The 125351-nt window shown below is 36.9% G+C and overlaps 2 protein-coding genes across 8 annotated transcripts; both read right to left on the bottom strand.

Moving 5' to 3' along the window:
* Positions 1-18686: 18686 nt before the first annotated feature.
* On the bottom strand, positions 18687-63619 carry LOC115512581 (sulfotransferase 1 family member D1-like). 5 transcript variants are annotated; one of them, XM_030313740.1, is made up of 9 exons: positions 50192-50513; positions 49580-49694; positions 41075-41232; positions 32527-32652; positions 31622-31719; positions 25641-25767; positions 24171-24265; positions 22437-22617; positions 18687-19017 (listed from the first exon to the last, which is right to left on the bottom strand). In XM_030313740.1, the coding sequence occupies exons 3-9, from the start codon at positions 41220-41222 to the stop codon at positions 18905-18907; spliced, it is 888 nt and encodes a 295-aa protein (XP_030169600.1). In that variant the 5' UTR covers positions 41223-41232; positions 49580-49694; positions 50192-50513; the 3' UTR covers positions 18687-18904. The 5 variants fall into 5 exon arrangements, with proteins under 5 accessions (XP_030169600.1, XP_030169601.1, XP_030169603.1 ...); XM_030313741.1 differs by having other exon boundaries at positions 49580-49630; XM_030313743.1 differs by lacking the exons at positions 49580-49694; positions 50192-50513 and adding an exon at positions 63254-63619.
* A 10833-nt stretch (positions 63620-74452) lies between these two features.
* On the bottom strand, positions 74453-98237 carry SULT1E1 (sulfotransferase family 1E member 1). 3 transcript variants are annotated; one of them, XM_030313738.1, is made up of 9 exons: positions 98057-98229; positions 95879-96004; positions 90206-90370; positions 87343-87468; positions 86106-86203; positions 80757-80883; positions 80052-80146; positions 76895-77075; positions 74453-74724 (listed from the first exon to the last, which is right to left on the bottom strand). In XM_030313738.1, exons 3-9 carry the CDS (start codon positions 90357-90359, stop codon positions 74612-74614), a joined length of 894 nt encoding a protein of 297 aa, XP_030169598.1. In that variant the 5' UTR covers positions 90360-90370; positions 95879-96004; positions 98057-98229; the 3' UTR covers positions 74453-74611. The 3 variants fall into 3 exon arrangements, with proteins under 3 accessions (XP_030169598.1, XP_030169597.1, XP_030169599.1); XM_030313737.1 differs by lacking the exon at positions 95879-96004 and having other exon boundaries at positions 98057-98228; XM_030313739.1 differs by lacking the exons at positions 74453-74724; positions 95879-96004 and adding an exon at positions 76287-76483 and having other exon boundaries at positions 98057-98237.
* Positions 98238-125351: the final 27114 nt, after the last annotated feature.

The following is a 125351-nucleotide window of genomic DNA, read 5'->3' as shown; positions in this document are numbered from 1 at the left end:
ACACTTTGGAGACAAAGGTAAGACTATGAATAATTATGTAGGACAAAGGTATAAACTGAGTCTGTCCCAGACAAACTGGAAAAATGAATCACCCATACATTAATAGACAATTTATTATTTTTTTAATTATTTTTTTTATTTTAAAGAGAGAGAGAGCAAGTGGAGGAGAGGGGCAGAGGGGGTAGGAGGCAGGGAGAGAGAGACAGAGAAACAGAAAGAGAAAGAAAGAGAGAGAGAATCATAAGCAGGCTCCATGCCCAGCGCAGAGCTCAACACAGGGCTCCATCCCATGACTGTGAAATTATGACCTGAGCCGAAATCAAGAGTCAGACAATCAACTGACTGAGCCACCCTGGCACCCCTCATAGACAACCTATGAAATAGCTTGAGATTAAGAAAAACAACAATTCACGAAAGATAATACTTTGTCTCTGTAGTGGGTGAGTAATGTGATGATGATGCTGGATCCAGCGTATTTTTCCATGCAGAAAACGAGGGCAAAATTTTTAGAGATCTAGATTCTTCTTGTAAAAGTGTCCAAATGCTAAATGCTCAAGTATGGACAACTAACCACATGCATCAATTAAAATAAATATAAACACTTTTGTATGACACATGGCAAAGAGTGCAATTTGCAAAGTTTGGCACTAGGTGTTAATTTCAGAAAAACTCTATTCGAATATGTATGGATTGCCTGGCAACTACATTATCAATGAACTCATCAAACTCTAATCAGTATATACTAATTCAAAAGTAACCTAAGTCAGAGATTCTTAAATAAGAAGCAAATATTGGAGGGCTTCATAAAACACAGATTCTTGAGTCCCAACCCCCAGTCTCCAGGATGGAGCCTGAGAATTTGTAATTCAGACAAACTCCAGGATGATGCTGATGCTACTGGTTTGAAAAGCATGCTTTGAGAATCATGAATAGAAATTTGCTCTTGCTTTCAAGGAGACACCAATATTCCAGGGTCAATTCTTCCATTAATCTATCTATCCATTCATTTATTTATTTAGTTTCCAAAACTATCATGTTCCAGATACTATAACAGGGAAAGAAGAAAGGTATTGTGTTTGCCTTGCTGATTTATAAATCATTATTGATTTAGGGCATGCTTAACGTCAGTAACTCAAATTTTACCTATGAAATTCAGAGATTCTAAATGATTTGGCTAAGGGCTTATCAATACTGGGTAACAAATCAGCTTCAGAAAACAACTTATGACTTCCAAGTCATGTAAGCTTAACACGTAAAATAATAGAGATGGAAGAGAGATTAAGAAAGACTTACAGGGTCACCTGTGTGGCTCAGTCGGTTAAGTGCCTGACTTCGGCTTAGGTCATGATCTCATGGCTCGTGAGTTCCAGCCCCACATCAGGCTCTCTGTTGTCAGCATGGAGCCGGCTTTGGATCCTCTGTCTCCCTCTCTCTCTCTGCTGCCCCCAAAATAAAAATACACATTAATTTAAAAACAAGACTTACAGAAAAGATTCACAGAGAATGTATTCCTTTTTCTTTGAAATTGGTCCTTTGTGTACATCAACCAGTCTAAACAGAAGTAATTAAGAAGTTTAGATTCTTTCAATGTCATTCTCCAGTAAAATAAATAAATAAGCAAATAAGTAAGCAAATGAATGAATGAATGAATAAATAAATAAATAAATAAATAAATAAATTCTATGAGGTGTTATAGAAATTAGAAAATTAGTTTATGGCAGGTGAGAAAAAAAAATTTGAGAGGAACTTAACATTTTAAAATATTTGCTTTTTTGCAGGGTGCCTGGGTGGATCAGTTGGTTAAGCATCTGACTCTTGATTTCAGCTCAGGTCATGACCTCAAAGTCGTGAGATCAAGTCTGGTGTCGGTTCTGGGTCGGGTTCTGTAATGGGCATAGAGCTTGCTTAGTATTCTCTCTCTCCCTCTCCCTCTGTGTCCTGCTGCTTGCATTTTCTCTCTTTCTCTTAAAAGTGATAATAAAATAATAAATAAAAGATTTGCTTTTTCTGTTTATAAAAATAAAGAGGCATATTGTAAAATAATTCTAGAAGATATAAGAAATATGAATTTAAATTTGTTCTAAATTTCACATACAGAAACAACTATTAATATTTGGGTATTTAAAGAACATTCTAAAAGTTTTGCACATTTTACCCCCAAAATAAAATTATATTATATATAACAGTTTTATGCTGAATTTCACTATTAAGTAAAATTATTTCTTCAGAAAAATTTTTAGAAGCAGAATTGCTAATCAGAAGTATGTAATTGTAAAGTCTCTATCAGTTTAAATTCTCATCAACAGAATACCAATGGACCTTTTATTCATTCTAGTGACTTGGAAAAACTTTATGGTACTTTATAATCTTACATTCAAAAATGATCAGTTATCTCATTGTTTTAACTGACATTTTTAAAATTATATCAGAGCTTGACTTTTTTATACTATCTCGATTTAATGTTGCTTTTAATGGGGTGGGTAAACTATTATTAATCTTTTCCTATTTTTCTATTAAAATATTTATGTTCTTGTTATTTTAAAACTCTGTATATGTTAAGGACAGTAACCATTTTTCTTCCATAAATAGAACAAATATTTCCCAAAGTTGTCATTTTTTGTGGCATGCAATTTGCCTTTGCATAATAGCTTGGCATTTATTAATAAATTTTAGTTTTTTTATTATCTTATAAGAAAATAATTTCCGTGAAGACAGAGAATGTGTCTTATGCTTTTCAAAATAGCAGCTACGTGGATAGAACTGGAGGGTATTGGGGCGCCTGGGTGGCGCAGTCGGTTAAGCGTCCGACGTCAGCCAGGTCACGATCTCGCGGTCTGTGAGTTCGAGCCCCGCGTCGGGCTCTGGGCTGATGGCTCAGAGCCTGGAGCCTGTTTCCGATTCTGTGTCTCCCTCTCTCTCTGCCCCACCCCCGTTCATGCTCTGTCTCTCTCTGTCCCAAAAATAAATAAACGTTGGAGGGTATTATGCTAAGTGAAATTAGTCAGTCAGAGAAAGACAAAAATCATATGACTTCACTCCTATGAGGACTTTAAGAGACAAAACAGATGAACATAAGGCAAGGGGAACAAAAATAATATAAAAACAGGGAGGGGGACAAAACAGAAGAGACTCATAAATATGGAGAACAAACTGAGGGTTGCTGGAGGGGTTGTGGGAGGGGGGATGGGCTATATGGGTAAAGGACATTAAGGAATCTACTCCTGAAATCATTGTTTCACTATATGCTGACTAATTTGGATGTAAATTTTAAAAAATAAAAAATAAAATTAAAAAAATCGCATATGCAAGGCAAATACAAAGAAATGCTGAATACATACTTTCTTTTTATATTTGCATTGGTATGGAAAAGGGTCTCTAAATTTTCACCACAGTCTTATAATGACCACAGTGCATGGTATATCTTACTGCATGTTTATAAAAATAGTAGCCTCAGATTATGAACCTAGTAATACTGAATAAATGTTCTAATTTTTTTAAAGAGCAAGTTCAAAAATGGAAAGTGGGAAGAAATGTTGAAACTCGAAATGATATTTTTGTGATATTTAACTCAAGGCAAAAGAGATGACAGTTTTTCTCACATTATGATGTTTTTTTAGTTCCCTTCTACACTTTGAGGACATTTGTTTTTATTTTCCTTATATGAGTGTGCAATTTACTATCCTAATATCTATCTATGTTCTCCAAATGTCATTGTTTTTATACCAGTGGTTTCTGCATGCATATTTTTCTCATTTACACTACTTAGGAATGTGTGAGTCCAAAGGAGAAGCCAATCCTTTTAGCAACTTTTGCTTCCCTACAAATTCTTGAGCAAAGGGCCATCTCTCTCTTTCTGTGATAGAAATAATGCTAAGAGTCATTTCCTTGAAATTCCTTGTGTCATCATAGCTCATCTACCTAAGAAGGCAGGGACTAGAGTGGAGATGAATCTACTTCCCTCTGTGAAGGCAGGTTACACGGACATATGTCACCAAAATGCTTTCTCCTCATTTCCTTCTTCCCTCATCTGAATATTGACATCCCTGTATGCCTCAGTCATCTTTAATGAGGAAGAAGATGACAGTAATGAAGGGTCATTATTGGGTAAAGAAATATCCACAAGAAATATGGGGTGCTTGGGTAGCTCAGTTGGTTAAGCACAGGGATCTTGATCTCAGCTCAGGTCATGTCGTGAGATCAAGTCCTGCATGAGAGTCCATGTTGAGAATGGAACCTGCTTAAGATTCTCTCTCTCTCTTTCCCTCTGCCCCTCTTCCCTGCACGTGCTCTGTCTCTCAAAATAAAAAAAGTTAAAAAATTAAAAAAAATAAAGAAATGTCTACAAGAAACAAAAATTATTGACATTGAAAACTAAATGAAAATATCCAAAAGTGGGCTGGCAGAATCTGGACCTTCTTTCTTTAGATGTCTTCAAAAGGAAGAGTTCACTTGTTTAACCCTGGTTCAAACTCCTTCGATGGCAAAACCTAGAGCTTATTCCTCTTCATAAATGAATTGTCTTTCAAGTACACTACATTGTGCACTGTAATATGAATGACCTGGAATTGTAGAGTGCACAACATAAAGAACTATATTTGCTGGTGCTATAGACTAGCGACCCTTTGAATGCACTTGCTAAATGTTTTGATGAATGAAAGGCTTTTAGATTTATGTTTATGTTTATGTTTATCGTTAATTTGGCCCAAAGTCCAAGTAATCATCCTTCAATGACACCATAGTACAGCAATGAGATCATGAACTTCAGTATCTGGAAGATGAACGCGTTCAAATTCTTCCACTTACGTGTTGCTTGTGGGGTATACTCCACTGAAACGAAAGTGAGTACAAAAGTAAATTCTCATATATCACTGCCACCAATCAAATATATTCTCTTCTTCCTCAAGAAAGGGAAGTTTGTTTAATTAAGCAAGACAAGGTTGGGGCTGTGTGTATGGATACGTATTTTTTTTTTTCATTGTTAGTAAAAGTGAGTTTACAGAACAATGGAAAGTGAATGTCTCAGCACCAAAGGTTATAATCTTGGGTGCTCCAGGAGTGTTTAGTTTCTTAGTTGCCAAAGAGAAAAGCCGTGTTTGATAACCATGGTTTTTGTACATGATCCTGGCTTTCCCTTGCTCCTGAGAAGGAAATAAAACCTACTACCTGATTTCCAGTGTCTTTCCCATCTAGCCGCACTCCACCCCACCCAACTTCAACACACACACACACACACACACACACTCACGCACTCCTCTCTAGGAAGAAATGGAAGACAAGACAGCTGCTTTCCTGGGAACCAGTGCAAGGCGCATACAGTCTGACTCACAAAAATACAAAGTGGGTAATCCCACTCTTGGGATTAACATCATAATGCTAAGGTCTTGAGTTGAAGACGTTCCCTCCTCTTACTCCAAGTGGGGGAGAGAAGCCAGTGGAAACACAGGTTGGCTCTTTACTCCTTCAGGCCTGGGAAAGGTGAGCAGCTGCTTCCACTGTCCATACTTCTGTCTGTGGTTTCCATTTCCTGAAAAAAGAAACAAAAGCTCTCTTAAGGAAATGAGCCTTTGGCCTGAGACCTTACAGCTGTCTCAGCAAAACATAGAAATTATATTTTCTGTTTACATGTAATTTGCACTTCAATATCTCAACCTTTGCCCATCATTTCTCCTTCTCTAATGTCTACAGTGCTGGAGACACCCGCCCTGTATCAGAACCTTGCTCACCCTCAGCCTGAGAAAGTGTGTGGTTGGGCAAGAGTCCCTGTTGAATACATCACTTGGTATAAGGCTTTTTAAAAAATGAATATTTAGTAATGCCTATTTTAGATTGAGAAGTAGTTCTTTGGATATATGTCAACAACTTTGTCAAAAATTGTATATAACCAATTTTTAAAAACATCTTTAGAAATTATAATTTCATAGCTGAATAAGTTTTTAGAAAAGTTTTCTGCTCCCTCTTAACCACTTACCTTGTAGATTTTTATTCAACTTGCTCTTGCAAATAATTGCTATCATTTACTGCTTTTGAAGAAGTTGTATTGTTAATGCTTTTAGGAGTCTTGACTTTCATAACTAGATGAGGTAAACATATGAAAGAACAACTAGTCTAAGATGTTTGCTTTATGACTCTTTGAAATGCAAAACAAATGGTTGCTTTTATTTTACCTTCATGAAATTATATATATATATTTCTTTTATAGGGTATAATAATGACTTTTTTCATTTCACTTTTGATAAAATTAAAGTGATCTTATACGTTGTAGTTATTGAACTTTCCAAAGTTCAGATTAGCTTGAGATCTGGGAGACCCTTTTGGGTTTGTATACATCTAAAGAAATAAAGAGCTTAATGTCATGTTATCTGGATATACAGTATTTTAACTGACATAGAAAGTTGAATATACACCCTATAAATATCTGAATGTACTCAGAAAATAAAGACATTCCATCAAGAAGTAAATATGGAATGGTGATTCAAATTTCGGTAAATATAGGTGGCTCGTGTATTTGCTATTCTTGGTATCGTTTTTAACTTTTCCTGAAGAGCTGTAACTCTCTGGGACAGCCAGACTACACCAAAAATCTGTGAAGGGGAGAAGTATAGAAAGTGTAGATTGGTGAATTGCAACTCAAACCCTCACCTTATGCACATTGTCTGTGTGTCCTTTGTCCAGGATGTAATTACCTCTGTTTTGTTGTATCATGACTTTAGTTTTAAATCCCCTTCACTATCTGGGCTGCACCATTTTCAGCCAATCATGTTAGAGATTTAGGGCTGAAAGCCAGAACTGAAGATACTTTCTAACCTAGTCTCTGCCCCTATCTATCAGGAGAGCCTGGAAGCATTTTTAATTTTTCCAGTGCCAATTTTATAATTTATGAAGCACTAACTTTGGTTAGGATGAGGTAGGGTTGTGTAGCAAAGCAGAATTGACTAGATTCAAATACCAGTTCTATTGGACATTAGGGAAGCTACATACTATCTTTGTATTTCAGTCATGTCTTATGTAAAAAGGGAATAATACTGAGCTAAATTCATAAAGATGATGTGCAAATTTCAAAAAGCATTCGTGAAACACTTAGTACCATGCTCCAGTGGTAGTCAGCACTAAGGCAAGTATGAACTTATTATTTCTCCTGTGTTCACTTCCTAATTCAATAGGAGGATAGGCTGGAACAATGGATATGGCCTCTGAGCAGTGCCTAGACAGAAATGAGCTATTTTACTGAATTTTTAATAAACCAGATGCAGTTATGCTCAGTTTTGTCCACAACAGGAATAACTTTATTCCCATGGAACTGCCAACCATAGCTGGCTTCCCCCTCAATGATGCTACATCTCCTTTGCTTTAGAGGACAGTTCCTAGAAATTATGTTTTATGTTTTCCATTGTGTTGTCTCAGAAAGCTCCGTCGGGACACCCAGTATTGCTACTATGTACCTATATTTGCAACTAAAGTGTCAGTGTGTGTTTGAATTCTTCCCCTTCTCTGGTTTTCTTACTGTCTTCTTTTTAAAAAAAATTTTTTTTAACATTTAGTTATTTTTGAGACAGAGAGAGACAGAGCATGAACGGGGGGAGGGCCGGAGAGAGAGGGAGACACAGAATCCGAAGCAGGCTCCAGGCTCTGAGCTGTCAGCACAGAAACTGATGCGGAGCTCCAACTCACGGAGCGCGAGATCATGACCTGCGCCGAAGTCGGACACTCAACCGATTGAGCCACCCAGGCGCCCCTTTACTGTCTTCTTTTATCAGCCCAACCCCCCAAACTCACACGCCACAGGCATCCACAGGAACCATTGCTCCCTACGCTGTTCACATTTGCTCTTACCAAATTTGTTCCCAGGAATTTTGAAACCCCCATAGTGCTTGGGACATAGAAACTCTTACTAAAGACACTGCTATAAAAATTGTAACTTCTGTTTTATAGATAATTCATTTGCTCTCCGAAGAAAAATCTACCATGGATTGCTGAGTTAAAATATGGTCTTGATGTATCAGGTCTGTTAAAACCTTTCACAGATCTCTGACAAGGTGATGTAAGTGGAGCATGCTTATCAATGCAAGTTATTTGACCCTCAGAACTATACAGGCACAGATGTCACTCTTTTTGGACATTCTCTTAAATGAGGAGTGTTTGTGGTCTGAAAGTGGAACAGAGCATATGGCATCATAATTATTAGTAAGAATTCATACTCGTTAGAACTTGGGCTTAATATAAAACCGTTTCCTTTTCTTTTCCCAGTTTCGTTCCCATTGCATACTAATGGAGTCTGGTTTCATGGACGCATTTTTGGGAGTGTTGTTTGCTGTAAAAGAACCACCACAATCCACCACCAAACTCCACAGTGCCGAAGCCACGGCTGCTTCACATTGCACTTCTAAAGTTTTGCATGGTCCCTGTTTTTCAGTTTTTTGGCCAAGAATGCATAAAATCTTTTACTTGGTGCCATTTTGTAGTAGCCTCCAGTCACCAGCAGCTGTTTGGAATCAGAAGGAGAAAATGAAAACACAAACCAGGGTTTTTAACTGTGGCAAGAGAATGTTCAAAGAACCCTCTCTATGATAAAACAGAATTTATTGCAACAAGTATTGCAGAGCTAATGAAATCAGGGAAACCCCACAATGAAAGATGTTTCTCTCTGGTAAGACTGTGAGTTGATAACGTTAATAACACCTCATTAGAATTTGTTACCATAAGCCTTCACCATGTGGGTCTGCAATCAAATGTGCATGATCTACATAGACCTGCAAAGTATTAAAGCTGCAATAATATTGTCCCAAGTTAGTAGTGGCCACTGATGCCTGAGAAATGCAAATACAAATGTTCTCTGATGAATACCGTTCTAAATATGGGTCTTTCAGGATTCCAATATATAAAGTTCACACAATTATTACCTCCCAATAAAATTCCACAGTACAGGAGGAAATAATCCACTACAAAAAAGAGATTGTGGAAACAAAGTTAATGGGATATAGGTTTTCAACATATTAAGGGTTGGTTTTATCACAGAGAGTTTAAATTAACTATGATAAAATATTTTAAGAAATAAAATAGCAATACAAATTAAACTATCAAAATGATTATGCAGCTATAAGAAAACACTAAACAAAATTTAAAAAATTAAAATCACAGAAATAAAAAAATCAATAGATGGGCAAGCAACAAAGGAGTAAAACTGAACAACACTAAAAAACTGAACAGTTCTAAAAAAGAATCAAAGCAAGAGACAATGCGAAAGGAAAGAGGAAGAGAACGCACATGTAGAAAATAAGATAAAATGGGAAATTCTAACATATGTGTAATAAAAGTTTGAGAATGAGAAAACAGAAAGAATAGGGGAGATCAGTTTTTTAAAGAAATTATGGATGAGAATTTCTAGAAATGATGAAATCCGTAACTTCCCAGGTTCAAGATACACAACATATTGCAGACATGATACATTTTTTTAAAAATTCCAGTTATAAAGCTGCAAATATCAAAATAAAGAAAATATCTTAATTTTCTTAATGTTTATTTGTTTTTGAGAGAGACAGAGTGCCAGTGAGGGAGGGGCAGAGTGAGGGAGACACAGAATCGGAAGCAAGCTCAGGGCTCCAAGCTGTCAGCACGGAGCCCAATGGAACACAAGATCATGACCTGAGAGGAAGTGGAATGCTTAAGCGACTGAGCCAGGCAGGCGCCCTGAAGAAAATATCTTAAAAGCAAGAAAAGAGATGATGTGTAAAGAAATAACAATTGGAATGCCAGCCAAATTCAAGAGCAACAATAAAAACTTGAGGCTGTAGAATAATATACTGAAGCACTATGAGAAAATATCTGTGCAATTTGAATTGTGCGTGACAAAATAATTCTTTAGGAGCAAAGCCAAATTAAAGACATTTTATGTCTTTAATTAAAAGCTAAGACTTTACCACCAGTGGAACTTCACTACAAGAAAAGAATAAAAGAAAAAAAAATATATGTATATGAAAAAGAATTAAAGAATAAAATTTGAGAAGAAAGAAAGCAATCCTGGTAGAAAGTTCTGAGGTTCATGAAGGAATGTTGAAAAAGCATGATAGTAAATATAAACAAATTCTAATTGTATAAAACTAAAAAAAATGTGAATCATAGGATTAACAATATATGGGGCAACTTAAATACAAAATTAGCATATTACTTGAAGAGATGAGTAGACGGTTATATAGGATTCTAAGTTCCTTCTATTAATCAGAGGTCAAGTTTTTGATTATTTTTTATATCTTGTTAATTAAACATGAAAAATTTTGTGAGAAGTTACTAAAATAATAATAATGATAATAAAGCTTCTAAGCCAGTAGAAGTGGAAGCAAGAACAGGGAAAAATCAACCCAAAAGGAGCAAGAAATGAGGAAAAAAGAGAAAGGAGACAAGGAAGGAGGAGGAGAAAGAGGATAAATATAAAGTATAAAATAAAATAGCAGAAATAAATCCAAATGTATCTGCAACTGTAGTAAAAAAAAGGATTAAATTTATCATCAAAATACAGATGATACTTGTCATGTTGAGAACTGGGAGTTATATATAAGTAATGAATCACTAGATTCTACTCCTGGAAACAATATTACACTATATGTTAGCAATCTAGAATTTGAATAAAAATTTGAAGAAGAAAAAATAATAAATAATAAAATAGTGAAAAAAACAGATTACTAGATCAGGAAAAAAAATTCAGTAAAAGTCTTTTCCAAGAAAATACCTAAAGCATAAAGAAAGAGTAAGACTAAAAGTAAAAGGAAGCTAAAGATATACTTGCAAAATGCTAATCAGAAAAAAAATTTTAGGCACCTTAAGATCAGGTAAAACAGACTTTAAGACCCCTACCATTTCTAAGGAAAAGCAAGTCATTGAATAGTGATATAAATTTTATTTTAAAATTGCAAGTTACTGGACACAGACCTTACTCCCTCTATAAAAATTAACTCAAAATGGATCACAGATCTAAATGTAAAATGCAAAATGGTAAAACTGCTAGAATATAGCATGGGAGTAAATCTAGATGACCTTAGGCATGGTGACAACTTTTTAGGTATGATATGAAAGGCATAATCCATGAAAGAAAGAATTGATAAACTAAAATTAAAAATAGAACTACCCTACAACCCAGCAATAGCACTAGCAGGAATTTATCCAAAGGATTCAGGAGTGCTGATTCATGGGGACACATGTACCCCAATGTTTATAGCAGCGCTTTCAACAACAGCCAAATTATGGAAAGAGCCTAAATGTCCATCAACTGATGAATGGATAAAGAAAAATGTGGTTTATATATACAATGGAATACTACTTGGCAATGAGAAAGAATGAAATCATGTCATTTGCAGCAACGTAGATGGAACTGTAAGGTATTATGCTAAGTGAAATAAGTCAGTCAGAGAAGGACAGATACCATATGTTTTCACTCATATATGGAACTTGAGAAACTTAACAGAAGACCATGGGGGAGGGGAAGGGGGAAAATAGTTACAAATAGAGAGGGAGGAAGGCAAACCATGGGACTCTTAAACACAGAGAATAAACTGAGGGTTGATGGGAGATGGGGGGAGAGGGGAAAATGAGTGATGGGAATTGAGGAGGGTGGTTGTTAGGATGAGCCCTGGATATTGTATGTAAGCAATGAATCATGGGAATCTACTCCCAAAACCAAGAGCACACTGTATACACTGTATGTTAGCCAGTTTGACATTAAATTATATTCAAAAAATTTTTTTAAATTTTGGTCTTTGAAATACTGTCGAAAGAATGAAAAGACAAACCACACACTGGAAGAAAATATTTACAAAAGACACATCTAATAAAGGACTATTCTCCAAAATACACCAAAAAACTCTTAAAAACAAAAATAAGTAAACAAACAACACACACGCACACAAATGGGCCAAAGGCCTTAGCATACACCTCACCAAAGAAATTATACAAGTAGCAAATAAGTATATGAAAAGATGCTCCACATCCTATGTCATCAGGGAAATACAACTTAAAACATCAGTGAGATGCCACTAAAAATGATTAGAATGACCAAAATCTGGAACATTAAGATGTCAAATCCTGGCAACAGGAACTCTCGTTCATTGCTGGTGAGAATATAAACAGCACAGCTGCTGTAGAAGACAATTTGGCAGTTACTTAGAAACCTAAACATACTCTTATTATATGACCCACTAATCCACACTCCATGGCATTTTCCCCCAAAAAGTTGAATATTTATGCCTTCACAAAAACATGCACAGGGGTGTTTATAGCAGCTTTATTCATAATAACCCAAAGTTGGAAACAACTAAGATATCCTTTGGTAGGTGAGTGGATAATTAAACTCTAAACAATAGAATATTATTCATCTGTCAAAAGAAATAGGCTACCAAGCCACAGAAAGACGTGGAGGAAAATTAAATGCTTATTACCTAGTGAAGTGAGGTAATCAGAAAAGGCTGCATACCATATGATTCTAATAATCTGACATTCTGAAAATGGTAAAATTATTGAGACAGTAAAAAGATTGGTGGTTGGCAGAGGTTAGTGGGGAAGAAGGGATGAATAGGCAAAACAGGATATTTAGGGTAGCAAAACTACTCTGTGTGATAATGGATACATTAATATGTGTTTACATATAACTATATACATAAATTATGTATGTTTTATATATAAATATTATACCAAGTTTGTATATAAAATACAGTCCACTTTTTCTTATCTTAAAAAAGTAAATCTGGCTGTGATTATATTCGTTAAAAATTTTCAGGAATTCTCCCGTACATTTTGTTGAAGTTATAAACCCTTTTATTTTCATAAATGGGGTCTTTCTTAAAGTCCTTGATTGAGATAAAAAATTTAATATTTTTCCACTTTCTTCAGCACACTATCTATGGGTTTTTTTTTTTTTTTCCATTTTGAAAAATAGAAATACAGGACATACTAATGGAGAGGATTCATAAGGTTAGTTTATTTTTGGTTTAAACTGTTCAAGGAGTCACATGTAATTCTATACTTGCTCAAAAGATAAAACATTTTACCTCCCTAAAGAATTGGAAGCAATGCAAGATAAGTTTCCATTTCCCTCTTTGGATGCCGTAGTCTTGGCATATATAAAATGGAATTCTCTCTCTCTCTCATTCTCTCTCTCTCTCTTCCTCTCTCCTTCTCTTCCTAGCTTACTAATTTTTAAAAACTATCTTAACCATTTCTTTCTTTGTCTTATTTAACATTTAATATGGGGGGCACCTGGGTGGCTCAGTCAGTTAAGCGTCCCGACTTCAGCTCAGGTCATGATCTCATGGTCAGTGAGTTTGAGCCCCGCATCCGGCACTGTGCTGACAGCTCAGAGCCTGGAGCCTGCTTCGAATTCTGTGTCTCCCTCTCTCTCTGCCCCTCCCCTGCTCATGTTCTGTCTCTCTCTGTCTCTCAAAAAAATGAATAAACATAAAAAAACATTTAATATGGAAATTCTGATCTACATCTATTACTGTTTGATTCTAATAATTCTCGCCACATCTTCCTGGTCCGTATCTTTTGACATATAGACCAGTGATAGTTAATTGTTTAGAAAGTTGTAACTTATAAAATTCTAAAGAAAAATGCCCCTCTTGGGGCACCTGGGTGGGTCAGTCCATTAAACCTCCAACTTCAGCTCTGGTCATCACCTCTCTGCTTGTGAGTTCAAGCCCCGAGTGGGGCTCTGTGCTGACAGCTCAGAGCCTGGAGTCTGCTTCAAATTCTGTGTCTCCCTCCCTCTCTGCCCCTCACCCACTTGCACTCTGTCTCTCCCTGTCTCAAAATTAAATAAACATTAAAAAATATTTTTAAAAAAGAAAAATGCACCTCTTTCCTTCTAGAGATAAAAACAGTGCTGACAGACAATTTGTACTCTGTCTCTCACAGCTGAAAGAAATATCTTATCAGAATTTCTGAGATATTTAATGTCTGAACAAGACAATGTAACACTTAATATGTAGTCCCATGTCTCTCTTTGATTTATTCAGTTGTAAGCTCTCCAAAGACAAGAGCCATGTGCTCAGCATTTGTTTGTTTCTAACATGAATAGTGTAGTGATAGAAACATAGATCCATGTGTTCATGAATTGGTTGATGGAAACCAGTGAAAACCAAGCATAGGAAAGTGTGGCTTAAAGAAATAGTCCCATTTAATGATTCCTTAAAGTTCTGTTTATATATATGGTTTTAATTTTTCTGAATATTGCCATTCTGAAAAAAATATGTATGAATTTAAATCATATATGTTTTTATTCATATTCTCCTTCCACAGGAACAGCTCCACTTTTTCCCTTTATTTCTTTGGGCTCTGCATAAGCAATAAACATCCTAAAATATTACCTAGGTTGGTACACACACATATTATTATAACATTGCATAATATAATAATATGGAATTATACTTTTATATTTAATACAATTATTAATATTATTATATCATAGTATAATATATAATATTATATGGTTACTGAATTTATAAAACAGTTCACACTTTATAAAATTATTTAATCAACTAGAATAGGTCTGTTTATAATTACGTATCAGGAGGTTATTAGTTTGCTAAATTAATAGCATAAGGAAAGTGACTACATCTTTCACTGCAACATAAAAGCAACCACCTACAGTCTTAGTCTTGAGTATGTATTCTTTTTCATTTTACTTTTAAAAGTGTCATGTGAGTGTGTCTAGAATAGTATCAGAGCAACTGTCTTATTTGTTTCAGGTGAATGTAAGATACTCAAAGTATAAATACCACATTTTAAAAAAATTTATTCACTTATTTTGAGAGAAAGAAAGAGCACAAGCATGAGCAGGGGAGGGGCAGAGAGAGAGGGGCAGAGAGAAGCCCAAGCAGGCTCTGCACTGTCAGCTCAGAGCCCAACATGGGGCTCAAACCCCATGAACTGTGAGGTCATGCCCTGACCTGAAGTCAAGAGTCGGATGCTTAACCGACTGAGCCACTCAGGCACCCCACTACCACATTTTAAAATAAAACCTAGGAACATGCATGCCAAGTTCAATTATTCAACTGCTAATTTCAATAAATTGAGATCTCCTCTCTTCAAATTAGAGCTCTTGATGGTTATTATAATATTAGAATAATTGAGAGTTGAAAAGGACCTGGTTGATGAAATTATAGTATAGTATTTATCAATAAGAAAACGCTTCACATCATTTGAAGATCAAATGGTTTACATCAAATGTAGATTTTAGGTAAGTGCATTTGAACTCTTCCATTTCAATTGAGTGCTAAAGATAGACAGTATTTACTACCTTTATGCCCAAAGTGTTATTTTTATACTAGGTCAAGAATTACAAGTGCAGTGCTAATGTTTTCTGAATCAAAATATGGGCAACGTGGTCTGAAAATTACTTGTATATCCATGACAAAAAGAAGGCAAAGTATCTGAAATGAGAGACATTATGAAAATTCAGCTTATGTAGTTACTGTAGTTTATGGCGTGGTTTTCCTTATCAGAGCATGCATGCCATGTTTATAGTTTCCGTACTGCATTGAATAGGAATTACGTTTTGTCTACATTTGCATATCGACTATATTTTTTAGAAATCTGAAGTGTGTCCGATTCTCTGCTGTTTTTCTCCAAAAACAAAATGAAACAAAAATTCCCTGGATGCCAATGTATTTTTATTTTTCTTAGTGTTTTATTTATTTTTGAGAAAGAGAGAAGGTGAGCAGGGAGGGGCAGAAAGAGAGGGGGTCACAGAATATGAAGCAGGCTCCAGGTTCCAGTCTATCAGCACAAAGCCTGATGTGGGGCTCGAACTCACAAACTGTGAGATCACGACCTGAGCCAAAGTTGGACGCCTAACCGACTGAGCTACCCAGGCGCCCCTGGATGCTAACATATTTTAAGCCAAAAATAATATCTTGATTTATTCAAAATACAATTTTAAATCTTCATTGAATAAAGGGAGCACAGAACATAGAGGATATTGGCAGAAATTTGAAATGACCACTTGTTCATTTCAATGACATGTATTGGAAAACTGGTGTTGGTCATTTGTATTATAGAACAAATCTCATTACTTCTTAAATGTATGATTTGGGGAAAATAATTTAAATTCTTTGTGATTTTCTCTATCTTTAAAATAGTCATAATTGGGGCGCCTGGGTGACTCAGTCAGTTTAGCGTCCGACTTCAGCTCAGGTCACGATCTCGCGGTCCGTGAGTTGGAGCCCCACGTCGGGCTCTGGGCTGACGGCTCAGAACCTGGAGCCTGCTTCGGATTCTGTGTCTCCCTCTCTCTCTGCCCCTCCCCCGTTCATGCTCTGTCTCTCTCTGTCTCAAAAAGAAATAATCGTTAAAAAAAAATAAAATAAATAAAATAGTCATAATTATTAAGACTATCTATAATGTGAAGAAAGGTGAGAGGCACTTCAAGATCTAAGGTAAGTCAAAATAGAAAATAAATATGGATTAAAAGAAGTTTGAAAACTCAGTTTGTGGCATCTAATACATATTATTTTATTATTAAATTGCTACTATGTGCATATATCACAGTAAAAAAAGTTAAAAATAAAATCCAAGAATAGCTATTATTGATTCCTACTTAAGGTTTTTTGAAGCAACGCAGTTTTTCTTATTGTTTCACAATGCATGAAATTTGAGAACTTCTGTTATTTTCCTCATCAGAGAAGATTTTCAGTGATCTTGGTAAGTTTAACTACATCTGAAATAGCTGGTAGTCATGAAGTGCGATTAACACACAATGGCAAGGATTTGAAAACATGAAAGAGGGAGAATACAGAATAAGTCAGAGAGGAATGTGGGGATAAGAGTTAATAAAAAAGGATCAGAAACCACATTGGCCTTTCTTTATGCCTTTACAGAATATTTGTTATGTGTGTACTGATAGTTTACTGACTACGAAAATTGGGAAAAATTAGAATACCTATTTTAAAGAATTGAATGAAGATCAATATGTAAGTGATGAATCATTAAATTCTATTCCTGAAACTAATATTACACTACATGTTATCTAGCTATAATTTAATTAAAAACTTGAAACAAAAAAAATAAATAACAATAAAAAATAAAGAATTGAATGAAGATCAGTTAAAGTATAGCCATGTAAATTGTATAGCACAGTGCTTGGTACGTAGTAAGCTGTCAGTAAATATCAACTACTGGTATTGTAGCTGTTTCTTATGTTCTTACAATTATTTCTCTGAATTTCCTTCCTTTTTTAATGTTAATTTTCTTATTTATTTATTTATTTATTTATTTATTTTTAATTTACATTCAAGTTAGTTAGCATATAGTGCAATAATGATTTCAGGAGTGGAATTCAGTGATTCATCTCCTACATATAACACCCAGTGTTCATCCCAACAAGTGTCTTCCTGTGGCCCCTTGTCCCATCTCCCCACCTACAACCCCTCCAGCAACCCTTAGCTTGTTCTTTACATTTGAGTCTCTTATGTTTGTTCCCCTCCCTGTTTTCATATTATTTTTGCTTCCCTTCCCTTATGTTCATCTGTTTTGTACCTTAAATTCCACATATGTGTGAAGTCATATATTTGTCTTTGACTGACTAATTTTGCTTAACAAAATAACCTCTAGTTCCATCCACCTTGTTGCAAATGGCAAGATTTCATTCTTTTTGATTTCCAAGTAATACTCCATTGTGTGTGTGTGTGTGTGTGTATGTGTGTGTGTGTATATGTGTGTGTGTGTGTGTGTATGTATATATATATATATATATATATATATATATATATATCACATCTTCTTTATCCATTCATCAGTTGATAGACATTTGGACTCTTTCCATATTTTGGCTATTGTCAATAGTGCTTCTATAAACATTGGGGTGCATGTGGCCCCTTTGAAAAAGTACACCCGTATCCCTTGGATAAATACCTAGTGGTGCAATTGCTGAGTCTTAGGGTAGTTCTATTTTTAATTTTTTGAGGAACCTTCATACTGTTTTCCAGAGTGGCTGAACCAGTTTGTATTCCCACCAGAAGTGCAGAAGGGTTCCTCTTTCTCTGCATCCTCACCAACACCTGTTGTTGCCTAAGTTGTTAACTTTAGCCATTCTGACTGGTGTGAGGTCATATCTCATTGTGTATTTTTTTCTTAGTGCTAATCTGGCTTAAATTTCTTTGAACGCATATAAACTATAACAGGAGACTACTACTACTGATTGATATACTGTCCAAAATTTAATCTATAGTAAACCATTCTAGAGTAATACATTTCAGTGAACTCTCTGCACAAAAATGTCATTAAGCTTATATTACACTGGTATCATTCTAAGCATGTAACAAAGAGAAATTAAAGCCTTTTTAAAGTGAATATTTTGGTTCTAATCCATCCATCTTGAAGACTGTCCTAAATATCTTCTTTGCAAGTCCAATGACCCAGAACTTGAATTAAAAAAAAAAAAAAAAAAAAAAGCAATGAGGCATCACCCAGGTCAGTCAGTTAGCACCCAACTCTTGATTGCAGCTCAAGTCATGATTGTACAGTTCATGAGTTCAAGCCCCCCATCAGGCTCTGTGCTGACAGTATGGAGCCTTCTTGGGATTCTCTGTCTCCTTCTCTCTCTGCCACTCCCTGTTTGCTATCTATTTATCTCTCTCAAAATAAATAAATAAACTTAAAAAAATAAAGCAGGTATGTTTATAGATTTTAAACTTCATTTTATTATTTTGTCTTTAAGAATAGTAAGAACATTAATTAATTAAATCATAGAGACTATTGATTTTTTATATGTAGACTCCAAAATTCTTTGAATATTCTATTACAAAACACTACTATTAGTAAGTAAAGAAATATTTCATGCAGAATTTTTTTCACTAAATGTTTGAAGGGATTTTTTTTCTAATTTAAGGGTTAGGTAAAGGAGTTGGAGAAAGAACAGTATTTCTTAAATCTCTGAACGAAACGACAGTGTAGACCCTTTCATTTTCTTATCATATTCTTTTTCAAATCTCTCATACTGGGCTACAGTGAAGTGATTTTTCCAATCTCCCAAAATACCTGAAAAGAAAGATAAAATGACAAATTTGAGACATCTATAAAATTTCCTTCTTAGATCAGTTTTAATTTGAATTACCATATATATATATATATATATATATAATTTAAACTCAAGTTAGTTAGCATATAGTGTAATAGTTATTTCAGGAGTTAAATTCAGTGACTCATCACTTTCATATAACACCCAGTGCTAGTCCCAACAAGTGCTCTCCTCAACGTCCATCACCCATTTAGCCAATAACCCCACCCACTTCCCTTCCAGAAACCCTCAGTTTGTTCTCTGCATTTAAGAGTCTCTGATGGTTTTCCTCTCTCTGTTTTTATCTTATTTTTCCTTCCTTCCCCTATGTTCATATGTTTTGTTTCTTAAATTCCAAATATGAGTGAAATCATGTGATGTTTGTCTTTCTCTGATTTATTTCACTTATTTCACTTATTGCACTCTTTTGTATCCTTTGGATAAATACCTGGTAGTGAAGTTGCTGGGTCATAAGCTAGTTTTTTTTTTTTTTATTTTTGAGGACCCTCCATACTGTTTTCCAGAGTGGCTGCACAGTTTGCATTCCCACCAACAGCATAAGAGTGTTCTCTTTCTTCACATCCTTGCCAACATCTGCTGTTTCCTGAGTTGTTCATTTTAGCCATTCTGACAGGGCTGGTTTTGATTTGTATTTCCCTGATGGTGAGTGATGTTGAGCATCTTTTCATGTTAGCCATCTGGATGTCTTCTTTAGGAAAGTATCTATTCATGTCTTCTGCCTATTTCTTCACTGGATTATTTCTTTTATAGGTGTTGAGTTTAAGAAGTTATTTATAGATTTTGGATACTAATCCTTAATCAGATATGTCATTTGCAAATGTATTTTCACATTATGTGGGTTGCCTTTTAGTTTTGTTGATTGTTTCTTTCACTGTGCAGAAGCTTTTTATCTTGATGAAGTCCTAATAGGTCATTTTTACTTTTGTTTCCCTTGCCTATGGCGACATGTAGAGAAGAAGTGGCTCTGGCTGAGGTCAAAGATGTTTCTGCCTATTTTCTCCTCTAAGAATTTGATGTTTCCTGTCTCACATATAGGTCTTTCATCCATTTTGAATTAAGTTTTATGTATGGTGTAAGAAAGTGGTCCAGTTTCATTCTTCTGCATGTCACTGTCCAGTTTTCCCAACACCATTTGCTAAAGAGACTGTCTTTCTTCCATTGGATATTCTTTCCTGCTTTGTTGAAGATTAGTTGGCCATATATTTGTGGGTCCATCTTTGGGTTCTCTGTTCTGTTACACTGACCTATGTTTTTGTACCAATACCATATTGTCTTGATAATTACAGCTTTGTAATACAGCTTAAAGTTCAGAATTGTGATGCCTCCAGCATTTGGGGTCTTTTGTGGTTCCATACAAATTTGAGAATTGTTTGTTCTAGCTCTGTGAGGAATGTTGGTGTTATTTTCAAAAGGATTGCATTGAATGTGCAGATTGCTTTAGGTAGTATCGACATTTTAACAATATTTGTTCTTCTGATCCAGGAGTATAGAATGTTTTTCCATTTCTTTGTGTCTTCTTCAATTTCTTTCACAAGCTTTCTATAGTTTTCAGTGTAAAAAGCTTTTACCTCTTTGGTTAGGTTTATTCCTAGGTATTTCATGTGGTTTTTTTGATGCAATTGTAAATGTAATCAACTCCTTGATTTCTCTTTCTGCTGCTTCATTACTAGTGTATAGAAATGCAACAGATTTCTGTATGTGGATTTTGCACCCTGAGACTTTGCTGAATTCATATGCCAGGTTCCAGCAGTTTTTTGGTGGAGTTTTTCAAGGTTCTCCACATAGAATATCATGTCGTCTGCAAAGAGTGCAAGTTTGACTTCTTCCTTGCCAATGTGGATGCCTTTTTTATATGTCTTTTTGTTGCCTGATTTCTGAGGCTAGGACTTCCAATACTATGTTGAACAACAGTGGTCAGAGTGGACACCCCTGTCATGTTCCTAACCTTAGGGTGAAAGCTCTCAGTTTTTCCCCATAGAGGATAATATTATCTCTGGGTCTTTTGTAGATGGCCTTTATGATGTTGAGGTATGTTCCTTCTATCTCTACTTGGTTGAGGGTTTTTATCAAGAAAGGATGCTGTATTTTGTCAAATGATTTTTCTGCATCTATTGAGAGAATCATATGATTCTTACCCTTTCTTTTATTAATTTGGTGTATCAGATTGATTTATTTGCAAATATTGAACCAGCCCTGCAGCCCAGGAATAAATACCACTTGGTCCTAACGAATAATTCTCTTAATGGACTGCTGAATTTGATTTGCTACTATCTTGTTGAGAATTTTTACATCCATTTCATTAGGGATATTGGCTTCTAATTCTCCTTTTCAGTGGGGTCTTTGTCTGGTTTTGTAATCAAGACAATTGGTTTCACAGAATGAGTTTGGAAGTTTTCCTTCTATATCTATTTTTTGGAATTGTTTGAGAAAAATATATACTATTTCTTCTTAAATGTCTGGTGGAATTTTCCTAGGAAGCCATTGGCCCAGGATTCTCATTTGTTGGGAGATTTTTGATTACTGATTCAATTTCTTTGCTGGTTATGGGTGTGTTCGAATTTTCTATTTCTTCTTATTTCAATTTTGGTAGTTTCTATATTTCTAGGAATTTGTCCATATCTTCCAAATTGCCCAGTTTGTTGGCATATAATTTTTCATATTATTATTCTCACAATTGTATTCTGTGGTGTTGGTTGCAATCTCTCCTCTTTAATTCATGATATATCTATTTGGGTCCTTTCTCTTTTCTTCTGGATAAGTCTAGCCAGGATGTTATCAATTTTGTTAATTCTACCACACTTGTATTTTTAAATCTTTAACTTTAGAACTCCATAACTCCATCCCTCACTCCCAAACTCCCAGGCCTCCTTAGTTTTCCAAAATACCCATGGATTTTTCCAGTACCTTATGTAAAGAAATAATCTCTCAAATAGCTTCAAGAAACGTCACTGGAAGAAAATTCAATGTCTCACAATCTTTATTCTTTGCCCTCAAGAGCTTTGTTAACAAAAAATGATGTCTAACATCATTTAAGCTGGCTACTGACCATAGAAAAAATTGTAAGGCATGTGAAAAATATCTAGAGAGTTCACACAAATGAAAGGCATTCTTCTGACATAGCAATGGATGCCAAGACTCATGTTTATCAATGTATAGGCTCTTGAGTAATCATTTGTCATTAGAAGGTCTGTCTTACATGATAGGCTTACAGGAATTACAGAGTTTATTTGCCACGTATTTCCCTGAAGTTTTTGTTGCTGTTGTTGTTCCTAATTTTTTTCTTGTCAGCATACTCAATCTCTTTCCATCTCCTACAGTATTGCTCTTAGCTCTCCACCTATCTATAATGTAATTAGCAAACTAGTATATGATTTCTCACCCTTTCTCATGAAGGGAGATATGGAATGATCCATACGAACTCCTGCTACAGTGGTATAATTTGTAAATGGATTCTGCTTCATCACATCAAAAGAGCTGTAATAGAGGATTTTATCCACAGTTTCTTCTGGCAGATCTTTGTCTAGAAACTTTAACAATTTTTGAATTTCACGCTTTGGATCCTAAAAAATTATAAAATAAAAGAATTATTTCAGGTAGACATAGTCATGCAATAGGCAATGTATTTAATAAGGTTCTACATATCTCAATGCGATTGAGAAAATGATTTTACATTTTTATGTGTATGTTTTACTTTGCTTTCCAAAGTACATGTCCTATTCTTGGTTATGCCAGGCAATCACCTGCTACAAGGAAGATTAAATTCTGTTTCAAAAAATGCAAAAAAAATTGGGTTAATATTCAACCTTTCACACTCAAAAATAAAATTAACCAGTAGAATAACAAATGGTAATAAAGCAAGCTACTATTATCATAAGGTATAATTTTCAAAATTTTGATCTCCTTTTTTAAAGCGTATCTAACATCAAGAATAGATTACCTATCAAAAATTTAGAGAAGAATTAACATCTATCCTTCTCAAACTCTCCCAAAAAAGTAGAAGAGGGCGTAACACTTCCAAACCAATTTCACAAGGTTAGCATCACCCAAATGCCAAAAACAGATAAGAACAGCACAGGAAAATAACAGACTAACATCTCTGGTGAATATGAATGCAAAAATACTGAACAAAATACTAGCAAACAAAATTCAAACGCACATTGAAAGGTTTGTATACCATGATCAAGTGGATTTATTGCAGTGATGGAAAAGTAGTTTGACATTAGCAAATCAATGTGATACACCACATTAACAAAATGAAAGATAAAAATCATATGATCATTTAAAAAGATATGGTAGTAGATGCTATGAAAAAATCAATAGCAAAAGAGACTTTTTAAAAGTTTATTTATTTATTTTAAAAGAGAGAGGGAGCAAACATGCAGGGTAGAGAGAGAGAGAGAGGCAGAGACAGAATCCCATGCAGGCTCCATGCTGTTAGCACAGAGCCCAACACAGGGCTCAATCCCATGAACCGTGAAATCATGACCTGAACTGAAATCAAGAGTCAGACGCTTAACCGACTAAGCCATCCAGGTGCCCTGCAGAAGAGACTTTAATAGATAAGACAAGGTGAAGTATTTGACATTATGGACATGAAAGAACTCTCTGGAGAGTTAACATTTAACTTAAGACATGAAGAATGAGGAAAAGTTAATTTGAAAATAGTGGGGAAAAATATTTCAGGCAAGCTCACTTAGTGAGAAAAAGGTGATACCAGAAGAGGTTGGAGAGATAGATAGGGACTAAATAATGCTGAACTCAAAATTATCTTAATGATTTTGTATTTCATGTAGGGACAGAAACCACTGAGAGATTTGAAGAAGGGAGTGGGCATAGTCTGAGTTTTCAAGAGGATCATTTTCTCTGAGTGGACAATAGAAGCAAAATGAGGTACTCCAAATAAGTCAAGACAGTTGTCTGATCTAGCGCAGGAGGCAGTAGTGGTAGAAAAATAGGGGATTGAGTAAAATATCAATTTTCAAGGTGTAATTAATGGGATAGTGGATTGGTCATATTTATAGATCAAGAAGAAAGGAAAATGTGATATAAAAAAAGATGAATCTTAGTTTTCGTTAAAAAGTAAAAGAGAAATTGTACTGTAGTTGCCTCTTACCTCTTTCATGTCTTCATAGAATAGGTAAAGAATACGATAATCATTCCTCTTCTCCCACCAGCCCTTCACGTGATCATACCACGCACCAAAAGCCACTAAATTGAAAGATACAATGTTTGGAAAATTAAAACCATTTGCATAAAGAACTGTTACATATTATTCCAAGTCATCATTATCAATACAAAAGCACTTATCAGTTCAAGAAATTGGGATGATAGGGTAATTACTTCTGTTTTCACTAAATTTACAATCTACTTGAAAAGGAGTGGCAGGGAACTTCATAGAAGAAGAGAGGGAGAGAAAATGATAGGGGTGGAGAGGTTAAGAAAGGGCTCTGGAGAAAGAAGAACGTATTTGGATATAAGAGGAAAAATTGGGCTTTGATAATAGTAAGAATGAGTAGACATTATATGGACAGAGAATCATCCAAGCAGTAGCAGGAGTAAAAATTTGCAAGACACCATTGAGATGTACTTGCCTTGAGAAGAGAGTTTTTATAGAAGAATGTTTGTATGAGAACTATATGTAGAGCCACTACTATTGGCATAAGTATGTTTCCCTGAAAGGCAATACACAGGTAGAGAAACAGAGCCTTAAGGATAAAATCTTTACTCAAGAATTTTCAGTCTATGTAATAAAAATAAGGGACTGGTAGAGAAAAGAGAGCCTAAGAAATATGTGTAAAATCAAAACAATACGATGGCTGCACAGCAAGGGATGAAAACACTTAATTGTCACTAAGCACTAATGAAACAAGACTAATAACTGAAAAATCTGTGTTACATATTCCCTAAAAGTTCTTAAAGGGAAGAGATGACTATGTATTCGGCTTCTTCTATAGTCTTTCTAATTCATTAGTAGAGTGCTGGGCACATATTAGTTTTATAATAACAGATTTATATTTGAACTTTCTATCTTCTTGCAAAAAGACTTTTCACTATGGGGAGCCTGGGTGGCTCAGTCAATTGAGCCTCTGACTTCGGCTCAGGTCATGATTTCACGGCTCGACAGTTCAAGCCCCCAGTTGGGCTCTGTGCTGACAACTCGGAGCCTGAAGAAGCCTGCTTCAGATTCTGTGTTTCCCTCTTTCCCTGCACCTCCCTTGCTCACTCTCTCTCTCTCTCTCTCTCTCTCTCTCTCTTTCTTAAAAATAAACATTAAAGGGGCGCCTGGGTGGCTCAGTCGGTTGGGCATCTGACTTCAGCTCGGGTCATGATCTCACGGTTTGTGAGTTCGAGCCCCGTGTCAGGCTCTGTGCTGACAGCTTGGAGCCTGGAGCCTGCTTTGGATTCTGTGTCTTCCTCTCTGTTCCTCCCCCCACTCACACTCTGTCTCTCTCTCTTTCTCTCAAAAATAATACAGATTTTAAAAAATTAAAAAATGAATAAAAAATAAACATTAAAAAATTATTTAAAAAAAAAAAGACTTTTCACTATAGAACACCTTGAGCAAAGTAAGAGTTGAACCCACCCTTTCCAGTCATGAATTTATCCAGGAACTCTTCCCAGGTGCCAGGCTCTGGATGCAGTTTTGCCATCTGGTAGAAATAATAGTAAGACACAGCCACATCTTTAGCGTTTCGTGCCACATAGACCATCTGTGGAGAGATATGGCAAATCATCATTTCATTTATATTTTTTAATATTTTGTAAACTTGCTTGTCTTGCGAGAATGCTTATTTTCTCCTATCAATGTCCTGATCTCAGCATTTATATATATATATCCTGACATGGAATATTCACAACTATGTATTGTTTAACGCAAAGATTTGGGCCTTCACACCCTGTTTCTCCTTAGCTTTTGAAAAGAACATCTCTTAAAACACAGAAAATCAAATATAATAAGAATTATAGTAAATGTTATATTAACAAAAATGAGCTAATATTGTTCTCAAATTTAAAATATTATTCTATATCACTTACTAAAACATGTAAAAAGAAACAGAAATTATAAAACTTATAGAAAGCAAAAGTAAAATTTTTAAAACTGAAAAATGCCCTATTTTTAATTGAAAATAAATTTTTATAAGGATACATTTAATCAATAATGATTAAACATTCTTCATTTTGTTCATGACCATGGATACATAACAATTATTGCTGTTTATAGTGATTTTCTGTGAGTTTAAAATTTATTTTATGTATAGAGTCCTAAAGTCTACTTGAAAAAAGAAATTTTGAACATATTCTCCAAAAGAAATGACATTATTATGTCTCAGTGTTAATTGGATTTTCAGGGAAGTCCACTGACATCCATAATCCTACTTTTCCCCTGAAGTACATCTAATAATCCTGAGGTCCCAGCCACCCATGCAGTAAACATAACTCTAAGGGAAAATGCATTCAGGAAGAAATTTCATTTTCTCTAATTAGAATCAGCTTCCTTCTTCTCTTCCAATTGATGGGAAAAAGAAATGGGAAGTTTTATAATCCCAAGTCACTGATAGTAATTCTCATATTCTGGGGCAAGGAGAGAGAGAGAGTAAAAAGAGGTTTTTCAAAAGATTGAGTATAGAGTTCTAAGAGTTGAGACTATTGCTGATCCAATTTCTTGAGATAAACATTTCCAATAGCTTCCTATTTCAATAGCAGGAGTATATGGTAACAAATCAATCATTTTATTCTATCATCATGTAAGTTCTTTAGTGCGGACTGTTTCCACTTCTCACAGTGTAGATAGAAGGCCATCCTGAAGATATGCCCCAATTCTCTTAATAGCAAGACCATGTGTTTCTGGAAACATCTAAGGATTTTTACCTTTGGAATTAAGATGATAAACTATATCCTTGCTTTCTTATCATTTTTTGTTTTAATTAGAGTTTGAATAAAAAAGAAAGTCACACATAAATGCATGCACAGACTTATTTGTATAAGCTCAACAGTATTCATAAGAATTAAATAAAATAACATGCTCTTAGATGGCAGAGAATGTCTTATTTGTGTTTGCATTTATAATGACAATTACAATATTGGTACATACACAGTAGCACTTCCATAAATGTTTACTGATTATATGCTTATTGAAGAATTTTGCTTACAGGTAGCTGAATCAGAACTGCAAGGAGAAATTAAAAACTTATAGTCAGATTTCAACATCCTTCTCTCTATAACTGATAGAAAAATATGAAAAGATGAGAAATGTGATTCTACATATATTAAAAGAATGTTAAAAGAATATCATGAGCGGGGCGCCTGGGTGGCGCAGTCGGTTAAGCGTCCGACTTCAGCCAGGTCACGATCTCGCGGTCCGGGAGTTCGAGCCCCGCGTCAGGCTCTGGGTTGATGGCTCAGAGCCTGGAGCCTGTTTCCGATTCTGTGTCTCCCTCTCTCTCTGTCCCTCCCCCGTTCATGCTCTGTCTCTCTCTGTCCCAAAAATAAATAAACGTTGAAAAAAAAAATTAAAAAAAAAAAAATATCATGAGCAACTTCACTACAAAAATTTGACAGCTTATTTTTAAAAAATTTTTTGAAGTTTATTTATTTATTTTGAGAGACATAGAGAGCTAGTTGGAGAGGGGCAGAGAGAAAGGGAGAGAGAGAATCCCAAGAAGACTCTGCACTGTCAATGCAGAGCCCAACACGGGGCTCGAATCCATGAACTGTGAGATCAAGACCTGAGCCAAAACCAAGAGTTGGACACTCAACCAACTGAGCCACCCAGGTGCCCCCCCAAATTTGACAGTTTAAATGACAGGGACCAATTCCTTACAAACTACCAAAGATCATGTAAAGAAAAGTATATAATCTGAATAATACTAAGTGTATGAAATACATTCAATTTGCAGTTAAAAATCCTTCCAGAAGAAGAAAATTCCAGGCTTAGATCGCTTCACTGGTGAATTGTACAAAATATTAAGAATGAAATAGGACCAATTCCAACCAAACACTTCAGTAAATTAGAAAATAAATACCTTTCAATTCATCTTATTAGTCCCTATAGTACCAAAGGAAGGGGTTATTCCCTAATGATAAAGACATTACAATGAAAAGGAGAGTTCAATATCTCCCAAAGATACAAATTATTTTTTAAAAATTAGCAAGTTGTACTCAATAATATGACAACACCAAATTAATACATATCATAAATGAATACAATCAATAATTTAATATAAGCTATGCAAGATTGTTTTAACATTTAAAAAATCAATTGGTGTAATTAATTAATCATAGTTAACAGACTAAAATAATGGAAAACTGTATGATTGGTCTTTTTTTTAATGTTTATTTTTGAAAGAGATAGACACAGTACGAGCAGGGGAGTGGCAGAGAGAGAGGGAGACAAAGAATCCAAGGCAGGCTCCAGGATCTGAGCTGTCAGCACAGAGACCTACACAGGGCTCGAACCCATGAACCAGGAGATCATGACCTGAATGAAGTTGGATGCTTAACCAACTGAGCCACCCAGGTGCCTTCATATGATTTGTCTTAATGGGTACAGAAAAAAATCATTAGACAAAATCTAGCATGCATTCCTGATAAAAACTCAGCAAAGTAAATAGAACAGAACTTCCTCAGCCAGGTAAAGGGCATATACAAAAAACCTACAGGTGACGTCATCATACTTCGAAATGAATTTTCTCTAAGATTAAGAGCAAGACAAGCGCATCTGCTCTCACCACTCCTATTCAGTATTGTATTAGAGGCTCTATCCAGTTCAATAAGGCAAAATTAATAATAATAATAATAAGCAAAAAGCATTCATAAAAAAGAAGTAAGAATACTTTGTATTTTTTATTTACTAACAGCATGAGCATCTACATAGAACAATGAATGGGATCTACAAAAAATCTATTAGATCTATTAAGTGAATTTAATAAGGTTTCAGGATAAAAGATTTATGCCCATATACCAGTAACAAACATTCATAAAATAATGCTAGTGTGTGTTTGTGTGCATGAGGAAGACAAAGAGAGAGAGAATTACTATTATATGAGAAAATTTAAAAAAGAACATCTCTCTTATAGGTATTAGATATTTAGGTCTAAATGTGATAACTGAAACAATAAAGCCAATAAAATTAAACAGAAGAGAAAATATCTTCATAACTTTGGGGAAGGCATTCTCTTAAACAAATATACACACACCAAAAAATAAAAAATAAAGAAAAAAACTGATATATTGACCAACCTCAAAATTAAGAACTTCTTTAAGACATTATTAAGGAAAGAAAAAAAAATAGAGTGAATTAGGATATAAAAAAATGCAATGATCTCATCCAAGGACTTGTATCCAGAATATATGGAGAATTTCTACTTTAATAACAAAAAAAAAGAAGCACTTATAGGAAGAAAAAGGCCAAGGAACTTGAACAGATACCTCAGGAAAGAAGATATTTAAGCTATGTAAAGGTGTTTCACCCAATTAGTCATTAGGGAAATATGAAGAAAACCACAATGAGATGCCACCATACATCTACTAGTAGGGCTAAAATTAAATATTTTTAGGTATATTTTAGGTTGATGAGGATGTAGAGTAACTTTAACTCTTGCACTACTGGTCAAAGTGTGGATTGGTCCATATGTTTGAAAATATCTATTGAAGCTGGTTACATGTATACACTAGATCCAGCAATTCCATCCCAAGATATAACACCAAGGAGAAATGTGTACACACATGTGTAATGAAAACTTTTGTAAAAATGTGAATTGAAGCATGCCTGGGGGGGTCGGTAGGTTAAGCATTGGACTTCAGCTCAGGTCATAATCTCCCAGTGAATGAGTTTGAGCTCTGCGTTGAGATCTCTGCTAACAGCTTAGAGCCTGGGGCCTGCTTTGGGTTTGGTGTCTCCCTCTCTCTGCCCTTCCCCTGCTTGCACTCTGTCTCCTTCTCTCTCAAAAATAAATAAACATTAAAAAAAATAATAATCTGCATTGAAGGAGTGACTGAGTCTTGATTTTGGCTCAGGTCATGATCTCCCCAGTTGTGAGTTCAAGCCCCACGTTGGGGTCTGTGCTGGCAGCGTGGAGCCTGCTTGGGATTCTCTGTCTCTCTGCTCCACCCCCACTTGCTCACTTTCTCTAAATAAATAAATAAATAAATAAATAAATAAGCAAACTTAAAAAAAAAAAAGGATGTGCATTGAAGTACTATTTAATTACTTACAACTGACAACCACCAATAATACTGTGGGTAAGTAGGTTGTGAAATACTCACATAGATGTAATGGAATGCCTTATATCAGTGGTTCTCAAACATTAGCATGACTTTAATTCACCTGGAAGTCTTATTAAAACTCATGTTTCTAGACCTCGTCCCTATAGTCTTTGATTCAGTAGGTCTGAATTGGGCCTGAGATTTGCTTCTCTAACATGTTCCTTTTGTTCAAGGTACCATATTTTGTGACATATGATATATCAGGCTACATTAAAGAAAACAAAACAAAAACAAGATAACAAGCATGATAAGAATTGAACTCACAAATATGGTGTTAAATGAAATAAGTTAAATATTCAAGATTACATACTTTCTTATTACAGACAAAACAGGCAAACTAATTTATGGTGAAAACATTTAGGATAGTAATTATCTTTGAATACAGGGATTGTTGCCCAGAATGTCAAGAAACAGAGTTTTTGGGTGTTAGTAATGTTCAATTTCTTGATTTGGATGCTGGTTTCATGGGTATGCTCACTTTGTAAAAATTCATCAAGCAGTATGCCTAGGATTTATGTACTTTTCTAAATGTTATACTTGAGGGGTGCCTGGGTGGCTCAGTTGGTTAGGCTTCCGACTTCAGCTCAGGTCATGATCTCACAGTCCGTGAGTTTGAGCCCCGTGTCAGGCTCTGTGCTGACAGCTCAGAGCCTGGAGCCTGCTTCGGATTCTGTGTCTCCCACTCTCCCTGCCCCTCCCCTGCTCATGCTCTGTCTCTCTCTGTCTCAAAAATAAATAAAATCATTAAAAATTTTTTTAAATGTTATACTTGAATTAAAATGGTTGTTTAAAAAAGGAAGCTTAACTGAATCCACATCCATATATGTGTGTGTGTATGTGTATATATATATATATATACACATAATTATAAATCCATATTTTTAAATTATAATTATCTTGAATTCATGAATAAACAGTTATTGGGTTATTTAAATATTAAATAGTTGTTTGAGTATTTACATATTAGATATTTATTTGAGTATTTTAAGTATTTATTTAAATACTTAAATATTAAATATTTAAAAGTAGATAGTGAGTGAAGGGATTTAGACAGAAAAACAGGCATTTTAGAGAATAGAAAACCTGAGAGAGTCTCAGCGCTTGGGCACTAAGTCTACGTCTATTTATCTATGGCACTGGTATCCACTGGTGTTTTTTTCAATCTTTGGGGTATAGGGATCACATTATTATTTTTGCAATTATTTATCCAGGGGTTGCAATCGCCCATTGTAATTTCTGCATGATTAGTAAAAGAAATTTCAACACAAATAAGGATTTGTTTTCTTTAAAATTTGCTACCTTGCAGTTATTCTTCCAAAATGAAGAAGGGAGAAGTTGAACAGGTAGGTGTGTTTTCACTAATCGAGGAGACTGCTTTTTTTTCAAATCCTCCACACCTACAAGCACAAAAGTTAAACTATATTATAAATGTGGAATCATAAAGGTTAATGGCAGTGTAATCTAAGATTTTGTAGACATTAACCCCACTCATTATATGGCTTGAAATGATTATATGGCTATATGGCTTCATATAAAATCTGCAATGAGATCAAAACTGATAAATTCTGGCTACTTATGTGTTTTATTTCACATGTATTACAGTCAATAACTGTCTGTAATATCCTCAGATACAGGACCTCGATGAGGTGGAAACAGCAACAGGTCCATGTCAAGATATCCAAATTTTTCCTTCATTTATCTTTCTCTTTTTCTTATTTACAATATGGGGAAATTGAACTAGAAGATTTCAAATTCCTTTTCCAGCTTTCTTATATTCAAATTATAAGAATAAATTGAACCTTGAGGCTCATAACTAACACAATTTTAATAATGCATTACCATCCATTGTTCTGTTCCTTGAATCTGTAAACCTCAGCTAACAAGAAGTAGACATGATTTTATATTGAATCAAACACTGAATTTTCTGTATATAATGATTGTACAACATTTAAATGTTGAAGACTTCTACCTGTGCTATTAAGAAAAAAGTATTCTCATCAAAATCTCCTCTAACACAGATATTATCTTTGGGTGCAAGAGGAGTATAATATTGGTATAGCCGCATTCTTACTCTTCTATTATAGACACTTATGAGTCAACTGTCCAAGTTCTGTCTATATCGATTCTATCATGACTCCTTCAGACACCACAAAACAATAGGGGGATTTATTGCTATGGGGAAAAGAAACATTAAGGGAAAATACCATTATCCAGTCCAGGAATTATCAATTCCATGAATGGCACTCGTTTGTATATTGCGTTCTGCTTGCATTTCTCCACATCCCCATTATTATAGATCAAATCCAATATTTCACTGATCCAGGTTGTTCCTAAGGGGGGAAAAATGGAACAACTTTACACTTCTCTGTCAAAAACAGTATAAGAGAGTCAATGGAGGTAGAGGAAACAGAAAGGTGCTCTTCATTCCCATTCCCTTTCTCTCTTCTCCCTTTTATAGGAGACACCACCGTCTATTTGAACATATGCATATGTATTGTGTATATGTGTGTGTGATGTGTGAGAGAGAGCAAATATGACTAAAATAATTATAAAGTAAGTCATTAAAAGTAAGTAAAACATGGATAATGTAAAAGACAGGAGATCAGTTATGTAGCAAACCCTCCTGAGTGGAATGGAGAGGGAAGTGGCCACTTTCGATTTGTACATTTCTTATTAATATCAAAAGATATTACTAGGCTTTGGGACTGAAGAATACTTGAGGTAAAAATGTTCAACATTTGGTGGAGGTGTGAAGAGAGGATACAAAGATAACTTTGTGAATTGTGTCTGTGGTGACTAGTGTGCTACTCATAAATAGAAGACAATACATCCTCACTGAGCAGAGTAGATCGAGTCACTCAGATCTTTATGAGACTACAGATGGTCCCCTACTTATCATGGTTTGACTTATGATTTTTTTTTTTTTGAGTTTATGATGGTGTGAAACTCAGAGGCATTCAGTAGAAACCCAACATTGAATTTAAAATTTTGATCTCCTGGTCTAGTGGTCAGCAATACGATGCTCTCAGATATCTACAGATACTGGCCAGATGCTGGACAGTGCAGCTTCAGCTCCCATTCTGAATGGGGGTAAAAAGCAGATTCCCTTACAACCAGTCTGTACCTAGGCAACCATTCCGTTTTTCACTTCCGGTACAGTACTCAATAGATTACATGAGAAATTCAGCACTTTATTACAAAGTAGGTATTGTGTTGGATGATTTTGTCCAGTTGCGGGCTTTGTAAGTGTTCTGAGCACATTTAATGTAGGCTAGGGTAAGCTATGATGTTTAGTGGTTTAGGGGTTTAAAATACATTTTCAACTTATGATGCATTTATAGGAAGGTAAAATTATCGCAAGTCTGTATGTAAGGATATTTAATCGTCTAAAGCATTCAAAGATCAGTTTCTTGAGGCTGTGCTAAGAAAGCAAATACGGAGCGCCTGCATAGCTCAGTCAGTTAAGCGTTGGATTCTTGATTTTGGCTCAGGTCATGATCTCATGGTTCATGCAAAGCACTGGATCAGGCTCTGCATTGACAGCCTGGAGCCTGCTTGAGATTCTCCCTCTCTCTCTCTCTCTCTCTCTCTCTCTCTCTGTCCCTCCCCTGCTCACTCATGCACACACGCTCTTTCTTGAAATAAATAATTTTTTTTAGAAAGTAAATATAAGTTTGGAGAAAAATATCTTCTTAACTGTTCCCATCCCTTTCCTCTTTACCAAATGTGCAATAAATGATAGTCTTTAAATTGAATAATCATGGTTAGAAACTAAAAATTACATTAAATGATCTATGCACTGCATAGACATTGGAAGTTTGACCTGCACTGTAGCAGGATTCTCGGACAGAGAATCGTGACACCGAGGCATTTCTTTCCAGGAAGCAACTTTATTCGTGCCCGCATGGCTCAGTTCGGTTTTTACCCAAAGAACTGAGCCCCCAAATGCCACGTGGTGTAGTGTTTTGTATATTTTTTATTTCTTTGTCTCCCATATATGGTAACACACTAACATACAGTCTGATGAAGTGATCTCATGCTACAAGGTTGTGAGCGATGTTGTCACCTACGTGTATAGTCAGGTTGTCTTCAGTTTTTGTTTTTTTTTTTTTTCTTTCTTTCCTTAGGTAGGGAACCCTACCCCATTCCCCCCTTTGATGCTCAGATCCCTCTATTTTGGGTCAAAGAGCATCACCTTGGTTTAGAGGTTTATATTTCCGTAACATCATTACATGAGTGGCCGTCTTTTTTAAAATCGTGGCCTCAGTGAAACGGGAGACAGACTGTACAACAAGAGGAGTTAAGCAAGGTAGGAGTAAGCAACTTCCCAGAATTAGGAGGATAATTTTTATGAGAGTTTTGAATCCCTGGAAAGTTGAAAACCATCCTCCAAATAACTCCCTGGAATTTTAACTGTTCCGGGTCTGGATGGGGACATGAGCCATCCTTCTCATTTGATCTGTGATCTCCTCTATGACTTTTTCCTCCTTATCTGTCTGTAGGCAGCAGTTGCTTAGGTCAAACTTTTTACAAACACCTCCCTCAGAAGCAAGCAGGTCCGGGCAATATTTTAAGTCCGAGCAATATTTGATAGATAACATTGCACATTTTGGTTTGCTGCTTGGCTAGTAAGTTAAGAGCTCTGGGAGTTTTACTGGTTATAATTTTTATAACTGCTTGTAGTCTGATTATGTGGTTTAGCATGTAAATGGGAGGGCAGTAGCCCCAGGACACATCCTCTCCCTAGTGGCACGGCCATAATAGTGGATTATATGCTCGGGAGGCCATTTATTATATTTTTAATCGCCTATTTGTAAGGCACACCACTTCATTTGAGTCGCCCTGTCCCCATACACTTTGACCCCCAAATGTTTCCCTCTGGCAAGTGGGAGCAGGAAGAAAGACGGATGAATAGTTTCCAGCACATATGACCATGCCCAGATTGAGGGAAGTACTATATATAGGCTGTCCTTCCACATATCTAGTATAGTCCACCTGTGGCCCACCATTTGATGGCTGCATGACATTGTCCCAGATCTCTCAGAGGTAAGAGAAGTTAGACAAGGGGTGGTGATCTGGCTCAAGGGGATCTGGGGCCCCCCCACTATTGGGTTTTTCAGGCAGTTGAGTTATAAAAGCTTTGGCCTAGGCATGTGAAGTATTGAACAGAGATGACGATGAACTTTTTCCCCACTAAGCAAGACAGGTTTTTTTTTCCCAATAATTGAGCTTTTGAAGAGCCAAACCCCATCTGGTTCTTCAGCCTCCCATTTGTAGCTGCAGTCTGCCTCCTGAACGTCCCTTATCTCTCCCTGCCTAATGTTAACCCTTTCCCTATTTATTTCTTCCCTGGAATAGGGCCTGTAACTGCTGTTAGAAAATAGGGATGATGACTGCTCTGGCTTCTTCAAGCTGATAAGGGATGGTGTAGGGGTTCAGCAGTTAGAGTCTACCCAAGGGTCAGTCGATTGGCCCACAGTATAGTTCTACAGGAAGGATGGCAGGCATGAGGTGGCATAAACATTAGCAGACATAAAGAGAAAAACACACAGTAAAGATTATACTGACCTACAAAATGGCATCTTAAGATAATGTCCCCAGTTCCAAAACCTGTCAAACAATGTAGGAGAGACCCTGACTTTGTAAACAATTTATGTCAGGGAATATCTTATAACCCAGGTGATGGAAAAGCAGGAGCAGTAAGTGATCAATGGTGGATCTATTTCCAAGAGTTTGGTCCTAACTTAATCAAAATATTTTTTTAAAGCATCTAATGCTTGTGAGGTGTTATTTAGAGTTTTGCCATGTATAAGCAGACAGTTTGCTTTACTTTGAGGTGTAAAACTTTTCCAAGATCCAGAAGTTCTACTAGAGAAAGAGTCAAGGCCACCATTTACCATTATTAATTTACAAATGTTTAGGTAAGCCAAACCTGGGTATTATTTACAAAGCAAAATTTTTATTACTTTTTGTGCCTTTTTTTTCCTGCAGGGGAAGGCCTTTACCCAATTAGTAAAAATATCAACCCATACCAACAGATGTAGGAATTCCTTTGACCTTGGCAATGAGTGAAACCTAATTGTCAGTGTTTTCTGGATAACCTCCAGTTCCTTGACTGCCTGGGAGAGCAAGTTTGTGGTTGAGAGGATTGTTTGTAAGACATACTTCACAAGCTGATACTACTTGGTAAACTGTCCTTTACAAATTTTTTCCAGTAAACATCCTTTGGGCCTTTTGATAAGTCCCTCCCTCACTGAAAGGCCTGGTGCTGTGTTTTAATGATCTTTTAGCTCTGTGAGCTGCCCTGCTCTGTTTGTAACCATTCCAAGGGCTGGAGACAGTGTCTATGATGCAGACCGCATTTTATTTTCTTGGGAGAGTAGGTAGGGTTGAGTCTCCTTTAATAATTGATATAGCACACAACCTATTTTCCTGACCCCTGGTGTCTATAGCCTACAATATCCAGTAATTCCCCCAAACTCACATAACTGTTTATGTGTTCTGGAGTTAGTACACTATAGTCTGTAATTTAGTTATAATGTTTCTTCCAAGCAAGGGAGTAAGGTTCTCTGGTATTATCAAGAAAGAATGAAAAAAAAAATTAGTTTTCCCCATATGTATCCCAGAGGCTGAGAGAAAATTTTAGTTATGTTTTCTGGAGATGCCTCTAATCATCATGGTGCATTTGGATAGTGGGCCTGGAGTGGAAAGGAGGACAGAAGAGGTAGCTTTGGTGTCAAGAAGGAAATCGACTAGTTTTCCTTCTATATTCAGAGTTACCCAATGTTCTGGGTTTCTGATAGACAGTTGGTTTAGGGGAGCCACCATGAAGAGCCCCAGGCCCCATCAGTCCCTTCCAGGGACATTGGTTATGTGAGCCCTCATAGATAGAGGTCCCCGAGAGCATTCAGATCTCCAGTGATTGTCCCACATAAGGGGCATGACTTATGGGGTTTTTGTTTTGATTGTCCCCTCTGAGGACATTCTCATTTTTAGTGCTCTGAACAGCCATATACATGGCACTTGGTGCCAGGACCTCGGGAAGTTCGGTCTGACATAGTGTGTAAGGCCACAACTAAGGCCTGGGATTGGTGTTTTCTGTTCTGTTTTGTTTTGTTTTAAACCTCCTTTTCTGTTTTTTTTATTCTCCTCTTGATCTTGGTTGTAATATACCCAACTGGCAGCTCATAAGAGCTCCTCCAGGGTGCCTTCCTGATCAACAGTCAGTTTCTGCAGTTTTCTCTGAATATCTGGGGCCAATCTAGTGACAAATTTGTCTTTTAGAAACGTCTCAGTCTCAGCGGTGTTAGAGCCTCCCTTAACCTTTCCAGGAAGGCCACCAGGGTTTTATCTTGTGTCTGTAAGATAGTGGCTAATTTATCATAATTTCAAGGTTTAACCTTAGACCTCCTGACCACAAACAAAAAAAAATTTTTTTAAGATTTTTTCTTCACAAACCTTTTACAACTGTCCTTTGCTTTTAGATTTTGACCTAAGCCCTTTTCTTTCCAAACAACCAGTCTCATTTAACAAAATTACTTTTTTTTACCTTTAACAAAAAATGTATTTTTATTCCTTATATATTTTTATACATCTATTCTTTTACATACAGAGTTGTCTTCCTTATTTTCATCAGTCTAACTACATTTAGCAGAATTTTAACTCTTAGAAGCCTTAGTCACCGGTGAAAACTAAGTAGTAACCAGTAATGCAGGCTGCCCCCCCAGAAGGTACAGAAGCAGGAGGGGGATGTGGTGGGAAGGCAGAAGAGGTGAGGAGCTAGCAGAAAGCAGAAAAAGAAAATTCCTAGATTTAAATCTTGTCAGCTCAGACAAGGGAGCAGTCTCCAGGTTTCTTTTGTTTTCCACCAGTGGAATAAGGCAGTCAATGTCAGTACAGAGAAGACAGGGAATTTCCCCAAAACAAAGGAGTTTTGGCAGCTGCCTGGGAATATTTCTTAAAGTCCCTGTTCTAAGTAGAATAACCAGAGACTGTTGGCTCTAATTATCATAGTCATTGACCCAGGAAACGAAGGAGACACAAGTCCCCATACATAGTCACATGGTGACTCCAACCTGCCGCCCCAGCGCCCAAAGCCTTAGAGTTGGAGCTTCATTCCTCCTCCCTTGCAGAACTACTAGGGCAAGTCTGGGAGGTGATCAGGCTCCCCTTCTGCCTCTTAGTGGCAGGTCTGCCAAAATGAACCCCAGGTTCTTACCAGTCTGATGGGTGGAATTCCCCCAACTGGTTCCTGGACCTCACGGGTTCAGTTGTGCTCACACAGGGTCCTCGCCCCAGAGCGCCGGGACAGGTTAATCTCCTGTGTATCGAGGTGCGCGCTGATGCCAGGGGAACTCACCTCTCCTGGCGCTCCAAGATTAGCATCCTGGGCAGCAAGGGAGGTGGAAATGCACCGTCTCCGAATCCCAGATGAGAGCCCCCAAGAAATGTAGCAGGGTTCTCGCACAGAGAGTCTTGACGCTGTGGCTTTTCTTTCCAGGAAGCAATTTTGTTAGTGCCTGAATGGCTCAGTTGGGTTCATACCCGAAGAACAGCCCCCAAACGCCACGTAGTGTAGTTTTTTGTATATTTTTTACTTCTTTGTCTGCCATGTATGGTAACACACTAACATGCAGTCTGATTAAGTGGTCTCATGTTACAAGGTCGGGAGGGATTCTTGTCATGTACTCCTATAGCCAGGTTGCCTTCAGGTTTTTTTGTTTTGTTTTTTCTTTCCTTAGGGAGGGGACCCTACCACAGCACAAGGATGCACCTTTGGGTTGGTTCCATAATTGAGAGTACTTTCGGCCTCCTTTTTAGTTCTTTCTTATAGACAATTCTTTCTGCTTCTTGTCCCTGAATCATGAGTATGAGACTATCTCTCTCATCCATCTAACACAGACAATTACAGTGTTAAGAAAAATGTGAGTCAAATTAATACTATCCTTGAAAATTTTGTTGCCTGATCTGGGTTAGGCTTAAGCAAAGATTCATGGGGACGAAGAGACCTAAATTCCAAAATATAACACATTTTATTTCCTGTCAATGGATGATTCAAACTGTGGCCATTGAGATCTGATGGAAAGTACCATTTTTGCTATGCTTAAAATTGGAAATGCTTATTTTCCATAATTTTCTTTAAAGCCCATGATTTGCCTCATATAAGGAATAAGTTAGCTTGGCTTCTCAAAATTTACAGGGAACTGATATATTAATAACATTAAGACACATTTTCAACAGCTTGTAAAGGGAAAAAAAATCAAAGACAAAACGTGACCACAGAGTATTCAATTACTTTACATGTAGCCAGCTAGCCACCTAGCTTTCACTACGTCAAAAGAAATCCAGCTTCAAAAAGCACTTTCACAAATGAAGCACTGTATAATGGTGCCTTCCAAAGATCATCCGAATGGTTTTCTGCTTGTGAATATATTTTTTTAACTAGCAAAAACAAAAGATCATGTACATTTTTAGTAATTGCCCCACCTTTTCTAAACTTGTGCCTCAACCAGGAAATGCAAAGTAGTTTTCGTTCCAAACAATTTGGGTCTGCTAAATTGCTTAGAGAGCAATGTAAGTAGTAAGAAGAAAGAAAAAACTAGCTTTTGCCAAAATAGGCTTTTTTTCTATTCCTACAAAGGTCTGTATTGTACATTTGTTTGTTTTCTGATAAGAACTCTTTGTTCTCATGCAGTGTTTATAATTTTGGCATTAGAATCTCCAAAAACTCAGGTGTTTCCTCCCAGGCTTTTTTACATAGCCCTATGAAGTAATTTCAACATTTATAAAATAAAAAGAGAATTAGTAGTCAATGTAATTATTAAAACCTTCTCTTTCTCAATTCCTTTCAGAAATGAAGCAGAAAGGGTTTCCAGGGTGGCTCAGTCAGTTAAGCAACCAACTCTTGATTTGGGCTTAGGTCATGATCTCACAGTTTGTGGGTTCAAGCCCTGTGTCAGACTCTGTGCTGACATCAGCACAGAGCCTGCTTGGGATTCTCTCTCTGCTCCTCCCTCACAAAAAAATAAATAGATAAAGTTATATATAAAAAAAAAAAAAAGAAATGAAGCAGAAATATAAAGGAAAGTTGACATTAGAGAATTTAGCAATTGGAACACTTGATTGATTATGGGCTCAAGTAAATTAAGTGGATAAAAGGCAATAAAAACTCATTCTCTGATATTTCTCTGTATATCTATCACTGGATGAATTGGAAGACTGTCATAAAAATATCTGGAGAAATAAAAATTAGTGATTCTTATTGAGTCATCTTAAGTTATTTTTTCTGAGATCAGAGAAGGTCAGCAGCTTTTAACACTGAGGTCAGCAGCTGTTTAACATTATAGCAAAACATTTCTAAATGTGTTTAAAATAATAATAAAGTGTTTAAAATAATAAAATATTTTACCAAATATGTTTAAAATACTACAATGAATAATGTAAGCATTAAAATGCATAGAAGGAATATAAATATGTAAATAATCTAATGTATCTAAATCATTTTAGATATGCAGTTTTCATCATTTTTGTTTGGATTTAAAAAGGAAAATAAGACAATGGCATTAATTTTCCCTCAGATTAGCCCCTACTCAGTGGCAGATCTTTTAGAATCGAAAGTGAGTTTTATCTGACTTCAGACAAAACCGTCCCAGCAACTGCTGCTGTGTTCCCTTCACTAGTGATGAGATCAGTGGGCTTACACATACAGATCGATAACCAATCAGCGAGTACAAACAACTAAAAAGATCTTACCGGATTTGGGGTAGGTTGAGATCAGAAGGTCATCTGGTCGGGCCTCAAATGACTCCACCTGGGACCACTCCTCAGCAATACTCCAGAAGAGGGGGACACCCTGAACATCCACTAACTCCCTCCTGAAGATATCCAGCTTCTTGTCCATTTTTCAGAAACTAGATTTTAAACAAAAAGGAACATGTTAAGAAGTATTTGTTTTAATAGCGGTAATCAAAGTAAAATAAATTGATATTTTATTAAATTAGTATTTCATTACTATAGATGCAGCAGCTTTAGATCACATTACTGTGCCTTATGAACCAGTGGAAGAAAAAAAGTATTATAAAAACTCATAGGTCTTACACTATTTATTTCATGTGTGCTGTTTATACATTAAATACCATCAACATGTTCATTGGACAATTGAGGCCGAGATTTGTGGGACAGTTAGTAAAAGTACTGGGCTTTGGAGCAAAGGGAGAGTAACCACACCAACCACGAGACTCTGACCTGAACTGAAATCAAGAGTCCAATGCTTAATTGACTGAGCCACCCAGGCTGTAAACTAGAAACTGAAGAGTGGCCTTAGGCAGTACTTCCCTCCTTTAAATTACTAGATGAGACTGGCAAATGATTCCATCTAAATTGTGTTTAACAGACCACAAGAATGAAAGTATGTATAGAGGGAGGGCGGGGGAAGAAGAAGGGAATGACAACAAAAGACTGGGTGAAAGAAACAAGCTTGGGGTAGGTGTAGCACTGGAGATACATCGTTCCAATGCACTTTGTAACACCAGTGACATCATGTATAGTTTTATATTCTCAGCATGGTTCTAATAAAGGTACTTTTATCTCTCTTTAGCTATCAAATATAAGTGGAAGAGCTTGAAATATATCCTAAGCACTACTCTGAAACATATTGTTGTTTTCCCAATTTAGCATGAGCCTTAGGGGTTATTTTTCTTTGTTTAAAGTGCTAGAAAAACAGAGACTATGTAACAAGCGTGGGTTTATCAGGCTTCCTGAGCCCTCGGGCAGCTGCTGAACTTCTCTTCAAGAATTAAAATCAGGGGCGCCTGGGTGGCGCAGTCGGTTAAGCGTCCGACTTCAGCCAGGTCACGATCTCGCGGTCCGGGAGTTCGAGCCCCGCGTCAGGCTCTGGGCTGATGGCTCAGAGCCTGGAGCCTGTTTCCCATTCTGTATCTCCCTCTCTCTCTCTGCCCCTCCCCCGTTCATGCTCTGTTTCTCTCTGTCCCAAAAATAAATAAACGTTGAAAAAAAAAAAAATTAAAAAAAAAAAAAAAAAAAAGAATTAAAATCAGAAGTCTCGGACCCGGAGTCAAAGGATATAATTTAACCTGTTCCTTTTCTCATGTGCAATGTCTTATCTTTTTTGCCTTTTCAAATCCTCCTCACTCCACCCCTACCCTGCCTCATGCAAATACTTTTTATTTTAAAAGATTATAAAGTTATAGTATACAAAGTCAATATATAAAAAACACTTTTGTGTTTCTATATGCTAACAAACTATCAAAAACAAATTAAGAAGACAATCCGTTTATAATTGCATCAAAAATAATAAAATACCTAGGAATAAATTTAACCGAAGAGTAAAAGAACTGTACACTGAAAACTATTAGACATTAATGAAATAAATTTAAGAAGACCCAAATAAATGGAAAGATATTTTGTGTTCATGGATTGTAAAAGTTAATGTTGTTAAAATGTCCATACTACCCAGAGTAATCCCAGCTATGTTCTCCACTCTGTCAAAGTGTAACAAAGGACAAAGTGTACAAGTTCTTGCTTGGCTAGCCACCAGGTTTTTGTTGGATTCCTAGAACAAGGTGTTATTATTTTGTTACTTGTTTTATTTTGATTTTCACTACCCTTGTACATACTAACATAAAGGACAATGTTGTGAGAGCAAAATTAATTAATTCAAAAGTATCAATTGGATATTATTGTTTAATATCTGGGACACACTGCATTGGAGAATCTAACTACTATAAAAACTTTCAGCTATCTTCATGGTGCTTCGAAGAGAGTGGGAAAGAAAGACACTGATCAAACAATCAAAGCAATAAATTGAAATTTTCATTGATGGTAAGTGCTATGAAGCAGAGATATATTCCATAAATAGAGGGAAACTGACAGAATCAAGCTGCTTAGAAATGTTTCCCCTGAGAAAGGAGCAAGTGTTAATTTTGAGAAGAGAACTTTCCAACCAGGAAAAAGCACATCGTGCAAAGACCCTAAAATGGGAGAGAGAAGGCTAGAGTGTTAATGAGGTTGGAGTGTGTAAATACTTTGCCAAATTATGTTGTAAGAAACTAGAGACTTCAGGATTTTTTCTGTGTGATTAAATGTGTCTGGGATATAACTGCGCTTCTGTCTGTTCTCCGCCAGAATAGGAGAATCCCCTGAGCCGCCATTATGCACAGAGTTAACAATAGTTCTGACCTAGTTTGAAAGGATGGTAATGTGTTAGTGGTTCTGAGATGTTCCTGAGCATCATGGGGGAGGAGTATATACTTAAATATTATTATTATTATTTTAAATGCTTATTTTTAAGAGAAAGAAAGAGAGTGAGAGCTGGGGAGGGGGACAGAGGATCCAAAGTGGGCTCTGTGTTAAGAGTAAGTAAATATTATTTTTTTATTATTGTTTTGGTTTTACCAAAAGTCTTAGGATTTATAAATACCCTAAAGTTCCAATACAATAGATAGTATTAAGTTGATTATTGTGTTTGCTATACCTCAAAAGTAAATTTATGACAGCACTGGGTTATGATTTGATGGTATTGGTACTACTATATTTCCTGTCATTATTTGCAAATTTTTGTGGATATCTGCCTGTGAAAAGAAAGAATAAGAAATGTAAAGTTTTAAAAGCTCATAGTTAGTCATTGTCCACCCTCCTCTGTTGCTAAATAACAAATTCTGATTTTTTAAAAAATAGTATTTGCTGGGAAGTACTGGGTACTTTTGGTACTATTTATAGTCAAGGGCCAGGGCAGAGAAAATGCTATGTGTTCACAATACCTTTACCTCTTTCCAAGCACAGAGAGTATTTTTTAGTCTCCCTTGAAGTTAGATTGGGAAGATGTGACTAAGTTTTGGTTACTGGGCTGTGGGTGACGTAAAACTTTTCCTTGACCCTCCAGTCATTTCTTCCATGGCCAGGGAGCCTTTCTAGTCTGTGTGTTCAGATGCCTAGTCCTGCCATGATTGAGGTGATCTTCCCACCTTTCTTTAGACCATGACAGGAAAAAATAATTCTTCATTATGTTAAGCCATTGATATTTTAGTGTTGTGGGTTTTTGTTTTGTTTTGTTTTGTTTTGCTATGGTTGTTGTTGTTTTCCTATAGTATTGTAGCAGGATTCTCGTACAGAGAGTCATGACACCCAGGGTTTTCTTTCCAGGAAGCAACTTTATTCCTGCCGGCACCACTCAGTTGGGTTCCATACCCAAAGAACTGAGCCCAGAATGCTAGGTGGCGTAGTTTTTTGTATATTTTTTTACTTTTTTGTCTCCCATATATGGTAACACACATACTTGTAGTCTGATTAAGTGATCTCATGTTACAAGGTCGCGAGGGATGTTGTCAGGTAACAAGGTTGCCTTGAAGATTTTTTTTTCCTTTCCTTAGGGAGGGGACCCTACCACAGTACCCCCTTTGGTGCTCAGACCCCTCTATTTAGGGTCAAAGAGCATCATCTTGGTTTAGAGGTTTATATACATTGTCCTCCCACATATCTAGTATAGTCCACCTGGGGCCTGCCATTTGATAGCTGCGTTGACATTGTCCCACGTCTCTCAGAGATGAGAGAAGTTAGACAAAGGTTGGGGAATCTGGCTCAAGGTGATCTGGGATCCTCCACCATTGGGTTTTTCGGGCAGCTGACTTATAAAAGCTTTGGTTTAGGCATGTTAAGTATTGAACAGAGACGATGATGAACTTTTTACCCACTAGGCGAGACAGTTTTTTTTCCCCAATAATTGAGCTGTTAAGAAGCCAAACCCTGACAGTAGGACTGGGGTATTTTGTTTTACTCTAAGGTTTGTGGGGATCGACTCTTCTAGTCTCTTATGGCCATTGTTTTCCCATGTTGGTACCAACAAAGTATCCTATCCACAAAAGGAAGGTGAGTGTTCACGGAAATCTCTCATCACATTTTTAGCCAGGCCGGGTCGGCCTCTGCTGATCCTATGGCAAAGAACAGAGCAAGAATCATAATAATAGAAACTAGGTGTGACAGTGCATCACAGTAAGGAAACATATAGAAAATAAGGACAGTCTTTTGTTTCACTGGACTGTCAATTCCTCAAGCTTCTGCCATGTGTAGATTAGTCAGCTTCCAGAGTGACTAAAGCAGGGCTGCAGTCTCCCAGAGCCTCTGGAGTTTCAGATTGCTTCTTCCATATGGTCAGTTTACATGGCATTGATGGATCAGGAATGCACTCCCAGTTTTGAGATGCTGGCTTCACTCTGCTGTAGTGAATGCAGAGACCCACTTTGCCTACCTTACTGCAGTAGGGGTGGACAAAATGACAGTGAACGGGACCCTCCAGGGAGCTTTTAGGGGGTGGACAGTTTATTTCTTTATCTATATTGCATCTCCCGGTTTAAAGGGCCCAGTGTCTGTGGTCAGACTCACAGGTAATCGCTCCCTGACTCAGTGGAGTAAGGTGGTTAGGGTACAGCCAAGGGCTCGCATCTGTTGCCTTAGATTGGGTTAGATTGTCTACCTCATTTAGATCCCTCCATATGCACTGGATAATGGGGAGAGGGTGCCCATAAAGGATTTTGTAAGGGGAAAACCCCATCTGGTTCTTCAGCCTCCCATTTGTAGCTGCAGTCTGCCTCCTGAACGTCCCTTATCTCTCCCTGCCTAATGTTAACCCTTTCCCTATTTATTTCTTCCCTGGAATAGGGCCTGTAACTGCTGTTAGAAAATAGGGATGATGACTGCTCTGGCTTCTTCAAGCTGATAAGGGATGGTGTAGGGGTTCAGCAGTTAGAGTCTACCCAAGGGTCGGTCGATTGGCCCACAGTATAGTTCTACAGGAAGGATGGCAGGCATGAGGTGGCATAAACATTAGCAGACATAAAGAGAAAAACACACAGTAAAGATCATACTGACCAACAAGATGGCATCTTAAGATAATGCTCCCAGTTCCCAAACTTGTCAAATAATCTAGGAGAGACCCTGACTTTGTAAACAACATATGTCAGGGAATCAATCTCTTAACCCAGGTGATGGAGAAGTGGTGGCAGTAAGTAATCAATGGTGGCTCTATTTCTAAGAGTTTGGCCCTAACTTAATTTAAAAAAATTTAAGGCATCTAATGCTTATCAGGTGTTATTAAGAGTTTTGCTGAGTATAAGCAGACAGTCTGCTTTACTTTGAGGTGTAAAACTTCTTTAAGAGCCAGGAGTTCTACTAGAGAAAGAGTCAAGGCAGCCATTTACCATTATTAATTTGTAAATTTTTAGGTAAGCTAAACCTGGGTATCATTTTATAAAGAAGAATTTGTATTACTTTATGTGCCTTTTCTGTCTTGTAGGGGAAGGCCTTTACCCAGTTAGTAAAAGCATTAACCCGCACAAACAGATGTTGGAATTTTTTTTTTTTTTTTTTTTTGACTTTGGCAGATGAGTGAAACCTAATTGTTAGTCTTTACTGGATAGTCTCCAGTTCCTTGATTTTCTGGGAAAGCAAGTTTGTGGTTGAGAGGATTGTTTTTAAGACATACTTTACAGCCTGATAGTACTTGCAGAACTGTCCTTGACAATTTTTCTTTTTGTAAACATTCTTTGGGCCATTTGATAAGTTTTGTCCCTCCTGAAATGAAAGTCCTGATGCTGTGTTTTAATAATCTTTCAGCTCTGTGAGCTTGGTAATAGTAATTGCCCTGCTCTGTTTGTAACCATTCCAAGGGCTGGAGACAGTGTCTGGAAGTCAGACCCCAGTTTACTTTTGTGGGGGAGACTAGTAGGATTGAGTCCCCTTTAATAATTGATATAGCAGGAAACTATTTTTTTGAACCCTGGGATCTACAGCCTACAATATCCAGTAATTTTCAAAAACTCACGTTTATCTGTCCTGGAGTTAGTAGCACATAGTCTCTGATTTAGTTATAATGTTCCTTTCTAGCAAGGGAGTGAGGCTCTCTGGCATTATCAGTAAAAAATGAGAAAAAATTAGGTTTCCCCATATACATCCCAGGGACTGAGAGAAAAATTTGGTTAGAAATTTTTCAAAGATGCCTCTAATTATCATGCTGCCTTTGGGTAGCTGGCCTGGAGTGGAAAGGAGGACAGAAGAGGTAGCTTTGGTGTCAAGAAGGAAATCAACCAGTTTTCCTTCTATATTCAGAGTTACCCAATGTTCTGGGTTTCTGATAGACAGTTGGTTTAGGGGAGCCACCGTGAAGAGCTCCAGGACCTGGTTAGTTCATTCCAGGGACATTGGTTATCTGAGCTCATAGATAGAGGTCCCTGAGGGCACTCAGATCTCCAGTGATTGTTTCCATACAAGGGGCATGGCTTATGGGGTTTTCATTTTGGTTGTCCCCTCTGAGGATGTTCCCATTTTAGTGTTCTGAAAGGCCATATAAATGGCACTTGGTGCCAGGACCTCGGGAAGTTTGGTCTGACATAGTATGTAAGGCCACAACTAAGGCTTCATATTTCTTTTCTTTTCTTTCTTTTTTTTTTTTTTTTTTTTTTTAAAGCTTCCTTTTCTGTTTTGTTTGTAATATGCCCAATTGGCAGCTCGTAAGAGCTCCTTCAGGGTCCCTTCAAGGCCAAGAGCTAATTTTTGCATTTTCTCTGAATACCTAGGGCTGATTGAGTGACAAATTTGTCCTTTAAAATCATCTCAGCCTTAGGGGTGTCGGGGGGATTCCCATATATTTAATGAGAGCCTCCCTCAACCTCTGTAGGAAGGCCATTGGTCTCCCCATTTTATGTTTGTAAAATAGTGGCTAATTTAGCATAATTTAAGGGCTAAGTCTTAGATTTCCCTTTTTTTTTTTTTTTTTTTTTTTTTTTTTTTTTTTTTTTTCCCCAAACCATCTGTCTCATTAAGAGTCTGATTTAACAAGCATTATATCTTTCCAGGTCAACTCAAAAACATATGTAATATTCTGAAAAGCCTTTATATACTTACCCAATCAGAAAGTTTACCTAGATCTCCTTTTATCTGTCTTAAACCTTGTAATGTAAAGGGTTCCCCCCCCCCACCCTATTTCCTGCCTGTAGGACCTTGGGCATATGGACTGTGACCAAGCAAGATTTTCTTGATTGTCATAGGGTGCATTAAGTCTATTATGGCCCAACAATAACTCACATATCGATTATTGCCATTGAGGGAGGGGCTTAAAGAGCCAAAGTCAAGGTCTATTCCCCTGCCTTTTCCAACAATGCCCACATAAATATGCTTCAGCCATGTGGATATCCATTTTTGGCATACAATGGGCTAAGTTTAGTAAAATGGCTCCCATGTATCTTAGTAAAAGCCCTTTATATTATCCATGCCTCATATGGCAGAGGCATCCATTCCTCTGCTAAACAGAAACAACACAAATGTGGAGGATTTGGAGGCTGGCACCAAGAGTATTGCCATTATTTCCCCATTCTTTGGATCAAAGGAGGAATTTTAATCTTAACCCTGTGTACTTTTAAAATCCATTTATTTTAACCTTAGTCCATCCTGACCACACAAAAAATTTCTTTTTAAAGATTTTCCTTCACGAGCCTTCTACAACTTTTCTTTGAATTTAGATTTTGTCCCAAGCCATTTTTCTCCAAAAGCCAGTCTCGTTTAGGACAAAATTACTTTCTTTTACCTTCAAAAAATATATATTTTCATTTTTTATATCTTTCTTTTACATCTCTTACTTGTCTACATAGAGTTGCTTGTCTTATTTTTACCAGTTTTAACTACATGTGGCAGAATTTTAACTTCTAGAAACCTTGGTACCAGTGAACTAAGTACTGACCAATTGTGAATTCTATGTTACATCAGAACTTTTTTTTTAGATGGCAAACTTATGAATCCATTAAGTAGAAAGCATGCTTTTCAATAGTTCCAAATATCCTTAGTTTTTTTTTTTTTTCTGCAACAAGTCAGAAGCACAAACCTACATCTGGTAATTAGTGCTTTCACCTCTTATCTCATTAGATATCCAATGAATTCAATCTCAATTTATCATGCAAGCAAAGCTTTAAAGTTTTAGGTTACCAAAGACTTTGAAAGCTATCTAAACAATTACCCATGAAAACTTTGAGACAGACAAAATTAACCATCACTTTAAGTCATCCTTTTGTTAACAAATTGGAACAGAGATAACATGAGCTTATTTGACCTACAGCAAATCTAGGTAGAATAATTTTTTTTTAATGTTGTTAAACATTGTCTATCTCAAACCAACAAACTTAAATTAGCTTAAACACTGAATATGCTTTACTTGAGTCCACTTAAGACAATTTGTTCCCCATGGTTAATTTTTACCTGGAATGTTAGTGGGGAAATCTGTCTTCGGTGGTCTTCACTTCTCAACATCTAGGGTGGGAAGAGGAGTTGATGGTGCCTGAGGTATTGAGGAGCCAGTTATGCAGGCCTCCCCCTAGGTGGTGCAGAAGCAGGAGGGAGGGAAGGGAAGGCAGAAGAGACAAGGTGCCAGCACAAGGCAGAGAAAGAGAATTCCCAGTTTTAAATCTTGTCAACTCAGACAGAGGAGCAGACTCCAGGTTTCTTTTGTTTTGTTTCTCACCAGTAGAATTAGGCAGTCCATGTCAGTCCGGAGAAGACAGGGAACTTCCCCGAAACAAAAGGAGTTTCGGCAGCTGCTTGGGAATATTTCTTAAAGTCTCCGTTCTGAGGTAGACTAACCAGAGACTGTTGGCTCTAATTATCATAGTCATTGACACAGGAAATGAAGGAGACACAAGTCCCCATACATAGTCACATGGTGACTCCAACCTGCTGCCCAGCGCCCAAAGCCTTAGAGTTGCAGCTTCATTCCTCCTCCCTTGTGGAACTACTAGGGCAAGTCTGGGAGGTGATCAGGCTCCCCTTCTGCCTCGTAGGGGCAGGTCTGACAAAATGAACCCGGGTTCCTACCAGTCTGACGGGTATTCTCTGAACTGGTTCCTGGGCTTCAAGGATTCCATTGGCACACACAGGGTCCTGGCTTCTGTGCACTGGGAGGGCTAGTGCGCTGGGAGGGCTAGTCTCCTGCGGATCGAGCAGTCCTCTGGTGCCTGGTGAATCCCCTCTCCAGGCGCCCTGAGGTTCGCATCCCTAGTGGCAAAGGAGGTGGAAATGCACCATCTCCAAATCCTGGATGAGAGCCCCCAAGTAATGGAGCAGGATTCTCTCACAGAGCGTCATCACACTGAGGCTTTTCTTTCCAGGAAGCAACTTTATTCCTGCCAGCACCACTCAGTTGTGTTCGTACCCAAAGAACTGAGCCCAGAACGCCACGTGGTGTAGTTTTTTTATATCTTTTTTACTTCTTTGTCTCCCATATATGGAAACACACAAACTTGTAGTCTGATTAAGTGATCTCATGTTACAAGGTCTTGAGGGACTTTGTCAAGTAGCAAGGTTGCCTTGAGGTTTTTTTTTTGTTTTTTTTTTTTTTCTTTCCTTAGGTAGGGGACCCTACCACAGTAGAGTCTATTGTACTATCCAACATATTGTGGCTACTACAGGAACATTCTCAATGAAATATCTACTCTTATGGAGCCAATGTGGAGTTTGATAAAATAAGAATAGACATACTATATGGAGATAAGTACCATGAGGAAAAATAGAACATGGTAAAGTGATAAGGAATGAAGAATTAAGTAGTAAGAGAAAAATGATAACTAGAATTCATGCATAAAGGACAGATAAATGAGTGGTCACACCTTAAATGTGATAACTTCAAATCTAGTGTCAGCATTCTTATCTACTCTGTAAACACCTTCGATATGTGACTTACACATATTAGTGTCAACATCACCAGGCTGACAAAGACTTATATATTCTGAACATTTCTATGAATGTCTTGACTGTTTGACAAATTCAAAACGTTTAAATCTGAGGCCATTTCTTTCCTCCTAAATATGTTTTCCCTACTGTGTTATCTAGGCCTTACCTTAACTATAAATCTTTTTAGAAAACTCACACATAACAACATGAGAAAGCTCCCCTCTACTTGCTATAGATGGGATGCTGCCCAATTCATGAATCATTTAACAAATTAGATCTTAAAATTTACTCGGTTGAACTTTGTTTCCTAACCGATTTGGTGGTAGCATTGGGATCAAAGTGAACTTCTTATTTTTAAGTTTTTAGTTTTAGTTTTGTAATTTTTTCATGTGTATTTATTTATTTTGAGAGAGAGAAAGAGACAGAACATGAACAGGGGAGGGGCAGACAGAGAGGGAGGGAGAGAATCCAAAGCAGGCTTTGCACTGTTAGCACATAGTCCGATGTGGGGCTCACACCCACGAACCATGAGACCACGACATGAGCGGAAATCAAGAGTCAGATGCTTAACTGACTGAGCCACTCAGGCTCCACATGGGATCCAGAGTGAACTTCTGATAGCATTTGGGGGGCAACAAGAAACATAGGTATGATGCCCCACAAGCCCTTTGAGTCCACTGTTTTTCCTGTCCTTTCTGAGGGCTCCTGGTAAGTCTTGGTTTTAGCTCTGTTCTTATATTCAAGCTACTGATATAACTGGATTTCTGACAGGAGGCTCTCACAGAGCAGAACACCAGTTCTTAGCTCTTGGTTCAGTCCACAAGTCCATGTTGGAATCCCTTCCCCAGTTCCAGTCCAAGGTCCTTATTTATTAGAGTTTGCTGGTTGAATCCTTTCCCAATTTCCTGTCCAAAGTCTCCTGAAGGGCATCTGCTGGTTAAGCCCACGTTGGGGTTTGCCTGTGGTATGCACAGGGCCTTCTCTTGACCAGTCCAGAATGACATGTTTTGGTTGCTGCAGGTGTATTAAGGTGCACATGTTTTTTTGTCTTGTTTTATGTAAATAAAAGTTATTGGTAGCATGGATCTTGGAGGCCAAAAAGCTGCAAAACTTAGTGGGCATAGGTTGAGGATTTAAGAGCTGTTAGAGCACTCACTGCCTAACTCAAAGACTCTGTGTTAGGATAAATTTGTCACAGAATGAGTTAGGTTGACACTAGGTCACCAACCAACCTCAAGAAAGTTTCCATGCAATGAGACACACTGCAAAACACCTCACTAAATCCCAACCCCTTGACAAATCCCTCTTAAGTATTAGTTTGGCTCCAAGAAACCCAAAACCTAGCTGAAAGAAATGGGATCCTCTGTATATAGAGAATTGAGTGTGCTTCCTTCCAGCTCACCTGCTTATTTTATGTCTAAGAACTATAGTTCCAGAATGTTCCAGATGTCTAGCAAGATGGAAAAATGTTACTAAAGACAATGTGGAAGTAAAGTGGCCATACGTGGATCGTTCCGATCAGATAAGATGATTTAAGAAGCTCACTTGAAAGTAAGGGTTCTCAAACAGAACTGAATACCTCTTTTAATTGGCAAGCAGAAGCCTCCACAAAGCTAAAAAAGTTCAAAATAGTTTCATTAAAAGATTATAAAAGGCTAACAATAAATTAAAGATGTAAAAAGTGCCTGAAACAAAAGATTATATGACTGACTTAACTCCTGCTGCTCCCCCAGTGTGATCCTCTGTCTGAATTGTTTCTCCTGAAGAGACTACGTAACTGTAAACAAAAATCTCAGCTGATGGCCTTACAGACACCCCTAGATCTGCCTCCAAAGGATGGCTCCTATATGGGCCCCTCCTAGACAGGACAAAACTGAGAGATTTTTCAGGTAAATGGTTACTTTTTTCCTTGAAACAACTAAGGGAAGACTCTGGCAAATACCAGAGCCAATAGAGAGGATCTTTGAAAAACCAGTAGAAGCCTGCCAAAGGTAAAAATTCTTACCAAAATCAGTTCTTCCGAGTCTCTGTAGTGCCCGCTAAAGATTGCAAAATGCAGCGTTACATTGACCCTTCCTTTCGAAATCCAAACCCATTGCTTTTTGAACCTTTTTGTCCCAGGGACAGACAGCCTTGGCCTTCTCACTGGTCTCATTTTGCATAACTGTGCTTGGCTTTCTGCCTGCCTGTTACTTGCAAGGTTTTGTTTTGCTTAGCTTTGCTTTTTTCTTATTTTATAAGTGACTCCGGATTTTGAGAAAGTAATATTTTTTTTCATTCTCTTTAGGGACCCATCTGACACCTGATGGAAGTTATTCAATATGGCCAGAAATATTTAAAATTAAAACTATGTACGCAGAGGGAAAGAAGCAAATTGAAGATAATATAATTGGATAGGTGAATCAATCCATAATGTCAATTAAGTTACCACCCAATTCTTCGAGGGATTGAGAAAAACTATCCTTAACTCACAAATCCTTTTGCAAAACAAAAGTCAGCTGTGCAGGCGATTCAGAATTCACCTATTCCTTTACCATTGGAAAACTTTCCCTGTTCCTAAGGCTTCTGAGTCCCAGCCCCAGGTTTCTAGTCCTCCCTCATCCTGCAGGGACCTTCCATGACCCTCCAGGTACCTCACTTGAGGTTGAGTGTTGCTGTTTTTACTGCTGCACCAATGCCCTTGGCCTACCCCTGAACACCTTTGTATTCTGTTTGCTGAAGGTGGGAGACAACTTGACTTGGTGGCTTGGCTTGACTCACCAGCCTGGGTGTTCCCACCTGCCCCTGCTGCCCAGTTGTGGCTGTAGCCACAAAAACCTTGTTTCCCAGGAAAAAACAAAACAAAACAAAAGCCTTCCCCTTTTTATCTCTAAAGGCTTGTAAAGCATTGGCCTTAAGAAATTAAAGTGCTTCTTGGAAGAATATCGGTTCTTTCTCTGTCTTTTGAAGTTATACCTCTTATTATGCATTTAAAATGTAATGGATGGGTTAAATGGGGAACCAGCATAAAGGAGGGTACTTTTCAGGATGAGCACTGGGTGTCATATGTCAGAGATGAATCACTGGGTTCTACTCCTAAAGCCAAGACGACACTGTACATTAAGTAACTTGAAAATAAAAAAGAAATAAGGTCTATGTGTCTGTGTGTTTGGGTGTATGTCCACTTGTATATGTTGTAAATATGTGATATGTTTCTACTTCTGGATGGTATTGCTAAAACTAATTTCTGAAAGAGTTCTATTTAGTTGGTTTGAAGACAAGTGCTTATAAGGATTTGGTTTTCTAAACCTCTCAGAAAGATAGAAACTAACCTACATGTTTTTTTTAAGTTCACATGGTCTGGGAAAATATTTGATATAAAAGTTAGTTTAATGTTGATGTTTTAATTGAAACAGACATGTCTTTAGACATTTCAGCATTAGATATAAAACTTTCATTCCACCTGGGTTTACTAGTGAAATAAGTTCATATTGTCTCTTACAAGGTCTGTCAACTACACCAAAAGAATAGACTTGAATAATGGCTAACTTTGTCTAATGTTTAATGAAGTTTTTGTAGGTAATTCAAATGTAATTATTAATTTTAAATGTTTATTTTTGAGAGAGGGAGAGAGGGAGACAGAGCGTGAGTGGGGGAGGGGCAGAGAGAGAAGGAGACAAAAAATGTCAAGAAGGTTTCAGCTCTGAGCTGTCAGCAGAGGGTCTGACTCGGGGCTCAAACCCAGGAGCCCTGAGATCATGACCTGAGCTGAAGTCAGACGTTTAACTGACTGAGTCACCCAGGCATAATCTTTTTTAAAAAATTTTTAAATCAAATATAATTACTAATAACAAGTAAATTAAATAGATGTAAACAAAATGTCCCTTGAAATATAACTTCCTCTGGAAGATAATTATAAGTCCTTGGAAACTACTTAATATTCTTCACACTGGTAAAAGTCAATGTTAGTCCATGTTAACCTAAACCAAACATTGGCTTTCATGCCTATTAATGAGTTAAAATAATGAAATATTGTACCTAAGGATATGATGTGTCTTAATCACAAAAAAGTTAATATTAAAATCACAATAATCAATACATTATTCCCGTAGAAAGTGATAATATTTTGATATTCAGATTCTTTTTTAAAAGGTGTTTATTCTGAGACAGAGAGTGGAAACAGAGGAGATGGAAAGAGGGAGAGAGAGAGGGAGAGAGACAGTATCCCAAGCTGGCTCCACACTCAATGTGGAGCCCAACATGGGGCTGGAACTCAGCAAACGTGAGATCATGACCTGAGCTGAAATCGAGAGTTGGACGCTTAACCAACTGAGTCACCCAGGTGCCCCGATATTCAACACACCTAAACAGGACAGATTTTATGAACTCCTTTTTAAATGTGTAAAGACTAAACTATTTTAGCAATAGAAATGCTGTATTTGTGGGGCTTTTCAAAGCACAGCATTGGGAATCTGAGGTGTGGCATTTGAGCTGTTTCACAAACCAACCATATAAACCTGAGTTACTTACCTCCTATTTCTGAGCCAAGTTTTACCTGTCTAAAAAATATGGGAAATGCACAAAATGGTCACTCTGGTTTGTTTCACCCCTAACATTCTCCAATTCTAAATTTTTTTTTTTTTAACGTTTATTTTATTTTTGAGACAGAGAGAGACAGAGCATGAACGGGGGAGGGGCAGAGAGAGAGGGAGACACAGAATCGGAAGTAGGCTCCAGGCTCTGAGCCATCAGCCCAGAGCCCGACACGGGGCTCGAACTCACAGACCGTGAGATCGTGACCTGAGCTGAAGTCGGACGCCCAACCGACTGAGCCACCCAGGCGCCCCATCACTTTCTCCAATTCTAAGTAAAATGAATATTCTCTGGTTACCAACTATATGTTTAAAAAAAATTTTCTTTTTATGTTTTTATTTTAGTTATGAGAGAGACAGAGTCTAGCAGGGGAGGGGCAGAGAGAGAGGGAGACACAGAATCTGAAGCAGGCTCCAGGCTCTCAGCTGTCAGCACAGAGCCTGACGTGGGGCTTGAACTCACAGGCAGTGAGATCATGACCTGAGCAGAATGAAGTCGGAGGCTTAACCTACTGAGCCACCCAGTGCCCCCCAACTATATGTTTTAGGTCATAACAGTAGAAACAAGAAAGGAACATGTTTACCACAACACTCCTCTATCGCTGAAAAATTCTGTTAGGATACTGCTAGTTAAAATGCTGCTTTGCTGTTATCAAACTTCAAAGTGTACATTTATAAAAGCTTCTTATTTATAAAATCTCAAAAATAATACATACAATATTCTGTATTTTTCACATGACTTTTGGCAGTTTATGTCTGTAATAAATTATCCAATTATGTGCCTTTTGACTGTTGTCTTTTGTTTGTTTGCTGTCTACATAGAAATGAGCCCATGTTCTTTTCCCACACACTGTATCCTATAAATGATCTTAGTTTATGTTATCAAGTTTAGTTGGCTAAGATAGCATGGATTAACACCAAGGCATAATACATGAAAAATACTAATATTTATGAGCATTTATAGTCATTATAATTTTCATATTATATATCTCCACTTGACTTAATAATAGCTTTGAAATTGATATATCATTGGAAATTTTCAGAGTTTATGCAACCTGCCCTATAACACAAAACTTCTAAATGGTAATCAGATTTCACATCCTGGAAATTAACTCATCCAACAGTGAAAGCTCTCAGCTTTGTTGCTGGAAAGGCCACTGCTAGAAAAATCTAGAACTTACCAACTATGTAGCTTTGGGCAAGTGAACTTTTTTGAGCAGAGAATTCTTCATCTGACCAGATAGCATCCATTTCATAGAATCATAGTCATTGTGTCAATGTCATTGTCATAAGCTCATAAATGAAACTAACTGGAATTTAAATAAAAACTTGAAAGAATATCATAAATGAAATAATGTGGATGAAAATGCATCATGCTACTGGGTGTTCTATGTAAATGATGAATCTCCAAATTTTACTCCTGAAACCAATACTACACTATAGGTTAACTAACTTAAATTTAAATAAAAACTTGGAAGAAAAGAAAAAGAAAAAGAAAATGCAGCACACTGTCGGGCATGTATTTCTAAAAGTGTTATCATATGGTCACCATTTATACCATCATAATCTCAAAATTCACGCTTTTAAAAATTTTAACACTATCTCAAACCAGAAAAAAAATACATTCTCTTTCATCTAGAGAACTATTCTCTATCTTTGATTCAGTCCCACAAAAAGAGATAATGGTCTAAGTTTTTATATTTAATCTCTGCTTTATAATCTCTCTCTTTTTTTAAACATTTGTTTGTTTGTTTGTTTGTTTATTTATTTATTTATTTATTTATTTATTTATTTTTGAGAGCTGGAGCTGGGGAAGAGTAGGGAGAGAGAGGGAGAGAGAGAACCCCAAGCAGACTCCATGCTATCAGCACAGAACCCAACGTGGAGGTCCAACTCAAACCGTGAGATCATGACCTGAGCTGAAGCCAAGACTCAGATGCTTAACTGACTGAGCAACTCAGATGCCGCTATAATTTGTCTTAAGCAAGCCATTAGCTTAAAAATGCTTAACAACTTTAGTATTTAAGTGGAGATAATTGCAATTACCTGTTTCCTCCATCTCATACAGATATTCGCAAGATGAATATACCCTATTATTTCATATCCTCAGGCAATTCTTTGTACATAGTCAGGAAGTAATGGATGCCATTTGCTACCAGGCACTCTTATTGTCAGGGTCTTTTAACGTAGGTATTTTATGGTAAAGAGTTAATTATATTCTTCATCTGGCATCCCCAGGGCCTTGTTAAATCCAGAAAACAGCTCTCTAATACCTAGCAATGGAAGAGATTGGTGAGATCACTATCTCAGTTCCTGAAAGTATATACAACTCTGCTTTATAATAGGGCCTTCTTGTTTGTAAGTGTAAATGATATACTTGTTAGGAATAGTATAACAAGCATGTAGCTTCATTGAAAATAGAATTGTGTATGTCCGTGTTTGAATGTGGGTTGTTTTTTTCTTTAACTTGATTTTGTCTTTCTTTCTTTAAAATGTGGCTTTTCTGTCACCATGGTGCTGTATGATTTCACCTAAAAAGTAGGAGCTTTGGATTTCTCCTGCAGAGAAAAAGGCAATATTTGGCAGAGTTGGTTAGACAGTTGAGCAAATGTTTCCTGTTTTGTACGATCAAAAGCAGGCAAAGGCAGATGGAAGAAGGTGGGGAAATAAACATTTATGGAGCACCCACAATGGATTGGAGCCAGTTTTCAAAAGGCCCTTTCAAGTGTGATTCTGAATAATTTTTGTAAATTTTTTTGACTATATTGTCTTCATCTGTAAAATGGGAATTATTGTATGTCTCATTGCATTGGATACTTGTAAGAATTAAATGAGTAAAGTACTTGGAACAATGCTTGACACAGAGTAAAGATCAATAAAATATTAACCACAAAAATTATAATAATAATTTACCTTTCTAGCAATATATGAGATAGATATTATTTACCCCTATTTTCCAGAAAAGGGAACTGAGGGTTGGAGATGTTATGAGAAATTCCCAAAGTCAAACAACATGTACATAACGAAGTGAAGGATCATAACCCCAGGCAGTATTTCTCTGACATCAGCCCTGGTAACATTTTTCTAGATGTATCTCCTTAGGCAAGGAAAATAAATGCAAAAATAAACTATTGGGACAACATCAAAATAAAAAGTGTTTGCTCAATAAAGGAAACCATCAAGAAAACAAAAAGGCAACCTATGGAATGGGAGAAGATATTTGCAAGTGATATATTCAATAAGGGGTTAATATCCAAAATATATAAAGAATTTATACAACTTAATACTTAAAAAACAAACCAACTGATTAAAAAATGGGCAGAGGACCTGAATGCTTTTCCCAGGAGGACATACAGATGGCCAACAGACACATGAAAGGATACTCAACCTCACTAATCATCAGGGAAATGCAAATCAAAACCACAAGAGCTATTACTTCACACCAATTAGAATGGCTAAAGCCAAAATGACAAGAAACAACAAGTGTTGGTGAGAATGTGGAGAAAAAAGAACCTTGTGCACTGCTGGTGCATCCATTGTGGAAAACCATATGGAGTTTCCTCAAAAAATTAAAAATGATCCAATAATTCCACTACTGAGTCTTTTACCAAAGAAAATGAAAACACTAGTTTGAAAAGACATATGCTTATCCCCTCCTATGTTTATTGCAACATTATTTACAACAGCCAAGATAATGGAAGCAATCTGTGTCCATCAATAGAAAATGGAATATTTCTAAGCCATAAATAAGGATGAGATTGTGCCATTTGAGACAATATGGATGGACCATACAGTGTTCTATGCTAAGTGAAATATGTCAGAGAAAGACAAATATCATATGATTATACTCAAAAGTGGAATCTAAAATAAAAAAGAAGAAGAAACAACAAAAAGCAGAATCAGATCTGTAAATACAGAGAACAAACTGATGGTTGCCAGAGGGGAGAGAGATGCAGGGTTGGGCAAAACGGTGAAGGGGAGGTGAAGATAGAGGCTTCTAGTTATGGAATGAATATATCATGGGAGTAAAGGCACGGCATAAAGAAAACAGGCAATGTCATTTTAATAGAGATGTGATGGGACAGATGGCAGCTACACATGGTGAACATAGCATAATGTGCAAGTTTGTCAAATCACTGAGTTGTACACCTGTGTATAAAGTAATGTAACACTGTGTGTCATCTATACTCAAAAAAATAATACAGAGATTTATGGATTCTGGACACCATCCTGTTCCTTCTTTGTTTTTTGTTTTTTTGTTTGTTTGTTTTTCAGGTGAATAATTAATTGTCTTTAATTTAATATGAAGACATTTAAGGATTTTTAAATAACTTTTTAAATGTTTATTTATTTTGAGAGAGAGAGAGAGAAAGTGAGGGAGAGAGAGAGAGTGGGGGAGGGGCATAGATAGAGAGGGAGAGAGAGAATTTTAAGCAGGCTCCATGCTGTCAGCACAGAGCCCGATATGGTGTTCAGTCTCACAAACCAAGAGATCATTACCTGAGCTGAAATCAAGAGTTGGTTGCTTAACCAACTGAGCCACTCAGGCACCCCAAAAACATTTAAGGCTTTGAATTTGTCACTGGTCAGTTTTGGCCAAATCCAAGAGGCTCAAATATTTCCAGTTTTCATTATTTACTAAATAATTTGTATTTAATTATATGATTACTAACCCAATAGATTATTATAAAGAAAATGTATTTGATTCGGCTTTAATTTGCAAATTTAACTTGTCTCATTTTACAATTTTTAATTAGATTCTTTATGTTAATTTGCTGGTTTAGAGAATTCAAACATCATAAATTTTATATTTTACATTTGATTGTGATCAAAATGATCAAAATGATCATTTTGTGGCAAGTTGTATTATCTATTGGTAGTATAAGATATATCTATTGGTATATCTATTAGTGTCCATATTTAGTGTATATATGTGTATGTATAAATCTGTATATATATGTAAATGTTTATATTTATATATGCATATATACAAATGTATTCAATGTCAATATATTTTTGAATCTTCAAAATATTTTAATATAATCTCTCAGATAGATTAATGTTGTGTAAGATTTACCTCTGCATATCTATTTCTATCAATTTCTCTCAAAACTTTTAACATACACAGTAAATGAGTTTTTCTTCTTACTCTGAAAGTATGCTCTCTGAACTATAAAACTGTGATTGTGTTCATTATGGAATATAATATTTATTAACATAGATTTAGCTAACTCTTGATCTTTTTTGTTTTGAATCTATCTTATTAGACAATAACACTACTTTTTATTAGCCTATATTTTTTCTCTGTTTCTCAATTCATCCTTTTAAAAATCCATATGTGTGTGTGTATATATGTGTGTATATATATATATATATATATATATGCACACATATGTTTATTCCCTTTTAATGTTTAAAACAATTTGAGCACTTTTGTTAACAAAAGTATTTCATTATTCTCCTTTAAAATATGTTTCTTTCTTTCTTGTCCATCTATAATTTCTATGGGTACTGTAACTTTTAGCACAACCTTCTTTGGAGAATAAGATACAAAATTCAATGTCTTTGAGAAATAATGATATTTATATAGGCTGAAAACATTGACTTCTGCTAACTTGACAAAACTGGAGTTAGATTAAGCCTTAAACCCACATTGACAAAGGCAAAGTGGCCTATAGTGGGATGAATCAGACCTAAAGAAAATTACCTGGGCTATGTCAGATCTCTTATCACCAAACCTTTTCCAAAACAAAGAATTACTCTTTTCTGGGAAAGATTAGTGTTATTCCACTGTTCCTCCTCTCTAAAATCTATTCTCAGGATGTGGTGCTATGAGATACAATGAGATGAATGTACCTGTGTATGTTCTGCCAAAGCGAGTGCTAGATGTGTGCATTGCGAAGTTTCATAAAGCTTTAATTTTTCCTAGAAGGAGATGACTTTAACTCAGGTGTGCATCTTCAATTGCGACGTCTTAGATTCTGCCCGGACACACACCCTTGAAAGTATTCTTCAAATTTTAAAGGCTTTGGATAGCTACTTCCTATTGACTTTTGAAATCAGTTCCAAACTCTTTCAAGTTTATTTCTGTCAAGTTTCAGAACACAACAGGAAGTTGTTCTTAGATGCAATGAAGAAGGATACACTTGCCAACATTCCAGAGAAAACAAAGTGTCTAATTGTTGCTGAAAATACCCTCTGCATACTCTGAGCCATCATGAAACACTAAATGAGTCATGTGGCCCCAAATGAATTTTTTTTTTTTTACCATATAAAATACCTCTTCTAGTATATCTGGAAATTTAGGCATCTCATATGATCATACAGCCTTCAACTATATTATCCCCATTTTCAGTCGGGAATATAGTGATTTTAAAGTTCAGTATAGCTTTATTCATGTTGATAGCTAATAAATCTATTTTAATGGTTTAAAATAAAATATAATTTTGGAACATTTTCAGAACATTGGCTTCTAATTTTCATATCTTGAAGAAAATATTTATATCTTTCTTTTTAATTTGTCAATAAATTTCATATATATATATATGAAAAAAAAATAAAAAAATAAAAAATAAAAAAATAAAAATAAAAAAAATAAAAAATAAATAAAAAATAAAAAATAAATAAAAAAATAAATAAAAAAAAACGTGATTGTAAACATTTATGCATTGAAAAAAACTGTATTGACTGGTCATAGGCATTAGCCCAAATAAATTAATCTGACTTACTAGAATCATTTTAATTTCAAATATTTAGGTTTAAAATGTATTAAGCTCTTTTCATCAGTTGTTAAAATACAATGCTAAATAATCTCATTACTACAATAAACATTTAGTGATATCAAGTGACTCTTCATTTATTAAGGTTTTCTGTACTAATGTGGGGTTTTTTTAATATTGCTTAAATAATAAATCTAAGGTAAAAGTCAAAGGGATATAGAAGAGACCATTCTGAAGTAGTTTTTCATTAAAGTGACAGTAGGAGAGTGCGCATGAAAAAATAATCGTGTTTCAAAACCTTTAGGAAAGTAATAAATTTGTAGAAACTGAAGAACACATTACTGTAGTGGTTCTCTAATTTAAAGATAAAAAAGATCATATATGCATTGTAGTGAAACACATGCCATATAGTCAAATTATTTTTGAAAAAGGAAATAAAGGCAGTCATCAATGGAAAATGCATTTATCTAACATCTATACAATACAATTCTTTGGTAATTTCAAGAAGTACAAAAAAGCAGACTTGTATCTTTACCTAGATCGGATTTCCATATTCTTACACACAGATTTTTAAAGAATTCAACCAAGTAGTTGAGATGTTCAAGATAAATATTCCTTCGAGATAAACAGAAATACTGAGGTGGAAGATTAATAACCTTTAAAATTAGTTTTAGCTTTACAAAGTTAAAATTAGTAGAGCAGACTACCTCTGCAGACAATACAATTTTAAATATGAAAAATAATGCTTGGAATTTATGATAGAAAATCTGGACCTAAGAATCCCCAGATAGTTCCCATTTCACAGCAAAACATCCATATGAGAATTTTCCATTTCTTATTCTCTAATTTTTCAGTTGTTAAATTTAGTTTTATACAAAATATTGACACTTTAAAGAGAGAGTTGATAAATCACTTACCAGATGCTTGTCTTGAGGAACTGGAGGCCCAGAGTTTGTTTCTACAGAAATTGGTTACTGGAAATTTCCCTCTATATATTGTTCAGTCAACCAAGATAATCTGTCTTATGCATTAGGAAGAAAAGATGAAATCTGTAGGGCTATATGAGGTTGATAATTAGCTGTACAAAGTCTATTTATTACCAGTTTAAGTATTAAATGCTTAAGAGAAGGCTTTTTGTTGTTACTTGTGGTGGTAGATAGATGGAAACAAAGAGCCTGTGGAAATCCATGGAATCTGGAATGAACACTATCCAGTAATTATGCGTAGTAAATGGAGGCTCTTTAACTTTCGCTTTTAATTTCAGCTATAAAAGCATAACACGGATGCCATTTCATGGCTCCAGTGTTTTTATTAGAAACCCTCACTTAAAGGTGATTTGTTTGTACCTCTAGAACTGCATGGGCAAATTAGACCAGCAGGAACATGTTCCCTGTGTCAGAGCAAAGGGAAAAGAACATGAAGCCAAGAAAAGTTGGAATATCTTCTGTTCCTTAAATGAAGCCTCTACCATCCAGAGCCAGATCTATATCACTTTTTTAAGCCCTGGGCCAATAGTGGTGACTGTGGTAAAAATTCTGTTTCCAAATAGAAAAAACTGGTTTGAAACTCTTGTCATTTTCCATATGATCACCTATATATGACATGCTTCCTTTTTGTTTCTAGGTCTTGAAATCATGCTGTTAACACAGGGCAAAGTTATTTGGATCTGTGAGTTTATCAAACTGTACAGAAATGGAATTTGAAATTGCAACCTCTCATTCAACAAAGTATAAAGATGTTTTTTAAATGTTTATTTAGTTTGGGGGGGGGAAGCACAAGCAGAAGAGGGACAGAGAGAGAGAGAGAGAGGGTGAGAGAGAGAATCCTAGGCAAGCTCCACACTGTCAGCACAGAGCCCGTCCCGGGACTCGAAACCATGAACCATAACACCATGACCTGAGCTGAAGTCAAGAGTCAGATGCTTACCCGACAGAGCCACTCTGGTGCCCCAAGATATAATTATTCTATATTATCATCCTCTGTGAACATCCAACCGTTCCTTTGGCTCCAGTGGGAAAATCTTGATTAAGGATTTTATCTTGTAGTCTGCTTCAGGGAAGAAACGAAGAAACAACCTGGATGTCACACTACTCCGGAATTACAGGAAGGCAACACATCTGGAGAAAATTAGATACCATTTATAGATTAGTCTGAAAAACAGGGGAAAATATTTCTAGTTTGCCTCGCCACAGGTCTTGCAGCTAGAATATGATGCTCAGGCTCTTCTCATGCCTCCCTTGCATGAGATTGAAGATTTATGTTCCAGAAAAATTGCAACTTATGGATTCAGGATCTAGTGTTACTAGATATAGCTGAAGAAAGCATGCCATTAATGAAAACAAGGGAATTCAGGGATGAGACTTTTCAGGTTAGTTTGATTGAAGGATGCATCCCACTTAATTTGACCTCATGAGAAAGGTCCAGGGAAATAATCCGCTTAACTTTATTCTCCTCTCTTCTTCAGATCTCCTGCCAAATAGAAGCCAGAGAGCCCAAAATCCTGTTAATGTAATCCATACACTTTAACCTCCCAAGGCAGAAAACAGGATGGAACCTGGAGGGGTAAATGAAAGGTATCCAGCCTAGTAAACTTGGCCCATTACTCAAAGGGTTTACTTTCCCAAGCCCTAATTATTATTGGTCTAAAAAGCATTGTCAAGTTGATTGCTGAAACAGTATTTTAAATATTCTTTTCTGTAGGGATACATATCATAAATAAATATTGTTTAGAAATAAGTTTTAAAAGTTTGCATGATATTGTGCATATATATATATATATATATATATATATATGCCTCCAAATGTATGTGTATATCTATCTATCTATCTATCTATCTATCTATCTATCTATCTATCTATCAGAGAAAGATATAGAGAGAGACATACATTAAAGATGAATTATATATAGAATGAGACTATAAGTGTTTGAGGGTTGGCAGCAACACATCAGTAGATTTCATCAATACTACCCTGATCAGATAAGACTGAAACTTAGGGCAAGATATCTCAAAACATAAATCTCTAGTTTCTTATAACTATGTTACTATGCATGTAGTATGTACCCTGAATGATCATTTAGGTATAGATCAGTTCAATGTTTTTGTCACTGTCAAGGAGTCGCCAACAATTCTGACACTTCAGCCCAAACATTGGGACTCTCACAGGCCTTCCTGTGAGATGAGAATGAACAACTGACTGAGTTTTAGGTTATGGCAGGGAGTTAAGAGCAAAACTGGGAGTTCTTGAGCTCTTCATCATACAATTCTTCCTGCAGGATTTCAAATCAATGCCAACAGTTTTGATAATAAAGGGCTGTAAAAAGTTGAGAGAAGGCCATGGGAGTTGATTATATTAATGTGGGCAAATATTCACTGTCCTGTACTTTGCCTTTGAAAGCAGTATATTTTCCTGCCCAATAACTTTGGACTTAAGCCGTGATCTCTGACCAATTACATGTGAGTAGAAGTGAGAAGATGCCAATGATGCTTTAACAGACATTGTATTTTACCATGGATCTCTTGTTCTTTTTTTGTCTACCTTGAGAATGAACACGTCCCCTAAAGGAACTGCTCCTTCAGCCTGGGCCCCAAAATGAAAAACACATGTGTCAAAGTCTCAGCCTGTCTAAAGCCTGGAACTATGTGGCACTCAAAAGCAACACAAACAAGGAATAACCCTTTGTTGTAGTTAACAAGAAGTCTGAGATTGTTTCATTTCTTAGTAAAGCTGACTAATACAATTTCTTTTCATAAAACTTCCCTAAATGGTGGCTAAGTTGGAGACTAGTTTAATATTTTCCCTATAAGCAGTTGCTCTAAAGTGTCTATAATAAATATGGCCCTTTGTAGACAACTTTGGTTTTGATATTCACAGATTTGGACAAAAGTACTAAAAGTTTTAGTTAATGTTCAATGGTTTCAAGAATTGACATAAATGAAAAAAATATTTTCATTGGCAAATGAGTAAGGAGTTTCTTTTTTCAAACTCTTGCTAATAACAAATACATATATATGTGCCTAGGTAGACATAAGATGCTTGACTTGCATGGTTGTTGGCAGGATACCACAGCTCCATTGTAGCCAAAGACAGATGATCTCTTTTTTTTTTTTTTTTGGCCATAAGGGTCTGCCCATGGAGCTGAGTATATTTATGTCATGGCAGCTTTTTTTTTAAATTAATTTTTTTTTATATATATATGAAATTTATTGACAAATTGGTTTCCATACAACACCCAGTGCTCATCCCAAAAGGTGCCCTCCTCAATACCCATCACCCACCCTCCCCTCCCTCCCACCCCCCATCAACCCTCAGTTTGTTCTCAGTTTTTAAGAGTCTCTTATGCTTTGGCTCTCTCCCACTCTAACCTCTTTTTTTTTTTTTTTCCTTCCCCTCCCCCATGGGTTCCTGTTTAGTTTCTCAGGATCCACATAAGAGTGAAACCATATGGTATCTGTCTTTCTCTGTATGGCTTATTTCACTTAGCATTACACTCTCCAGTTCCATCCACGTTGCTACAAAAGGCCATATTTCATTTTTTCTCATTGCCACGTAGTATTCCATTGTGTATATATACCACAATTTCTTTATCCATTCATCAGTTGATGGACATTTAGGCTCTTTCCATAATTTGGCTATTGTTGAGAATGCTGCTATGAACATTGGGGTACAAGTGCCCCTATGCAAGGGATACAAGTACTCCTGTATCCCTTGGATAAATTCCTAGCAGTGCTATTGCTGGGTCATAGGGTAGGTCTATTTTTAATTTTCTGAGGAACCTCCACACTGCTTTCCAGAGCGGCTGCACCAATTTGCATTCCCACCAACAGTGCAAGAGGGTTCCCGTTTCTCCACATCCTCTCCAGCATCTATAGTCTCCTGATTTGTTCATTTTGGCCACTCTGACTGGCGTGAGGTGATACCTGAGTGTGGTTTTGATTTGTATTTCCCTGATGAGGAGCGACGCTGAACATCTTTTCATGTGCCTGTTGGCCATCTGGATGTCTTCTTTAGAGAAGTGTCTATTCATGGTTTCTGCCCATTTCTTCACTGGGTTATTTGTTTTTCGGGTGTGGAGTTTGGTGAGCTCTTTATAGATTTTAGATACTAGCCCTTTGTCCGATATGTCATTTGCAAATATCTTTTCCCATTCCGTTGGTTGCCTTTTAGTTTTGTTGGTTGTTTCCTTTGCTGTGCAGAAGCTTTTTATCTTCATAAGGTCCCAGTAATTCACTTTTGCTTTTAATTCCCTTGCCTTTGGGGATGTGTCGAGTAAGAGATTGCTACGGCTGAGGTCAGAGAGGTCTTTTCCTGCTCTCTCCTCTAAGGTTTTGATGGTTTCCTGTCTCACATTTAGGTCCTTTATCCATTTTGAGTTTATTTTTGTAAATGGTGTGAGAAAGTGGTCTAGTTTCAACCTTCTGCATGTTGCTGTCCAGTTCTCCCAGCACCATTTGTTAAAGAGGCTGTCTTTTTTCCATTGGATGTTCTTTCCTGCTTTGTCAAAGATGAGTTGGCCATACGTTTGTGGGTCTAGTTCTGGGGTTTCTATTCTATTCCATTGGTCTGTGTGTCTGTTTTTGTGCCAATACCATGCTGTCTTGATGATTACAACTTTGTAGTAGAGGCTAAAGTCTGGGATTGTGATGCCTCCTGCTTTGGTCTTCTTCAAAATTCCTTTGGCTATTCGGGGCCTTTTGTGGTTCCATATGAATTTTAGGATTGCTTGTTCTAGTTTCGAGAAGAATGCTGGTGCAATTTTGATTGGGATTGCATTGAATGTGTAGAGAGCTTTGGGTAGTATTGACATTTGGACAATATTTATTTTTCCAATCCATGAGCAGGGAATGTCTTTCCATTTCTTTAAATCTTCTTCAATTACCTTCATAAGCTTTCTATAGTTTTCAGCATACAGATCCTTTACATCTTTGGTTAGATTTATTCCTAGGTATTTTATGCTTCTTGGTGCAATTGTGAATGGGATCAGTTTCTTTATTTGTCTTTCTGTTGCTTCATTGTTAGTGTATAAGAATGCAACTGATTTCTGTACATTGATTTTGTATCCTGCAACTTTGCTGAATTCATGTATCAGTTCTAGCAGACTTTTGGTGGAGTCTATTGGATTTTCCATGTATAATATCATGTCATCTGCAAAAAGCGAAAGCTTGACTTCATCTTTGCCAATTTTGATGCCTTTGATTTCCTTTTGTTGTCTGATTGCTGATGCTAGAATTTCCAGCACTATGTTGAACAACAGCGGTGAGAGTGGGCATCCCTGTCGTGTTCCTGATCTCAGGGAAAAAGCTCTCAGTTTTTCCCCGTTGAGGATGATGTTAGCTGTGGGCTTTTCATAAATGGCTTTTATGATCTTTAAGTATGTTCCTTCTATCCCGACTTTCTCAAGAGGTTTTATTAAGAAAGGGTGCTGGATTTTGTCAAAGGCCTTTTCTGCATCGATTGACAGGATCATATGGTTCTTCTCTTTTTTTTTGTTAATGTGATGTATCACGTTGATTGATTTGCGAATGTTGAACCAGCCCTGCATCCCAGGAATGAATCCCACTTGATCATGGTGAATAATTCTTTTTATATGCCGTTGAATTCGATTTGCTAGTATCTTATTGAGAATTTTTGCATCCATATTCATCAGGGATATTGGCCTGTAGTTCTCTTTTTTTACTGGGTCTCTGTCTGGTTTAGGAATCAAAGTAATACTGGCTTCATAGAATGAGTCTGGAAGTTTTCCTTCCCTTTCTATTTCTTGGAATAGCTTGAGAAGGATAGGTATTATCTCTGCTTTAAACGTCTGGTAGAACTCCCCTGGGAAGCCATCTGGTCCTGGACTCTTATTTGTTGGGAGATTTTTGATAACCGATTCAATTTCTTCGCTGGTTATGGGTCTGTTCAAGCTTTCTCTTTCCTCCTGATTGAGTTTTGGAAGCGTGTGGGTGTTTAGGAATTTGTCCATTTCTTCCAGGTTGTCCAATTTGTTGGCATATAATTTTTCATAGTATTCCCTGATAATTGTTTGTATCTCTGAGGGATTGGTTGTAATAATTCCATTTTCATTCATGATTTTATCTATTTGGGTAAATAGATAAAATTTATTTTTGTAAATGGTGTGAGAAAGTGGTCTAGTTTCAACCTTCTGCATGTTGCTGTCCCTTTTCTTTTTGAGCAGCCTGGCTAGAGGTTTGTCAATTTTGTTTATTTTTTCAAAAAACCAACTCTTGGTTTCGTTGATCTGCTCTACAGTTTTTTTAGATTCTATATTGTTTATTTCTGCTCTGATCTTTATTATTTCTCTTCTTCTGCTGGGTTTAGGCTGCCTTTGCTGTTCTGCTTCTATTTCCTTTAGGTGTGCTGTTAGATTTTGTATTTGGGATTTTTCTTGTTTCTTGAGATAGGCCTGGATTGCAATGTATTTTCCTTTCAGGACTGCCTTCGCTGCGTCCCAAAGCGTCTGGATTGTTGTATTTTCATTTTCGTTTGTTTCCATATATTTTTTGATTTCTTCTCTAATTGCCTGGTTGACCCACTCATTCGTTAGTAGGGTGTTCTTTAACCTCCATGCTTTTGGAGGTTTTCCAGACTTTTTCCTGTGGTTGATTTCAAGCTTCATAGCATTGTGGTCTGAAAGTATGCATGGTATAATTTCAATTCTTGTAAACTTATGAAGGGCTGTTTTGTGACCCAGTATATGATCTATCTTGGAGAATGTTCCATGTGCACTCGAGAAGAAAGTATATTCTGTTGCTTTGGGATGCAGAGTTCTAAATATATCTGTCAAGTCCATCTGATGCAATGTCTCATTCAGGGCCCTTGTTTCTTTATTGACCGTGTGTCTAGATGATCTATCCATTTCTGTAAGTGGGGTGTTAAAGTCCCCAGCAATTACCACATTCTTATCAATAAGGTTGCTTCTGTTTATGAGTAATTGTTTTATATATTTGGGGGCTCCGGTATTCGGTGCATAGACATTTATAATTGTTAGCTCTTCCTGATGGATAGACCCTGTAACTATTATATAATGTCCTTCTTCATCTCTTGTTACAGCCTTTAATTTAAAGTCTAGTTTGTCTGATATAAGTATGGCTACTCCAGCTTTCTTTTGGCTTCCAGTAGCATGATAAATAGTTCTCCATCCCCTCACTCTGAATCTAAAGGCGTCCTCAGGTCTAAAATGAGTCTCTTGTAGACAGCAAATAGATGGGTCTTGTTTTTTTATCCATTCTGATACCCTATGTCTTTTGGTTGGCGCATTTAATCCATTTACATTCAGTGTTATTATAGAAAGATACGGGTTTAGAGTCATTGTGATGTCTGTATGTTTTATGCTTGTAGTGATATCTCTGGTACTTTGTCTCACAGGGTCCCCCTTAGGATCTCTTGTAGGGCTGGTTTAGTGGTGACAAATTCCTTCAGTTTTTGTTTGTTTGGGAAGACCTTTATCTCTCCTTCTATTCTAAATGACAGACTTGCTGGATAAAGGATTCTCGGCTGCATATTTTTGCTGTCTAGCACCCTGAAAATCTCGTGCCAATTCTTTCTGGCCTGCCAAGTTTCAAAAGAGAGATCAGTCACGAGGCTTATAGGTCTCCCTTTATATGTGAGGGCACGTTTACCCCTTGCTGCTTTCAGAATTTTCTCTTTATCCTTGTATTTTGCCAGTTTCACTATGATATGTCGTGCAGAAGATCGATTCAAGTTACGTCTGAAGGGAGTTCTCTGTGCCTCTTGGATTTCAATGCCTTTTTCCTTCCCCAGTTCAGGGAAGTTCTCAGCTATTATTTCTTCAAGTACCCCTTCAGCACCTTTCCCTCTCTCTTCCTCCTCTGGGATACCAATTATGCGTATATTATTTCTTTTTAGTGTATCACTTAGTTCTCTAATTTTCCCCTCATACTCCTGGATTTTTTTATCTCTCTTTTTCTCAGCTTCCTCTTTTTCCATAACTTTATCTTCTAGTTCACCTATTCTCTCCTCTGCCTCTTCCATCCGAGCCGTGGTGGTTTCCATTTTGTTATGCATTTCCTTTAAAGCGTTTTTCAGCTCCTCGTGACTGCTCCTTAGTCCCTTGATCTCTCTAGCAAGAGATTCTCTGCTGTCCTGTATACTGTTTTCCAGCCCAGCGATTAATTTTATGACTATTATTCTAAATTCACTTTCTGTTATGTTATTTAAATCCTTTTTGATCAGCTCATTAGCTGTTGTTATTTCCTGGAGATTCTTGTGAGGGGAATTCTTCCGCTTGGTCATTTTGGATAGTCCCTGGTGTGGTGAGGACCTGCAGGGCACTTCCCCTGTGCTGTGGTGTATAACTGGAGTTGGTGGGCGGGGCCGCAGTCAGTCCTGATGTCTGCCCCCAGCCCACCGCTGGGGCCACAGTGAGACTGGTGTGTGCCTTCTCTTCCCCTCTCCTAGGGGCGGGATTCCCTGTGGGGTGGCGTGGCCCGTCTGGGCTACTTGCACACTGCCAGGCTTGTGATGCTGGGGATCTGGCGTATTAGCTGGGGTGGGTCGGCAAGGTGCACGGCGGCAGGGGGGGCAGGCTTAGCTCGCTTCTCCTTAGGTGATCCACTTCAGGAGGGGCCCTGTGGCAGCCGGAGGGAGTCAGATCTGCTGCCGGAGGCTTGGCTCCGCAGAAGCACAGAGTTGGGTGTTTGTGCGGAGCGAGCAATTTCCCTGGCAGGAACCGGTTCCCTTTGGGATTTTGGCTGGGGGATGGGCGGGGGAGATGGCGCTGGCGAGCGCCTTTGTTCCCCACCAAACTGAGCTCTGTCGTCCGGGGGCTCCGCAGCTCACCCTCCCTTTGTCCTCCAGCCTTCCCACTTTCCGAGCAGAGCTGTTAACTTATGACCTCCCAGACGCTAAGTCGCGCTTGCTGTCGGAACACAGTCCGTCAGGCCCCTCCGCTTTTGCAAGCCGGACTCGGGGGCTCTGCTTGGCCGGCGAGCCGCCCCTCCGCCCCGGCTCCCTCCCGCCAGTCCGTGGAGCACGCACCGCCTCGCCGCCCTTCCTACCCTCTTCCGTGGGCCTCTCGTCTGCGCTTGGGTCTGGCGACTCCGTTCTGCTAATCCTCTGGCGGTTTTCTGGGTTATTTAGGCAGGTGTAGGTGGAATCTAAGTGATCAGCAGGATGCGCGGTGAGCCCAGCGTCCTCCTATGCCGCCATCTTCCCCTCCTCTAAATAATTTTTTATTTCCAGATACTAAAAAGACTTTTTTTAAAAAAATTGAAATATATTTGACATATAACATTATATTAGTTTCAGGTTACAACATGATGATTTGATATTTGTGTATATTGCAAAATGATCACCACAATAAGCCTACTTAACATCTGTCACCATGCAGAGTTACAAACACAGTTACATACAAAATTTTTTCTTGCGATGAAGACTTTTAAATAACTTTGAAATATGCAATACAGTATTATTATAGTCACCATGTTGTACACTACATCCCCAAGACTATATTATAAATGGAAGTTTATACCTTTTGACTACCTTCACCCATTTTGATTACCCCCAGCTCTGCCTCTGGTAATCAGTCTGTTCCCTGTATCTATGACCTTTTGTTTTTGTTTTTGTTTGTTTATTTTTTATTTTATTTTTTTAGGTTTCACATATAACTGAGATCATATGGTATTTGTCTCTGACTTCCTTAGCATAATGCCTTTAAATTTCATCCATGTTGTCACAAATGGCAAAATTTCATTTATTGATGAAAAAAATCATCAACAAAATACAGAAAAATAAGATACAAGCCAAGACAACATTGTTTATTTTATTTATTTTGTTTTTTTTTAAGTTTTATTTATTTTTGAGACAGAGAGAGACAGAGCATGAACGGGGGAGGGGCAGAGAGAGAGAGAGACACAGAATCGGAAGCAGGCTCCAGGCTCTGAGCCATCAGCCCAGAGCCCCACGGGAGGCTCGAACTCACGGATCGAGAGATCGTGACCTGAGCTGAAGTCTGATGCTTAAGCGACTGAGCCACGCAGGCGCCCCAAGAAAACATTGTTTAAATAGCAAATAACAATTCTTCTTCTCTTACTTTTGTTTTTGTTTTGTTTTACTGGTAAATATCACATTCTTTAGAAGTTTTAAAGAGTACAGAGCTTACATTCATTGCATTGTATATATAGGGCAGAAAGACCTCTAGAGCATAAATATTTCAAATTAGCTAAAGCCATTCAAGCATAAATAATACTCATTGGGATTATTTATAGACATCTAGAAATCAGTCCAGTTCTTCCCAAAACTTATATTAGACTAAGATAAATTCCAAAGTAGGCCATTTTTCAGAAAATAAAAGAAAATACAAAAGGTATAGTTATGCCTCCAAATGTATTTATTCTTTAGTTTTTTCTCCCAAGGTCTTCAAAGTCCATGCACAGTTATTAATATGTATTTATGCATATATGTATATAGAAGCATATGCACATACTAAATATACTACTAAATGAAAAAAAAGTAGCCATAAATATAAAGAAATTGAACTGTCTGCTTATGTTTTTTGATATTTAACTACTTTTATTTTGGGGTTTTTTAAAAAAATTTACATGTTGTTTAATTTACATCCAAGTTAGTTAGCATATAGTGTAACAATGATTTCAGGAGTAGATTCCTTAATGTCCCTTACCCATTTAGCACCCCCCCCAACTCCTCTGGCAACCTTCTGTTTGTTTTCTGTATTTAAGAGTCTTTTATGTTTTGTCCCCTTCCCTGTTTTTATATTCTTTTTGCTTCCTTTCCCTTATGGTCATCTGTTTAGTATCTTAAATTCCTCATATGAGTAAAGTCATATGATATTTGTCTTCCTCTGGCTGACTAATTTCACTTAGCAGAATACCCTCTAGTTCCATCCACGTAGTTGCAAATGGCAAGATTTCATTCTTTTTTATTGACGAGTAATATTACATTGTATATATATACCACATCTTATTTATCCATTCATCCATTGATGGACATTTTTGGTTATTTTTAACTCGACAATTCAAACTGTGTGTTCCTACATCATACACATAGATCATAGATTTGTAGTAATTTATAGGTTATATATTTGTGCAATATTTGTAAAAAAAGGAAGAAAAAGAAAGAAAACAAAAAAGACCATAGCCTGGACAAAAATCTTGTTTTTATATGAACATTTCAATAATCATGTGAATCTAATCATGATCCTTCATATGATTCCTTCTCTACCAATCCAAAATTTGAAAAAAGTGAGGAACGATGAGAAGAAAGCTTTAACCTTAGATATATTAAGAAAACCCTTCTTAGATTTCAGTTCTTAACTTTAGAGTAGACCCTTTCATTTGCTGCTCATAATGTATATCAAATTTCTCATTCAGTGCTACTGTAAAGTGATTCTTCCAGTCTCCTGCAATCCCTGCAACAAAAGAGAAAACATAGTAAACATGTTGTCCAGCCAGAATCATGACATTCTCTAACATTTATTATATTCATTAACACCTAATCAAATTTTATTCTTATAATATTCAATTATAAAAATAAAATATATACCATAAATAGTATACACACACACACACACACACACACACACACACACTTTTGAGCAAAGAAATATTTGTCCTGATTATTAAAAAACAAATAAAACCAGCAAATTTCTTTCTCTGACTCTTCTCTCTTGTGCTACTTTACTTAATTTTTCTTCTACAGTTTCCTCTGAAATGTCGGTACTTCTAAGATGAGATCCACGTTTTACCCACTCCCAAGATATGAAATATCATCTTCAAACTAAAACTCAAATCCAGGCTTATGTCTCCATATCCAATTGCCTATCTGATATTGCCACTTGGATTCCATACAAGTGTCTCCAATTCAACTAGTTCAAAATTAAATGCATTTTCTTCCCAGAAAACTGTGTTTTCTTTGTGTAATTTTCCATAACCTGGTTAATGACAACACTAGGTATCCAAGGCATAAATTTGTAAGTTGTCCCTCAACTAATTCTAATTCTATACTCTTATTCAGAATTTTTTCATATCCTTTGCTTCCTCTCAATTTTTGCTCCTGCTGATAGTTAAGCTTCTCAACATTTCCCAGCCTTGTGTTATTGCAAGTCTAGCAGGCTCTTTTGTTTTCCATTACATCCAACCCTCCCCTGGGAGAAGGAGTATCTTAAATTAGTAGTTCCCTTGTCCCCTTAGCTCAAGGAGGTCTAAACTTTCATAATTAACCCAAAAAGATAGAAAACATGTGTCCTGAGAATTGAGTAGGGTCTGAGGTTATAGCAGTATGCAGCCCTCTACAAGCATGACTACTATTTTAAGTCCATCATTTTATCTTAAAAATACACATGGACACTATGAAAAAGACGACTGAGATTATCTGAGAACTAAACAATGAAAATATAATCCATTTGTTAACTCTCTTTTTGGGGGCTCTCTCTTGGTGCCAGTGGCGGGTTTGCTATTCCTATTATTTTAAAAATTCCTGACCCTCTCACTGAAAGTTTCCTTCAAAGAGCAAGATTTTCTCTATTCTGTTCTGCTTCATATATCAGCAAGACCGATGTCCCAATATTCTGCATATTCTATATGCCTTTGGATTTATAAACTGACCATATCTCATCAGATAATTCCTCCTCTCAATAGAATGTCACCTCATTGTATTTTGATATTTTTGGTTAAACAAAGCTGTATGTGCCACAAGTGTTTTGAAACTTAATCTTTTAGGGGCGCCTGGGTGGCGCAGTCGGTTAAGCGTCCGACTTCAGCCAGGTCATGATCTCGCGTCAGCCAGGTCATGATCTCGCGGTCCGTGAGTTCGAGCCCCGCGTCAGGCTCTGGGCTGATGGCTCAGGGCCTGGAGCCTGTTTCCGATTCTGTGTCTCCCTCTCTCTCTGCCCCTCCCCCGTTCATGCTCTGTCTCTCTCTGTCCCGAAAATAAATAAACGTTGAAAAAAAAATTTAAAAAAAAAAAAGAAACTTAATCTTTTAAAACAACTTTAATGAGGTGAACTGATATACAAAGAACTGTACATATTTATTGTGTACAATTTGATGAGTTTGTATATTTGCCACTTGGTCTTGAAAAATGTTTACCACTTCGTGAAGGTAAAGCTCATCGTTCCAGGCTTGTTTCCTCATCTCAAAGTGAGGTAACAAAGAAGTTTTCTTGAGTGTCTAGTTTGAATTTAAAGAGAATTAGAATTTTAAAATCATATACATTTATATAATGTACATGGCGCAGCACCAAGGCCCACAGACTTTATAAAGGATTGCTAGTAGGGTCTGGTATTAATGCTGGTACTAAGGCTGGGGTGGCTGCTAGCCTTTCTTAATATGCTGCAGATACTAAGTAATCAATAAGTAGTAGCAATTTAGTAGTAGCAGTAGTAGTGGCAGCAGAAATACTAATGTTTTAATGCCTCTATAGAACTGGTAACTCAATACAAAAATCACTCAAATGTAAAACAGCTCTGAAGAAAACAAGCTGGGTCCACAGGCTAGAATAACTTCAACAGGTGTTTGCCGGTAACTATTTCAACTTGTGACTTCCTATAGCAATCGGGGCAAATTGTAGGACTATCTCACCCTTTCTCATGAAGGGAGAAACTTTTTGGTTCATGATTTCTTCTGGTAGTGTTGTATAATTGGTAGATGGGTTGTTCTTCATCTCCTGGAATGAAGTATGTTGTATAATCTTGTCCACAAGCTCTTCTGATGGCTTCCTTCCCAGAAATTGTATCACTTTTATCACCTCTTTTCTGATATCCTAGAGAAAAAAAATATTTTGAAACTTTAATTACTAAAGTTAAATATATTGTTATTTGGATTGAGAGAGAGAGAGGTAGAGAGAGAGAGAGAGAGAGAGAGAGAGAGAGAGAAAACCTCTTTTTCCCCACTGACATTGGCTTCAAATTAGGTTTCAAGTGAAAAAAAAAAACAAAACACTTCTTGGAGAAGTGGAATTTTTTCTAACTTCTCTAGGCATTATTATTTTATCCATTATGTAGATATAAAAGATGCTTCAAAGATTGTTAGAATCAACTAAATTAGCTCATGTTTATAAAATATTTTTTATAGTTCTTGATGTTTATTTAGTACATGCTCAATAACTATTATCTAACAGTATGAATATACACTCTCAAAGACTATAGTCTCACCTATAACAGATTAAGTTTTGGGCTAAAAATATGTACACAGTTTTCATTTTTCTCTAATTTATTGATGTACATACTGAGAAGCAAAGTAACCAAAAAGATTAAGAAAAATTATAAAAACTCAAATAGTCAAGATGGAACATCAGATGTATATGAACGAACCATAGCTATAAACATCCCCATTCCTATGTCACTCTTATAGTGTGCCCTACCATCCAGGAAAATCATCCAATGCAACTATTCGCAATACCAACTATAACGCTTATCTCTGGTGTATAGTTCCCTTTACAAAGAATGCAATTTTCAAATTCTCTGTTCTAAAAATTACAGCTTGCCTGTCAAGCTTCAGCTCAAGTATCACCTTCTTTGGGATAATTTCTTTGGACTAATCCAATTTGAGTGAGATAACCCTATTTTTGCTCCTATAAATTCCCATATAAGTCTTTATTCTCATAATTTTATTTACTTGTCTATCTTCTACCAAAAAGTTTGTATATCTATATATAATATTAATATATCTTATTCTCTTTCTACTTGATACATTGTAGAAACAAAGGAAAACTAACTTATTCATTCTTAGGCACCTTACTAATTCAAATTTGGAGGAGACTTCAACATGGTCATTATCAACCAAAATAGGGACTAAGTGAACATAGACCCTGGGGTGGGAAGGTTGAAATGGTTAGATTAGTTAATAAATTTTTTGTGTGTGAGTTTTAAATTTACTCTTTTCAATATTCTAGTTATAGAGCATAATATTAGGCAATATAATAAACTACATATCATGGTTGTTTCTCTTTTTCAAATTTGTTATACTGTTAAACTCTATAAAGAAATAACACTTCAGTTTCTAAAATATTATGTATGATTTTATTTTAAATTTGTTCTGATCAAAACAACTCTAGAATTTTTGCAACATGGATTTTAATAATTGTACAAAGATGTGAGCAAGAAACAATTATTGATTGCTTTCTTGGTGCTAATAAAGAATGAGAGAAGAAAAGACATTTCTCTTAATAAAGAAACCCGGGATTTGTCTATTTTTGCAAAAATTATTTGTGTACATTTGTGCTTCAACCTACTACTCAATTTATGGAATAGAATACTCAAAATTTCTAGAGTTCTTCCATTTGCAAGTTTTGAACTTCATTCATTCCACTTTCCATTCCCATAAACAACAAAAAACATCAACATAAAACCTGCCATTCTAAAACTGATCTAATCAACCCTGTGCCTTACTTAATAGTTTTCAAACATACACATATTATCCACAGACAATATATGATTTGGTTTTGCCCAATTGATGTGCATATTTGACGTTTACTCTTTTTCATTCCGATATCATACTTAATTGTAGGACAAGAGCATATATCATGATTCTTGAGCCTATGTATATTTGGGTTGTTTCCAATTTTTATAGTTATGGAGAATGCTGCATTTGAAGATTATTGTACATATAACCTAATGTACACAAACCAGAGTTTCTCAAGAGTATATACGTAGGCATTTGGGAGTGTTAAATCATGTTTGGTTGCCCTTCTTAGATAATGACAAATTGTTTCCCTAGTGTTTCTTATCTTCTGTATCTTCTTATACTTCTATCAGTAATATGGTACTTCTCAATGGTCCACATTAACTGACTTGTTAATTGTCAGTTTGGTGCGTGAAATGCCATCTCATAGTGACTTTTATTTTGTGTTATCCTGATTACTAATGAAGTTGAGAAAAAATACACTATGAGGAAATTTGAGATCATCATACTTTTGCATATTGCTGCTCTGACATTCTGTTTATTCTCTTCTTCTGGAAGTTTGAGTTGATACATGTTGGATTGTATCACTATCCCACATATCTATCACTCTATTTTTAAAGTATTCTACTCATCTCATTGTAGTACATTCTATGTAATTTCCTCTGCTCCATTTCCACTTCACTAACTCACTATTTAGCCATGTTCTATGTGTTATATGAACCATCTCTTAATTTTTTAATTTTTAAAAATTATTTTAGAAATTCTATTTTGCTATTTTTTTTCAAATCTGCTGAGTCAATTTTAGTAACCTTTCTTTGTAAAATATTTTTCTTCTTTTATTTCTTTAAACATATTAAGAATAATTATTTTATAGGGTTTACCTGATAATTCCAACACCTATAGATTTGGAGGCAGTTGACACTTCTTGTTCATCGTGATTCCTTATGTGTTCATACCTGTGTGCGTGTGTGTGTGTGTGTGTGTGTGTGTGTGTGTGTCTGTGTTTGCTGTTGTTTTGTGAACTCAAGTTCTTTCAAATTTTATCTTTGGTAATTTTTTGAGACTCTGTTTAAATATATTTATTCACAGAAAAGTTCTATTTAATAGCTTCAAATCTGTGTTTATGTATCCGAATTATTATAACTTTTGGAGATGCCCGAATCATCTATTTAAAGACATATTTTTGTATCTAGAGTCTTGTCAAGTGTTAATATTTTAGAAACTATTAAGTTGCCCATATGTTTTCTTTTTTAAAAGTGTTTAATTCCAGTTAGCTAACATACAGTGTTATATTAGTCTTAGGTGTACAATAGTCCATAGGTTTTCAATTTCTCACCTCCTTCATGTCTTCATAGAAGAGAAAAAGCACATGTGGATTCTTCCTCTTTTCCCACCAAGATTTTGCATGTTTATACCAGGAACCATAAGGCACTAAAGTTAGACAGAAAAGCAATGTAAGGGCATGGTATCATCTCTATAAAGCTTGAAAATGAGTATGTAAACAATAGTAACCACAAATAAATATAAATAAATGATCATGGAATGAAAAATAGAGGTCAGTCACAGATCTTAAGCAAATTTCTCTGCAGCAAGAGAGGCAAAGTATGTTGAATAATCCATGTACAGAAATACATTCTAGACTTTCAGCATTATGACATGGTTTATGACATGGTTTATGGTTAATTATCTTATTCAATAGAGTTGTAATGCTATGAGATACTTTTTCTAATAAAAAGAAATGATACAGAATTGGACACTGAATCTCAGTCTTAGAGAGGAAAATGGCTACCTCCAACCTCCAAACACACTTTTATATATTTATTTTTAGGAACTGAACTGGAGTGTCCAGATTCTGCATTTTCCATCCACATCTGGAAACACTGTGCTTGCTCTAAAGTTCAAAGTCTTCTAGAATTTCTGTTTTAATTAAGGATCAGAGAAGATAGCAGACCACAACAGACAACAAAAATATTTGCTCAGAGACGTCATTTGTGTTGTATCATTTACCTTGAAAGAATTCCAAGTAAAGAAGGTGTCTTACCTTGTCCATCCATGAATCTCTCCACAAACTCTTCAAAAGATCCAGGATCTGGATGGGCATTTACCATTAGAAAGAAATAATAAAAGGAAACAGCGACATCTTTGGCGTTCCGGCAAAGATAGATCATCTAAAAGGATGACATTATATATTACGTCACTTGATTTTTTTCAAACATAGTCTCATCAAGAAACATTTATCTTTCCAACTACAAACATAATACATATTCATTGTAAAAAGTATGTAAAATATATAAAATTATAAAGAAGAAAAATTCAATAACCTGAAGTGAAAGTATCTTTTTATTCAGTGCCTGTTCTCACTTTTCATTTTGTATGCCATTTTCACGTATAATAACTCATTTTAATGTCACAAATGACATTTCATGCAGCCTTGGAGGGAACAAACGTATTTAATGGGGGTCTATTTAAATGCACATTGATCACAGTGAAAATGTAATCTTCACTAACATCGTGTTGAGTTTCTGTACTACATGCAGAAGAAACACCAATCGGAAAGAGCAGTCAGGAAGCCTTGGTTAATTGCCAGTCTGGCACTAAAAAGTTCTATCATCTTGTGCAAAGCACCAGTTTTGTATATAAATTTTCTATCCAGTAAGCAAGTGAGTTGCGTCTGATCTTTACGGTCTTTTCTAGGTCCAGTACACAGTGCTGCAGGAAAAGATCTGCAAAAGGAAACTTCAGCATTCCTGTGGTCTCCACTTCTGCCCTCAGGAACCTGAGCCTTGCCATCAGGGAAGGCTGTTCATGACTCTCCACTGTTTACTGGATTTGATTGGGCTCACTAACTTTTCTTAACTCTTCAAGTTTCTACATTTGCAAACAATTTTAAAGATTTCTTGTAGTATGTTCTAAGAAATATGGCTCTCATTTTTAAAGTCCTGCTATAAAAACCTCCAATTAATGCAGAAAAAAGGTGAATTTTCTTTTCTTATGAAAGCTATCAATAGCCATATTGAACTTTTCCAATGTAATGTAACACTCTCCTTCTTGCGTTTTGCATACTAGCTGAATAGAACTCATTGCCACTGTATGCATGAATTTACTTCAGATCTTTACCCCCTTGCATTTCTTCATGCTGTTCCCTCTGTCTTGAATATTTTCTACATCTCAAAATACTATCCATATTTTAAAGCTTGGTTGCAGATCTTCATGAGGCTTTTTATTTTCTCAGATAGGGGGTGGGGATAACAAAAGCAATCCCTCTTCCCCCTAAACTCCCATTTAGTTTATCTTATCTTCATTTTGACAGATACTATTCTATACCCCAAAGTTTTTGCCATGCATGCTATTCCTGTCTTGGAGGGAAATCTAGATCTTTCTAAAAGATAGGGCTTTGCCTGTATCACTCTCCAGACAAAGTTGCTAGTTTACCCACAAATCTCTTGGGATCATAATCCACTTTAAAATGCTATACTTGAAACACCCCTGTTCCTGTGATACTTCATACCTCTCCCAGCTAAAGCTTGTGGTGATTCCCTTGCTTTAATTGAAAATATGAACATCTGCCTCATTGTATTACTCTCCATTCCCAATCTTGTCATCATCCAGTGTAACTTTAGTATCTGTATGCATGAACCATCTAATTCACTAAGTTCTTGTATTCATTGATCATTTCCTTTAGTTTACCACAGCTAACCACTTTTATGACCAAATCACAAATAATGTCAGCACCCTAAAGGTTTCACTTCTGAAGACCTATGCTGGAACATCATGTTTTCTTCCAAGAAATTCCTACTCCTTCTTTCTTCCTTATCAGTTTTTCCCAATATATCTATCCTGAAACAATTCCAATGTCTGAAATTTATTGTCCTCAATGTTTCTTTTATGTGTTAGTTTGACCCCCTTTCCCCTCACTTTTTAAAATTCTCTTTTAGCTTCTGGTTCATCACTGTAAATACACTTTTACTAATAGTCCCAATCCATCTATCTTCTTGTCCCCCAGTGAATTACCTCAGAAATGCTCAGGACATGATTCTATCTAACTGTTTGATTGATGTCTGAGATGATAGCCAGTTTTGTGAATGCTAAATAGTTGAGTGAAGACTAAGACTATTGTAAATGGATTGTATCTATTTTCATTTGAGACCTGAAGGGGCCACAACCCATTCTCCAAAAGAAAAAGAGGTAACTTGGTCAAATCTCTTGAAAAAATGGTGATTGCACATCTCCCGAAAAATATATAAATGGTCTAATGAGAGAAACTTTATGTAATGAATGATGTCAGCAGGATGTACATGTTCCATCTAGGATTGCTTTTGATGAAAGTTAAACAACAAACAAGAAACTAGAACCTTCAGAATTTTGGACCATGGATCTCCATAAAAATGTCAAACACACCAGCTATCATTAGAGTACAAAATAGAAATGTTTCCTGACTGTGATAAACCCCCAGTTTTGTTATTACAACTGCGTATAGTACTTTGATATCTCATACTTGTAGCATATAGGGTTGTGGTATATCCTAAAGAAAGCTAGAAAGGTGTTGAGAAACAGCATCAATAATCCAAGACGTAATGTTTTAGGGTTATATATCATTCTCTGTAAAAACCAAAACTGTACCTGGCACATAATAAATGTTAAGTAGGACTTAATTCCTCTATTTCCTTCCCATTGTCCTCTTTATGGGGTCAAAGCACAGTTCTGATGTCATTATTAAGCCCTGGTTTTAATGTCTCCTATTAGTTCTTTTTTTTTTTCTTCCATTTGTTTTTATTTATTTTTTTTTATATATGAAATTTATTGACAAATTGGTTTCCATACAACACCCAGTGCTCATCCCAAAAGGTGCCCTCCTCAATACCCATCACCCACCCTCCCCTCCCTCCCACCCCCCATCAACCCTCAGTTTGTTCTCAGTTTTTAAGAGTCTCTTATGCTTTGGCTCTCTCCCACTCTAACCTCTTTTTTTTTTTTTCCTTCCCCTCCCCCATGGGTTCCTGTTAAGTTTCTCAGGATCCACATAAGAGTGAAACCATATGGTATCTGTCTTTCTCTGTATGGCTTATTTCACTTAGCATTACACTCTCCAGTTCCATCCATTTATTATGTGCCAGGTACTGAACTAGGGGCTTTCACATCCCCCCTTCTTTTTATTGTTCACAATAATCCTAAAATGTAAGAATTTCTATCCCTATTTTAGAGGAAAAAATTGAGCCTCTAAAAGATTGAATACCTGGCCTAGGGTCACATGACCATGGCCAACAGAGCCAGGACGCCCACCCACCCATTCTAAAGCCCGTGCTCTTTCACTGTTGATGTCACACTGCCAAGGCGTTAATTTTTTATGAGAGGATCAGAATAGCTTTATGGATGACAGGGGTATTAGAGATTAAATGTAGGATTTCAAAAGAAGGAGACTGAGGAACATTCTGTCCAGGTATCAGCAATAAGCCCATCCTTTCTCTTAGCTAAGTTGTTGGGGAAGTTACCTTAACTTGCAGCCTGATACAAACCCAGTCTGAGTATAGAGAGTGCCTACATTCCCCATGAATCACTGCCTATAATCCTGCTTCAACCTGGTTAAAATATTGTTCTTACAGCACACCTATGGACGTGCTACAACTGAAGGTCCCCCAAATTGTTCCTCTGTGGATGTCAAACTGCCATGAATCACATACAGATTTGTACTGAGTGGGCCAAATTTAAACACTGGAATTTTGAATGTAGAGGTTAAAACAGGGTATATGGTCAGTAACAGGGGACTGAATTTTGGCTATGTTCATTACCAGCTCTGTGACTCTGACTTTTAAAAAAATAAAATAAACTTTACTTTTAAACATTTTTAATGTTTATTTATATTTGAGAGAGAGACAGAGACAGAGCATGAGTGGCAGAAGGGCAGAGAGAGAGAGAGAGAGAGAGAGAGAGAGAGAGAAAGAGAGAGAATCTGAAGCAAGCTCCAGGCTCCAAGCTGTCAGCACAAAACCCAAAGCAGGGCTGAAACTCACAAACTGTGAGATCATGACCTCAGCCGAAGTCGGACACTTAACCGACTGAGCCACCCAGGCACACCATAAACTTTATGTTTTAGAGTAGTTTTAGGTCCAGCAAAAAAAAAAAAAAAAAAAAAATTTAAGATAGAACAGAGTTCCCTTGTACCCCACACCCCTATTATTAACATCTTACGTAATATGAATCATTTGTTGCAGCTAATAAACTTATATTGATACATTCGTATTAAAAAAAACAAAACAAAACAAAACTGATCACGTCAATCATCAACTCAAAATGTCTGTAACTCCTCATTACCACCAAATAGAGTCCAAACTTCCTAACTTAACTTCAGTGTCTGTTGTTATCAAGCCCTAGCTTATCTCCCTTCATTTATCCAGCCAATGTGTATAGTCAACCTAGCAACTGAAATGAACTTGTTTCAGATCATCATTAGGGTTGCCTCTGGGATTGTATAGACCAACTCCAATACATCTTTTAAATATCAGCTGAGATGTTACTTGTTCTTGAATACCTGCCTTACTGTAATATCTGGGCCAGAATTCTCTTACTTGACCTGTGACACCTACTGCATTGTCTGCTTATTTGTCCCTTTCCCCCAGTGGACCATGTGATCATGAAGACAAGGCTTGCACATGTATTATTAATCCTTACATTGCTGGCACACAATAGATACTCAGTAAATAATTATTATATAATACTTGTCTGGTTTATCTTTTTCTAATTTGCTTGAATGCCTCAACATGCCAAGTACAATAGTTTGCAAAAAGGAATACACCCAATACAATCATTAGTAACAAATACAAAAGTAGCTACCATTTACCAAATGTTTATAATATACTAGATACCGTGTTAAGCACTTAACAAGCATTATTTCACTTAATTCCTATAACAGCTCCACCAGGAAGATGCTATTATTATCCCCTTGCAGATGAATACCTTGGAGTGGCTTGGAGTTTACCTGTTTTTTTCCAAATAACCTCTAGAGTTGGAGTTGAAATATAGACTCTAACTACACTGACCTTAGTCCATATTTATTAAATATCTGTAGGTTCCATGAAAGAACAAATAAATGTGTGTAAGACACAGGATGTTACCTGACTTGATCATTGCAAAATTATTTTGAGTTGGATGACTTTTTTTTTAATGTTTATTTATTTTTGAGAGAGAGAGCCTGTGCAAGGCGGAGGAGGGACAGAGGAAGAGGGAGACAGAGAATCTGAAGCAGGCTCTGCACTGACAGCAGAAAGCCTGATGCGGGGCTCAAACTCATGAACTGTGAGATCATGATCTGAGCCAAAGTCAGATGCTTAACCGACTACAGCCACCCAGGTGCCCCGACTTGGATGAAGTTTTAAGAATACTAGACTCTGGTTACCTTACAGTTATTTTCCCAAAATGAGGCTGGAAGAATGTCAGCTGGCAGATGAGTCTTCACTATTCTAGGAGATGCCATCTGTTTTAATTGTTTTACTCCTGATTTTTAAAAAGTTAAAGGTTATATACAACTTCCAAAATTATAAATATTTATGTGGATTTTATAGATATTTTTAAAATAGAAGTAACTTTAAGATTCTATATTGTATTCATAGTAATAATACATACTCACTATGATAGAAGTTTACATAGAGGAAATTATAGAGAAAACAACAAGATAAGATACAATTTCACCATATTGGAAAAAATAAGTATTAATATTTTGGTGAGCAGCCTGCCATATAAATGCAGTTGACCTTTGAACAACATGTGTTTGAACTTCCCAGGTCCACTTATATATGAATTCTTTTACAGTACAATACTATAAACGTAGTTTCTCTTACTTATGCTTTTGTTAGTAACATTTGCTTTTCTCTAGCTTACTTTATAGTAAAAATACAATATATTAATACATGTATAACATACAAAATATGTGTTAATCGACTGTTTACATTATTGGCAAGGTTTCTGATCCAATAGTAGCCATTAGTAGTTAAATCTGGGGGGAGTCAAAGTTATATGCAGATTTTTTTATTGTGTGAGGGGTGATCATCCCTAACCTCAGCATTGCACAAGGGTCAACTGTATATCTCTATGCCCAGTCTCAGAGCCATCTAAATACCACACATGCAGACAGAATTTTTAGTATCTTCTAACTGATTTTTCTTTAACATATTATATCGAAACTACAAGGAACATAGGCCAACCTAATTTTTTTAATGATTTCATAGTGTTATTGTATCACATTAAGCTATTCCTTTTTTGATTAACGCTTAAGTTGTTTCTAATTTTTCACAATATTTAAAGAACCTCTGATGAATATAACTTTGGATATATCCTTGAAAATTTACATATATTTTTCTAATGTTTAAAGTATTATCACATTCAGCCATATAGGGATAAATGCTTACATATTACTAGACTCTACTGAAGGCATATAAAAGCTATCCTTATTCACTCTATATCAGACAAATGCTATACCATAAACTCTGTCAAGATTTAAATTTAAATTTATGTACTATCCATGTAGAGGACATCATACTAATTGTCACTCTTGCTTCCTCTCTCTTTTCTTGCACCTGCTATAGCCACACTTTAAAATATATGTAAACAGCTTTAAACATCTACTTAAATATTACCATTCATCAGCTCTTCTCTTCTGCACTCCAAGAAAGGTATTCGATTAAAAATGGCATCTTCTTTGCATTTTTCCACATCACCCTCTTTGCAGATCATGTATACAATTTCACTAACCCAGGTTGTACCTGTAAAAATTAGACAAACCTTAGTGTCTCACTGACAATGCAGGGCTGATGATGCAGGTAGTGGATTTATAGCTGGATAAAGTAAGAAGGTACCAGTGCAATATTATTTGAAAGATAGAACAGCCACAGAACTTGGGGCATCTGGGTGGCTCCATCTGTAAGCATCTGACTCTTGATTTCAGCTCAGATCATGATCTCACGGTTTGTGAGATTGAGGCCCATGTCTGGCCCTGTGCTTGGGATTCTCTCTCTTCCTCTCTCTGCCCACCCTGCTTGTACTGTCTCTCCCAAAATAAATAAACTTAAAAAAAAAGAAGCATTAAAAAAAAGAATCGCCACAGAATTCAAGAAATATTTCTTCTAATACTTACTCTTGTAAGACCCAAAAATAGTCTCAAGAAATAAGGATGAATATTGTAGTAAGACACGCCTATGGTAGGAATCCAAATTTGTCCATGATTAATTGGGACATTATGCAAGCTGATAACAATTTGGGATTTAAATTTTTACATCTAAAAAGTAGGGAGGCTTGATTTATCAAAATATTCCTGCAGGGAAAGCATTGTATTTAAACATTATCAGGAAAAACAAGAATAAGACATAGTTCCTCACTTCTAGGACAAGTTAACAAAAAATATGCTTAAGGCAAATAAAGTCATACAAGGGAAAATAATACACAACTGAATGCTGAGCTTAATCCAAAGAAAGAAAAGATGACTATTGGAGTATGGAGAAAGAAAGCTTTCAGGTAAGTCTTGAAGAATGGACTAAATGCAGGTGGGCTAGAAGGAAGAACTGAAATAATTGAAGAAGCCAGAGATAAAGCATACTCTCAGAGTCTCCCACATCCACATATGTGCTATTCCTTCAGCCTGGAACCCTCTTCTATGAGCTAAACTTCTCATGTCTTTGCTTTGCTCATTCTAAGAAGCCTCTGAAAGGCTCCAAGTGAGGTGCTCCTTCTATATGTTGTCGCAATACCCTACTGGACTTCCTTCACCCAAAGCGGTTTCATACTGTATTGTATCTGCCACTTTATTTATATTTACCATCGGATTATAAACTCTGAGAGGGTAGAGATTAGGTGTGTTTTGTTCACCATTATATCTCCAGTGGCTAATATCACACTTGTCACATAGCAGGAACTCAATAAATATTTGCTAAATGAATAAATGAGAAAACAGAAAAGGAAAACTCATGCAAAGAAATAGTGAAGAGGCAGGCCAGTGAGAATAATCAGTCCCTACATTTTCTGGAATAATGTGAGTAAGGAGGTGTCATTCATTCATTCATTCATTCATTCATTGTTTTCAACATATGTATTGAGTACAAGGTTGTCACTATGCTGAATGCTAAGAATACACAATTAAATAAGATATGGTCACTATGCTGATGTTACAGGAGGATTTAGACTACCTTTCTGTCTAATAGATATCTGTAAATACTGTGCCAAGATACAAAATGTTAATTTTGAAAAAAGAAAAAAAAAGTAAAGAGACTTGAATACAGAAGATACACTGAAGCACGCTTTAGCCACAAACTTTACTGATAGCTTCTTATGCCTCAACTTGAGTCCCCGTTCAGAGGATACAGAAAAGAATGGATCGAATCCTTGCCTTCTAGTGCTGAGATGTGCTTTTGAGAGTTGCAAACAATGCTTGATAATTACAACACTTCTTTTTTCTTAAGATGCTGTAATACAGATGGGTACAGGAATTCAAAGGACTGCAAAGGAGGAACATTTAACTGAGTGTGCTGCTGCTGCTGTGATGTTTCAACAAGAAATGCCCTCAAGACAACATGAGAATTGAACTTAGCCTTAACACATTATTGGCATTAGTTCACTGGTTTTGTGAGTCAGAGACTGGTTCTACCAAGCAGAACTGTCTTTTTTTTTTTTCAATCAAAGGTCACATACTTAAGAATAATATAGTGGTGAAGAAAAGAATTGGAAATAGATTATAAAGCCTAAATTGAAGAAGAGATAGGTGGGGAGGAGGCTGCCAAGGCAAGCAGACAGCAAGCATAAAATTCCTTGTAGTTCATACTAAAGAGTTTGAGCTTTTGATAAGTTTCAGAACGGCAATGTTGTACACTGAGCAAGAGAGTAAGATTATCAGGATTGTGTTTTGGAAGAATTTCTCTGGTGGAAGGGTAAAATAACAATGGAGTGAGAGATATTTAGTGCTTAACATATGTAAATGTTTAAATGTAGCAACCAGAGAAGTCTGGATCAGATCTTCCTAATTTCTAAAGATCTATGGCTGTAAAACTCCAGAACTACGAGCTAATTTCAGAAAAACAAAAAAAAGATGTTGCTTAAAAAAAGGAGTTTAGGGGGATAGCCTTAAAGAAAAAGAGCTTTAGCTGAAATAGAATTTTTAAAAGTTTGCAAAAATTGCTTAGACTTTGTTTATGTGATGACAATAATGGCATTAGATAAACACAGTTGGTAGTTTAAATTTTTAGTTATGATTCTATATTCATCCATTTATATTACATAATTTTCTAAAGTGGCCAACCATACCTATCTCTCAATGTGCTACTCAGGTTATAGGTACAGATTGTGCTCTTAGAATACAGCTATGATATTCCACTTTTTCTATGTCTAAACTACTGTATCTTTCACATGAAAAATGAGTATGGTAGAAGTGAACAGCTTAATATTTACTATTCAAGGTGGGTTTGTCATTTCTAGGTGAAAAGAGAATGACATTGACATACTAAGGAGACTTACCAGATTTAGGATAGGTGGCAATGACAATGTCATCTGGTCTTGCCTGGAATGTCTCCACATCATCCCAATGTTTTAGAAAATCTTTATACATTAGAATTCCATGGATTTTGCCAAAGTATTCATAATAGTCAGAAGATTTGGAAGAATCCATCATAAAGTGGTACACTAAAAGAAAAAAAAATGTATGTTTTCCACTTTATGTATACTTTAAAATATTTTAACATTAATAATAGCTCTAATTGAGGTTCTATTGGGTGTCTAGCATTTCTTAGCTATTGAGCATTTAAGGTAAAAAGCATATTGAAGGAGTATATAATATAGTCTTGGTGCTTTAAGAATCTCTACTATTAAGAAGGTAAGTCTAACATATAAAAAGAGTAAGAAAGTACAAGGCACTATAAAGTGTTTAACTACATTAAAATTATATTTACATACAATATTTGACATAGAAAATTCCATGATGAAGGATAACACAAGAACACTCTATTTCTGTACAAACTGATGGGGTATATAAAGAGATGAATATGCTCAAAAATACAACAATATTTTGGTAGATAATCACTCTGATTAAATATGTATACATTAAATAACAATAAAGATTGATGGTAACATTCGATAGCTATTGCCATATAGCTTCCTTAGTTCCTGAATATGTTTCATTTAATGAAAAAATTCAAATGCTCAACGAGTGTATATAAAAGAAGATAAAATTAATGAAACTGTAATGGATACTTCTAAGACATGGATTCCTGAGGGAATAGAAGATTCCTCTGAGAACTCTCACATTACTTTTAATTTTCTCTTTCACTTGATTAGTAAAGTAGTGGATATTCCCATTGAATGACTTGTCTGAAACTTATAAGGGTAAACAAGATGGTTATCACAGATAATTCATTTCCTGATTCCATGACAACCCATTTTGTGTCCAGGGTTGGTCATAGAATTTTTAATTAAGCAAACTTTCCTTCATTGACTCAACTTCTTCTACTATCTTTTCTTCTCCATTCTGTTTGTGATATAGCATCTCAACAAATTTCGTCCGTCTTTGATATTAGCCACTCTAGATCTCCTTTTTATTCATCTGTGTGAACCAGATTAATGCAAATTCACTATGATGATGTCTCTGTGACCTGAAGCCTTCTTGAGCACATCACCTCCTACACTTAAGTATACCCTTGGGGCAAAATGTCCTTGATCCACTCTGGAGACATGACTATGACACACACTTATTCTTAAACATTTTCCTCTTGGATGGTCCCCTAGCAGTGCTCCCAGCCTGTAGTGTTACAAAAGCAAATCTTAAGGGAGGTGGGATTACAGAGATCTACTTGTCTTGTGTGGCCCAACATACTCTTTTGTCCGTAAGTCCTCTTAATAAGCCATTTCTTTTTTTTTTTTTTCAATATATGAAGTTTATTGTGAAATTGGTTTCCATACAACACCCAGTGCTCATCCCAAAAGGTGCCCTCCTCAATATCCATCACCCACCCTCCCCTCCCTCCCACCCCCCATCAACCCTCAGTTTGTTCTCAGTTTTAAGAGTCTCTTATGCTTTGGCTCTCTTCCACTCTAACCTCTTTTTTTTTTTTTCCTTCCCCTCCCCCATGGGTTTCTGTTAAGTTTCTCAGGATCCACATAAGAGTGAAACCATATGGTATCTGTCTTTCTCTGTATGGCTTTAATAAGCCATTTCTTGTCAAGCTGGACTTGGCCTTTTTCTTTGGTTTTATAGTTCCTTCAGTCTTTGGAAGTCATTTTGCGTATACCTCCCTCTCATGAATCACTCTTGCTAAAAGCTGCCTGATACACTTATACATTTGTAAATGCTATAGCTTTTATTGTCTTTTTCAGAGAGCTTGTAGTATAACAGGAGCCTTCTGGAGGTAGCAGTTCTTTTAGCCACTCAATGTGTTTCCTTCATATAGAGAATCCCAATTCATGAGAGATGCGTTATAAAGAGAAAACGAGGGTCACCTGGGTGGCTCAGTCTGCTAAGTGTCTGACTCTTGATTTCAGATCAGGTCTTGATCTCATGGTTTGTGAGTTCGAGCCCCACATTTGTCTCAGTGCTGACAGTGTAGAGCCTGCTTGGGATTCCCTCTCTGCCTCCCCCTCACCCCGCTCTCTTTCTCTCTTTCTCAAAATAAACAAATAAACTTAAGAAAAAAATAAAGAGAAAAATGAAATTGCAATTACCATGACAAATGGATTCACCTAAAATAAGAAAATACCTGATGGTAAACTTTTAGTAAGAGAAGTCTTACAAAACCAAACCAAATGAATAGACCATTGACTTCTAAAGGCTATTTCCAGTCATGTTTTCCCCACTATATTTGTAACCTGCACATTACAGATGGAGACTTTCAGATGTTGCCTCCTAACTCCAATCACTAGCACCTGGCACTAATTCCATGGATTCAGTCCCTGTCATTTCCCTCATTTTTTTCCTTTGCACTCACTGCTCTCCTTCAGAACCTATCCAACTATTGATTGAATATGAAACTGGCTTTCCAACTGGCTTTCCTATAAAAAGTGAAAATCTCTTCTTTCTACAACCACCAGAAAAGGAAATGGATATTCTTTACTAGGCATTTACTTTGTGCCAGATTTGAAAAGTTTTATTTTAAAATCTTATTTATATGTCATAAAATTCATCAAAAATTACATCATTACATCATTACATCATTAATTAGGTTAAGTCTGTCCTGCACCAGACTCCTTGAAGACAGAAACCATATTTTTCTTACACAAGGAAGGGCAAAAGTGCACATTTTTATGTATACATGTAAATGTGCTTATTTATTTATTTATTTATTTTGTCAGAGAGAGACAGAGAGCAAGCAAGCAACTGGGGGAGAAGCAGAGAGAGGTGAGAGAGAATCCCGAGCAGGCTCCACACTGTGAGCATGGAGCTCCATATGAATCTCAACCCCACAAACCATGAGATCATGACCTGACTCAAAATCAAAAGTCAGATGCTTAACAGAGTGAGACACTCTCAGGCACCCGAAATATCCTTATTTTTCATACATAATGGTTGAAAAAAATTAAACAACATAAAGAAAATGAAGTGCCTTCTTTATCCAAACTAAAGAGATAATCGCTCCTAATACCACGATATTTATGCTTCCAAATATTTAATGTATATAAACCTATACACTTATGTACCTAATTTAATTTGTATTATTATTATTTTTTAATGTTTATTTATTTTTTGAGAGAGAGAGAGACAGAGTGTGAGTGGAGTAGGGGTAGATGGAGAGGGAGACACAGAATCCAAAGTAGGTTCCAGGCTCTGAGCTATCAGCACAGAGCCTGATGAGGGGCTTGAACTCCACGAAATCTCAAGATTATGACCTGAGTCAAAGTTGGACGCTTAACTGACTGAGCCACTCAGGTGCCCCTAATTTGTATTATATTTTACATTCATTTTGTACTCTATTCTTTCACTATATAATGTGAGCATTTTGTTGTTAATATATAAATTCTGTTTTTATTCTTATAAACTATACATAGAAGTCCATAGTATGGGTGTAATATAGAAAATAATTCTTTTTTTTAAATGTTTTTTAAGGGTTATTTATTTTTGAGACACAGGGAGAGAGAGCACAAGTGCGGGAGGGGCAGAGGAGAGAGGGAGACACAGAATCCGAAACAGGCTCCAGGCTCCAAGCTGCCAGCACAGAGCCCGATGCGGGGCTTGAACCCATGAACTGTGAGGTCATGATCTGAGCCAAGTTGGACACTTAACCGACTGAGCCACACAGGCGCCCCGAAAATAATTCTTTAATGATGGAAATTCTTGTTTTTCCCAACTTTTTTTAGATATAAGTAGCACTCTAATGAATGTCTCTATGTTTTTCACAATTATCTTCACAGTGACAATGGAATTGCCAAAATAAAAGGTATATTGTTAAATATTTTTTAATCACTAAATTATACCAATTTGCACACTATATGAAATTGCTTATATTCTCACGTGCTCACCAGTATTTGCAAATTATTTGTTGTAATCTTTCACAATTGAAAATATATGGTTTTTTTTGTTTGTTTTGTTTTTTTTTTATATATATGAAATTTATTGACAAATTGGTTTCCATACAACACCCAGTGCTCATCCCAAAAGGTGCCCTCCTCAATACCTATAACCCACCACCCCCCCCCCCCCCCCCCCCCATCAACCCTCAGTTTGTTCTCAGTTTTTAAGAGTCTCTTAGGCTTTGGCTCTCTCCCACTCTAACCTCTTTTTTTTTTTTTTTTCCTTCCCCTCCCCCATGGGTTCCTGTTAAGTTTCTCAGGATCCACATAAGAGTGAAACCATATGGTATCTGTCTTTCTCTGTATGGCTTATTTCACTTAGCATTACACTCTCCAGTTCCATCCACGTTGCTACAAAAGGCCATATTTCATTTTTTCTCATTGCCACATAGTACTCCATTGTGTATATAAACCACAATTTCTTTATCCATTCATCAGTTGATGGACATTTAGGCTCTTTCCGTAATTTGGCTATTGTTTTTAAAACTGTGTTTCAGAGATATTTTATAACTTTTTGTTTTCATCTTTTATAAATTTATTGGTTATTTTAATTATTTTGATCCATTTTGTCTATCAAGGCTGTTACTTTTTCCTAACTGATTTTTTACCTAGTAATTTACTGTTGATTTTATATTGAAAGTATGGCTTATTTTTCTGTTTTATATGCCAGTAATATTTAAACTCTTTTAATAGTGTTGTATAGAAGTTTATTGCTCATAAAATCAAATGTGTCAAATTTTTGCCTTATGTTTGATATGGTAGTGTAAATATTTCAGTGTGTTCATATAATGAGAAATACATGTGTTAAAAGTTTATATATTCATTTTAATTTAGATGATTAATGTGTACATAACAAAGAATAGAATATAATTTTAAGAGTGTGGGCCCTAAAGTAGACCACACTGCTTATTTTTTTAATTGTTTTTTTAAACTTTATTTATTTATTTTTTTAAAGCAACAGAGTATGAGTGTGAGCAGGGGAGGAACAGAAAGAGAGGGAGAGAGAGAATCCCAAACAGGTTCCATGCTGTCAGAGCAGAGCCCAATGTGGGGTTCAAACTCACTAACTATGAGATCATGACCTTAGCCAAAATCAAGAGTCAGATGCTTAATGGACTGAGCCACCCAGTTGCCCTTAGACCACCTCATTTAAATCCTTGCTGTGCTATTTGAAATTATATAATCTTGGCAAATTATTTCACCTCAACTGAAGTATAAATTCCCATTATAAATGCTTAATAAGCATGAGTCCATATTGTTATTGTGTCAAATCCATATGATAATAGAGCGTAGAGAGCAAGATGGAGTCTGTCATGTCACGTAAGAGCCTGGGTCAAGCAATGACAGTAGCGGTTAAGGGTACTGCAGCCCAGCCAAGATACCGCCCGGACCAGCATCAGCTGACACCCAGAACTGATAACAAGCAGAAGCAGAGGAGGTCTGCAGGGGGCCCAAGACCCTTTCAAAAGGGGAGGATTTTTGCAACAAACTGTCAGACTCTTCAGACATGACCCTTCTATGTCTGACCACTTAAAAAAGTCAGCTGCCTCTGAGGGCTCTGCCTGACTGATTTCTGAACAGAACTGAGGTCCTTCACCACTTGAACATAATAGGCAATACGTGCTGGATGCTGACCTGGACGTGACCGAAGCTCAGCTTTGAAGCTTTGACTGATTTCGCGTTTGGTTCATTAACTGACTTCCCACAACCCTTCTGTTGCCTTGTTGGTTGTGTAGTGTGTCTTCTATTCTGCTCTGTGTGCTGTGTAAGAAACCAAGTTTAATCATATGGTGAAATGACATTGAGTTTGGAATCCCGAACCTGCTTTATGATTATGATTAACTTTCCCTTATGATTCAATAAAGCTGACAATGTGGAAAGACACAACTTGCATGTGTGCCTTCACAGCCGGCTCATGACAAGGAGCCAGACACTTATGACCTTCTAAGTTAGAAACAGTACACATTACGTGGTAATATCTCCTTTCAAATCAGGGAAAATATGTGTTGTCAAAATTCTCAAGAATATATTTCAGAAATACAAAATTATCTGGCAAAACGAAGATCAGTTATCTGTTTTCTCACTGGGGAGAGTAAAATCTGTAAATATCCAATGTGACTTTTACACAATGTGACTTCTAGGTGTTTACTCCACTAAAGTTCTTTGGGACAACCCAGTATAGCATTATCTCATTTCGGCCTCAGATTACACACCAGAAGAGAGGACAAAATGAAAAATTTTTTCAATTGTTGTTCTGACTCAAGAATGGCTTAATGTATGTTTTGGAAACCACAGAATAACACTAGTCCTGCAGTTCTTACTAAAAGGGAAAAAAGTTCCAGTTCCTATTGGCAAACTCAACTCTTTCAAGACCTCTCTCTCAAGTATGTTAGATGTAATCTCACCAGAATTATGACATTTTGATTAAAAATCAGTTTTGTTAATAAATCACCTTGTTCCTTAAACCTTCTTTGTTGTCAGAAAATAGAAATCTTTCACTAGAAGAAATGTGTATAAAGGTGTTGCTTGCCCAACCTACTGATTTGTTTATTAATGTGAACAACTTTCTCGCTTTTCTGCCAAGTTTGCAAAAATTGGCTTACAGTCAATTGGGAGTAGCTGATATATCATTTGCCACTTGGCTGACTTCTAGCTGCCCCTTCATGGTCAATTTGGTCTCAGGGTTAAGCGAAGAGGCATATAATAATATCTATTTTCTTGTTAACTTCTTTAGTAAATTATCTCTTATCACCATGTATGGACTTACCCTCTAGATGATCTCTTCTTTCTTAAAAATGTATTTCAGTTAGAAACTGTCATTTTTATTTCTAACTCAGTATAAAGGTATTGTGGTCTAGAAAAACCAACAAAAAATGTTAAAACTGTGATTATAAATTCAGTTGAATTCAGAAAGAATTTTCTTTTTTTTTCCTCTTTTTTCTTCTTTTCTTCCTGTTTCTTTCTCCCTTTTTCTATCCTCCCCTCTTCCATCCCTTAATCTGACTCTCATTCAGCAATAATCTCTGTGAGTGCCTACCTCATTTCCAGACACAGTGTTAAGTACTGAGCAAACTGTGGGCAGTGCAGATGTATAGGGCTTGCTCAATCCTCATCATCTTCTGCTTACTTGGATTTGGGTAAAATGGCCGAAAGCAGAGAATATCCTTTTTCTCCATCAATCTACCCCAGCCTCAGCACTATGTCACAAAGCAGATGCTGAAAAATACTTGTTAAATTGATTGCTAGATCAAATCTCTCTGGGCTTTCCAATTTTAATTAAGGACTCCTAGATAAAATAGGTACTATGCTGCCAAAAATCTACCTGTCAACTATTTACTAAGGACTTGGATATATGCTGTATTTTTTCTGATGTATCTCACCTAAAAGTAATGATAATATTTACAAGGCCCATGGTACTATGAGACTGGTTCTGACATATTTCACAGAAGTGATCACCAGACTAGAAGTCACTCTTCATTTTAACTGTTTCTACTCTGCTTGCTCTGTTTCCTTATTAATGAAATGGAGAACATGTCCAGCATTCAGGACTTACAAGGTAACTATGATATTGTAGTTTTGTGTTAAAATTATTTAAAACAGAAAAGCATTATGTAATGCAAGATTTATTTTTAATGACAAACAAGGGACTTAAAAAGGCTTTAACATGCTTACATTAAGTAACTAAAGTATTAATATAGACTTTATTCTCTCTATATTTCCTTTTTTAACAGTTTTGTGATATATAATTTGCACCTAAACTTTTTATATCTAAAATTTTAATACTAATATCAGTAATAAAAATAAAAATACAACCTGTCCAGATGATCCTGGGAAGGAAACTGGATGGTCCAATTTAGTTTTCTTTAAACTCCACTCAGGTTTTAGGCTGCCAAAAAAGATGAGAACCACTTATGCATTTGGGATGTTTCCGGTGAGCTTTTATTCTCCATGCCAGAGAAGGAGGCGGAGATAAATTTGTGGGGGTTGGTCTTCTGGAGTCTGTGATTCACTGGAGTATCACAAATATGTATACATACCAGCTGATGCACTTAGCCAGAGTCATTCTCATTCATACAGAGATGTTAAAAAGCCTCTGCTGTTATTTTTCATTTTGGCTCACAATCAAATTCCTAAATTTGCCAATAGCATCAGTGGGTGGGGGAGAGGGAGGGAGAAGAAGTGACTGGGGAAAATGAAGGAGAAAGGGTTGGAGAAAATATATGAGAACTTGAAAAGGGGGTCCTTTATTTACTCACTGGCAAATAATAAAATGAGGTTGACCTTCAAAAAAATAAACTTCCTAGAGGAAGTGAGAGAAGAAAAAGAGAAGGGAAAAGACAGGAGGGCGGTTGAGGGACCCTGGATCGGGAGACCCAGCTTCGTTTCCTGAGAACTGTTTAAGAAGGCTTTGTAGTACCTTGTTGTGTTCTAACAAGCCAATTGGAAAACACATCCTGCTTAAGATCTTTGCCTTTAACTCTGAAGCAGCCCTGAAAACAGATAACAGCTAAGGAAAGAATGTAGACATCACTCACCTTTGAGCTATTCTTTTAAAATTCTCTTCACTTCCCAAACACACACTTAACGTATAGTGTGGAATTTCCACGTCAAGTTAATCATTAATCTCAATGGAATTTAGATAAGAGAATGCAAAAAATAAAAGGTCAGAGGTTTTGCAGCCCAAGAACCCTTCACCTTTCTTCTTTGCAGCTCTCTGCACCTGCTTTGTCTCAGTTGAGGAGATTCTTCCTTGCTCCTGTCCCTCTACTCTCACCAATGCCTTCAAACCAATTAGTTTCAAACCTGATTACTCTCATTTTGTCTCGTGATTTTAATGAGATGGCATTCCTCTGAAAGGCCTTCCGTGACTCTTGCAGAACTGAATATCCTTTAGAGTCACCTTCAAACCCTACACTGTCCTCCATAACACTTTCTCCACTGTGCTGAAATTAAACTTTATTTGTCCTGCTTCCTTATTAGCACATAACTGATTTAGACACAAGGTTTTCACTATGTCTGGCATTCAGCAGGCTATGCATTGAATACATATTAACTGACTGAAAGTGGCTAATGTGTGCAAGGGACATAACAAGCTAAGAAAACCATAGTCCTTAGTTATAGATGGCATTCATACCTAGCCCTACCAAAGCTAAAAAAGAACAGATGAGTGGTTTCTGAGAAATGAGGCTTTTCATGATAAAAAATCAAGGTACAGCAGGAATAATCAGAGACTCAATTTAGATTTTATATTACTTGGTTTTGTGTAGTGGTCATTTTATTTTTTTGTATTTTTGAGTTAGATAAAATGTATGTGTTAAAACATTTAATTATTAAATATACAATTTAATATAGGACTATAGTTTTTAACCTTGTGGCATAGTTTAATTTTTTAATTATTTTTGTTAAGCTTATTTATTTATTTTGAGAGAGGGAGAGAGAGAGAAAGAGAGAGAGAGAGAGAGCATGAACAGGGCAAGGGCAGAGAACGAAGGATAGAAAAATTCCAAGCAGGCTCTGTGCTGTCAGCACAGAGACTAACACAGGGCTCCATCTCATGAACCGTAAGATCATGACCTGAACTGGAATCAAGAGTTGGGCACTAAACTAACTGAGCCACCCAGTGCCCCTATTATTTTTAATGATAAAGATCTGTGAGACTTCCTTTATTCTTTGCCAAAAATAATCTTTTATTCAAAAAGTCAAGATACAAATACAAGCTAACCAGAATAGGTTTAACTTTCATGCTCTCTCTCTTATCTTTCATTTGTAAACGAGTGGTTGCAGGGATGTTCAAATGCTTCTAGTCATGTGATATTGGCAACCTCCAAAGGCCAAAACAGACTGAAGCCTTAGAAAATCTTGTAAATAAAAAGAAAACAGAAAGGACATAACTAAATAAAATCACAAATTAAAGAGGAGAGATCATAAACAATACCACAAAATATAAACAATTATAAGAGAATGTTATGAAAAATTATATGCCAACAAATTGGGCAATCTGGAAGAAATGGAAAAATTCCTAGAAACATACAAACTACTAAAATTAAAACAGGAAGAAACAGAAAATTTGAGCAGACCCATAATCAGCAAAAAAAATTGAATCAGTAATCAAAAATCTCCCAACAAACAAAAGTCCAGGGCCAGAGGACTTCCCAGGGGAATTTGACCAAACATTTGAAAGAGTTAATACTTATTCTTCTGAAATTTTCCAAAAAAAAAAAAAAAAAAGAAATAGAAAGAAAACTTCCAAACTCATTCTAATACTCATTCTACAATCATTACCTGATTCCAAAACCAGACAAAGACCCCACTAGAAAAGGAGAATTATAGGCTTATATCCCTGATGAATATGGATGCAAAAATTCTCAATAAGGTACCAGCAAATTGAATCCAACAGTACAATAAAAAGAATTATTTACCACTATCAAGTGAGATTTATTCCTGGGCTTCAGAGTGGTTCAATACTCACAAGCAATCAATGTGATTCACCACATTAATAAAAGGAAAGTAAGAACCATGTGATCCGCTCCAATAGATGCAGAAAAAGCTTTTGACACAATACTTTTGATTCTTGATAAAAACCTTCAATAAGATTGGGATAGAGGGAACATACCTCAATAGCACAATGGTCATATATGAAAGACCCACAGCTAATATCATCCTCAATGGAGAAAAAATGAGAGCTTTTCTTCTACAGTCAGAAACAAGACAAGGATGTTCACTCTCACCACTATTATTTAACAGAGTTGGAAGTCCTTGCCTCAGCAATCAGACAACAAAAAGAAAGACATCCAAGTTGGCAAGGAATAAGTCAACTTTCACTATTTGCTGACAACATGATATTCTTTGTGGAAAACTCAAAATATTCCACCAAAAATTGCTAGAACTAACATATGAATTCAGTAAAGTGAGGTTATAAAATCAACATACAGAAATCTGTTCATTTTTATACAACACTAATGAAGCGCAGGAAGAGAAATCAAGGAATCGATCCCATTTATAATTACATTAAAAAGCATAAGATGCCTGGGAATAAACCTAACCAACAAGGAAAAAAAAAAGATCTGTACTCTGAAACTAAAGACACTTATAAAAGAATTTGAAGATGACACAAAGAAATGGAAAAACATTCTATATTCATGGATTGGAAGAACAAACATTGTTAAATGTCTGTACTACCTAAAGCAATCTACACATTCAATGCAATTACTATGAAAATGACACAGCATTTTCACAGAGCTAGAACAAATAATCCTAAAATTTGTATGAAACCACAAAAGACCCTGAATAGCCAAAGCAATCTTGAAAAAGAAAAGCAAAGCTGGAGATATCACCAATTCCAACTTCAAGCTGTATTACAAAGTGATAGTGATCAAGACACTATGGTACTGGCACAAAAACAGATACATATTCATTGGAACAGAATAGAAAAACCCAGAGTGGACCCACAACTCTATGGTCAACTAATCTTTGACAAAGCAGGAAAAATATCCAATGGAAAAAAAGACAGTCTTTTCAGCAAATACTGTTAGGAAAACTGGACAGTGACATGCAGAAGAATGAAACTGGACCACTTTCATAAACCATACACAAAACTTAATCCAAAATGGATGAAAGACCTAAATGTGAGACAGGAAACCATCAGAATCCTACAGGAGAAACAGGCAGAAACTTCTCTGTTTCAGCCAGAGCCAATACTTACTAGACATGTCACCAGAGGCAAGGAAGACAAAAGTAAAAATGAACTATAGAGACCTCATCAAGATAAAAAACTTCTGCACAGTAAAGGAAACAGTCAACCAAAACTAAAAAGCAAACTTCGGATGGGGAGAGATATTTGCAAATGACATATCTGATAAAAGATTAGTGTCCCAAAATCTATAAAGAACTAATCAAAATGAACACCCCAAAACAAATAATTCAGTGAAGAAATGGGGCAGAAGAATAAATAGGCCTTTTTCCAAAGAGGTCATCCATATGCTAACAGGCCATGTGAAAAGACGCTCAACACCACTCATCATCAGGTAAATACAAATCAAACCACACTGAAATACCTCCTCACACCTGTCAGAATAGGTAAAATTAACAACACAGGGAACAATAGATGTTGATGAGGATGCAGAGAGAAGGGGATTCCTCTTACAATGTGGTGGGAATGCAAACTGGTTGCAGGCCACTCTGGAAACAGTATGGAGGTTCTTGAAAAAGTTTAAAACAAAGCTAACCTATAATCCAGCAATTTCACTACTAGGCATTTACCCAAAGACTAGAAAAATACAGATTTGAAGGAGTACATGCACCTCGCTGTTCATAGCAGCATTATCAACAATAGTCAAACTATGCAAAGAGCCAAATGTTTCATTGACTGATGGATGGATAAAGAAGATGTGTTATACACACACACCACACACACACACACACACCAACACAACCACCCACAAACACACACACATTCCACACAATGGAATATATTCTGCCATCAAAAAGAGTGAAATCTTGCCTTTGCATTGATGTGGGATAGTGTTAGAGGGTATTATGCTAAGTGAAATAAGTCAGTCAGAGAGAGATAAATACCATATGATTTCACTCATATGTGGAATTAAGAAATGAAACATGTGAACGTATAGTAAAGGCGAGAGAGAGAGAGAAACCATAAGAGACTTTTAAAGATAAGACAAACAGGGTTTGATGGAGGGAGGTGCGTGAGGGATGGGCTAGAAGGGCGATGGGTATTAAGGAGGGTACTTATAGTGAGCACTGGGGGTTGTATGTAAGTGATAAATCACTGAATTCTACTCCTAAAACCAATATTGCTCTGTATGTTAACTAGATAGAATTAACTTTTTTAAAACATTTACTCGTTTTTGAGAGATAGTGACAGACAGAGCATGGACGGGGGAGAGGCAGACAGAGAGGGGGACAGAATCTGAAGCAGGCTCCAGGCTCTGAGCTGTCAACACAGAGTCCCACGTGGGACTCAAACCCATGAACCATAAGATCATGACCTGCGCTGAAGTCGGATGCTTAACCAACTGAGCCACCCGGGCTCCCCTTAACTAAATAGAATTTAAATAAAAATTTGAAAAGAAAATCTTGTAAATGATGAGGATTTACTTGCTGATCAAAATAAAACAATAGGCAAAATGGCCACCTTAACTAACCTTCATCCTTCTCCATGATCAATGAGTACAGAAGTTACAAAATGATTGAGTCCTTGGCCTAAGCTTTCCTTCTGTGTATACTCATTCTAGAAAAAAAAAATCCTACATAAGCACCTATTTTTTTTCAGTGTTTATCTTGACCATTAGAACTTAGGCAGAGTTGATATTATACCACTATCATTATCCAAAACACTGAAAACAAATATGAGATTGGCATATCTGTGTGACAAAAAGCTAAGACACCTGTTGTTCCTTATTTGTGACCACTGAGCTTTTTGTTTTCCTTCTGAATCACACACTTATTTCTTCTGGGTGGAGTTTGAGGGTCTGTTTCATAAATGACAAGTTTTCAACACTAATCGTGAGAAAATAGGTGGCAGTGTGACTGTTTTTTTAAATTATTATAATTAACAGACTTTATTTTTTAGAAGTTTTGCACTTACAAAAACATTGAGGGGTGCCTGGGTGGCTCAGTCGGTTGAGTGTCTGACTTCGGCTCAGGTCATGATCTTGTAGTCAGTGAGCTTGAGTCCCACATCAGGCTCTGTGCTGACAACTCAGAGCCCGGAGTCTGCTTTGGATTCTGTCTCCCTCTCTCTCTGTTCCTCCCCCACTCACGCTCTGTTCTCTCTGTCTCTCAGAAATGAATAAACATTAAAAAAAATTGTGCAGATTGTACAGAGAGGTCTGATACAACTCTTCTCCCCTGTATAGTTTCCCCTATTTATGAACATCTTCCATTAATGTGGTATGTTTATCAGAATTCATGAACCAATATTGATACATTAGTATTAAATAAGTCCATAGTTTACATTAAGGTTTACTTTTTGTATTATAAATTTCGATGAGTTTTGACAAATGCATAATGTCACATGCCCACCATTACGGTATCATTTGGAATACTTTCAAACCCCTAAAACCTCTTGTGCTCTACTTAACAATTCTGTGTCCCCTCCCCTGAACTTCAGACAACATTGACCTTTTACTCTGTAATATTGCCTTTTCCAGAATATCATGTAGTTGGAGTTAAACAGTTATGTAGCCTTTTCAAACTGGCTTCTTTGACTTAGCAATATACATTCAAGGTTCTTCCATGTCTTTGGTGACTTGACAGCTAATTTCCTTTTATTGTTCAGTATTATCCAATTGTCTGAATGTTACCATAGTTTGTTTATATCCTCACATATTGAAGGACATCTTGGCTGCTTCCAATTTTGCTATTATGAACAAAGCTGCTATTAATTAACATTTATGTGCAAGTTTTTGTGTGGACATAAGTATTTACCTCATTTGGTTAAATACTTAGAAGTTCAGTTGGTGGATCATATGGTAAAACTACATTTGTAAGAAACTAGCTTTGTAAGAAACTTTCAGTATAGCTGTACTATTTTGTATTCCCACCAGCAATGAATGAAAATTACCATTGATCCATATTGTCACCAACATCCAGTGTTCTCAGTTTAGGACATTGTGTGCTATAGTGTCACAGACTTCAATTATCTCTAACATCCTTGTTTTATCTCCACTGTTGTCTTTCCCTCACCTCATTTATGAGACAGGAAGGCCAGAGGGACTTTAGTTGAGTATTTCCCTTCTTCCAGGTTAGATAAGTCTCTGATAATATCTTTTTCCATAGTGAGTAAGACTTTGTGGTGGAGAACACTCTACGTTTATCTTTAAATGGTTATTTCCCCCCCTCCCTCTGCCTGAAGCTCAAGGGTATTTTTCTCCATTTATTTGTCATGATAAGCTAGTGAGACTCCCAGAAATAAACCCCCCCCAAAGCATGGAGCCTTTCTAAGATGGAGCTCCCAGGAGTTTTTAAATTTTTTTTTTCAACGTTTATTTATTTTCGGGACAGAGAGAGACAGAGCATGAACGGGGGAGGGGCAGAGAGAGAGGGAGACACAGAATCAGAAACAGGCTCCAGGCTCTGAGCCATCAGCCCAGAGCCTGACGCGGGGCTCGAACTCCCGGACAGCGAGATCGTGACCTGGCTGAAGTCGGACGCTTAACCGACTGCGCCACCCAGGCGTCCCATTTAAATCTTAAACTAATCCACAGTCAGTCTCCAGCATTACATCAGTTACCATGTAATTTTTCCTATCAGTTACAGGTTCCAGTGGCTTCTACTCTCATTTGCTCTCATTCTATGCATGCTGTCTCTCCAGTTTTGGGAGGTGCAGTCTTCCCTGTGACCTCCTTTCTCTAATAAATCTAAGAAGAATTGTTGATTTCCAGTTCAGTTTTTGTAATTGTTGCAAGGATGAAGGATGGTGTGACTGATGCTCTTTCTATGTCAAAGCTGAAACCAGGGATATGACTGCTTTAATACATTGATGTAGCTTCACTTTTTCATATTCCTCAAGTCTAAAAAAAGTGATTACAATAATCTCTCACTCATGAAAAGTTCCCGGGAATCTTTTTATATATATATAATATATATATATATTATATATATATATGAAATTTATTGACAAATTGGTTTCCATACAACACCCAGTGCTCATCCCAAAAGGTGCCCTCCTCAATACCCATCACCCACCCTCCCCTCCCTCCCACCCCCATCAACCCTCAGTTTGTTCTCAGTTTTTAACAGTCTCTTATGCTTTGTCTCTCTCCCACTCTAACCTCTTTTTTTTTTTTTCCTTCCCCTCCCCCATGGGTTCCTGTTAAGTTTCTCAGGATCCACATAAGAGTGAAACCATATGGTATCTGTCTTTCTCTGTATGGCTTATTTCACTTAACATTACACTCTCCAGTTCCATCCACGTTGCTACAAAAGGCCATATTTCATTTTTTCTCATTGCCACGTAGTATTCCATTGTGTATATATACCACAATTTCTTTATCCATTCATCAGTTGATGGACATTTAGGCTCTTTCCATAATTTGGCTATTGTTGAGAGTGCTGCTATGAATATTGGGGTACAAGTGCCCCTATGCATCAGTACTCCTGTATCCCTTGGATAAATTCCTAGCAGTGCTATTGCTGGGTCATAGGGTAGGTCTATTTTTAATTTTCTGAGGAACCTCCACACTGCTTTCCAGAGCGGCTGCACCAATTTGCATTCCCACCAACAGTGCAAGAGGGTTCCCGTTTCTCCACATCCTCGCCAGCATCTATAGTCTCCTGATTTGTTCATTTGGGCCACTCTGACTGGCGTGAGGTGATACCTGAGTGTGGTTTTGATTTGTATTTCCCTGATAAGGAGCGACGCTGAACATCTTTTCATGTGCCTGTTGGCCATCCGGATGTCTTCTTTAGAGAAGTGTCTATACATGTTTTCTGCCCATTTCTTCACTGGGTTATTTGTTTATTGGGTGTGGAGTTTGGTGAGCTCTTTATAGATTTTAGATACTAGCCCTTTGTCCGATATGTCATTTGCAAATATCTTTTCCCATTCCGTTGGTTGCCTTTTAGTTTTGTTGGTTGTTTCCTTTGCTGTGTAGAAGCTTTTTATCTTCATAAGGTCCCAGTAATTCACTTTTGCTTTTAATTCCCTTGCCTTTGGGGATGTGTCGAGTAAGAGATTGCTACGGCTGAGGTCAGAGAGGTCTTTTCCTGCTTTCTCCTCTACGGTTCTGATGGTTTCCTGTCTCACATTTAGGTCCTTTATCCATTTTGAGTTTATTTTTGTAAATGGTGTGAGAAAGTGGTCTAGTTTCAACCTTCTGCATGTTGCTGTCCAGTTCTCCCAGCACCATTTGTTAAAGGGACTGTCTTTTTTCCATTGGATGTTCTTTCCTGCTTTGTCAAAGATGAGTTGGCCATACGTTTGTGGGTCTAGGTCTGGGGTTTCTATTCTATTCCATTGCTCTGTGCGTCTGTTTTTGTGTCAATACCATGCTGTCTTGATGATTACAGCTTGGTAGTAGAGGCTAAAGTCTGGGATTGTGATGCCTCCTGCTTTGGTCTTCTTCTTCAAAATTCCTTTGGCTATTCGGGGCCTTTTGTGGTTCCAAATGAATTTTAGGATTGCTTGTTCTAGTTTCGAGAAGAATGCTGGTGCAATTTTGATTGGGATTGCATTGAATGTGTAGAGAGCTTTGGGTAGTATTGACATTTGGACAATATTTATTTTTCCAATCCATGAGCAGGGAATGTCTTTCCATTTCTTTAAATCTTCTTCAATTACCTTCATAAGCTTTCTATAGTTTTCAGCATACAGATCCTTTACATCTTTGGTTAGATTTATTCCTAGGTATTTTATGCTTCTTGGTGCAATTGTGAATGGGATCAGTTTCTTTATTTGTCTTTCTGTGGCTTCATTGTTAGTGTATAAGAATGCAACTGATTTCTGTACATTGATTTTGTATCCTGCAACTTTGCTGAATTCATGTATCAGTTCTAGCAGACTTTTGGTGGAGCCTGTCGGATTTTCCATGTATATCATGTCATCTGCAAAAAGCGAAAGCTTGACTTCATCTTTGCCAATTTGGATGCCTTTGATTTCCTTTTGTTGTCTGATTGCTGATGCTAGAACTTCCAGCACTATGTTAAACAACAGCGGTGAGAGTGGGCATCCCTGTCGTGTTCCTGATCTCAGGGAAAAAGCTCTCAGTTTTTCCCCGTTGAGGATGATGTTAGCTGTGGGCTTTTCATAAATGGCTTTTATGATCTTTAAGTATGTTCCTTCTATCCCGACTTTCTCAAGGGTTTTTATTAAGAAAGGGTGCTGGATTTTGTCAAAGGCCTTTTCTGCATCGATTGACAGGATCATATGGTTCTTCTCTTTTTTTTTGTTAATGTGATGTATCACGTTGATTGATTTGCAAATGTTGAACCAGCCCTGCATCCCAGGAATGAATCCCACTTGATCATGGTTAATAATTCTTTTTATATGCTGTTGAATTCGATTTGCTAGTATCTTATTGAGAATTTTGGCATCCATATTCATCAGGGATATTGGCCTGTAGTTCTCTTTTCTTACTGGGTCTCTGTCTGGTTTAGGAATCAAAGTAATACTGGCTTCATAGAATGAGTCTGGAAGTTTTCCTTCCCTTTCTATTTCTTGGAATAGCTTGAGAAGGATAGGTATTATCTCTGCTTTAAATGTCTGGTAGAACTCCCCTGGGAAGCCATCTGGTCCTGGACTCTTATTTGTTGGGAGATTTTTGATAACCGATTCAATTTCTTCGCTGGTTATGGGTCGGTTCAAGCTTTCTCTTTCCTCCTGATTGAGTTTTGGAAGAGTGTGGGTGTTCAGGAATTTGTCCATTTCTTCCAGGTTGTCCAATTTGTTGGCATATAATTTTTCATAGTATTCCCTGATAATTGTTTGTATCTCTGAGGGATTGGTTGTAATAATTCCATTTTCATTCATGATTTTATCTATTTGGGTCATCTCCCTTTTCTTTTGAGAAGCCTGGCTAGAGGTTTGTCAATTTTGTTTATTTTTCAAAAAACCAACTCTTGGTTTCGTTGATCTGCTCTACAGTTTTTTTAGTCTCTATATTGTTTATTTCTGCTCTGATCTTTATTATTTCTCTTCTTCTGCTGGGTTTAGGCTGCCTTTGCTGTTCTGCTTCTAGTTCCTTTAGGTGTGCTGTTAGATTTTGTATTTGGGATTTTTCTTGTTTCTTGAGATAGGCCTGGATTGCAATGTATTTTCCTTTCAGGACTGCCTTCGCTGCGTCCCAAAGCGTTTGGATTGTTGTATTTTCATTTTCGTTTGTTTCCATATATTTTTTGATTTCTTCTCTAATTGCCTGGTTGACCCACTCATTCGTTAGTAGGGTGTTCTTTAACCTCCATGCTTTTGGAGGTTTTCCAGACTTTTTCCTGTGGTTGATTTCAAGCTTCATAGCATTGTGGTCTGAAAGTATGCATGGTATAATTTCAATTCTTGTAAACTTATGAAGGGCTGTTTTGTGACCCAGTATATGATCTATCTTGGAGAATGTTCCATGTGCACTCGAGAAGAAAGTATATTCTGTTGCTTTGGGATGCAGAGTTCTAAATATATCTGTCAAGTCCATCTGATCCAATGTCTCATTCAGGGCCCTTGTTTCTTTATTGACCGTGTGTCTAGATGATCTATCCATTTCTGTAAGTGGGGTGTTAAAGTCCCCAGCAATTACCACATTCTTATCAATAAGGTTGCTTATGTTTATGAGTATTGTTTTATATATTTGGGGGCTCCGGTATTCGGCGCATAGACATTTATAATTGTTAGCTCTTCCTGATGGATAGACCCTGTAACTATTATATAATGTCCTTCTTCATCTCTTGTTACAGCCTTTAATTTAAAGTCTAGTTTGTCTGATATAAGTATGGCTACTCCAGCTTTCTTTTGGCTTCCAGTAGCATGATAAATAGTTCTCAATCCCCTCACTCTGAATCTAAAGGCGTCCTCAGGTCTAAAATGAGTCTCTTGTAGACAGCAAATAGATGGGTCTTGTTTTTTTATCCATTCTGATACCCTATGTCTTTTGGTTGGCGCATTTAATCCATTTACATTCAGTGTTATTATAGAAAGATATGGGTTTAGAGTCATTGTGATGTCTATATGTTTTATGCTTGTAGTGATGTCTCTGGTACTTTGTCTCACAGGGTCCCCCTTAGGATCTCTTGTAGGGCTGGTTTAGTGGTGACAAATTCCTTCAGTTTTTGTTTGTTTGGGAAGACCTTTATCTCTCCTTCTATTCTAAATGACAGACTTGCTGGATAAAGGATTCTCGGCTGCATATTTTGCTGTCTAGCACCCTGAAAATCTCGTGCCAATTCTTTCTGGCCTGCCAAGTTTCAAAAGAGAGATCAGTCACGAGGCTTTAGGTCTCCCTTTATATGTGAGGGCACGTTTACCCCTTGCTGCTTTCAGAATTTTCTCTTTATCCTTGTATTTTGCCAGTTTCACTATGATATGTCGTGCAGAAGATCGATTCAAGTTACGTCTGAAGGGAGTTCTCTGTGCCTCTTGGATTTCAATGCCTTTTTCCTTCCCCAGTTCAGGGAAGTTCTCAGCTATTATTTCTTCAAGTACCCCTTCAGCACCTTTCCCTCTCTCTCCTCCTCTGGAATACCAATTATGCGTATATTATTTCTTTTTAGTGTATCACTTAGTTCTCTAATTTTCCCCTCATACTCCTGGATTTTTTTATCTCTCTTTTTCTCAGCTTCCTCTTTTTCCATAACTTTATCTTCTAGTTCACCTATTCTCTCCTCTGCCTCTTCCATCCGAGCCGTGGTGGTTTCCATTTGTTATGCATTTCCTTTAAAGCGTTTTTCAGCTCCTCGTGACTGCTCCTTAGTCCCTTGATCTCTGTAGCAAGAGATTCTCTGCTGTCCTGTATACTGTTTTCCAGCCCAGCGATTAATTTTATGACTATTATTCTAAATTCACTTTCTGTTATGTTATTTAAATCCTTTTTGATCAGCTCATTAGCTGTTGTTATTTCCTGGAGATTCTTGTGAGGGGAATTCTTCCGCTTGGTCATTTTGGATAGTCCCTGGTGTGGTGAGGACCTGCAGGGCACTTCCCCTGTGCTGTGGTGTATAACTGGAGTTGGTGGGCGGGGCCGCAGTCAGTCCTGATGTCTGCCCCCAGCCCACCGCTGGGGCCACAGTGAGACTGGTGTGTGCCTTCTCTTCCCCTCTCCTAGGGGCGGGATTCCCTGTGGGGTGGCGTGGTCCGTCTGGGCTACTTGCACACTGCCAGGCTTGTGATGCTGGGGATCTGGCGTATTAGCTGGGGTGGGTCGGCAAGGTGCACGGCGGCAGGGGGGGCAGGCTTAGCTCGCTTCTCCTTAGGTGATCCACTTCAGGAGGGGCCCTGTGGCAGCCGGAGGGAGTCAGATCCGCTGCCGGAGGTTTGGATCCGCAGAAGCACAGAGTTGGGTGTTTGTGCGGAGCGAGCAATTTCCCTGGCAGGAACCGGTTCCCTTTGGGATTTTGGCTGGGGGATGGGCGGGGGAGATGGCGCTGGCGAGCGCCTTTGTTCCCCACCAAACTGAGCTCTGTCGTCCGGGGGCTCCGCAGCTCACCCTCCCTTTGTCCTCCGGCCTTCCCGCTTTCCGAGCAGAGCTGTTAACTTATGACCTCCCAGACGCTAAGTCGCGCTTGCTGTCGGAACACAGTCCGTCAGGCCCCTCCACTTTTGCAAGCCGGACTCGGGGGCTCTGCTTGGCTGGCGAGCCACCCCACCGCCCCGGCTCCCTCCCGCCAGTCCGTGGAACGCGCACCGCCTCGCCGTCCTTCCTACCCTCTTCCGTGGGCCTCTCGTCTGCACTTGGGTCTGGTGACTCCGTTCTGCTAATCATCTGGCGGTTTTCTGGGTTATTTAGGCAGATGTAGGTGGAATCTAAGTGATCAGCAGGTCGCGCGGTGAGCCCAGCGTCCTCCTACGCCGCCATCTTCCCATAACTCCCGGGAATCTTAACACAAAAGAAAGACATAAGCACTAACTTCTTAGTAGCATTTATTTGAGCATACGGGTACTTTGAAATGCTGGATACTTGAATGTCAGGAATTTTAAAATAATTTGTATCTTTGTTTAATCTTAGTAAAAGAAAATCTTGAATTCATATTTTGTCAATATCAAATTTATTAGTTTATCTTTTTGTTGTCACTCCCATCAGATATATTCTTGCTATCCAACTATTAGTTAGCTTTAATGCTAAAAACAGGAGTTCTCAGCCTATAAATTACATTGTTAATTCCAAATTAGATTTATCCAATTAACAACTTCGTACATTTTTTTAAATGTTTATTTATTTATTTTGAGAGAGAGAAAGAGAGAGAGGAGAGAGAGCGCATGAGCAGAGGAGAGGCAGAGAGAGAAGGGGGCAGAGAGAGAATCCCAAGCGGGCTCCACATTCACCACAGAGTCCGTCATGGGGCTCACAACTGCGAGACCATGACCTGAGCTGAAATCAGGAGTTGGCCGCCCAACTGACTGAGCAACCCAAGTGCCCCAACAACCTTGTTCATTTAAAAATAATAATACATGTAAAATAGACTATAATTCAAATTCTTTTACTACCTGTGCCATCATCACATAATTAGTATTGTATTACTGTATCTTTTTTTTTTGAAATTTTATTTATTTTGATAGACAGAGAGAGACAGAGCACAAGTGGGGGAGGAGCAGAGAAGAAGGAGACACAGAATCCAAGGCAGGCTCCAGACTTCAGGCTCCCAGCTGTCAGCACAGAGCCCGATGCGGGGCTCGAACTCACAAACTCCGAGATCGAAGTTGGATGCTCAACCGACTGAGCCACCAGGCGCCCCTGTATTACTATATCTTTAAAAATGGTACTGACAATTTTGTAAGGACTTTTGAAAATCCTCATATTATGACCTAATTTTTTGTGAATCCCTTTATTTTGTGGGAATTTCTTTCTCTTGAATTCAAGCAAGTATCAGCTGGTGGGAAAATTGTGAAATCCTATTTTCCTCTTATTGTTTTCATTCCTTTCCTCCTCAATGGGTCTAATTCTCGAAAATGATACCGATATGTAGGTTTAAGTTGTTTCATCTTACCCCTTCCTGAACTCTACTCCAAATCCTTTGCAAATTAGAAAACATTTTGGAAAACTATTAATAGTATATGTATTTTGTAGTAAGTCAACTTTGTTACTGGTACCATGTTAACCTATGTATAGCAATTGGGCTCTTTCCTTACTCATGCATCTGTGGCAACAACAATGACAGGAGGAATAAGAAATTGTGAAATATACAGAATACCTACTATATGCCATTCAGTTTATGTATAGTTATTTGTGATCATCGCATTTAGCATATAGATTATGTCTTGGAATTATATTCTGAGACTTGGTCAGCAGGTGGATACTGGAATGATGATACTGTGATACTGGATTCTAGCTATAAGAAGAAACTTCAGGGTAAAGAGAAGGAGAATATGGGCTAATCATAAACCCTTTCAAGAAAGTATATTCTTCATTTTAAACTTATTTAGATTTGAATTAGATATCTTGATAAAGTAAATGATAATAATGACACATCAGATAGACAGAAGGTGCTAGGACAGTGGAATTGGGAGAGCATGGTGTAATAGGTAATATACATGTGGGTATCAGGAGTCAGGAATTGGAGAATGGGAGAGTGGTGGTATTCTAAGAGTCAGGCAATAATCAATAGCCGCCAGACAGGTTAAGAAAGAGCTAAGGAGGTTGGTGAGATGTTACTACCTGGAGCTCAGAAGCAGGACTAATTTCCAGAGTGACAAAAAAAAGCAAGTCTAATTTCTATATGAGAGGAAATTAGATGAAGATTCTGATATGTGAAAAAAATGAGAAATCTGGGACATAAGGCAGGTGTTTGGTCATAAGAAAAAGTCACTTACTTGATTTGTTAAGCTCCTAAATCATAGCTAAATAATGATGATAATATCTAATGTTTCACAAGGCTTAATGCATCTCAAAACTATGCTAAGTACTTTACATAGATTATCTCATTTCATCCTTACAATAACCTTATGAATTAGTACTATTTCCTCATTTTAAGGCCAAAAAAGAAGCAAGCAAGCAAAGAAAGAAGAAAGAAAGAAAGAAAGAAAGAAAGAAGAAAGAAAAAAGAAAGGAAGGAAGGAAGAAAGAAAAGAGAGAAAGCCAGTGAGGTTAGTCAAGTTGCACAAATTTATAGCCACTAAGTGGCTGACTTGGGTTTTGAACCTAAACCGACTAATCCAAGAACTCATTTATAAACCCCTGTGCCAAAGGACTATAGCAACTGAGTACCCCCAATCTCCCTCACTATCCTTAGCTTTGTCCCTCCACTTCCCACTTCCCCCTTATTCCTGGCAGGATTGGCCTCAGGGAGTTAGAAGATGTCACAGCTATGGAAACCAGAAAGATTTAGGCCAGGTTGCGCCTGGGTGGCTCAGTTGGTTCAGTGACTGACTTCAGCTTAGGTCATGATGTTTATGAGTTCGAGCCCCACGAGCCCCACATCAGACTCTGTCCTGACAGCTCAGAGCCTGGAGCCCGCTTTGGATTCTGTGTCTCCCTCTCTCTCTCCCCCTCCCCCACTCACACTCTGTCTCTCTCTCTCTTTCAAAAATAAACAAAACATTTTGTATTCTTAGGGGACTTCTATCAGATTCTTGTTGCTGGATTTCTGTGCTGATACATAAGAAATCCTTTTGTGGGGTGGGAGGATATTGCTTTTTAGATTTCTCCCAATTGCTTAGTTTAGTCCAATAATTCTCAAGCCTGGTAGCACCTGGTAACATTTAAAGACATTGACTTGCTGCATCATGTTCTCTCTCCTTTTCTTCATTAGTTCTCTCTCTGATGAGATCACCTAGTTAGAATTCAGTCAGTTCTGAAATGGGCAAGATATAGCATCAGAATCATTCTCACCTACCAAGAGGGTTTTGCTTCCATGTGCAGAGACTTGGGTATAATACTTATTTTGAATTGTCCCTCAGGAATCTTTCTTAGTCAACAATACCAGAGGACTCGTACTCAAGGGGCAAGTACTAAAGATCTAAAGTCACAGAAATAGCTTATACTTATGCTTGTCCAGGCAGCTGTGGATTTCTGTTCTGTTCTGCACTCTGCGGTCAGCCCACTTTCTACTACTTCAGCCACTTCTTAGGAAAAGATTCCATCTTGAATCTCAACCCATTCTCTACTTCCTCAATTTCTGATAAGTTTTGTAGTTAGACTCTTGAATGGTCAGGGACAGAGCAGAAGGAAGAAAAATGGTGGTAGATTTATAATTTATTTATAAGAAAGTATTCCCCTCTCTACCTGTTATAGGTTTGATTGTGTCACCCAAAATAGATATTAAAGTTCTAACTCCTAGTACTTCAGAATGTGACCTTAGGGTCATTACAAATGCAACGAGTCAAGATATTTTACTGTAGTGAGGAGGGGGCCCTCAATCCAATATGAAAATGTCCTTATAAGAATAAAATGGTAAAGATAAGAGGGAAGGACTCCATGTGAAGACAAAAGTGGAGACTGGAATTATGGACTACAAGCCAAAGAACACGAAGTCTTGATGGATGTCACCAGAAGGTAGGAAGAGCAAGAAAGATTTTTCCCACAGTTTCAAAGGAAGCATGACCTGTTGACATCTTGATTTTGGACTTCTGACCTCCAGAACTGGGAGAGAATAAATTTCTGTTCCAGTTTATAGTCCTTTGCTATGGCAGCCCGAGGTAACTAATGTACTGCCATTGCTAGTTGCCGGTAGAGTCTTGTCCTCTACTCCAATGATCTTAGAATTGACCATGTAACTTGCTTTGTCCACTTGAATGTGAGCAGACATAACATAAGCTATGTCTGAACAAAAGCCTGGAATATCTGTATGTGTTTTGGACGTCACTCTTGCTCTAATCCTTTACTATAAGAACATAATATACTGGATAGTACTTCTTCTTTCACCTTCATTCCCCCAATGAGAAGACATGTGAAATTTAGCAGAGCACAGCTATGCCATAATTGAGTTGCCACCCTCAAGCAGCATGAGCAAGAAATTACTTTTTCTCATTGTAAGTATTGATGTTTTGCAGTTGTCTGTTCTTTAAAAAAAAAATGCCAACTAAAAAGGAATCCTGAAAATAAAGTTAATTTTTTCCAAATGATCCCATCTGATTAAATAAATAATAGTCACATCAACATAGGTCATGTATGTGATGTAGATAAAGGGAAGAACACTGCATGTTAGTAAAATACAGAAGGCACTAATCTAGTAGTTACGTGTGTTTACACAGATTTGAGAAAGAAAATGTACTTCTATAATACATTGAAATTTCTTCTTTTAGCTAAGAAATGTAAGGCATATGTACTTAGAAGTGGGAAGCTATAAAAGGCTATGAAAGTTCAGGACTGATATTTTGAAGATTGGGCAACAGCAATTAATCCAATACTTACAGCTAAGAACATGGGAATATCAAGGTCGGATTAATATTTCAAAAAAAAGCATTTACTCAGGCAGTAACAGGGAGAATGTTCTTTCTCAATTGTAATCATGTAATGTCAAAAAGAATCCCCAAAACCAGAAACAAATCTGGACTTAGTAAGAAGGGACTTTATTTGAAAGAATTATTGTAAGGAGTTAGGAAGTCTGGCGGGGGCAGGGGAGGTACTATTGCAATAGGGAGAACATTCTGACCATGAGATTAGTAAGCATTTTAAGAGTTAAGTAGGGTAAATACTGTATGATGTTATATGTGGAATTGAAAAGTTGAACTCATTGAAGCAGAAAATAGAATAGTGGTTACGTTGGGGTGGGGGGAGGGCTGGAAGGTAGGGGCCAATGGGGAGATGTTTGTCAAAGGATACAAGCTTCCAGTTTTCAAAATGAATGAATTCCGGGATCTAATGTATAGGATGGTGACTATAGTAAATAGTACTGTATTGTATATTTGAAATTCGCTGAAAGAGGAGATCTTCAGTATTCTCACCATACACACACCAAAGGAGGGATAACTATGTGAGGTGACAGAAGTGTCAATTAGCTTGATTGTGGTAATCATTTCACAGTGTTTATTTATATCACATCACATTGCACTCCTTAAATATATACAATTTGTATTTGTCAGTTATGCCTCAGTAAAGCTGAGAATGGGGGGAGGAGTCATACAACAGGGTTTTTCTTTCACACAAAAAATCAAGGAGGCTGGAAAGAGTCATGCTTGGTGATGTGGGGTGAGAGGGTGGGAATAGAAGATCAGAGAATGTTTAGCCTGAGGCCAGCCTATCTATTCTCAGAGTGAGCTCTTGTTAGTTGATTCAGATTGAGGGTAGAAGAAAGTTCAGAGTCCTGGGGGATGGAGGGAATCTTAACCAAAGTCTAGTTAGCAACTATTTTGTTCCTACTGATTAGCTGGACAACCAGTTCAGCTGATCATTTACATGGCAAAGAATAGGAAACTGGAGAGTCTGTGTCTGGCCCTGCCCTTAAACAAGAGGGCATCTTTGCATTTTATCTTAGTCCTATGGGGAAGAGTGTCTCTTTGCAATAAGCCCTTCTCCAAGACACAAAACTGTGAGGAGATTCCTTCAGCCTCCCCTCTTTTCCAGAAACTTGGGGTTTAGGTACAGTTCAATATTGTCAGCAATGTCACAAAATTGTAAATACACTGACATAAGGAATGAAATGTAGTTATCTGTTCAAAAGTTCATGGAGCCCTCCATAGAATACCATACAACACAGGATATTGAATGAGAACAGGCCAGATCCTGGGGCTATGCTTACTATGAACTGAACGATGCAAGGTAATTATTTTCACTAATATTTCTTAGTATAAAATACAATAACACTTATCTCCCCTACTAATGGAAAGGAGCATTATTATTAAAATTTTTGTAAGCTGAAAAGCATCACACATGTTATTTTAATATGAGTAACATACACATTAACTGAACAAACGAGTGTGGGGAGTATGAGGGGTTGGGAAGAGCTCCATGTTCTCTCTTTCCTAGTTAGAACATACTGCCTTCTCTGCCCTATGCTTGCTTCCACATCTTGCTCAAGTAGAAAACAAATTAAATTTAACCTGTCAAAGATAGTAACTTTGAATTCTCTGCTGTCCAGTATTTATCAAAAGCCTGGGTGTGATAAGCAATATTTATGGAAAGTTGTTTGAAGGGAGTGGATTCTATCTGTTCCTTTGGAGATTTAAAATGTTACCCCTGGATTAAGCCAGGCCACCAAAGAGCTATGCACTTAGACTGAATTATTTTAGACTGAATGCTTTATTAGCTAACAGGAAAAATTGTCATGTGTCTGAGTTTGTGTCTTCCTGTGTAAAATCATAGAATCTTTCAATTACTCAAGTCTTAATTTGCATCTTTTTGTAGGCTTCATGATTTTTTTTTCACAAAGTCTTACATTATTCCAGCAGTATGGGTAGGCGTATTTCACCTTTGTTGTTCTTGCCATTATTGTCCTTTTGTGAATAGCTACTTTAATTCATTATCTCTTCTAATAGGTGGTTCCATGATTATTTACAAGTTCTTGCACTGACAGTTGCATGTCAAAGTCAGACTTTCATCTTGGAAGGTAGAAAGTTGATGGTGGTTACTGAGCAGTCACCAGTGCGTATTCTCCTTGCCCTTCTTCTATTTACTTCCTCACTATCATATTTGGCCAATCTTAAACAAGTTGGCACCAAATGTTATACGGATTTCCCCCACATTTACATTTTAATTTAAAAAGGCCTACAGAGTCACTGTATAAAAAAATAGAAACCAAAAATATTTTAATAGATGAAATAAAATAATCAAAAATAATCTTAGAAATAATCTCCTATTAATTAAATCTTATACTTTTGTGATATATTGTAGAAAAGAAGGCATATGAATAAATATGAAAATTTTAAACTTTGAGGTTTTTGTTTGTTTGATTTTGTTTTTTGAGAGAAAAGAGAGAGAAGGGGAGGGACAGAGTTAGAGGGAGAGAGAATATTAAGCAGGCTCCATGCCCAGCACAGAGCCTGATGCAGGACTCAATCTCATGACCATGAGATCGTGACTTGAGCTGAAATCAAGAGTCAGATGCTTAACCGACTGAGCCACCCAGGCACCCTAAACTTTGAGTATTTAGGATCTTACTTAAGTCTCACTATTTGAGAACTTTTTGAACAAAATTGATGCAGTGTCACTATAAAAAGAAAAGGTCATTGGTTAATTAATTATATAAATACCAGCTCTTTGAGTGTAAAATACCAGCTCTTTGAGTGTAAAAACTGTATCTTTTCATTATTTGAATTATTTTTTTTATTCATGTAGTACATTTCTATATGAAGAAGTAGAGAGAGTGCCTGGCTGGCTCAGTCAGTAAAGCATGTGACTCTTGATCTCAGGGTCAAGAGTTCAAGCCCCATATTGGGCATGGGGCCTGAAAGAAAGAAAGAAGAAAGAAAGAAAGAAAGAAAGAAAGAAAGAAAGAAAGAAAGAAGAGGAAGAAAGGAAGAAAAGAATTTACTGTTGAAAACTTTGTGCCACCTGATCAACTCCAGAATTTTCTGAGCCTTTAGGCCATGCTAATTTTAAAGAAAAATTATTCATGAAACTTGCTAAAGACTGTAAGGCAGACACAGATTTTATTCAGGACTATTGCAATGGGTATGGAGATTACTGCACTAGGGTTTTGCAGTAAGGGAGACAGATTGGGCCCAGCTCCCAATACAGCAAGGAAAGACGGGGATTTAAAAGGAGCACTATGGGAGAGGGGGTCAATAGATGGAAAATTACTAAGAGGGTAGAATGCAATTCTTTGCTAAAAGACCAAAGAAAATTCTGGCTGAAGGTAACCAGCACGATCAGATATTACCTTGGTAGATAGACAGTGATAGATTGGTCAGATATTGAGAATGATCAGATATTGGTGGGGGTTTCTTACTAAATTGACTTAGCAGGATTCCTGCCAAGACTAGATGCCACAAGCACTGAGATGAAGCCCAAGACCAGGCCTCGTTGAGCAGAGGGCTCAGAGGAGCCTGACTGAAGTTTGGTCAAGGAGAGTCTTTGTTACCGGCAGTACAGGATCATTCTGCTCTCACATACCAGTAACTGCAACTAGATTGACTAGGCAACATTATTTCATTTTGAATTTCTAGCTGGGGGCACAATAAAAAACAAAAATGATCAGAAAATTAAAGGTAGTCAATTCTATTAGTTTTCTGTTGTTTTTTGAAGTTCTGTTGAGAGGGAATGAATCTAAGGTTCATTTGTGGATGCAATTCAAAAGATTATTTAAAAGCTAATTCAAGAAACCATTTCTGAGCATCAACTAAGTACCAGACATCATATTAGTCACTGGACACACATAGTGTGATCAGAGGTAGATACTACCTTCAAGAAACTCACCCTATGATAACACTAGCAGAAAGTGTCATTTATCATAATGGCAAAGTACAAAGGAGTACAGAGAAGAAGAGTAAATGTCTTCACTCTCCTCATCCTTGATCAGTTACACATAAAGATTTTCATCAGCAATGCCTATTTTTTTTATTTTTTTTTTATTTTTATTTTCCCAATGTTTATTTTTTTTGGGACAGAGAGAGACAGAGCATGAACAGGGGAGGGGCAGAGAGAGATGGAGACACAGAATCGGAAACAGGCTCCAGGCTCTGAGCCATCAGCCCAGAGCCTGACGCGGGGCTCGAACTCACAGACCGCAAGATCGTGACCTGGCTGAAGTCGGACGCTTAACCGACTGCGCCACCCAGGCGCCCCAGCAATGCCTAGTTTTTGAGACGAACTTGCTAGAACTTGGTAGAGGATAAGAGGGTTTTGATTGTTTTCTCATTTCAGGGTATTCCTCACATCAAAAAGGAGATATGAGGCTCAGAATGGAATCATTTGTACTAAACACCACCTCAGCAAACTAAGACTTATACCTCAGCTAATTGTACTTTCAACCCTGCCCCCTCCCTGGAATGTAACTCTAACCAGTCAACCTGGAATTACCTTGTTAGCACTGGAATTACCCAGTGAGGTTGTTAGTGAGGTTACCCACTCCATAGGCCCTCCATTCCTCTTAGGAAGGCAACCTTGCCTGAAACAATACATTATTTGCAAATAGTTTCCTTTTTCTGCCCCTTTTCCACCTTTAAAAAAAAGGGGAGAAGAACAGATACAAGATGTCTAATGACTTAGTACTAAAAAAATAGTGATGTATATATATTGAAATAAATTTTCTTCAGGATATTCTTGAGTGACAAAAATGACAAAAACTGGGGGAAACAATTCATACAATGTGTTCTCCTTATTGTAAAATAAACAAAAACATTATATGTTTCTTAATATATGTATGTGTCTGAGTATATATATACATACAAGTAAATATTTGCAAATTGATCTCTAAAGGCCCTCTGAAAAAAGATACAAAATTGAGTGGCATCAAAAACTGGCTTTGCTTTATCTAATTGTTTGGATTTATATAATGTGATGGTATAGATTTGAATGTGGGGGTGTATGTGTATTCCCTGGGAAATTAAGAAGAACTTGTAGAGAAGATGGAATAAAATTACTCAGCAGAAGAAAAGAGAATAGATAAAAAGATGACTGGATAGAAGGACACTAGAGAAAAAATTTTTATATTTTGGTTGTATATATTTGGTTACGGCTTTCTGAACAAAGAAATCTTGGACGTAGGTCAACAAACAAGGTTTGGAAGTTAAAAGATGGCTGAATAGATAGTGAGAACTGAGATTAACTCTCCCTTGGATTTATGTGTTTACATTTCAAAGTGGAATAGAATCAAAATCTGGAATGGGGAAACTTTCCTGGGTTTGCAAACTGTAGGACTTTGGGTCTTTTACATTCCAAAGGATAAGTACCTTGAAACCCTCTTCTTCCTTTCCCAGTTATAATTTGTTTAGACTGGGGAGACTAAACTTCTTTTCATCTCTCAGGACCAGAGAAGGTTGACATGTATATAAACCCCCAAATGCTTACTTTTTGTGGGTTCTTCTCCTGTAGTGCAAAAATTGCCTTTGCATTTGCAGTCTATCTTGCTCATGTCACATTGCTTCAGGAGAAGGGCAGAAAGAAGGGGCAAAGGGAGAATAGGAAGATTATCACCATAATTAATAGTACCTCTGATCTCTGTTATAGGAATTTCACATTTACTTTCAGATTATAAAACAAATATAGGTATTAAAAATTTATAACAGCACCAATATTCATTCCACTGAGAGTACAACTTTTGTGGCAAGGTTGAAGTGGCTGTCTCCCAGCTGGTTTTTAATATCCCATCATTTTTCTTACACAGATGGAAAGACATTATTTTCACTTGATTCATTTCACATGTACTTATTAAGGGCATAGTGGGCACCCAAAAATAAGCCTAAATCCCCACAATCTGTTGGGATGAGGAAGACAATAGACAAAAAACCAGTAAAATTCAGAAAGTCAAATAGTGATTAGCATTAATTTTTAAACTGAGGAAGGATAGTTGGGTGTAGGGTGAGGAGTTTGTTTTAAATATGGTGGTCAGGTCCTTTTGGAGGAGGTAGCATTTGAACAGAGATCTGAAGAGTTGAGTGAACAAAAGGTATTTTGGGGGAGAGCACTCCAGAAAAGAGGTCACAGCTAGTGTAAATGTGCCAAGTCAAGGACGTGCCAAGTATGTCTTAGGAATAGTGAGGTTAGTATGGAGTAGGAGAAAAAGGGACAAGGAGGAAGTGAGGTAAGACAGGGAGCCAGATGGAAGGTTTTGCAGCCCACTTCAACTTCTTGGGCTATTCTGGGAGAACTCATCACAGGGATCTGACAGAAGACTGAGAGATCTGAAATCCATTTTATTTTATTTTATTTTATTTTATTTTATTTTATTTTTATTTTATTTTATTTTATTTTATTTCATTTCATTTCATTTCATTTCATTTCATTTCATTTTTTTATAAATTTTTATAATTTTATTTTTAATGTTTTTTCATTTTTGAGAGACAGAGAGAGACAGATTGTGAGCAGGGGAGGGGTAGAGAGAGAGCGACACAGAATCTGAAGCAGGCTCCAGGCTCTGAGATGTCAGCACAGAGCCAGACGTGGGTTTCAAACCCATGAACTGTGAGATCATGACCTGAGCTGAAGTCGGACACTTAACTGACTGAGCCACCCAGGTGCCCCCTGTGAAATTTTTCTGTAAACCTAGGAATTCTCTTTAAAACTTGTCTATTAAACAAACAAAAAGTAGCTTTGTAGAGATTCAATCACAAGTGATAAATTTTTTGTATTATTTAAATTTATTATCAGTTACTATGGGTGATTTACATGTTTTTGAAAGTCAGTGTATTTTCCAAATGCAATAATAATAAATATTAAATATCTGTGCTCTCAAAATAGAGATTAACATTGCAAATTTTGTTCTTTTTTTAATTTAATTTTAATTTTTATTTTTTTAAATTTACATCCAAATTAGTTAGTATTAGTGAAGCAATGATTTCAGTAGATTCCTTAATGCCCCTTACCCATTTAGCCCATCCCCCTCCCACAACCCCTCTAGCAACCCTCAGTTTGTTCTCCATATTTATGAGTCTCTTTTGTTTAGTCCCCCTCCCTGTTTTTATATTATTTTGTTTCCCTTCCCTTATGTTCATCTGTTTTGTCTCTTAAAGTCCTCATATGAGTGAAGTCATATGATTTTTGTCTTTCTCTGACTAATTTCACTTAGCATAATACCCTCCAGTTCCATCCATGTAGTTGCAAATGGCAAGATTTCATTCTTTTTTGATTGCTGAGTAATACTCCATTGTGTATATATGTATGTGTGTATGTTTTGTGTGTGTGTGTGTGTTTGGTGTGTGTGTATATATATATATATATATATATATATATATAATAAATAAATATATTTGGGCTCTTTCCATACTTTGGCTATTGTCAATAGTGCTGCAATAAACATTGGGGTTCATGTGCCCCTTCAAAACAGCATACCTGTATTCCTTGGATAATACCTAGTAGTGCAATTGCTGGATCATAGGGTAGTTCTATTTTTAATTTTTTTGAGGAACCTCCATACTGTTTTCCAGAGTGGCTGCACCAGCTTGCATTCCCACCAACAATGCAAAAGATCCTCTTTCTCTGCATCCTCGCCAACATCTGTTGTTGCCTGAGTTATTAATGTTAGCCATTCTGACAGGTGTGAGGTGGTATCTCATTGTGGTTTTGATTTGTATTTCCCTGATGATGAATGATGTGGAGCATTTTTTCATGTGTTGCTTGGCCATCTGGATGTCTTCTTTGGAGAAGTGTCTATTCATGTTTTTGCCCATTTCCTCACTGGATTATTTGTTTTTTGGGTGTTGAGTTTGGTAAGTTCTTTATAGATTTTGGATACTAACGCTTTATCTGATATGTCATTTGCAAATATCTTCTCCCATTCTGTCAGTTGTCTTTTAGTTTGCTGATCGTTTCCTTCGCTGTGCAGAAGCTTTTTATTTTGATGAGGTCCCAGCAGTTGATTTTTGCTTTTGTTTCCCTTGCCTCTGGAGACATCTTGAGTAAGAAGTTGCTGCGGGCAAGATCAAAGAGGTTTTTGCCTGCTTTCCTCCTCGAGGATTTTGATGGCTTCCTGACTTACATTGAGGTCTTTCATCCACTTTGAGTTTGTTTTTGTGTATGGTGTAAGAAAGTGGTCCAGGTTCATTCTTCTGCATGTCGCTGTCCACTTTTCCCAGCACCATTTGCTGAAGAGACTGTCTTTATTCCATTGGATATTCTTTCTGGTTTTGTCAAAGATTAGTTGCCCATACGTTTTTGGGTCCATTTCTGGGGTCGCTATTCTATTCCATTGATCTGAGTGTCTGTTCTTGTGCCAGTACCATACTGTCTTGATGATTACAGCTTTGTAGTATAGCTTGAAGTCTGGGATTGTGATGCCTCCTGCTTTGGTTTTCTTTTTCAAGCTTGCTTTGGCTATTCGGGGTCTTTTCTGGTTCCATAGAAATTTTAGGATTGTTTGTTCGAGCTCTGTGAAGAATGCTGGTGTTACTTTGATAGGGATCACATTGAATATGTAGATTGCTTTGGGTAGTCGACATTTTAACAATATTTGTTCTTCCTGTCCAGCATGGAATCTTTTTCCATTTCTTTGTGTCTTCTTCAATTTCTTTCATCAGCTTTCTATAGTTTTCAGTGTATAGATTTTTCACCTCTTTGGTTAGATTTATTCCTAGGTATTTTATGGGTTTTGGTGCAACTGTAAATGGGATTGCTTCCTTGATTTCTCTTTCTGTCACTTCATTGTTGGTGTATAGGAATGCAACCAATTTCTGTGCATTGATTTTATCCTGCAACTTTGCTGAATTCATGAATCAGTTCTAGCAAGTTTTGGTGGAATCTTTTGGGTTTTCCATATAAGTATCATGTCATCTGCGAAGAGTGAAAGTTTGACCTCCTCCTGGCCAACTTGGATGCCTTTTATTTCTTTGTGTTGTCTGATTGCAGAGGCTAAGACTTCCAATACTATGTTGAATAACAGTGGCGAGAGTGGACATCCCTGTCTTGTTCCTGACCTTAGG

This window comes from Lynx canadensis, chromosome B1 (genome assembly GCF_007474595.2).
Source record: "Lynx canadensis isolate LIC74 chromosome B1, mLynCan4.pri.v2, whole genome shotgun sequence".
NCBI classification, from domain to species: Eukaryota; Metazoa; Chordata; class Mammalia; order Carnivora; family Felidae; genus Lynx; species Lynx canadensis.
The sequence above is the reverse complement of the archived record's forward strand: the minus strand, read 5'-3'. Positions and strand labels throughout refer to the sequence as shown.

What these genes read in the sequence shown, in the direction of transcription:
- SULT1E1 (XM_030313738.1), bottom strand. Translation starts at nt 90,359, where the DNA reads ATGATGGATTCTTCCAAATCTTCTGACTATTATGAATACTTTGGCAAA. An exon ending in AAGAGAAGAGCTGATGAATG is followed by an intron (nt 86,204 to 87,342) that starts GTAATATTTAAG and finishes TTTAAAAATCAG; the next exon opens with GAGTAAAACAATTAAAACAG. An exon ending in GAGATTCATGGATGGACAAG is followed by an intron (nt 80,147 to 80,756) that starts GTAAGACACCTT and finishes GTCTAACTTTAG; the next exon opens with TGCCTTATGGTTCCTGGTAT.
- LOC115512581 (XM_030313743.1), bottom strand. Translation starts at nt 41,222, where the DNA reads ATGGACAAGAAGCTGGATATCTTCAGGAGGGAGTTAGTGGATGTTCAG. An exon ending in TTTGGAAGAATAACTGCAAG is followed by an intron (nt 25,768 to 31,621) that starts GTAGCAAATTTT and finishes ATCTCTCCACAG; the next exon opens with ATGGTCTATGTGGCACGAAA. An exon ending in ATCTCCCTTCATGAGAAAGG is followed by an intron (nt 19,018 to 22,436) that starts GTGAGAAATCAT and finishes CTTTCTTTTCAG; the next exon opens with GTATTTTGGGAGATTGGAAA.